Source organism: Macaca nemestrina, chromosome 6 (genome assembly GCF_043159975.1).
Source record: "Macaca nemestrina isolate mMacNem1 chromosome 6, mMacNem.hap1, whole genome shotgun sequence".
NCBI lineage: Eukaryota > Metazoa > Chordata > Mammalia > Primates > Cercopithecidae > Macaca > Macaca nemestrina.
Genome location: NC_092130.1, coordinates 6,772,454 through 6,916,632, shown reverse-complemented (window position 1 = coordinate 6,916,632; position 144,179 = coordinate 6,772,454). Strand labels below are relative to the sequence as shown.

At 45.2% G+C, this 144,179-nt stretch overlaps 1 protein-coding gene and 2 long non-coding RNA genes across 8 annotated transcripts in view; 1 reads left to right on the top strand and 2 right to left on the bottom strand.

Moving 5' to 3' along the window:
* The first annotated feature begins 39,145 nt into the window (after positions 1 to 39,145).
* LOC139363694 (uncharacterized) lies at positions 39,146 to 75,238 on the top strand. 2 transcript variants are annotated; one of them, XR_011624447.1, is made up of 5 exons: positions 39,146 to 39,218; positions 41,205 to 41,334; positions 52,357 to 52,443; positions 73,516 to 73,727; positions 75,107 to 75,238. It is a non-coding gene; the product is annotated as an uncharacterized lncRNA (long non-coding RNA). The 2 variants fall into 2 exon arrangements; XR_011624446.1 differs by lacking the exon at positions 39,146 to 39,218 and having other exon boundaries at positions 41,018 to 41,334.
* A 3,113-nt stretch (positions 75,239 to 78,351) lies between these two features.
* Positions 78,352 to 122,922, bottom strand: LOC105480893 (biorientation of chromosomes in cell division 1). 5 transcript variants are annotated; one of them, XM_071098080.1, is made up of 6 exons: positions 122,289 to 122,834; positions 119,264 to 119,388; positions 115,354 to 115,550; positions 105,774 to 114,418; positions 80,069 to 80,868; positions 78,352 to 79,859 (listed from the first exon to the last, which is right to left on the bottom strand). In XM_071098080.1, the coding sequence occupies exons 1-3, from the start codon at positions 122,817 to 122,819 to the stop codon at positions 115,355 to 115,357; spliced, it is 852 nt and encodes a 283-aa protein (XP_070954181.1). In that variant the 5' UTR covers positions 122,820 to 122,834; the 3' UTR covers positions 78,352 to 79,859; positions 80,069 to 80,868; positions 105,774 to 114,418; position 115,354. The 5 variants fall into 5 exon arrangements, with proteins under 5 accessions (XP_070954181.1, XP_070954182.1, XP_011738395.1 ...); XM_071098081.1 differs by having other exon boundaries at positions 78,352 to 79,407; XM_011740093.2 differs by having other exon boundaries at positions 78,352 to 80,868.
* A 20,545-nt stretch (positions 122,923 to 143,467) lies between these two features.
* Positions 143,468 to 144,179, bottom strand: part of LOC105480895 (uncharacterized) — a 5,903-nt gene continuing 5,191 nt past the window's right edge. Inside the window, exons 2-3 of the long non-coding RNA XR_986653.2 lie at positions 143,991 to 144,065; positions 143,468 to 143,875 (exon numbers count right to left, since the gene is read on the bottom strand). This is a non-coding gene — a long non-coding RNA (uncharacterized lncRNA). The remainder of the gene's footprint in view (positions 143,876 to 143,990; positions 144,066 to 144,179) is intronic.

Here is a 144,179-nt window from a genome sequence, read left to right as displayed (position 1 = left end):
CGAAACACTAATTCTTTTTTTAAAAAAAGACATTTGCGAGGTTTTAGAGTTCAGAGAATTATCTTTCCCACGTGCTCTTCAGTGGACAAAATGAATAAAAATTTGTATACATCGCTTATCAATGTATACAAATTATACCCGAAATTCCATTCATTAAACTGCTCTCACATGAGGACATGGGAAGGGAGGTCCCAGTGCTCTTGCACACACAGGCTCTCCTGATGCTTTTAATAAGGGAGGCTTGTTCCAGCCAGTTGTTCTGGCTGTGGTCCAGTGAAGCTTGTTACATTCTATCTCCCAAATTCCTCTTCAATTTCCTGTGGAATTTTTCCTTTTTTTCCCCATTCCTTTTATCTTTTTTGAAATTTTTAAAATTCCTTTTTCAGCATGAATCTGCTTCCCGGCTATTTATAAGAGCTGTGTGCCACCCAGAGGTGACTGGTTTTTCAGAAAGAGACAGAAACAGTTTGTTTTCTGTGCCCTTCCTGAACTTGAATGTGGAGTGAAATGTGACCAGACCCAGGGTTTTGCTCAGGTGCCACCATGGCTAGAGGATGGCAGTAGCAGTTAGGACACATGGCAAGTAACAACAACAACAATAACAAACAAAAATAAAAATAAAGCAAAACAACAAAAACAAACAAACTCCTCAACCTGGCTAACATGTTACAGGAATGTGTTGGCTCCTGTAATTCAAATGTCTAGAGACCATAGGGCTTCAGGCACAGTTTGATCAGGCTTCAGCATCACTTCTCTCCACGAAAGCAGGAATTTTCATCTGTTTTATTCACTAATGTAATTGAGGCACCTGGAACAGTATCTGGAACAATAAATATTTTTTGGATGAACACAATTATCTCAGCCTCCGCCTTTCTCTGTGAGTTGGTTTAGCCTCAGGCAGTACAGAGCAGTGGATGGTGAGATGATGTCCTCTCTCTCTCTCTTTCTCTCTCCTCCTTTGCTTTCTTTCCCCCATAGTGCACCCGCTTGCACTATTATCTAAATCTTCACGACTGCCCAAGGCCTCTAGCATTTTACAGAGAAGGGAACTGAGGCCAGGACTCTGAAAGAATCTGCCTTTAGACCGTGCTTTCACTCTCCCATGAAAGACCGTGGCAGATACATTTCCACTTTAAGCTCTCAGCCCCTACCTGGGTTTACATTCCAAAGAAACAGCTGCCTCCCAGCCAGCTGGACAAGGAGCTGAAATTCATTCACTTGTCCTACTGGACTCTGTTCTCAAATAGGCAACACAATTCTTTCTTATCATAACTGCTGTCAGTTTGTGAAAAGGGAACAAGTGGTAGCTTGACCGCTCCACTGGGACAGCCGCGAACCACTGCCACCGCCACTGTGGGGAGAAGCACCCCAGGCCCCACTCAGGCTAGGTCTCTGGGACTGATGGGCTCTTCGGACTACAGCTGTTCTGAATCTAAACTCTCCTCTGTCTGTGGAGCATCCCCCAAAATCACACTGCCTTTTAAAAAATAACTAAATGTATTGGGAGTTAACTGGATTTCCTGTTATTGATTTCAAACATTTAACACCTTTTTGTTCTCCGATTTGAGAATGTCTCATGTCCTTGGGATGAGCCTCCTGGTGGAGGAAAGACAGGCAGGAAGGCCTCTCTCGCCTCTCCTTATGGATTGTATATCAAGGAGACACCCTCAAGGACCCTGGTGGCCTGGACATACTTCTGGAAGACTGACTCTTCCAGACTGATGAAACCAAAGGTGAGAAGGAGGCATGAACAGAATCCAACAAAAATTACACAGTTTGAGCTTCAGTCCAGACCCCAGGATCAAAGGCAGTGTGTAACAGACCCCGCGTAGTAGCCAGAACTTTTTAAACAGGCCTGTGTTGCCAGGCTGAGAATCCGCAAAGGCTGGCCAGAGACAACACAAGGAGAAACCAACAGTCCCTCCAGTTTTGGTGTGGAATTTGCAATAGTAGCCTGGGCCAGGGTCCACAGCATTGCTCGCATGCTCCACTAGGTCATTTTAGCACGCCGTGTTTTCTGACTCTTCGTGAACTCAAACTAAGAGAAGACATCATGAGCAACCTGATTTCCGACTTGTTACTTCCTCTCAGTCCCCTAAATCCCCCATGCAGGTAAAATGGGGCACTGCGTGATGGACAGCAGAGTGGGCAGGTGAATGTGCATCTGTTGAACAACACTTCTTGATGAATGGATGGAGACCTATCTGCGTGGAGGACTCTGGGTAGGGGGAGGGCTTTCCCTTATTCAACGTTTTCATGAATGGTCTCAATAAAGATATGGAAGGCAGGTTTATCATATTTGCAGATGAAACAAAGCCAGGATAGAAAACTGATGCTATAGATGATGGAAAGAAAGTGCCAAAGGTCTTAGGCTCCAACCAAGTGTGACACGTAACAGAGATGAATGTCAAGTCTCACGTTTAGATCCATGACACAAATCTGTGAATTGATCCACATCATTGGGGAAGGCCTGACTTTAACTTCCTTCCTGGTTTCCAACCCTTGGTGTCTTCTTGTTCTCCCACAAAGGTTCCTTCTTATCCACAGTTCTTTTCCGTGGATCTGTTTCCTCCCTGAAGTGCTCCTGGAGCTGTATGGGAATGTTCCACGCTACCCCTGCTGTGTCCTCTTAGGACAATGCCTTCCAGCCCTCTGGGACCCACCTGGGAGACAGAGTGAGAACTGTTGTTCTCCAGCCGCAAATAGGACAAGCAACTCATGGACAGAGGCCATGGGTGCTTGGGAGGAGGCTGCGCCACCTAGCAGGAAGTGACCACCACAAGCTGCAAGTGGCCGGCTGTGGGATGGGCCTTCGGGCTGCTGGAGATCCTGTTCTGCGTGGCTTCCTGCACCCAATGGCCTGTTCCCCAGTCTTGGAATGCTTGGATCTTAAGGGCTCTGATCTTTTGTGAGCTCTGCCGTTTTTGTTTGTTTCAAGATCTTTATCACAGTTAAAGAATTTTTTTAGGGGTTTATGTATGGGTAGTTTAAATGTTCTTGAATATGTTTTTTTTTCATTTAAAAATTTTTAATCTCCCAATCCTAAATACACACACACACACACACACACACACACGCAGACATATACATATGTAGCCTTCTGTGAACATTGGATATGGAACCAATTACTCTAGGTTGCAGTAATTACTTTTATATAACTAGAGTTGGGGACTTGTGAATCAATTCCATACCCATTAGCAATGTATGCGTGAGCCAAGATTTTTTTTTTTCCTTTCTTTTTTTAACAGGACTGGACAGTGTTGAATCCTTGGGGGGAAGAAAAACCAACACTTTTTTTTTTAAGCTGACAGCACATTCCATCCACTCGGCAATGTAGAACTAATGAAGATATAAGTGTAAGAAAACCTATAATTGAATCCAGCACGTAGCAAGCATAGTTGAGAGGCGAGTACACCCAAGCTGAAATCACATGTGCTCCTGTCTAATCCTCTCCGGGCGCCCAGCACACGGAAATATTTCTGGATTGTGTCTCAGGCTGTGATTTCTATCCAAGGCAGAATAGAAGCGGCCCTTTGCCTGGGCAGAGGCTTTGGGCTATCAGGGAACACCTGAGTTGCCTTTGATAAGGCTGCTGTTTGGATGGTGATTTAAAGGGCAAGGCTAGGAAAAATAACCTTGAGAAAGAGGAGTTTTGGACTAGAGCCCTTCTTGCGCGCTTTCATTCTGCTTCCCTTGCCAGTGTTTCTTGGTCTCCCCCGTGGTAGCTGGAGGTGCGTCTGTCCCCACAACCCAGAATTGGCGCAGTCTCTCAGGGTCTGCTTTTCCATCCCAGCCCTCTGGTGTCCAGCATTCAGGGCAAGCCCGATCAATCCAGCCCAGTATGTTCACTGCATCCGAGGACCCCTTTGATGTGTGGATCCAAGTGGGAGGGAGGCTAGAGTGCAACTGTGTTTTCCTTTCAACATTCCTCAGGGATGATTCACTGCCAGGTGTCCCCAACACCCCCAGCTGCTCTGTCCCCTGCAGTTGTTCCCTGGGGATGAGGCTTTTTGATGCCCTGTCCTTGGCCCTGCCTGGCTTCCTGTCTGGGGCGGGAAAGAGCAGAATGGCCCCCAGAAACTCTGTTCTGGACACAGGACTGCTTGCTCTGGAAGCCGTGGTGTGTGCCTCTGGCAGGCTGCTCCAACCAGCAAGCTGCAGCTGGATGCTTTGTGCATTGAACTCAGGCTGCGATGGGTTGAATGTGCATACCTCTGCGTGGCTCCCACAGTACCCACCACTCCCTGTTGTTTCCTGCTCAGTGTAATGTTCTATTTCGTTCTCTGGGTTCTCTGCTGGGCACTGTTTGAGTTTAGACCCCGACCAGAGAGAGGGAGCAGGTGCTGCACCATGTGGCCACTGTGGCAGATTTATGTAGGGGCACCCACTCCCCAGCTGCCCCTGCCTCCAGGCACTTGAGCTGAGGGTGTGTGCTCAGATGCCTTGGTGCCTAGCCTGTGGGGCCATGCCCTTCTGCTTCTAGCCATGGAAGGTGGCATGGGCCCAGAGAACTGGGCAGGTGTGCTGCCAGTCCCAGTCCCTGAGGCCTTGGGGGCCTGGATTGGAAGCTGCAGGGAGGTCCCTGGGAGTCCTTTGAGCCGGCGGCCTCCATTGGACACCCTGGCCTTTCAGCTGTTGAGTCCTAGTTGGAAGAGGCATTCATTCCAGGGACATTCTTTCTGTCTGGAGCAGAGACTTGGCCTGAACCTTGAACCAAAAACCAGACCAAACTGCACTCATTTGCTCAACCTCGAACCAAATCCAAATAGTTTTTATATCACTGAGAACCAACCCAGGGTTCTGGGGTTTGGTTTGGTTTATTTTCCCACCAGAGAACATTTAGGGAACAAGCCTGAGCTGGAACAGGACTGGGAGGGAACCTGAAGAGGCCCTTTGTGTGGATTTTGGACTCAGCTAGCTCTTGGGCAGGGGAACACTGCAAGACAGAGCTAGGTCTGCAGAGGTCGCACTAGGTGAACTGTAGGGCTGGGGAAGCTATGGGGCTGACCTCTGTCCTGAGGAGAGGACAGAGTCACAAATCCACATCTCTGTAAACAGTGCTGTGTGGTGTGGGATACCCAGTACATTGCTACCAGGCAGCAGTGATGACTAGGGGATGCCAATGGTGGGTACAGAACTGTATACATGGAGGGAACTTTAATGAAGTCACGCATCGGTTGATTTTTCTGAATTTATTTCTGGTTTACTCTAGGTCGGTCAACAGCCACCTGCTTAGTACCTGGCGCCATACTGAGGCAGATCCCAAAGAAACAGCAAAGGGGTGGCCCCCACTCTCTCCGACCCCGGTACACTTTGGGGGCCGGCGCTACAGTGTCTTGGAGATACACTGTCATGTTCAAATAGTGTAGCTCACAAATTCATGTCCCCTTGGAAGCTCAGAATGTGGCTCTATCTGGAAATAGGGTCTTTGTAGATGTAATTCATTAAGGTTCTCACGACAAAAGCATCCCGGATTTCCAGTGGGCATGAACTCCAATGACTGGTGTCCTTGTAATAAGAGGAGAAGACACACAGTCCCACAGGGAGAAGGAGGCCACGTGAAGACAGGGGCAGAGGCTGGAGGGAGGCAGCCAGAAGCCAAGGAGGCCAGGAAGGAGTTGCCCCTGGAGTCTTTGGAGGGAATGCAGACCTGTGACACCATGAAAGGTGTCCCTGTCCTGTGGGAAAGTAAATATCTGTTGTTTGAAGTCACTCACAGTCACATAAACCAAATAGCGAATGCCCCGAGATGCCACACTCACACCTCCTTTCTTTGAAAAAGTGATTTCTTTGCATAATTAGCCACATTTTTGTCACGTGACCTTGCCACTGCGGTCACACATGGTTGGATCCAGGATTGGTTGGACATATGACAATGTTGATGCTGGATTGGGGGATTTCTCATCAGCTTGTCCTTTAAGAAAAAGAGACACATGCACACAGATGGGCGTCTGGTGGGAGTCAAGATGTGGAGCAGGAGGCAGAAACCTGGAAATAGGTGGATGCAGAGGGCGGCAAGAAGCTCTGATGAAGAGAGAGCGCGCGAGAGTGAGAGCGTTGGGGCAGTCTGCAGAATCTGTGGCCATGTTGCTCATTCCACAGAAGCACTGTTAGATCCTCCAAGAAGCATTTGCTTCCTAGGCTCCTGCACTTCCTCTGGATTCTTGTAGTCCAGCCCCAAGTCCAGAGAGAACCTGGGCACTCCTCTGTTCTCTGCAAACTGAAACAGCCCAGCCAACACCGAACACAGGAGAGACCACTGAGAAAAATAGGCGCTCACATTTGGTTGTGTTTTATCCAAGGCCAGCCCGTATCTAAACTATTTCCTGGCTGTGTTACCTGTGCAGTTGCTTAACCTGTCTGAGTCTCAATGTCCTCATCTATCAAATGGCGTTCACGCCATCCTCAGAGGGTTTTGTGAGGATTAAGGAAGCCGTAGAAAAGGAAACACTCAGTGCAATGCCTGGCAAAAAGCAGGACCCCCATGGTTTCCTTTGCTTTGAGGGGATGCAGCAATTCAAAGTCCGGATTGAGGTGTGGGTCTCTAGTGTTGAAAACAGACACGTGCTTCCACGTGCTTCCAGTTTAACCAGTCTGGCAAGTGATATTTTGAAAATTCTTTGGCTAGGTTCAGGTCAAGGTTCCATAACAAAATTTAATTTGGGTGGAAATTTAGCAAAGCAGTGTGTTCCTCCTCCCTGCCCCGTACTTTTTTTCTTTCTGGTTTATGGCTTGATTTTCACTGATGTTCCTACAAGAACTCATCCATATAGCATTAATTAAGACATCAGCTGAGGTCCTGCAAGTTGATTTTTGGAACTCATTAGCCTGCCAGAACATTTCCTAGCTTATGAAAAACAATTTTTACAAGTCCGCTAACACTTTGCACATCATTGGACCTCCACAGTGTTGCGCAACCAGATCAGCACTGGCCTCACCCTCACTGTTTCTTAATACTGCGCCATCCTCTAGTGCTCCAGCTCTGGACCACGCCCCCGCCTCGGCCCCCGGTCCCTTAAGAGAAAGAGTATAAGATTTTTAAAATGTGGAATCATGTTCATCACGGGCACGCGACTTAGGGAAAACAAGGAGAGTTGAGGCAAAACAGATCTTATTATCTGGTGCACCCTATCGTGCCTTCTGAAGGTAGAAATGCTCTTTAGGAGGTCCCCAGTGCCGTTCCCAGGCCCTGTGCCTCCAGTTCCACCCTCTGATTTTCATCCTTGGTCTTCTCCTCTTCCTGCCAGGCTGTCTCAGCTGCCAGTCTGCTCTGTGGCTGAGCAGTTCCGTGGCAGGGCATTTCCCAGTATGCTTTCCCAGTGATGGTTCCCAGTGGAGAGGATAAAGATGTGGTGGGAAAGGAAAAAAGACCCCCATGTGAATGACCAAAAATAGCAGCTCTAGCTAGGGGAGGGCAAGGAGGCAGAGGGACAAGAAATGGGGATGTATGTAGAGGCCGTGAGGGGCCCTGAAATATTCTGTTTCTTTTTTGAGATAGGGTCTCACTCCCGTCGCCCAGGCTACAGTGCAGTGCACCACCACACCTGGCTAATTGTAATTTTTAGAGAGATGGGGTTTCGCCATGTTGCTCTGGCTGGTCTCAAACTCCTGGACTCAAGCAATCCACTTGCCTTGGTCTCTAAAAGTACTAGGGTGTCAGGTGTGAGCCATCATGCCTAGCCTGTTTTATTTCTTTTTTTAAAAAAAGATGGGTGGGAAAAATGGCCTCATGATAAGACAATAAATTTGGTTAGAGCTTACAAAATATGTGGTAGTATTCTCCAGACTTGCTTGTATGTTTGAAATATCTTATATTTATAAAATTTTTGAATTTTTGTTGTCATTTTTTAGAGACAGCGTCCTGTAGTCGCCCAGGCTAGAGTGCAGTGGCACGATCATGGCTCATTGTAACCTCAATCTCCTGGGCTCAAGCAATCCTTCTGCCTCAGCCTACCAAGTAGCTGAGACCACAGGCACGTGCCACTACACCCAGCTGATTTTTAAATTTTTTGTAGAGACAGGGTCTTGCTATGTTACCCAGGCTGGTCTTGAACTCCTGGCCTCCAGCTTATAATAAAGCTTTATTTTAAAAATACTTGGAAAGAGATGTTGGACTTAAAAACAATAAAATGAAAAAGAATTTCCTGTGTCGAGAAAGCCTTTAAAAGCAGTCTATATGGAATTCGCCCTATGTGAATGAGAACTTGGGTACTGAAATTCTTCTTGAGTATTTGAATGACTATTTGAGCACATCATAGAGATATAGATTGAAATAGCTTTCCCCCATCACAGAAGCCACATATTTAATCCATTGACACAATGTAGACCTTTGAAGTATCTGACCCTGTGTGAAGGTTTCTTCAAACGATGAGTCTGCTTTGCGGCCCTCTTTGTGATGGGATTTTTCATTCTTTCCTCCAGAGCCGGTTTATTTCTCAAGATTGTTCTCTGCTGAATAAAAAGAGAAGTATCTGGGCAATCGCTGCCCATAGCTAGGACTCTTGTTCCTTGGGATCTGTGGCCAACGTGAGGATTGTTTTCGAGACTCCAGAGTGACTGTGTGTTTTGAGAGCAGTCGCTGCATGCTCAGATCTTGTACGCCGGGCTTGTGTGAGTGTTCCTGGATCTACATCCCAGTGTCCTCAGTGCACTCCTGTGATGTCCATGGGTGCTGGGGGTCAGGCAGGGCAGTGAGTTCATTCACACCCAGAATCTGAGGCAAGCTCTAATTTGCTTCTGAGATGGCTGAGGACTAGGGGAACACTATTTATGGAGCGGTGAACCCCTTCATTATGACCTGGTGCTGTTCGGATTTTATTTTGTGCGTGTATCCCTGGAGGTATATAATTACTCTTTCCTTGACTAAGAGCTTTCAGAACATGGAGAGGCCATGCACAAGAGGACCTCCCACAACCAGCGGGGACCGCTTTGATTTCTTGGAGGGGTTGTATGGTGATTTCAGCCAGTCCTCCGGGACTTGGCCTGGGCAGCAGTGAAGGAGCCAAGGTGTCCTGAGTGTGCTGCAGAGGACAGTCAGAAGCCAGAGAGGGGCTGTCGTGCCCTCTGCTTGTTACATCACTTGAATGAATCACCTTTCTCATGGTGATGATAATATCCAATCAAAACATTGCCTAGTAAATGAAGGAGCTCCCAGGGGACAAAGCTGGCCCAATTTAAGCAACAAAATAAAGTAGTAGTGCATTCTAACCTAAAATATAAAATAAAATAAATAACCACAAGTCCATTTTGATATAAACACATGATTGATATATTAATAAATGGAGGAGAAAATAACAAATATCCTATGTGAGAAAATTCCAAGTAATTTATGTAGCTATTTTTGTTGTTGTTGTTGTTGTTGTTTTTAGAGACAAGATCTCACCCTGTTGCCCAGGCTGGAGTGCAGTGGCACAATCATGGCTCACTGCAACCTTTGCCTCCTCAGGATAAAGGGATCCTCCAGCCTCAGCCTCCTGAGTAGCAGGGACCACAGACACATGCTACCATGCCCACCTAATTTTTGTATTTTTTGTAGAGATGGGGTTTCACCATGTCATCCAGGCTGGTCTTGAACGCCTGGACTCAAGCAATCTGCCTGCCTCAGCCTCCCAAAGTGCTAGGATTACAGGTGTGAGCCTCTGCGCCAGGCTATTCTGCCTTAAAGGAGGTGAAGAATAACTGCTCACTCCTCAAGCATGGATTGTGCATAGCACCTTTCTTGCAAAGAGTTTGCTATGCAAAGTGGAGAAAACTTGGCAGTGGGGAGTGGAGAGACCTGATAAACACTACCTCAGCCAGGTGGTCAAGGCCATCACCGGCAGTTATAAACCATGTGGATAACATGACCCTTGATATGACGTGCTGAAAATAGTGCTTTACCTCTGTGATCTGCCTTCCACAAAACCATACCCTCAGTAAAATCATGAGAGAAACAGCAGACAAATTCTAATAGTAGGGCATCCTGCGATATACCTGCCCAGTACTCATCAGAACTGCCAAGGTTGCTAAAAACAAGGGAAGTCTGAGAAAGTGTCACAGCAAAGAGGAACTTCAGGAGATGTGACAGCTAAATGTGAGGTGGCACCCTCGATGGGCTCCTGGAACACAAAAACGACATCAAGCTGAAACTAAGGTAACCCTAATGAACCATTGAATTTAGTTAATAATAATGTTTCAATCTTGGTTTATTAATTATAACAAATGTACCACACATATGAGATGCTAGTGATAGGGGAATTGTGTGTGTGTGGGAGGGGTGGGTGGGGTGTAGATGGAAACTCTGTATTCTCTATGCAATTTTTGTGTAAATCTAAAACTGTTCTCAAAAAGTCTATTAATTTTTTAAAAATTAAGGAAAATAGGAAAAAGTACACCAAGATGACAATAGCAGACATTTTTGTTCCATGCATACATAAATAATTAAGATGTCATATTTGTTTCAAGCTTCTTTAATATGTAAATTATAAAAGTTAAAAAATGTTGTTTCGATGGATCAACTAAAAATATGGATGTAAAAGTACTATAGTATCTGTGGTGGATTTAAGATGGTCACAAATTCTTTGTCTCTCTATGCTGAAAGGCGAGCTCTGTTTCTCCACACTCTTGAATCTGGGCAGAAGTGATGTGTGCCAGTACAAGGCTTGTCTTTGACAAGGCTGGCTGTTTCTGCCTTCTGGAACATGGCAGCCATGTTGTGAGGTAGCCCAAGCAGCCACATAGAGAAGCTCACAATCCTTCTTCATATACTGACAGCCCAGTTGAAGTAGCCCACAGCTAGCACCAACTTGCCAGCCATGTGAGTGAATCATCGTGGTAATGAATCTGCCAGCCCTGGCCAAAATGCCCCAGCTGATGCCACATAGAGCAAAAAATAGCCGTTGCCACCAAGCCCAGCCTAAATTGCAAAATCATGAGTAACAAATGATTGGTGTTGTTTTAAGCCTCCAAGTTTCAGGATGATTTGTTCCCCTAACAAAAGATGAGCAGAACAGTACTGTACAAACAGAAATATTTGACCCGATGTCTTATCTTGTATTTGAGACTAACAATCCCATCCATTCTTCTACAGGTTGAGATGTTTCCCAAAATGCCTCACAAATGTTCTGGGATATCACCTTTTGCAATTGGTTCTATGATGCCCTAGCTTTTTACCCGAGGGGAGGCTCTGGCCATGGGTCCCTTTTCAGGTCAGCAAGAGCGCCTTGCAGAGCAGGAGCCCCATCCAACGCTCTACAGTATACTGTCCAATACTGTCCAATATTGTAGCCATATGTGACTACTGAGCACTCGAAGTGTGGCTAGACTGAGATGTGCTGGAAGCACACAAAACACAACTGATTGTAAAGCCTTATACAGCACTAGTCTTCAAGAGAGAATGTAAAATATCTCGCTAAAATTTTTATATTAATTATGTGTTGAATTGATAGCATTTGGATGTATTGGATTAAAGAAAACATATTATCAAAGTTAATTTCACCTTCTTCTGTTTATTTTTTTTAATGTGGCTACTAAAACTTTTAAAGTTACATTGGTGACGCATTATATTTCTAAGGGACAGGACTGCTGTAGAGAAAAGTGTTCTAGGTTGAACGTATAGTTTGAGAAATGCTGCTTGGTTACCCCTTCCTGGAGAATGATAGGGCCCGGGAGCACATTCAAGGCTCTGAGAAGGTCTGCAGTAAAGGAACCTGTTTAACCCTGGGGCATGATCACGATTGCAAAAGACAAATAGAAATATTTAATTGGATCTTCTATGACCAGCTCCTCCTTGTCATTCAGCTCCCAGTTCCAATGTGTCTGTTCTCCGTGAGGCATTTCCTGACTGCCCTCTCTAAAGTAACCCCCTCCCAACCAGTTGCTCTCCATGACGTCATTTTGCTTTATTTTCCTTTATTTTCTTTCATATTTCTTTTTCTCCTTGGCTGGAATTAATCCTGGGTATCTATCAGGGTTCTCATAGGAAACAAGTGACACTCAAAATAGGTGACTTGAGATGTTTAAAAAGGGCTATTTATAAAGGTGGGGAGGAGTTTAGGGAAACAATAGAGATGCTATAGGATCCTGGCCTCAGCTGGGAGCTGACACTGTCCCTGGGCTTGAAGGGGCAAGTGGAGGGGACAGTTGTCAGTACCCAGAGAGGGAGGCTGGGTGGAGGGATGGCCAGGTGGAAGCCGGGGCCTCTGTCAGGGGACATGGTCAGCCCGTGGCCACCCCGCAGGGAGGGAGCTGGGGGAATGAATATACTAATCTCCCCCGTCCCCAGCTCCGGACTCCTGCCAGTCCTCCCCAGAAGTCAGAGAGCAAGGGAACACATGAACTATATATCCTGGTCTACTGTCAATCTCCTTCCACTGAAATATCAACTCCATAGGGCTAGTGGTATCGTGGATTTGCTCACCGCTGTAGGTGCTTGGTGCATATTTGCTGGAAATGGAATACATGAGTGAGTACATAAATAGTTGTTTATGTTCGAAAGCCAAGGCCTCAGGGCACTGAGGTCCTAAGTGACACTCGTCATAAGTGACAGAGCTAATCTGCCCCCTTTTATATTTTAGTAAACTTTTATGATAGTATAGCCTACATATATCAAAGCATACAAACCATAAGGATATGCTTCAGTGAATTTTCACAAACTGAGCTCACCCACGTACCTAGCAGGCAGATCAAAGGAGAGACCGTTGTAGTGCCCTGAGGCCCCATGTGCCCTACCCAGGCACCACCCTCCCCACTATTCTCTTGGATTTACCACCAAAAATTGGTTCTGTCTGGTTTTGAACTTTAATAGAATCATACAATGTGTGTGCTTTTGTGTTTAACTTCTTTGCTCAACCTTAGTTTGTGAAATTCATCTGGGATGTTGTGTGAGGTTATAAGTTGTATATTCTCATTGCTGTATATTATTCAAATATTTGAATATACCACAATTTTTTTTCCATTCTACTTTTGATGAGTGGCATTAAATTTATTTCTAGATGTGTTCTTCCATTGATTTAAGTCTTTATTAATTTTTCTCATTAATGTTTGTATGTGTAGAGGTCCTACACATTATTTGTTAGATTTATTCCTATATGTTTTCAATGCAAATATAATGTTATGCCAGTAGTTCTTAGCTATTATGAATAGTGCTCTTAGGAATATTTTTGTATATGGCTTTTGAGGATATATGTGTGTGTGTCTGTGTGTGTGTTTATGATATATATGCATACGTATACACATATATGTATCATATATACACACACACACATATCTTGGAGTGGAATTTCTGTGTCATAGAGCATATGTATATGTATATATTCAGCTTTAGTAGATATCACTAATTTTCCAAAGCAGTCGTCTGGTGATACACCCACTGCAGTGAATAGTATTACGGAGATTTAAAAAATTACAGCCATTTTGATGAGTGTGCATTGGAGTTGGTATTTTCACTGTGGTTTTAATTTGCATTGTCTGATGGCTAATGAGGTTGAGCACCTTTTTATATTGGCTATTAAGATATCTTCTTTTGAGAAGTGCTTATTCACGTCTTTTGTTCATTTTTCTGTTGGGTCGTTTTCATTTTTCTTATATATTACATATGCATGTATTAGCTAAGTATTATATATTGCATATGCATGAATTAGCATGTATTAGCTGATTTATATATAGAATATGTAAAATTTCCTGCAAGACAATAATATATTGACATATATATGACACATATATCTCTTCTTACTTTGATTTGTCTTTTCAGTCTCTGAATGCTGTTTATACAAATGTGAGTTTTTAATTTTAATAGTTCCAGTTTATCAATTATTTCTTGAATGGTTAATGCTTGTGTGTGTGTGTGTGTGTGTGTGTGTGTGCGCGCGTGCGCACGCGCAGGTGTCTGATAAATCTTCGGTTGTAAAGATCGTCTCCTATATTTTCTTCTGGAAGCTTTATAATTTTACTTTTTGCAGTTAGATCTACATCTGGAAATGTGTGGTGTGAAGCAGGGATCAAAATTTATTTTTTCCATATGGATATCTAATTGACCCAGTATGATTATTAAGTCAGACCGTTGTTCTCTCCTCCTCCACTGTACTTCAGTGGCACCTTTTTCATACATCAGGTGACTGCATAGTGTGGGTCTTTATTTTGACCTCAGTATTGTATTTCATGGATCTATTTTCATATCCTTTAGCTATTAACATACCATGTTTGCAATAGGTCTTGTTATCTGATAGTTGAAGACTCCCAGCTTTGTTCTTTTTCTTCAGAATTGCTTTGGCATTTATGTCCTATTTCAGTATAAATTTAATAGTTGACTCATTAAGTTCCACAAAAAAACCCTTTCAGGATGTTGGTTTGAATTGCATTGAATCTATATTTAACTTTGAGTTAAATTGATATCTTTACAGTATTGAGTCTTCTAATCCATGAATATCGTATGTTTCTTGATTTATTTAGATCTCCATTTATTTCACTAATGTTTAATGTTTTATGCTAATATAAACAATATTCTTTTAAAGTTTGTCAGCTTTTTGCATTTATATAGAAATACAATTGAATTTTACATACATACATACAATTGATCTTCTTATTCAATGACCTTCCAAAATTCACTTATTAATGATAATAGTTTTTCTTTAGGTCCTTTTGTATTTACTATGAACAAATTAATATTTTTTTGCAAATAATGATTTTTTTTCCCAAATTGTATACCTTTCCCCCCAAGTCCCCCAGCCTTGCCTTTTATTTTTGCACTGGCCAGAATCTGTGGTTCAATATTTAATAGAAGTGGCGAAAACAGGCATTCTTGCTCATTCTCATTCTCAGGCAGAAAGCTTTCAACATTTGCCATTAAGTATAATACTTTCTGTAGCGTTTTTTTTTTTTTTTTCTTTCTTTCTTTCTTAAACACTCTTTATGGGATTAAAGAGGTTCCCTTCTGTTCCTGTCTGCAGAGGGGATTTCAAGTTTTTTAAAATCATAAATGTGTGTTGAATTTTATCAAAAGCTATTTCTGTGTCTACTGAGATGATCAGATGATTTTATTTTTATTCCATTAATGTAAATTATAGTAATTTTAAAATATGAAGCCAACCTTTCATTCTGGGAACAAATGCAACTTGCTCATTATTCATTATTATTTTTGTATTTTACTAAATCCTATTTGCTAGTTTGGTATTTTTGCATCACTGTTCACAGGACTGATTGGCCCATAATTTTCCTTTATGTCATGGTCAGTTTTTACAATGGCCTAATTAAACAAACTAGAAAATATTTTTTTCTAGTCTGTGCAAATGTTTATATAAGCTTGGTGTGATTTCTTCCATAAATATTTTGAGAAATTCATTGTAATTTATTTGGAGGAAAGTCATCTATGTTTAGAGATTTCTTTGTTATCTTCAGCTTTAATATCTCTAACAGAAATAGGACTATTTCAGATTTTCTATTTCTTCTTACATCAGTTTTTGTTAATTTTGTTTTTCTAAGGATTTTCCATTTTATCTAAAATTTTTAATTTATTAACATTAAATTGTTCATAGTAAACTGTAACTATATTTTTAACATGTGCAGGACATGGAATGATGTTTTCTTTTTCGACAAAACTGGTAATTTTTGTCTTCTCTATTACTTTGTTATAAGACTTCCCAGAAATCTAACATTTATTTCACTTTTACAAGTGCCAACTTTTGGACATACTAATTTTCTATCTTGAACGTCTGTTTTATATTTTATTAATTTGTGCTACTAATATTTTTTCTTTTTTCTGGTTTTCTTAGACATAATTTTCTATTCTTTTCTTCTTTTTGAGATAGATAACTAGCTTATTGATTTACATATTTTTTCTTTTAAATTTATGTATTTCAGGCTATAATTTCTCTCAGTAGAAGTTTAACCACATCCTCCATATTTTGATATGTCATATTTTCATTATCATTTACTTAATGATATTTTCCAGTTTCCACTGAAATTTTTTCTTTGACCCATTTAAAAATATATTGCTTAATTTCCAAGTATTTGAAGAATTTCTACTTATTTTGTTATTGATTTCCAGCTTAATTCTTCCATGGTCAGAGAACATATTTTGTATGATTTCAATCCTTTGAAGTCTGTTGAAACTCCGTTTCTGGCCAGCATAAACGTTCCATGTACACTTGAAAAAGCAGTATACTTTTTTTAGGCGCAGTGTTCTTCACATGTCAATATATCAAATTTGTTAATTGTTTTGTTTAGATCTTACATATTCTTACTGATTTTTTTCTTGCTTGTTATATATTTTGTTGAGAAAATTTGTTAAAGTCTCTCATTATGAGTGTGGATTTGCCTAGATTTCCTTATAATTCTGTCAATTTTTGTTTTTTTATATTTTGAAGTTGTGTTTTTTATGTAGATATAAACTGACAATTTCTTGGGGGACTAACCCTTTTATTGTTATGAAACCTGAAACTTTTGATCTTAATCAGGCTTTTTGCCTCAAGTCTATTTTGCTACCAGTATACCTATACCAGCTTTCTTTTGGATAGTGTTTGCATGGTAAATCTTATATCATCTCTTAATTTTTAATGACTATATATCCTTATATTTGAGGTGTATCTCTAGTAAGCAGCATATAGATTTTGTTTTTTAATCTAGTTTGATAATTATAGATGTTTAATTGAACTACTTAATCCACTTACATTTAATGCGATTACTGATATATTTGGGTGTGTATCTACCATCATGCTGTTTGGCCAAACTGCATCATAAATGGAAAAAAGTCAGGCCCTCCTTCCAGTCCCACTTTCTTCACTCTGCTCTATCTCGTTCCTTTTTCTGCCTCATTTGCTTCTTCTTATCTTAGTTTTTGTTTGCTGTGCCTCTCTCTTTTCCTAGACTTCTAAATATTGAAGTTTCCTCTCAGTCCTCAGAATTATTTCTTCTTAACTCACTCTTGAAGTGATCTCACCCCTTCTTAAGGATTTAAATAGGCTGCCAACTCCCAAGGTGATGGCTCCACCTGGACCTCTTCCCTGAACTCCAGATACATATAGCCACCACCATACAGCACCATTTTGGGAAGCCTACGTCCACAGGCATCTCAAACTACTGTTTCAAAAACAGAGGTCTTAGTATAGTGAGAGCTTCTGCGTTCTTCCTGCAGTCTTCCCCATCTCAAGAAGGAGCAGGCTGGGCGCAGTGGCTCACGCCTGTAATCCCAGCACTTTGGGAGGCCGAGGTGGGCGAATCACGAGGTCAGGAGATGGAGACCATCCTGGCTAACACGGTGAAACCCCGTCTCTACTAAAACTAAAAAAAAACTAGCCGGGCGAGGTGGCGGGCGCCTGTAGTCCTAGCTACTCGGGAGGCTGAGGCAGGAGAATGGCGTGAACCCAGGAGGCGGAGCTTGCAGTGAGCCGAGATCGTGCCACTGCACTCCAGCCTGGGCGACAGAGCGAGACTCCGTCTCAAAAAAAAAAAAAAAAAAGAAGGAGCAACTCCATTTTCCCACTCATCAGGCCAAAACTTTAAGGTCATTTTTGATTACTCTTTTTTTCTCTTACAACAACATCCAATCCATCAGGAAGACTTGTTTATACTATCTTCAGAATATATTCGCAATATGACCACTTTCCCCCACTTCCTTTGCTATCGGTTTGAGCCTAGCCTCTGCCATCTCTCACCTGCTGTATTGCAGTCACTTCCTAACTGGCATCTTTGCTTCCAGTCTAGCTTCCATGCAGCCTTTTCTCCACACAGCTGCTGAAATGATCTTTAAAGGACAATGGCACAATGCATCACTTCTGTGCTCAACATAGAAATGGCTTTCTATCTCAATCAAAGTAAAGGCTGAAGTCTCTGCCATGGCCTGTGGAGCCCTGATTGATCTAGTTTCGTGCTACCTTTCTGATCCAGCCCATTCACCCTGCTTAAGCTAATTGCCCTCCCTGGGATTCCTCATAAACACCAAGCATACCGTCACCTCAGGGGCCTTGACCATGCTGTGCCTCCTCCTCCTTCATATCTTTGCATGACACACTCACTCACTTCCTTCAGGTGTCGGTTCTAATGTCCCAGACTGAACCATCTTATATAAAAAATCAAAGCTCCTTTCCTCCATGACCCTCATCTGTTTTGCTCTGTGTGATTTTCCCCCATAACCCTATCTACCCCTGGTATATTATATGTTCATCGATTGATTTATTTACACTGTTTCCCTTCAGCATAAGCTGTGAGTCACATAAACTTTGTTTTATTCACGGATGTATGTCCAGAACCCCAGAACCTAGGTCAATATCTGGCATATAGTTAGCCACCAATAAATATCTATTAAATAAACAAAAGGGATTTTTACAGCAATCCTGTGATATTGACAGAGAAGGTGTTGTATTTGCTTCCTGAAGAGGAAGCTGAAACTCAGGGCCTTGAGTGATTTATAGAAACCACACATCTGTTAAGTGGCTCAGCTGGAAGTCAAACAAATCTTTTCAGCTCAGTTACGGGCTCATTTCACAGCAACACATTTCTCAGCCGTGGTGGATTCCATCTTGATCGCCAATGATGACAAAAATTGTAAAGTGAGGATTAGCCAGACTCTGACATCTCTTTTGTTCCAGTTTCCACATAGATCAGCAATTCCCAAAAAGGAAAAAAAAAAAAAAATTAAAGACCTTTCAATGTATGTGGTTTCTTCAGAGTTTGCTATGGTTAAAAAAAGAAGTGCGATCTGAGTGAATGAGTTAGGAAGAGCTGAGCTTTGCGGTCAGGGATGCCCTCCCAGGGTTCTGGGAGGTGTCATCATATAACGAATCATCAGGGAATATTTTTTTTTTACCCCAGTATCAAATATGAACTTTTTAAGATTCTGAGATGAAAGAAAAATTTATACATTCATTTAGAAAATATTTATTGGGTTACTTGCAGTGTATCAGGAATACTGTGCTAAGCACTGGGAATAGAGTGCTGAAAAACAGACAGGACGTTGCCCTCCTCTAGTTGAGAAAAGTCTAAGTGAGTTATCACCGGATGAATGAATTTCAAAAGAACATGGCATTTGCTGTGGAGAGCACATTCAATAATTTCTCAGATTACCTCCTTGTTAAAATAAAGGACTTCTACTTAGAGGCCAGAATTAGGAAACCATATGATATGTCAGGTTGGAGACATAGCTAGATATACACATGCCAAGTCACAGAAGAAGAGGATTAGAAAAGGATATCAGGACTGGGCGTGGTGGCTCATGCCTGTAATCCTAGCACTTTTGGAGGCTGAGGTGGGCGGATCACCTGAGGTCAAGAGTTTGAGACCAGCATGGCAAACATGGTGAAACCCCATCTCTACGAAAAATACAAAAATTAGCCAGGCGTGTTGGCACATGCCTGTAAGCTACTCAGGAGGCTGAGGCAGGAGAATTGCTTGAACTTCACAGGAGGCAGAAGTTGCAGTGAGCTGAGATCATTTCACTGCACTCCAGTCTGAGCAACAGAGTGAGACTCTGTCTGAAGAAAGAAAAGAAAAGAAAGGAAAAGAAAAGAAAAGAAAAGAAAAAAGAAAAGAAAAGGACATCAATGAGAGAGATGCACAGTAACTGGTATTTGGCAGGTCTAGTTAAAAAAATCCAAGTGAAGTAGCATCTTCTAGCTATCTAGAAAAATCCATCCTTCTTTCCTTGTGCTTGGCATATAAACTACATTTCTTAGCTTCCTTTGCAGTAAGATATGGTCATGTGCCTGAGTTCTAACCAGTAGAATGTGAGGGGGGGTTATGAGCGCAACTTCAGGTCTGGGTCTTAAAACTTCTTGTGAGAACTTTTTAATATGGCAGAACTGCCACTAGCCTGGGTCCCTGAATGACTGTATGGAGTAGAGTTGTTGCTGACCTGAATCCCTGCTACCCAGAAAGGATTATATTTAGAAATTTGGAAGTTTTGAAATTCTTTTTTAAAATTTCATAGATGTTTTGGAGTCTATGAAAGAGACTCTTGGTATGCACTAAATACTATGAGCTCCTCTACATTTCCCAGCCTCCTTTGCAGTTGAACTGGTCAGGTGACTCAGTTTGGGCAAATAGGTCTTGGGAAAAAAGATAGATGATACTTCAAAGCCTAGGCCATAAAAATCTCCTATGTAAAGCCATTTATTCTCTAGCCAGTTGGTACCAGGGCAATTCTGAAGCCACAAGATGGCAGAGACACAATGTGAAGGGAGTCTGTGTCCCTGGATTAGCGCTTGGAGAAGAGCCACCTAGGAATACAACATCAGGCTTTTCATAAAGATAAATCAGTTTTTATTAGTTTTAGCTTCTGATATTTAAGGTTATCTCGAATGCAGTTAGCCCACCTTGACTAATACAAGGGCCATTTATTGCTGCATTTTAGCCTACTTTAATGCACCAAGTGTTCAAATAGACCCAACACCAAAATTTCAGAGCATTAGCTCTGAAATGACTGAACAGGTATCAGCCATTTTACAGGAACCAAGAGAGAAGAGGTGAAGCCTGTTTTGTTCTACACTGTCCCCAGTGCCTAGCATGGCACCTAGCACTGTAGTAGGTGCTCAAATGTGTATATTGAAATGATCATGACTGAATGTCCATTTTTCCTTTTTGGCATATTCTGATGAAAACTCCAAATCCAATTCTAAGTTTCACAATCTTAATCAGAATAATTATAACATGTGATTTTTAAAGAAAGATGTAAAATCTTTGGAGTCAGATAATCCTTACTCTGTTTGCCACCTTAAAAGCATGTCATCTTCTGGACCTCAAGTCTGATTTGCCAAACAGGGGTGCTGCTTCCTGTGTTTCAGAGGCACGGTAAGGACGGAATGAGGTGATTAATGTCCTGTAAAGAATCTAGCTCTGTCTCTGCCACCAAGATGGTTTTGATTAAATGTTTGTTTACTCACGGTGCTGACAAAATGTATCATTAAATGCCTTGAGTAGACCCAGGATGACTAATAAAGGGCTTACATGATAGGGCCTATGAAGAAAGACCAAAAAGTTACTCAAGACATTCCACTAGCTTAGAGGAGGCTCATTCCACAGCAGCACGTGAAAAGCGACACATAAACGAACACTTGTTTTTAAGCATGTGAATGGGTCCCCCATTTATTTTACAAGGGGATAATGAGGGGCAACCTGGAGCTGTGAAAAGAGATGGTTTTTGGAGGCAAACCTAGGTTTGAATCTTGTTCATTTAATACTCAACTAATCTTTATTAAGGGCTTCCTCTGTGCCAGCAACCGCTCCAGGCACCCAGGATCCAGGGTTGAAAAAGACAAAGGCTCCACTCTCCTGGTGCTTTCATTTTAGCGCAGGGGATCAACAATAAACAACTAAACAAATAAATATGATCACATCTGTGCTATGAAGAAAAGGAACTAGCTTATTAGCTGAGAATTTGTCCAAGTTACGTTGACCTCCATGAGCCTCATTTTTCCTCTGTAAAATAAGAAACAAGTCTCTGTTTTCCTTGTTGTAGATTAAAATGTTATATGTAGAGCACCTCATAGTTAATGAAGAGTCTCTTGCCAGGCGCGGTGGCTCACACCTGTAATCCCAGCACTTTAGGAGGCCAAGGCGGGCGGATCACGAGGTCAGGAGATTGAGACCATGCTGGTTAACACTGCGAAACCCCGTCTCTACTAAAAATACAAAAAAATTAGCCGGGTGTGGTGGCGGGCACCTGTAGTCCCAGCTACTCGGGAGGCTGAGGCAGGAGAATGGCATGAACCAGGGAGGCGGAGCTTGCAGCAAGCTGAGATTGTGCCACCACACTCCAGCCTGGGCAACAGAGCGAGACTCCGTCTCAAAAAAAAAAAAAGAGTCTCTTGTAGTTACTGTCATTATAGTTATTGTGCAGCTCGAGATAAGTGGCAGGGTTAAACCGGAAGTTGAACCTCTGACTCTGATTGCCTACATTGTCCCATATTATCAAAGACTGATTAGAGAGTTACTTGTAAAGATGGTAGCAGGAAAGTCTTTCTTGGGTAATGCATCTGTTGTGAATATTTCAGTAATAATTTATAGAAAACAACTCAAACTGACTAAAACAATAAAAGTTCATATTGCTGATCAATCCAGAGGTAGGGCTTCCTTCAGGTATAGCTTGAACTAGCATCTGAAACCAACAATTTCTTTCTTTCTTTCTTTCTCTTTCCTTCCTTCCTTCCTTCCTTCCTTCCTTCCTTCCTTCCTTCCTTCCTTCCTTCCTTCCTTCCTTTTCTTTCTTTCTTTCTTTCTTTCTTTCTTTCTTTCTTTCTTTCTTTCTTTCTTTCTTTCTTTCTTTCTTTCTTTCTTTCTTTCTTTCTTTCTTTCTTTCTCTTTTCTTTCTCTCTCTCTCTCCCTCTCTCTCCTTCTTTCTTTTTTTCTTTCTTTCTTTCTTCTCTCTTCATTCCTCAGTGTAGTAGTTGGTTTTGTGGTGCTATCGTGTAATACCTGAGCCTGGGAAATTTATAAAGAAAAGGGGCTTATTTGGGGTTCTGTAGACTGTACAAGAAGTGTGGCCACAGCATCTGCCTCTGGTGATGGCCTCAGACTGCTTCCAAGGACTTTTGTATGAAAAACAGGACTATCTCACCAATTTCTTCATGTTGAGCACATTCTAAAATTATACTATATTGGAATATTGAGTTAAACAAAAATATAAAATTATTATTTTTGCTTGTTTCTTTATACCTTCTAACTTAACCAATACAACATTAAATATGGAGCTTGCATTATACTTCTGCTGGGCAGTGCTGCTTGAGGTAGAACGATTCTGGGATTGGTGAGGTGGTGGAGATATGAAGCGTCCTTGTGACAAGGAGAGTACTTTTGCTCTAGGTTCCTGCCCCCTTGTATTAGTCCAGTACTCACACTCCATTTTATCTTATTTTAATATACAGTAAAATTTACTTCTTCAGTGTTTTATTAGTTTTGACAAGTGCATAGAGATGTGTAACCATCACCACCGCCATCAAAATACAGAACTATCCCATCCTCCACAAATAACTATCTTTGCATTAACCCTCCCCCCTGCCAGCAGCCACTAATCTGTTTTGCATCTCTATAGCTTTGCCTTCTCAAGAATGTCATATAAGTGGAATCACACTGTGTGTAACCTTTGAGTCTGGCTTCTTTCACTTAGCATAATGCATTTTAGATTCATCCATGTCGTATGTGGCAGTAGTCCATTGTTTTGTTGTCATATCATTGAGTAGTATTCCATTATTGGATGTACTGTAGTTTGTTTATATGCCAGCTGAAACACATTTGAGTCAAGGTTCCCCAGAAAAAATAGAACCAATAGAGAGAGAGAGAAATGCGGAACCACCACCATCACTCTCTGTAGAGAGAGAGTGTGTGACTTTGAAGAGCAAAATTTTTAAATGCGAGGAAGTCCAATATAGTATTTTTTTCTGCATGGATTGTGCTTTTAGTGTCATATTTAAGGACTCTGCCCAATCCAAGATCCCAAAGATTTTTTCTTAGAATATCTTCTCAAAATTTTATTCTTTTAGGTTTTGCATTTAGGTCTATGATTTATTTTAACTTTTGAACAGGTGTGAGGTATAAGTCATATTTCTTATTTTGTTGTTTTTTTTTCGGCACATGAATGTTCAATTGTTTTAGTAACATTTGTTTAAAAGGATGATCTTTTCTGTAATAAATTCCCTTTGCATCTTTGTTATGAACCAATTGGCCATATTTGCATAGGTCTATTTCTGGACTGTCTATTCCGTTCTACTGGTCTTTGGGTATATCATGTGTACATAGCTCTGTCATGTATTTCAGCAACTGCTGTGCTGTGTTTACACCCAAATTAGGATGTAGCTCTTCCCGACTTACAGGATAGAGCTGGCATTATTTTAAGAAGTTTTTAATTCCATACGTGCACAGATTATTTCTACATACCCCATGTCAACACTTAAGGGTAGCATTTTTCTATTTCTCAACTCACAAAATCAGTTGGGAAAGACATGTGGCTGTTTTCCTATAATGACTTGATCTCTTTTAAAGATTTTCCTGTTCTATTTTATTAGGATTAGAAACAGTGTTAATCATCTCGGAGTCTCCCTCTGGCTCTCCCAGGGTTGCATCTCATTCTGAGGAGCTGAGGTTGTGCCCTGGCGTCAAGAGGGGACCAGCCCTCAGCACTCCTGTACCATGCAGCAGCCCCAGAGACAAGGTCATCCCTACCCGCTCCTTGGCTGTCAGTTCATGCAGTCATCATGCAGTCTCCTGGTTTATCCCATGCAGCCTGTTCCCACATGCCAGCAATGTGGGATATTTCCATGCCCCTCTTCGGGACCTAGGAATTAGATAACACTCCTTCGTCCCTCTGGGCTGTGAGAAACTGCATGACATGGTCTTGAACTCCTCTACCTAGATTCTACACACTCAGATACCTCTTCAGCTCCAGCTCCATCCTGGCAAGGGCTGCCTTAGGGTCCTGCCAGCTGCTGGGCTCTTCACTAGGCAAGAGGCACAGGTACCCTGAGCTCTCAGATCATGAAACCCATTCGTAAACAGTTTTCTCAACCTTGTTTCTGAACTCACTCTGGGTAGTGGGCAGGGAGGAGGGCCTCTTCTTTCACACCCACCTTCATCCAATGTGTCTTTCTGAGTCCTTAATCTCAGTCCAGGCATGCTGCCTCATTCTGCAATTGGAAACCTTGCTTTGCTGGGCTTTTCCATCATTATGCAATTTCTGAATTTGTGTTCTGAGTCCTTTCTGTGGCCCTTTTACTGGAAGGGTCTGAATCTCCTTTGAAACTCATGAACTAAGAATTAATTTCTTCATTGCTGGTCAACACTACCTGGCTGCAGAGAATGCTTGCCGTCTTAGTGCCTGGACAGACAGAAGGATCAATGTGAGAGAAAAGATTACAAAAAAATAGATGTATTCTTATTTTACAAATATATGTTATGCTTTGAGATTAAGAAAATAAGTATCTGTAAGTGCTTTATTAAAGTCCTACAAGCTTATTGTTATTATGCATTTCTCAAATAATGCAAACTAACATAATACTAATCATCCTGAGTGAAGTCTTCAAATGTTTTGGCATTAAAAAGGGATACACCCAGTCAAAGAGCTGACAATTATTACCATAACATATCTCAAAATCAAATAATTGTGGATGAGGGTGTTTTGCATACATATGTATATGTGTTAGTTGTGCAGGGATTACATCCCTTTTGCTTGTGTGGTTAATTGTATAGAGTTACATTTCAAGAGCTAAAATGCTTTCGATGATTCAAGAAAAAATGTATTAGAATAAAAAAACCAACTTGCATATTTGAACAGTTTTGTTGAAGTATAACCAGTGCATAATAAACTATGTATATATGAAATGTATACTTTGATAAGCTTTGACACATGTATACACCTGTGAAACTATCACCACGATCAAGATAATGAATATGCCTACTTCTGCTAAAAGTTTCCTTATGCCCTTTGGAATTCCACCCTCACACCCCTCCCTACCTCTCCACACCTTCCTCTCCCCCATCCCCAGGCAACTGCTCATCTGCTTTCTGTCACCATACATTAGTTTGCACTTTCTAGAATTTTATATGAATGAAATAGTACAGTATATACCCTATTTTTATAGTTTTGTTCACTTAGCATACCTTTTTTGAGCATCATAATATGAAGCCAGATTTACCCTGATATAAAACCAGAGACATTATAATAAAGAAAACTGGAGGCTAATAACTCTCATGAGTATAAATGAAATAATGCTCAGTGAAATATTAACCAATTGAATCCAGTATTATATATAAATAAAATCAATGTAACTCACCATAATAAAAAAGAAAATCTACATATGAAGCACCTTAAAGTTTTCTTCATATTTCTTGTGCTTGAGGTTTGTTGTGTTTTTTAGATTCATGAGTTTTAGTTTTAATCAAATTTGGAAAATTTTTAACCATTATTTTCTCATATAGTTTTCTGTCCTCATCCTCCTCTATTGGAATTCAAATGACACATAGGCTAATTTAAGTTGTCCAAGTAAAAAAAATCCTCTCTAATTTTTAAAAATGTTTTTCCTTCTGTGTTTCATTTTGCATAATTTCTATTGTTGTATCTTCAAGTTCACTAACTTTCTTTTCCACAGTATCTAAACTGCCACTAATTCTATTCAATATATTTTTTATTTCAGACATTGTAGTTTTCATCTCTTGATGTTTGATTTGTGTCTTTTTTATATCTTCCATGTCTCTACTTATCATATTTAATGTTACTTATAGTTTTTGAATACATGGAACACAATTATAATAACTATTGACATGTTCTTTTTTTTTTTTTTTTAGTTGGAGTCTCGCTGTGTTGCCCAGGCTGGAGTTCAGTGGCACAATCTCAGCTCACTACAAGCTCCACCTCCCGGGTTCATGCCATTCTCCTGCCTCAGCCTCTCGAGCAGGTGGGACTACAGGTGCCCGCCACCATGCCAGGCTAATTTTTGTACTTTTAGTAGAGATGGGGTTTCACCTTGTTAGCCAGGATGGTCTCAATCTCCTGACCTTGTGATCCACCTGCCTCAGCCTCCCAAAGTGCTGGCATTACAGGCGTGAGCCACTGTGCCCGGCAACATGTTCTTATCTAATAATTCTAGCATCTATGTCATTTCTGAGTCAGTTTAAATTGATTTTTCTACTCCTTAAGTGCCATGTTTTTCTGCTCCTTTCCATGCCTGGTGATTTGTGATTAGATATCAGACATGAATTTTACCATCTTGGTTGCTAGATATTTTTATATTCTATACATATTTTTGAGCTTTACTTTGAGATGAAGTTATCTGGACAAAGTTTGATCCTTTAAGGTCTTGCTTTAATTTTTTTTTAGGTTGGACTACAGAAGCATTTTGTCTGGGACTAATAATCTCCACCACTTACGTAAAACCCTTCCTAGTGCTGTAACCAATGCCCTGTGAAATGTGAGATTTTCCAGTGTGGCTAATTATAATAGGCATTGTTCCACTAAGTTTTTGAGTGGTTCTCTCCCCAGACTTGTGGAGTTTCTTCACACACATACCCTGATTAGTATTCTGCTAAATACTGACAGAGAACTTCTACAGATCCCTGGAGTTTTCTCTGTGCAGCTTTCTCCTCTCTGGTGTTGTGTTGTGCCCTGCAAACTCTAGCTGCCTTCATCTCTATAGACTCTTGGCTTTATCTCCTCAACTCAGAGAATCCTCTAGGCCCTGCCTGGTTCTCCCCACAACTATGTCATATCCTGGAAATGCTCTCGAGGCAATAAGGTGAGGAAATATAGAGCTAGACCCCTGTGTTTTCGGTCTTGCAGGGGTCACTGTCATTTATTGCATGGCGTCTTCTATGATTTGAATGTTTGTGCTCCTCCAAAATTCATGTTGAAACTTAATCCCCAGTGTAATAGTATTAAGAGGTGGAGTTTTTAGGAGATGATTAGGTCATGAGAACTCCACTCTTATGAATGGGACGAATACCCTTATAAAAGGGCTTGAGGAAGTCTGTTGGGCCCTTTTTGCCCTCTTCCATGTGAGAATACAGTAAGAGGTGCCATCTATGAAGCAAAGAGTGAGCCTTCAGCAGACCCAAGATCTGCTGGCACCTTGATCTTGGACTTCTCAACCTCCAGAACTGTGAGAAATAAATTTCTAATATTTATAAATTACCCAGTCTAAGGCATTTAGTTACAGCAGCAGAAATAGACTGAGACAGTGTGCAACATCTTGAAAACTATTGTTTCATATATTTTGTCCAGTTTTGTAGTTGTTCCAGGCAGGAAGGTTAATCTGGTCCCCTTCCCTGCCTCATGGCCAGAAATAAAAGTCTACTCATGCATATTTTATTCTTTGGATTCTTATTCTATCTGGATTACTGTTCAACTCTGGAGTTATGTTGAGTTGTAAACCCCCTGATGGTCAGAGTAAGAGTTCACAATGTTCACAAATACTTTAAAAGTGAGAAAAGAGGATACATCAGACCTTTTACTTTAACTACTCGTTTTAATCATTTTAGCATTTTAAAAGCATTTCCAAAGTACAATGACTGCATGGGGCCCTGAGGGAGATATAGTTCCAGGCCAATGAATGTTCTAATGAAGTTTTATCCTGAGAAGGAGACAGATTTCTGATCTTAGAACTTACTTTGATAATAAAAACTAAACTAGTTTTATAAAGTTTTAAATGACCAAAGAACTACAGAACCATTATAAAAACCTTGAAATAAGTGGAAGTTAATAAAATTAAAAGTGAAAACTCTTTCTCCTCTGACCCCTGCTAAATCTTACTGCCCAAACAAAAGTCATTGTTACAAAATCCTTGAAACATTTTTCTATCATTACTGAATTGTGGAAGTCAGAATTTACAGGTGCATTCTGTTTTTAAAGACCATTGGCTCTTCAGTAAACTTGGTGTGTAAGAGAGAAATCATCCCCTGTCCCCCTCACTACTCTGCTGTCCGCTCCGTTGCGTGAAACTTCTATCCTAATCAGTGAGTACTCAGGCACCAGATTCTTCAGTCTAGTACGGTGGGACCTCCAGAATGTCCATTTCTCATCTTAGGCACTGCACAATGGTGGTGGTGGAGACAATCTTGTATACAGAATACTAGATTGATTCATTGGCATTGCATGCTTCAGTTTACCTCATCTTGTTTGCAGATAGGCTTAGGGCTAACTAGAAAAAGCTTAAAAAGTTCTTTGGAAGTGGAAACGGTTTCAGAAGACCTGGAGTCTTTCTCATCATGGTAGTCTGCAGACCCAATCAATTTGTGAGAAATCCAGCAGTTCCACCTCACTGCTGCACATTGATTCCATTACCCAGGGCTGCTAGAGGTCTCAATTTATCAAGGCCTGTCTGCTCTCACTGAGTGCACTGCTTTACCCATGATGTCATCACAGACAACCAGGACTACATTAAACTTGTCAAAGTAAGAGTCTTTTAGAAAGATGGGACATCCTGAACTTTTTTTTCAAATGAAGACATTTTCCTGTTTCTTGAGTGTGTTAAGAGGGACAGAGGGGTCCCCCACCTTTAGTTTTTGGCCACAACAGAAAACTATTTTTGATAAAGATCAGATATTATTATTACCATTTACCTATGAAATTTAGTGAGTGGCAATGAAACTTCTTAGCGTTTAAATTTTTTGATGTTCTGCCATTGGGAACTTATCTTTGCAACGCTTTTTGTTAAGAGATGTCATGATTCTGGGTTGGAGGAAGATGGGAATATCTAAAATGCTATGTCATGGTTCAATTATACAGAAAAAAATAAGGTAAACATGAAAAGAAAAACCATTTGACCATGGTGTTTGTGGCTATTTCCTTCTGGCATCCCAAGGGTTGTGATGTAAGCTACTCAAATCAACAGCCAATGGATGACTTTTTCCTTCACACTCCATGGGTCTCTGCTCAGAAACTCTGATCACTCAATCAGAAATACCCCTCGTCCATTACTGTCTAAATTCCTACCTTGCTTTATTTTCCTTTGTAGTACTTATCCCCACCTCGAGTTATGTGTGTTCATGTGTTTCACGCCTGCCTCCCTACTAGAGTGTCAGCTCTATGGGGCAAAGATATCAGCTGTCTTCTTCATTATGCTGTATCTCTACTGGCTAGAACAGTGCCCGCAGGTGGCAGCACTCAGTGAGTAAATGTTGAATAAACAAGTAAATAAATAAATAAATAAGTAAATGAACAAATAAGTAAATACGTGGATAGATGACTTCTAGAGAAGACAATTTAATTTTAGTACCTACTTGGGCCAACACAAATAATATTAATATAATAATGTTAATGTAAATGCTGTAGAGTGAATTGAAGTTGGAATGGGAAGTGGGAAAGCAAAGCCTGGTGAAAGAGAAGACTATTAACAGCCTCAACTTACAAAGTGGGTAGTTGAGATGTAACTGAGAAGAGATGAGACAAGAAAGAGAGGTTTAAGTCGGTTAAAGTTGTAAAGGTGCCCCATTGATAAAATACACACACACACACACACACACACAAAAATTGATAAAATACACACACACACACACACACACAAAATTGAACTTTGGGAGACAGAGAGGGATAGCTAAAGGGTAATAGAATTGAGACACATGTTCATCTTTTATATTAGGGTTAAGAGACAGTATTTAGAGTTGATAAAGCAAAGAAAAAGGACTCAACATATATTCTGGAATAGTCAAGGCAATGAGCTAAATAACTTTAAATGGAAACAGTGAACATACATCACGTCGGTATATAAATGTGTTGCTCCTCTCCCATCTCGAAGCAAATTGCATTTGGCCTCTGATCCCCACTGAGCTTCTGTCCTATATTTCTGATCCTCTATAAAACAAAACTCAAAACTCTCTGATATGGTTTGGCTGTGTGTCCCCGCCCAAATCTCATCTTGAATTGTAATCCAAATTGTAATCTCCAAGTGTAGTGGGAGGTGATTGGAGCATGGGGGCGGTTTTCTCCTTGCTGTCCTCATGATAGTGAGTAAGTCTCCTGAGATCTGATGGTTTCATAAAGGACAGTTTCCCCTGAGCTCTTCTCTCTCCTGTCACCTTGTGAAGAAGGTGCTTGCTTCTCCTTCACCGTTCGGCATGATTGTAAGTTTCCTGAGGCCTCCCCAGCCATGTGGAACTGTTCGTCAATTAACCCTCTTTTCTTTATAAATTATCCATTCTCAGGGAAGCCCTTTATAGCAGTGTGAAAATGGACTAATACACTTCTAATATCCATTTTTGCTTCCCATATTCCCTTTTAGCCCCTCCAATCAGGCTTTTGCCCCTCATTACGCCACCAAAATCACTTTGTCCATTTCGCCCTTGGCCTCAATGTTGCTAACTCCATCCATCAATGCTCAGTCCTTGTCTGTTAGCCTGCAAGCAGCACTTTACCCAGCTGACCACTCCCCCATAAACACTTTCCCTCTTGGCCTCCTCTCCTGAAGTTCTGCCTCTACCATTGGGTGACTCTGTCAGTCTCCTGAAGAATGTCCCATGACTCAATGCCTAGCCTCTTCTTCTTTTCTAAGTATACTTGGGACCTGGTTTTCTCAACCTCATAGCTTCAGTACTATTCATAGCCTCTCTCCTGTACTAATGATTTCTATGTCCAACTGCCACTTTAGTAAATACACTTTCATCCCTCTAGTTGCTCAGACCAAAAACCTTGGAGTCGTCCTTAATTCCCTGTTTTTTTCCCCAACTCACTTATAATCTAAGTCTAAATCCTGTCAGTTATATTTTCAAAATATGTGCCAAATATGACCCCTTTTCACCATCTTCACCAGTCTGGTCTAGATGGTCTAGTCACCATCATCTCTCACCTATTGTGGAAGCTGGCTTGCAAGATGGCCTCCAAAGATCCTTATTTCCCAGTATTCATGCTCTTCTGTAATCTCCTCCCATACCCAATCTGAGCTGGTCTGTGGGGCCAATAGGATATGGAAGTGATGGTGTGTGACTTCCGAGGCTAGGTCATAAAAGATATAAGCTCTTCTCACTTGCACTTCTGAATCACTCATGCTGGGAAGCCAGCCACCATGTTGTGAGAACATTCTAGCAGTCCTGTGGAGAGATCCATGTGGCAAGAAACAGAAACATCCCTGTCAACACCAGCACTGATTTGTCAGGTATAAGCAGGCCATTTTGGAGGCAAATCCTCCAACCCTGGTAAAGCCTGTTTATTTTGAGACTGTTAGATCATAAGGTTATGTATTTCAACCTTATGAAATACCCAAGCCAGATCCATTAAGCTAAGCCACTCCAAAATTCCTGACCCATAGTAACTGGAAGACATAATAAATGTATACTATTGTTTCAAGCTGCTAAATTTTGGAAAAGCTTGCTTCCCAGCAATGGATGCTGATACTAATTGCTCTAAACTGATCTTCCTTTAGTTTATTCTCCATCCAGCAGCCAGAGTGATACTTTCAAATGTAGGTCATACCATAAAATGGAAAATACACTGGATGGGAGTATTGGCAGATTAGATATTGCAGGAGAAAAGATGAATGAACTTGAAGGCACAACAATAAATTGGATAAAATGAAACATATGGAAAAATAAAACAGAAAAAAAAGTCAATAGAGCATCAGTGAACTGTGGGCAACCTCAAAAAGCTCTTGGTGTTGGAGTCTCTGAAAAAGAAGGAGGGACATAAATAATATTTGAAGACGTAAGTTTGTCATATGTGACAAAAACTAGAAACCCACAGATCCAAGTTCAGTGAACCCCAAGCACAAGAAACATGAAGAAAATGACACCATGTTGCTGCAAGTTGCTTAAAATCGGTGTAAAAGAGAAAATGTTAAAAAAACAACCAGAAAAAAAATGGAAACATTATGTACACTGGACTTGGTTAAGTCCATTTTTTTCAATGAGATTCTTGTTGAAAAAAATGTAAGCAAAAGACTTTCTCAGACGTTAAAAGGTAGAGTTCATCACCAGCGGATGTGTACTATAAAAAATTGCGGAAGGAAGTCCTTCAGGCAATAAAATGATAGAAGGTAGAAACCGAGATCAACACAAACGATTGACGAGCAGCAAATGTGGTAATCACATGTGTGAAAACTAAAGATTCTTTTTCTTATTATTGAAGTCTTTTAGAAGATAATGGAGCATTTACAGAAAAATTATAATAACAAGTTATTCTGTTTATGACACATGGAAAAATGTCTAATATCAGTAGCATAAAGGTCAGGAGGAGAGAAATGGAAGTATACGCTGTATGTGAAGTAGTAGAATATCACCTGAAGGTAGACTGTGATAAATTTATTGTAAATGTATGACCATCACAAATATTTAAAAACAGAGTCAGAGCTAATAAACCAGCAAGAGAGATAAAAGAGGATCATAAAAAAATACTCAATGAATGTTTAAAAAAGCAGGTGATACTTTGGACTTGTGATTTCTAAGTGGAAAGGTTGTGCGTGCTGCGTCATGGCTCCAGGCCTTCTCTGTAAGCGATGATGAGAGACTGGGGATGCGGGAGTATGCTGGGCAGTGGCAGCCACGGCTGAGCCTTGAGGTGGCTGGGCAGGCAGAGTGGCAGGAAGAGAGAGGCACTGTCTGGGGTGCTCAGAGGCTAGGCCGGCTGCCCATTCATTCACAGGGCTGTCCTGCTGCAGGGAGATACACCCAGGGGGCTCATGCCAGCAGCTGTTGACTAGGGCCATTCCAGGGCCTTGGGAGCAGAGCAGGTGGCCCTGCTGACACAGACCCTGTAGAACAGTAAATCCTGCAGGCGCAGGACTTCAAGAGAGAAAGGCTTCCAGTGAAACTGAACTCTAGTTCATAGAAGGTTGCACAGAAATTGTCCTGTCTTCAGCTTGCTAAAAATCCTCCCCTCTTTTCTTCGTCCTGGCAGACACTTCTGTAACTCCAGTAATAGCCTGTGGATGGTGAAGGGAAAAGTACCCTGCCCTATGGAACAGCCTCTTAGCCCTCTCACCGCAGAGCTCATTTGTGTGGTCCAACCCCCACCTTTACACTCCCAGGACAGGGGCCCCAGGCCCAGCGGCTTCACCCTGTTTCCCTGGCTTCCAGCTGGTTCACAGGTCAGGGGCTGGAATCTTCCCTGAACCGCCCCCCCACTTTCAGGCACTGTGGGAGGCAACCTTTCTCCTTGGAGACCCTCTTCTGCTGTTCTCCTCACGGATTCCAGCAGGTCTCCACCCCTAGCCTTTCTGGAATCCATTTCCTCTTTCGTGGAGCCCAAGATGAGGTGGGCAGGGTTGGGTTGGAGGGTATCCGCAAGCCTGACTTCCTCCCAGCCCACTGCCAGCCTGGGCTCTCTTCTCCTTCGGCCCTGAGTGCCTGCTCACCACTTGCCCTGCAGGCAAGGCCCACCTAGCTGGATGTATGCACACCCAGGAAATGGGGGTGAAAGCCACTTCCTTGCTGCTCTATGGGAAACAGAGTGCTCGCAGCCATGGAGCCACATGCTGGAAAGGAAGTGCTGTGGACTGAATGTTTTCATCCCTTCAAAATCCATATGCTGGAACCTAATTCCTAAGGTGACAGTATTAGGAGGTGGGGCCTTTGGGAGGTCATGAGGATGGGGCCCTTCGGAATAGGATTAGTACCCTTATAAGAAGAAATGCCAAAGAGAGGATCTGTCTCTGCCATCTGAGGGCACAGCAAGAAGGTGGCTGTCTCCTAACCATAAAGAGGGCCCTCCCCAAAAACTGAATCGGCTGGCACCTTGCTTTTGGACTTTCCAGCTTCCATGATGTTGCTTAAGCCACCCAGGTTATGGCATTTTTGTTAGAGCAGCCCAGATGGACTGAGACAGGAAGCTATTGGAGTGTCAGCCCCTGGATTTTCCCTACATGCTCTTCACACCAACTCTCTGGCTGCTGAGTTTACTCTTGGTTCCTGAAGATCAATTTTGAGATTAGAACCAAAGGACCATGATGTGAGGCAGCTTCCAAATCAGCACATGCCCAGCTGGACGTTTGAGAGCTCCTGAGAGGCTGAGCTGCCTCTAGCATTTCTCCACCGCAGCCTCAGCTCTGGGAAAGCTTTCAGTAGGGAAACGGCCCCCAGGGCTGTGTAGCCTGGTGCCCACAGCACCCTGCTTGCTTTCTTCTTGTCCTCCTCTAACGGCTTGTATAACATATGGACATTTTCTCGGGCCCAAACCTCTCCTGCCCTTTCCCCTCGGGCTTTGCTTCTCCATGGAGTTGATTTTCGAACATGGGTCTAGTGCCCATCCTAATACCTTCCCTTCTGATGTTTCCTGTCTAACTCAGTCCGTTTGGTGTTGCTATATCAGAATACCCAAGACTGGGTCGGGCAAGGTAGCTCACACCTGTAATCCCAGCACTTTGGGAGGCTGAGGCAGGCAGATCACTTGAGGCCAGGAGTTTAAGACCAGCCTGGTCAACGTGGTGAAACCCCATCTCTACTAAAAATACAAAAATTAGCCAGGCATGGTGGTGGGCACCTGTAATCTCAGCTATTCAGGAGGCCGAGGCAAGGAGAATTGCTTGAACCTGGCAGGTGAAAGTTGCAGTGAGCTGAGATTGTGCTATTGCACTGCAGCCTGGGCAACAAGAGTGAAACTCTGCTTCAGGAAAAAAAAAAAAAAAAAAAAGAATACCCAAGACTGGGTAATTTATAATGAACAGAAATGTATTGACTAATAGTTCTGGAGGCTGGGAAGTCCAAGGTTGAGGGTCTGGCATCTGTGAAGGACTTTTTGCTGCATCGTCACATGGCAGAGGGCAAGAGAGAGCCAAACTTGCCCTTTTACAACAGCACCGATCCCACCCATTAGGGTGGAGTCCTCCTGGTCCAAGTGTCCTACCTTTTTTTTTCCTTTTCTTTGTTTTTAGAGACAGGATCTGGGTTGGAGTGCAGTGGTATGATCATAGCTTACTGTAACCTTGACCTCCTGGGCCTAAGTGATCCCCTTACCTCAGCTTCCCAAGTAGCTGGGACTACAAGTGCATACCGTCGCATCTGGCTAATTTGTAAAAGTTTTTGTAGAGGTGGGGCCTCACTCGGTTGCCCAGGCTGATCTCAAACTCCTGGCCTCAAGTGAACCTCCTGCCTTGGCCTTCCAAAGCACTGGGATTAAAGTGTGCCACTGGGCCTGGCCAGTCCTACACCTTAATATTGTTACAATGGCAATTAAATTTCAACTTGAGTTTTGGAGGGGACAGACATTCAAATTTTAGCAACATCTCCTTATACAGATTCTTCGGTTATCTACAAGGCATCTCCCTTATGCTGGCATCTGTAACTTGGCTCTTGGGCTCTGAACTCGTTTGTCTTTTTCTTGGTATTTTTTATCGATATATAATAGCAGGCCAGGAGCGGTGGCTCATATCTGTAATCCCCGCACATTGGGAGGCTGAGGTGGGCAGATCACCTGAGGTCAGGAGTTCAAGACTAGCCTGGCCAACATCGTGAAACCCTGTCTTTACTAAAAATACAAACAAATTAGCCAGGCATGGTGGCAGGCACCTGTAGTCTCAGCTACTTGGGAGGCTGAGGTACGAGAATCGCTTGAACCTGGAAGGTGGAAGTTGCAGTGAGCCGAGATTGCACCATTGTACTCCAGCCTGGGCAACAAGAATGAAATTCCATCTCAAAAAAAAATTGTATGTATTTTGGGGGATACATGTGATAATTTGATTAATATATACAATATGTAAGGATCAAATCAGGCTAATTGGGATACCCATCACATAAAACTATTATCTTTTCTTTGTGTCGGGAACATTTGAATTCTTCTCCTCTAGCTATTTTGAAATATACAATAAACTATTATTATTATTATTACAGAGTCTTGCTCTGTTACCCAGACTGGAGTGCAGTGGTGCAATCTCAGCTCACTGCAACCTCTGCCTCAGTCTCCTGAGTAGCTGGGATTATAGGTGCCCACCACCACACCAGACTAGTTTTTGTATTTTTAGTAGAGTTGGGGTTTCACCATGTTGGCCAGGCTGGTCTTGAACTCCTGACTTCAGGCGATCTGCCCACCTCGGCCTCCCAAAGTGGTAGGGTTACAGGCGTGAGCCACTGCACCCGGACTAAAATATTGTTCACTATGATTTCCCTACTGTTCTATCACATACTATCAACTAGTCCTTCTATCTAATTGTATTTTTGTACCCATTAACGAATTCGTCTTCACCCCCTCACACCTCCTCTGTCCCTGGCCTCCGCTAACCATTCTGTTCTCTAATTCCATGAGATCCACTTATTTTATTGTTATTTTTAATAATAATATGAGTGAGAACAAGCAATCTTTGGATTGGATGTTGGATGTGAGAACATGCAACATGAGTGAGAACATGCAATCATTGTCTTTCTGTGCCTGGTTGTTTCACTTCACATTGAGCTCATTCCTTTCTAAAGAAACTTCCTCAAAGGTGCCATCAGATTTACGGCCCTCATTTTCTCCCTCATCCTCCCCCTCCATTAAGAACTCAAATTTTGTTGATGATGGTGCAAAGGTAATCAGGGCAATCCCATCCTCCTCTGTCGTTGATTGGTCTGGGGGCAGGTGTGCTTTCCAAATCTGACCAATGAGATGTGAGAAGTCTGTTAGAAGACTTCGGGAATTTTTTTTCCTACCTAATAACAAGATGGACTCCAGGCCTCATAAAAGGGAGGGCCTTTTATTCCATGCATTTCCTTCATGCTTAGGATGCTGCCAAGTGAGCATGTGGTATTTGAGGCTGCAACAGCCACCTCGTGACCATGAAGGATGGCCTGTGTTTAGATGGGAAGTCCTGAGACCTTAGCATCGTAGGTATACCTCTGTACAGCCCTGCCTGCCTCTGGGCTTCTTGGAAAGTGACATAATAAGGGTCTGTATTATTCTAGCCACCCTCCATTTGATAAACCATTACTTGTAGCTGGAAGTGTCCTAACTGCTGCACAGGGTATCCAGACTAATATGACCATATCTGCCGCTAACCCTTTAAAATCCATTCTATGTAGGTAGCAAAATTCTCTTTCTGCAATAAGACCTCAGTGACGTCACTTCCCTTATCCAGAGTTGGCGGCAGCTCCTGATGGTCTATCTGTTTGCGTCCCAGCTTCTCAGCAGGTCTGGCTTGAATGGAGAATCTCTCAGCTGGAGTCTGCAGTGAATGAAGTCACGTCACAGTGAGTGCTTCTACGAGGCCTTAGAGGTCCACACAGATACTTGTTACACTGAGCATAAGGCGCTGCCACCATGACCCAGATAAATCATTTCCAACTCATCATCACAATTCCTTAGAGGGCTTCTTATGAACAGATGGTTGGTCCTCACTGTCAAAGATTCTGATTCAGTACATCTGGGGAACAGCCCAATAATTTGCATTTCTGACAGGCTCGCAGGGGATGCTGATGCTGCTGGTCCAGGGACCACCCTTTGAGAACCACTGGCTCCCCGACTTTCTCCCCTCCACCCTGCTGCCACCAGGGACCCTCAGTGTTCAGTTGGAACTGCACTTAAATTCATTGTCAACCCACAGCAGGAATGAAGGTTAAGCGCCGAGGGGAGGGGATAAAGAAAGAGAAGTACTTACGGAGTACCTCCATAAGTTCTCTGGGCCAAGCAGGAATGCTTTATGATGTGCTGACACCTCCCCCATTCCAGGAACTACATGGGCAAGTGATTCAATGGTGAGCACAGGCAGATATTGCTCCTGCATTCATGGAGCTCACACACAAGTGACTAGACAAAGAGCAAGTGAACAATTAAGGAAAATAAGCTCAGATGTCATAGGATCTATGTAAGAAACAAGGGGGGGCTACCTTATACAGGAAGCCATGGAAACCCTCTCTGAGCAGGCGACTCTTAAGTTGAGAGAAGCCAAAGCGATGGGGAGAGGGAGCAATTCACAACAAACTGGGAAGAGGAAACAAGGTGTGCAAAGGCCCTGAGGTGGGGACGAGCTGGGTATGGCCAAAGCTCAGAAAGTCAGATTGGCTGGGAATGCTGGAGCAAGGGGAAGCGGCATGAGATGCAACCGGCGAGTAGGCAAAGAGAAGCAGCACAGAGAGGGATTCATAAAACACACCACAAAAGCCCTGCCAAGTACATGCTGTCTCTCCACTGAGTGTCAGCGCCGTGGCAGAGAATCCTCTATTCTGCCATGGAGCTCAGGACACACATCAGCATGAGGTGCCCCCTTCCTGGAGTCAGATACCAGACATGTTGCTCAGAGGCCCGGGAGGACGGTCCTGGTCCCACCCCGGATGTGGAGAGAAAGCAACTGGTTGTGGCAGAAATAACATGGAGTCTGGAAAAGAAGAGCTGGGTCCAATCCTGGTTTTTGTAGCTGCAACCAAGTCCCTTGTTCCACTTGAGCCTGATGGCCTCTTCTGGAGAATGGGAATCAGAATGCCCTGTTTGTCACCTCATATGTACAGGCTCTTTACATCTGTAAAGGATTATTTCTCCAGTGCCTGTTCATCTATTTTGATATTCTAATGAAAAATTCACAACCAAACCATTCTGGCCACCCCCCCTACTATGTGCGATACATGCTGTACTCTTCTGGTGCTCAAAGGGGCATAGGGACTCTTGGCCCATTTGAAGAAGGCAGGAGGACTCGGAAAAAGTCTCCTGGAATCACATTTTCACTGGCCTGGAAAAATGTCCCTGAATGTTTTCTGATGGAGGCCTTGGAGGCTCCCTAGAGTTGAACAGGAATAGTCCGTGGCAGACCCACGTGTCTTGTTGTTTCTGAACCTTTGGCAAAATTAGGAGCAAGTTCTCCGGGCCAAGCAGGAATGCTTTATGATGTGCTGACACCTCGAGGAGATGTCCCAGGGAGCGCCGGATGCCATCTCCGAAGCATGTGAGTTTATGGCTTTCTCTTTTGCAGGCTCCAGGAATGTAGGCTCCTCCTGTGTTTGTGGCTTAGAACAAAAAGGAAATCTGTGAGGAGTCACCTTTGCCCAGGCTCAGGCCGTGCCCAGGCCCATTCCTTGAGGTTTTGGCATTCAAAGGAAAGAGCAAGTACTCTCCTGGCTGCACACTCTGCTTCCCTCCAGCCCTGCTGTGGCTCCAACAGAGGGGCACCGTGGGCGTCCCCTGTTGAAGGACACACCACTGCTCGTGAGCAGAGCCATCTCCGGCCTGGGTTCCAGTTCTGGCTCTGTCACTGTGAGCCATGTGACCTGGGCAAACCACCTTGTTCTCTCTACCCTGAAAATAGGGTGAATACAGCCAACCCTCTAGAGTAGCAATCAGAAGCTACTAGTAGATAGTTATTGATGGAAGTAGCTGTGATTGATTGAGAACTTTAGTCACTATGCTAAACTACTCCTGTGAATTATTTAATTCAGCATTCACAGGATTCCTATGAATAGGCACCATTTTACAGAAGAGCAAATGAGGCTCAGAGCCATTAGGCAAGTGGCCCAAGGTCACACAGCTGGCAGGTTCAAACCCACCAGACTGCAGGGCCGACCATTATACTGAGAGTCTCCTAGGTTTTCTGCTGAACCATTGCAAGTGCCAGACGTTACTGTTTAAGGAGCCTGGCTAAAGGCATGACCTGAGATGCAGCTCCCTGCTCACTAGTTCCCTTGCCATGTGCTCATCTCCTGAGTAGAGAAGTCAGAGCAACAGACCATGGCTGTGCGTACTGAGGATCAGAGCTGGCAGGGAGCTCAGAGGCGCCCAGCTCCCACAAGCAACTGTGCCAGGTTTGGGCTAGTTCCCCTGAGACATGGGCCTTCAACACTCCTCTGAGTAGCTTTTGTTTTCTTAGGCTTGAACAGGAACCTGCCAGAGCTGAGCATTTGATGGTGAGGAGCTTGGAACCCGCTACGGGATAGTCCTGGGCAAGTTAGTTTGATCTTTTGAGCCTATTTCCTCATCTGCAGTTGGGGCCATGATAGTTCTTATTCTTCAGGGCATGAGATGGAGCATATAGAGCTCTTAGCATCGCATCTGGTATACAATAAGCACTGAGCAGAGGGGAGCCTTATCATCGTATCCTGAAGGCTCCAGGCAGAGGGCAAAACAAGGGTAGGAAATTAAGCCCTCATTATGAAAATATTCTAGGACACAGACAGGCAAAAGTCAAATAAAGGAAGACCCAACTATAATGTGACACCCAGCAGGCCCTCCCTGGCCTTTGTATTCTTCTTCCTTGTGTATCTATTTTCACCCTTCCTTTTAAATGTATCTAACCTTTTCTCAAATAGAGCAATAAGTCCCTTCCCCACTTTGCCCCGAGGGACATGTGGGAGATTCTAAAGATGCTGTGATGTCCAGCTTCTTCTGAGAAAGGCAGAGCATCACATTGCCAAGAGCACGGGCTGTCCTGAACTCTAAGTACCCTGGTCACAGTTTGCTGTGTGTTATGTTTAAGGCACATAATTAGTTGTGCCTTTTTCCTGAGGCCTTAAAAAAATTGTTAAATTCCCACAGAGTCTCTTTAAATCAGCTAAACAGTAAATTCTTTTTGCATTAACCTTAAGGGAACTGAGTGGTTTGTAGAAATGTCTAAGACTCAATCATTTTCCAGGGGCTGAACTGTGTTTTTGAGTCTACATCACCAAGAATTCCACCCAAGAGGGCAGCAGAATTACATTGCCTGAGTACAGTGATACAGTATCTATGGCCTCCTTTCTTGCTGACAGCACCCTGACTTTGTTTAGAGCAGCAACAAACTCAGTTCTCAGTGGCATACTCACTTTCCCAGACACCCTTACAACTAGAGGCAGTCTTGTAACACCTGGTGGACAATGAGACATGCACGTGGGAGAGCTTTGGGAGCTCTTTGGAAGATGTGCACTTTCTCCTTTCTCCCTTGTTTCTACCTTGAACACAGACATGAGGTGTGGAACCAAAGCCACCATCTTGAAAAAACGATGAAAAGCTGAAGAGAATGGAAAAGAAGTGGTCCTGACTTCACTGAGCTGCTGGACTATCCCAGCACTTCCTGCTTCCAGCTGTATAATGTGAGAAAAACAAACTCCTTCAAGGCTGTGGTGGGAGTTGGGTTGCCTAGATGGCTGAACTGCTCTGGGGCAGATACCTGAAGTGAGGCCATTGTGGGGCAGGGGGAACCCCCAGATATGAGCATCCCCACCTCACCCTGGGCCTTTCATGTCCCACAGGCGAAAAACTTGTTTAAGTCACTTTAGTTGGATTTTTATTACTTGCAGCCTAAAGTATTTCTAACTGGTAAGCAGAGCTGGATGTAACCTTTGAAAACCCAGGTAGGGCAAACTGGGGAGTAAATTCAGGGCTGGATTTTCCTCTTTGATCATGGTCTTTCCACTCCTTCTGAGTTAGAGATTGGCTAAATCACCCTTGGAAAGCAGCAGAGTGTATCCAGAAAATCTAGATCAGGAAGTTTGGGTAGGTCACAGACAAGACACATCTAGAAAAAGCAGTGAGGGTCCTTGTGTCATACACTCATAGCTTTTCAGGGGAGGATGTCCTCAGAGAGCACCCAGATCCTCATCTCTCCTCGCCTCCTTGGGTTCCCATTCAGCTATGTCAAATTACTCACCATTTCCTGAACATTTTGTGCCTTGGCTAAGCCATCCCCTTGGCTCCAAAGCTTTCATCATCCCTTCTTCCACTCCCCTTTTTGGCTCATCCTTCAAGACCCTACTTGGTGACCTCTTCTGTCAGGTCTTCCTGATCACCCCCATGTGTCCCCACCCACACAGGATGTATTGCTTCTTCCCCTAGGTCATACCAGAACTCTACTCTGACATCTTTTCTAGCTCTCCTTCATCCAAGAAGTGCTTGTTCCTTGGAATACCAGGACAGGCAGTTGTTAGCACATGATACTGTAATTCATTGTAGACACGTTTATCTCACCCACCAGAGTAGGATTTCCATCAGGACAAGATCGATTTATCATGACCACTTGGATTTTTTTCCAGAGCCCATTGTGGTACACAGAAGACAGAAATCTGGGCTTAAATGTTCAAATCTAGTGCTGCTCAAGTGTGTGCATGGGAATGTGGTTTCCTGGGAAGATTGTAGAAACTGCACACCAACAGGATTCCATGGTCAAACAAGTATAGGGAATGCCAGAGTGCACAAGGCCACAGGTCTCTATTGCCAGGTTTCTCAAAGCCTTAACCACTTGTGAATCACCAAGAGGAAAACTGAGTATGCAGGCTTGCCCCAGTGGATTTGACCATGGGATTTCTTTTTCATGGAGAACCTCAAGGGGCTAAAGTGTGGAGGAATGCATTTTTGACACCCAAAGTCAGGCATTCATTCATTTTGAAAAGAAAGAATCACCTGGTATCTTTCTTAAGGTTTCCTAGCTGGTTGGAGGAGTAGATGGGACCTAAGATTGAGAGTCCTTGAAGGTATACCATGGCAGACCTCAGGGGTCATCAGACAGGTGGTCAGTGAACTGTGGTTGACAGGCAACAATTTGAGGGGTCAAGAAGACCTGGGCTCAAATTTGAAATTTTCACATACCTGAGTCACCTAAGCAAACACTCCAGACTCTCTCAGCCTCAGCTTTCTCATCTTTAAAACGTGGCTAATCGTGCCTATCTCGCACAGTACTTGTGATGTCTCAAGTGTCAAACATGTATCAAAGGCTCAGTAAATGGTTGCTATGGAAGCCAACAGCATTCTCCAGGCTGCCTTGGATGTAAGGACAGATCCTACAGATATTGGAGGTAAACATTAAAGAAAAGTTAACATCCCTTTGGATACACGTTCCAAAGGTGCATAGAGATATAGCCAGGAAAGGTTTCAGGTGGGAGTAAGAACTCTCCAGGCCAGTGTTACCAGTGGGACAAGGGGCTGGTTCATTCTGGAATCTTCATTCCTGCACCTGGGGACTGATGCATGAACCAACATCCCAACATTCCTTGGTCCTTGAAGCTGGCTTCCTTCCCCATCCTGGTGGCCATCTGTCTGAATCCTCTGTACCCCAGGGTGGGTGGATGTGACATTCCTGTGACCCCACATATCTCTCCTCCTCTTCAATCCACCTTAACCTGGTCCCTGCTCACCTCTTTACCTTTTTTTCCCTTCACTCTTTCTGTCACTCTCTGTCTTAGGGACACTGCCCCTCCTTTACTTCCTGGCACCCTCAGGGCTCCTCCCTTGTGTCTGGAAGCCTTCCCTTCTCTTTGCTGGTCTTACTCTTCCTTCTGGTCTCGTCTCAAATGTCAGGATCTTAAGAGAAGCCTTTTTAAAGCACTGCCATGATAGGTCACTCCTCTGTATAGCTTCCTCTGCTTTTTCTTCGTACTAAACACTATTAACAACGATATACTTCAGTGATCTTTAAAAAATAATGTCTACCTCTCATTCGTAGGAGTGAGGCTTCATGAGGTGTGCTTTGCTGACCATGGCATCCCGGGGGCCTCAATGGGGCTGAGCACACCCATAGTTGCCCATCAGATATCAGGTGAAGGGACTGATGCAACATTTTTTGTTATTTCATGGGTCCATAGATCCCCCAATTTTCTGAATGAGATCGCTTCCTTCATGGGTTTGGAAGGAGTGGACTGGAAAAGATAGCCAAGGCTGCTTCTTCCCAGAGAGGATTGTTTTTTTCCAGCGTTGGCATGTGAGTGGCCAGACACAGGAGTCTGCAAGAGGTCCCATCGTCAGCAGGAGCCTGGACCTCTCGCGCTCCACAGGGGACCTTTGGGCACCCCTGGGAGAAAATTCTCCCAACCTTCAATAGAGCATTTTCTGAACACCCAACACATTCTATTTTTAGACCTTGCAAATTTTGGAAAAACTTATATTTTCTGTTTTGCTTCAGCTGCTGGGAATCTCAGGTTGAATTTGTAACCACTTTTTACGACAGAATAAGAGCTAAAGGCTTCCAGCTTGGGTGTTAACCACACCCAGTATTCATTTTCCTTTTTTACCCCCATTCTCCTTTTATTCTGATTTCTTACTGTACTTATTCCACATCCTGATGCATGTATGTAACACTGTTGGCCATGTCAATTTTTTTCTGCAGTGATTCAGGTACTTTTGAAATTGCAGTGAAATTCACATAACATAAAATGAGCCATTTTAAAAGTAGATAATTCAGTGACATTTAGTGCATTCATAATGCTATGAAACCTCCACCTTCATCTAGTTTCAAAATATTTTCATCACTCCACAGGAAAACCCTGCACCCCTTAAGCAGTCACTCCCTATTTCCCTCTTTCCCAGGGCCTGCAACCACCAATCTGCATGTATTCTGTTTCTATAGATTTGCCTATTCTGGATATTTTGTTTAAGTGGAATATATAATATGTGGCCTTCTGTGTCTAACTTCTTTCATTTGGCATAATGTTTTGAGGTTCATCCATATTGTAGCATGCATCAGTACTTCATCCCTTTTTTTTTTTTTTGAGATGAAGTCTTACTCTGTTGCCCAGTCAGGAGTGCAGTGGCATGATCTCAGTTCACTGCAACCTCCACCTTCTGAGTTCAATCAATTCTCCTACCTCAGCCTCCCAAGAAGCTGGGATTACAGGCGTGTGCCACCACACTCGGCTAATGTTTGTATTTTAGTACAGATGGGTTTTCACCATGTTGGTCCGGCTGGTCTCGAACTCCTGACCTCAAGTGATCCACTGGCCTCAGCCTCCCAAAGTGATGGGATTACGCACGGGAGCCTCTGCGCCCGGCCCTCATTCCTTTTTATAGTTTGTGTTGACGGATCGACTGGTTCAAAATGTGGGTCAGCAGAAGCTGGGAGCATCAAGGTCCTGCTAACATGTGAGAGGCAGAAAACTTCTCCAGGTCTCTACAGAGTACACGATAGACAGGCTGTCACCTAGAAAACCAGTGTGCCATAGATGGTCCAATATTACGTTCCAGAGGTCTTGGGACCTGGGCACGAGCCGTTTCTCTCCTGAGATATTCTCCCGAAATAGACAGAGGTGTCAGTCAGCATGAAAATAACCTTGGCAGAGATCCCCACACCAGAAAGATAGCCACAAACATGTGTGCCAAGGCACATGGTTGTGGGGAGGGGGTTCTAAATTAAGTCTTGGGCTCTGAGTTCTATTGACTTGGGCCTGGTGGGGCCGACCAGTCAGTTCTGCCCCTTTGGGTGCACATCCCTGGTTTGGCAGATGCTGGTAAGAAGAGTCTTGGGAAGGCCAAGGTGGAGATGCTGCCAAGAGCTGTGGAATGACTTCCAGCGCTCAGGCACTACATCCAGGCCAGAGACAAACCGAGGAGGGAAAAATAAGGGAAGCAAATGAAGTTCAGCTTCTGGAATGGAACTTGGAGAAGCAAATATAATGCCATTTGGCTCATGGAAAGGGAGCCATTAACATATTGACTGATTATTGAGATCAGAGATGATCAGAGGGATGACAAGGAACTGAGTTAGATGAAAATGACTGTAGAAACCACTGTGGGCTGAACATAATTTTCCTTTGTGACATATCATGGTCTTCTTTTTAAATTTCATAATGATGTGAAAATGGTGTTTTTGGCATTTGTGGGATGCCTAGGGCTATGATGAACCTGAGAACAGGCCCTAGCTGTGTCATCTCTGGTTATGTCAACTTGGGTGCATTTCCTCTCTGACTCTTAGTTTTCTCATCTGTAAAATGGAAATGACAGCATGGTTACCTCAGAGACCTACCATGTGGCTTGAAACTTACGTAGCTGAGATGCCTGGCACATGCAGGTGCTCCTTCAAGTGCAGCTTCATCTCTTCCTCCTCCTTTCTCTTCTAAATATTAAGGGAAAAATGGGCCTTTAGCTGGACACAATAAAGTATAGCTATAAGTGATGCAATGTTATCCCCAATGGTGGGCTGCAGTGACAACACAAAGGAGTAAGACACAGTGAATGCCTGTAACTGAGATGGCTTCAAGACTTCAAGTTGGAAAAGATAAAATAAATCCATAAATCATTCTACTATAAAGACACATGTACACATATGTTTATTACAGCACTATTTACAATAGCAAAGATGTGGAACCAACCCAAATACCCATCTATGATAGACTGGGTAAAGAAAATGTAGCACATGTATACCATGGAATATTATGTAGCCATAAAAAGGAATGAGTTCATGTCCTTTGCAGGGACATGGATGAAGCTGGAAGCCATCATTCTCAGCAAACTAACGCAGGAACAGAAAACCAAACACCACATGTTCTCACTCATAGGCGGGACTTGAAAAATGAGAACACATGGGCACAGCAAGGGGAACAACACACACTGGGGCCTGTTGGGGTGTTGGGGGCAAGGGTAGGAAGAGCATTAGGACAAATGCCTAATGTGTGTGGGGCTTAAAACCTAGATGACAGGTTGATAGGTGCAGCAAACCACCATGGCACATGTATACCTATGTAACAAACCTGTACCTTCTACACACGTATCCCAGAACTTAAAGTAAAATTTTAAAAATCCATGGGAGAAACAATTTCAGAATAACTCAAAACAGTGCACAGTGTGAAGCAGGTACTCACTCCTTTGGTCTCAGTTGGTGCTGTCTCCTCTGGAGAGCCTCATCTGAAACCTGCGATGGGTGAATGCCACTCCATCCCAGCAGGCTTCCCATCCCGGCACTGACACCACATCAAAATAATCTAATTGTGGTTCTGGGCCTCCTGCCTCCAATCTACTGCGAAGACTGCCTGGCACATAAACACTTTTTAAAATATAATAAGCTAGCATTTAATGAGCACCTCATATGTGAGAGGGCTTCTACCAAGATCTTTGTATTGGCCTCTTTTTCTTATGACAAAAACCCTAAGGTGTAGGGCATATTATTATCCCTAATATGTGGAGGAGAGAAGCCAGAGTCAGAAAGAGAACATACTTGCCCAAGGTTACTAGGGTGGCAGGAAGCAGAGCTGAGCTTTAACCCAGGAAGCCAGAGTTCAGAGGCACTGCCCAGAATCTCAGACCCTTTGCAAACCATACATCCGATAGGGAGTTACTATCCAAAACATGTAAGGAACGCAAACAGCTCAACAGCAAGAAAACAAATAACCTGATGAAAAAAATGGGCAAAGGATCTGAAGAGACGTTTCCCAAAGGAAGACATACAAATGGCCAACAGGTACACATTTCCCGAAGGAAGACATACAAATGGCCAACAGGTACACATTTCCCGAAGGAAGACATACAAATGGCCAACAGGTACAATCTGTGCAGAAATGCTCAACATCACTGATTATCAGGGAAAAGCAATTTAAAACTATAATGAGATACCACCTCACACCTGTAAGAATAGCTTTTATTCAAAAGAGAGAGATAGAGAAAAAACTAGTGTTGGAGAAAATGTAGAGAAAAGGTAACCCTCGTTACACTGATAATGGGAATGTGAATTAGTACAGCAGTTATAGAGAGCATATGGAAGTTCCTCAAAAAATTGAAAATAGAACTATCACATCATCCAGAAATCCACTTCTGGATATATGTCTGCTATGGCTTGAATTTGTGTCTTCACCCAAATCTCATGTTGAACTGCAAACCCCAATGTTAGAGGAGGGTCCTGGTAGGAGGGGATTGGATCTTGGGGGCTGACCTTCCCCTCATTGTTCTCATGACAGTGAGTGAGTTCTCATGAGATCTGGTTGTTTAAAAGTGTGTAGCACCTCCTCCTTCACTCTCTCTTCCTCCTGCTCTGCTCATGTAAGATGTACCTGCTTCTTCTTTGCCTTCCACTGCAATTGAAAGTTTCCTGAGGCCTCCTCAGCCATGCTACCTGTACAGCCAGCAGAATCGTGAGCCAATTAAACATCTTTCCTTTATAAATTACCCAGTTTGGGGTAGTTCTTTATAGCAGTGCGAGAATGGACTAATACAATATTCAAAGGAAATAAAATCAGTACCTTGAAAGATGTCTGCACTCCCATGTTTACTGCAGCATTACTCACAATAGCTAAGATACAGAAACAATCTAAGTGTCCATTGAGAGATGAATGGATAAAGAAAATGTGGTATACATATACACAATGGAATCCTATTCAGCCATGAAAAAGAAGGAAATCCTGTCATTTGTGACAACATGGATGAATCTGTGTGACATTATGTTAAGTGAAATAAGCCGGACACAGAAAGACAAATGCTGCATGAGCTCACTTACACGTGGAATCTAAAATAAATCCAACTCATGGAAGCAGAGAGTAGAATGGTGGTTACCCGGAACTGGGGGTGGAGATAGGGAGATGCTAGGTTAAAGATCTCATACCCACCTTGCTCATTTCCTTCTGCATGCATGCCTACCGGGTGCAGTAGGATGGAAGCAAGGTTAGGGCCCTGCACAGATGCTGAAGGTTCCAAGAAGACACTAGGAGACCGCTGGGCACATGTGCACTGAAGGCCTGGATGACCACAGAGACGTGGAGACGCGGAGCATCCCTGTGATCATAAATTGCTATAAGCATGTAAAGCAGCAGAAGTGAGCAACAGAAGTAGGAAGACTGAGGAAGCTTCTATCATGGGAAACAACCTTCCCAGAGCAGCTCTTCCTCCATCACACAAGGTGGGGAACACTGGCTTTGTGTGAGCGCAGCTGGGAAGGTGTGGGCATGGCCAGGAGCAGGAAGGGCACCTTACAGAAAGAGAAGGAAAGAGAAAGAAAGAAAGAAAGAAAAAGAAAGAAAGAAAGAAAGAAAAGAAAGAGAGAAAGAAAAGAGGGAAAGAGAAAGAAAGGAGAAAGAAAAAAGAAAAAGAAAGAAGGAAAGAGAGAAAGAAAAAGAAAGAGAAAGAAAGAAAAAGAGGAGAGAAAGAGAAAGAAGAAACAAGAATAAAGAAAGAAGGAAAGAGAAAGAAAGAAAAAGAAGAAAAGAGAGAAAGAGAAAAGAAAAAGAGAAAAAGAAGAAAAGAAGGAAAGAAAGACAGAAAGAAAGAAAGAGAGAGAGAAAGAAAGAAAGCAAAGCAAAGAAAAGAAAAGAAAAGAAAAAGAAGGAAAGAGAGGCACTTGGGGGCTGATGTCATCCCTTGGAGCGAGATCAGTCATCACCAGCTGAGTGACTGAAAAAGTCACCCTTCCTCTCTGGCCTGCAGATTTCTTATCTGTAAAATAAGGATAATAACAGTGGTTACCCAATGGAATTATTCCCATCATTAGAGATAATGCAAACGACGATGCTTCTCCCATAGATATATATGTTGGTTTTTGTTTTTAGAAATTGCGAGGTATTAACATGAGTGTTAATATTAGCGTAAGTATTAGTATAAGTCTAGGTTTTGAATGGCCCTGCCAATTCTTGGTGAAAATCAGGAGTGCCCACCTTTTTAGTAAAAGCTTTGGAGCCAGTCTTAGAGTGGAAGGTGGAGAAAGTTTCAAACATGGCTGAAGAATATGGTAAGTGCCATAGAGCAGGTCTGTACCCAGCACAGTGCAGCACACAGGAGGGAATTATTACCTCTGTTAAAGAGCAGAGAAAGCTTTCAGAGGATGTGACCTCTGCATTAGCTCTTGGCCGATAGGAAGGAATCATCTGGGTAAAGAAGAGAGAGAAGTGCCAAGACATGGTCTTGGCAGAGCTTGGCTTGTTCAAGGAACAAGTTCGGAGGGAGCAGAGGCAGGGAGTTTAGAGGAAGTGGCAGAGAGGACTGTAAATGTGGTCCAAGCCAGAGTCTGGCTCCTCAGCACAAGGCCCTGTTGGACATGCTGCCATGGTTGGACCCACCCTCCATCCTCCCAGCCGTATCACCTGAGCAGCAGCTCCATGTCCAAACATCCATGTCTTCCTGGCTATACATCTGTCCCAAGGTCCTTGGAAGTGGGGAGCGTACAAGTGAAGGAAGCAGTGAAGGAACCTTGAATCCAGGCAAGAACCGGGGGGAGGGAGTGGAGAAGACAATGCCTTTTGAGATTCCAGACCTTGAGGGCCTACACAGTCTACGCTATGAGCCCTGGCAGGGTGACTTCCATCCATCTGCAATGTCTCCATGGCAACGGGCCATGGAAATTGAGGGTGGAGATAGTTCTTGGCGAGGCACACCATGATCTGGTACGTCTCATGATTTTCCTTGGAGGCATCCCTGGGTGTGCTGTCTGTCATAGACAGCACTGTCTACGGGGCCCTCATCAGCAAGGCCTGCCTCTGACTTGTTTTCCCAAAAGTGCAGCTTGATTTGCTCAGTGCCATCTGCACAATCTCACTGGTCACCCCGCCCGCCATCTGTTTACAGGCTGAAAGACAGCTGGCTGGGGTGAGGGGGACACTGTGTGACCATAGAATGTACAATTTCAACTGCCTCACCCTGGGGCCTTTACATCTCTCTCCCTGGAATCCCAGTTGAGCAGATGGACCTCAGGTTAGCATCCACTGTGACCCTGGCCTATGGTAACAGCAAGGACAGTGACAGCAAAGCCAGTGGTCTAGTGAAGGTCTGTTAGGTACTAGGTACATGCATATATCTCATTTAATCCTGTAGCAATTTTACAAGGTAGAGGTCTTCCTGATGAGGAAGCTGAGGCTCAGAAAAGTGATATGAATTGCCCAAGGGCTGCAGCCGAGTGGCAGAGCTGGGAACGAAGTTCCCGACTGTCTGAATTCAGAAGTACAGGACCTTCTAAACCAGAGTGAATCTTCTCCTCCTCCTGGTTTCAGGGCCCTTCAGGGGAATGTGCTGACCTCCCCATCTGGCTTCAGCCCCTGCCCTGCCCTCGTGCCTGCAGCACAGCCATGACACTCTGCTGGCCCTTCCCAGACACCACACCCCCTTCCAGCCTCCACACCTCCTTCCCTTCCACGCCTGTGCCCCGGGGGTTCTCCCCACCAGCTCTGGGAGCAGCTCACAGAGGCACTCTGCCTGTTCTACGAAGTCAGCAAAGGAGTCCATTCCTTGGTATTTCCAGGGGCTAGCACTGCAGAGTCGAGGATGACACTTTTTTATTCTAAAGGTATCTGCTCCTTGTTAGAGATTCCCAGAGTACAAAAGTGCACAAAGTCACATCATCCTTTCCTTCTCACACCTCCTCCACCTCCAAATTCCACTCCCAGAGGAAGCTGCTGGGGATGGGTGGTTTGCTGTGTGTCTCCAGATGTTTTCAAGACCATGAAAAGATACATACGTATTTTTTACAGAAACCACACTTATGGTGGTCTTTCTCCCTTTGCCTCCCCTCCCCTGGCCCAGGCACTATTCTCTGTTTTTCCTGCCCTGCTCTGTGTCTGGGAGGCCAACCCCTACAGATGGCAGCACCCTGCCCCCATGGCCTCTGGCTTCTGGGTGGGTTGGCTGGTGGGAGGCACTGCTGGAGGATGGAAGGGCAGGTGGAGAGAGAGGCCATGGTATGTACTCTGCCTCCTCTCCCTCCTGCTTCTTCCCTACCTGCCTGTGATTCTCAAAGTGGTGGGACTCCCCAGAGGCCACAGCTCCAGCTCCCACTGGGCTATGGGAACCTTGTCCCTTCCCCTGGCCCCTGAGGCTGAGGCATGGCAGGGGCTTCTTGAGGTTGCTTCCTGGGTGATCCACGGCTCCATTGGTTCCTTTATCTGTGCTGCAGCACTGTGCCTGGCCCCAACACGACGCCATTTTCCCACCTTTCTACAGGTCTCATATTAGTACCTTCATATCTGCTCATAAAGCGAGCATGATGCTTGTGTCTGCAAAAATTATAATCTAGAGTTTGAGACTGAAAAGAAATGGTGACCAGGTAAAGAGGTGAATCTGTTGGCAAATGCAGATGGTAGCAAGGGCTGTGGGAGACGTGAGTGAGTTTCAATGACAGAGACTAGCAGGGCTGACCTACTTAAACAGAGTGGTGACTCCTGCCCAGCTCTGGTAAAGGCTGGCTGGTCACTAGTTATACTGGCGGACTGTATGTAGTCAATTTCACCCAATGCCCTATTGATGGACACCCAGGTCTTGTCCATGGCTTTGCTACTTCAAACAATGCTGCACAACAGACATTCTTGTACCTACATCTTTGTAGCTTTGTCTTAACATATCTCAAAAGGAAGTTCCAGGTATGGAACTGCTAGAACTGTGGTTGGATGGGTTTAAAATTTGCCGGATTCAATAAGTGATGCTGAAGGAGTGTCTCTCCCTAGAGAGGCCCACATGAGAAGAAGCCACAGCTTGTTTGCCCTCTAAGGAGCCGGAGGAAGTCTTGTCCAGGACTGAGGACTTGGCGGGAGGTAAGTCCATCCGGCCTTCCTGAAACTGAAGCCACATCATAGACTTTCTCCTTTTAAAATTACTTCTCCTTTTCAAATATTTAAAAATATTTAGGCCGAGTGCGGTGGTTCACGCCTGTAATCCTAGCACTTTGGGAGGCCAAGGTGGGTGGATCACCTGAGGTCAGGAGTTCAAGACCAGCCTGGCCAACGTGGTGAAACCCTGTTTCTACTAAAAATATAAAAATTAGCTGGGAGTGGTGGTGGGTACCTGTAATCCCAGCTTCTCAGGAGGCTGAGGCAGGAAAATTGTGTGAACCCAGGAGACGGAGGTTTTAATGAGCCGACACGGTGCCACTGCACTCCAGCCTCAGCGACAGAGTGAGACTCCATCTCAAATATATATATTCATATATGTGTGTGCGTGTGTGTGTGTATAAAAGTAATTTTTAAAAATCCTTTCTCCTTTTAAGTTATTGAAATGGCAATTGCCCACCATGACCTTTCCTGCCCACCATGACCATCTTTCTTCCAAGGAATGTTGCTGTTGATACAAGAATGTGGCAACCAAATACCAAAGAGATTTTTTTTTTCTAATGAGAGTCAAGAAAAAAGCCTGGAAGCAATGACGACTTCAGCCTTCCCGGTGATTCGATTTGAATGAGTGAGGGTTTAAGGAGCATCTTCTCTGTGCTAGGTTCATGCTGGTGCTGAACATGAATGAATGAGATGCTGCCCCCTCCCCTCTCCCTGCAAGGAGCTCATGGTCTGGGGAGGAGAGTGGAAGGGAGTGGGGGAAGTGGTTTCCAAACCTGTGTAGCAGAATCATCTGGGAGGTTTTCAAAGACACAAGTCCCTGGGACCCACAATGGGGGCTTTCAGTTCAACGAGCCTATGTCTCAGGAGTGTTCAAAGCCCCTTAGATGCCTCTGACACCCAGGGCAGGGTGTGAGCTGTGGCTGTGACAGATGTCTACACCAGTAAACAACGTGGTTGCTTGTGTAATATAGAGGCGGCAGACCTGCATGACCCAAGTGTTGAGCCGGTATTTTGCATGATCTATAGTTTGGGCTTGCAGATTAAAAAAAAAAAAAAAGAAATTATTTTCCAGCTTCTGAAAATCAAGGGATCTCTCATTCAAATCCAGATTTCGCCTCATTAGAAAGATCCTGACAACTAGCTACAATACTTGGTCTATCAGAAGGGGCACCTCCTCTCCATTTTTGCAGTCTCACCATTCTCTAGTCTCTCTCTCTTTACATTGCCAGTAGCCCTGTTGTCAGTGGATTGACATCACTCTTTTTCTTATGGTAGAACTCCAGGAAAATGAGATATTTCTTATACTCTTGTCTATATCAAAAGCTGAAAAATGAAAGACAGACCAAGAAGTCTACGTCATTGCTTTTTTTTTTTTTTTTTTTTTTTTGTGAAAGAGCATATATCTTTCTGGAAGCGTTTAATAGACACAACAAATGTGTCATAAGAATATGAGCCCGGCCCATTTTCCTCGTTTATTTGCCCAGCCTGCCCTCTATGCTCCACAGCTCAGATTCCTTTAGTCTGTTCGGTCATTAATGCACCGTGTCACCTTGGACACAGTAGTTAGTATTTCGTTTCTCTTGGCTACTTTGTAAAACAATGGTTCTTGACTGAGGGAAATCCTGTCCCCTCTGCAAACATTCAATGTCTTGAGGCATTTCTGGTTGTCACAGTTGTTCAGATGGAGAGAGGAGCTGCCATGGGCATCTAGTGGGCAAAGGCCAGGGATGCTGCTAAACCTACTGCAATGCACAGGGCACCCCTCTACTACAAATAATAATCCAGCCCCAAATGTCAGCAGTGTTGAGGGAGAAAAACCCTGCTCTAAAATGAGGGCGCCCAACTCTTCCAGCTCAGATGGCTTTCAGTTTTTGGGGGCTTCCAAAGCCTCAGGAGCAGGTGGAACCTGGAAGGGTAAGAAGAATGGGAGGCAGGGAGAGGGCATTCTGGTCGAGATGGGGCAGGCAGTGGATAGAGGTGGGGAGAAAGCCAGTGCAGGGTCTGACCAGGGAATGAGGAGTGGTCTGGTTTGTCTGGGTATGGGGGCTGTGTAGAGGTCGCTGTCCCTGGAGAGGCTGGGGTCCAACTAGTTGTGGTAGCGTTTTCAGTGCATGGGGTGGGATGGAAGTCAGTGTGGCTATTCACAGGATACGCCGGCTGTCTGTCCTGGGAGGAGGTAGGTTGTACTTCCTGCTCAAGGAAAGTCAGGGCTGGCCATGTGACTCACCCTAGCCATGGAAGAGTGAGCAGGAGCATGTATTCACTACTGGGCAGAAGCAGCCAGAGCCAGTGCAATGCTTCATGACACTCTCTTCTTTCCCTCTGACATAGTGAACTTCAGCATTCAGGACTGTGGTTGCCATCCTGGGATCCGGGGCAATGAGAATGAGCTGGAACCTTGCCAACCCACAGTGGCTATGGAAAACAGATAATTTTTGTGTTTTAAGCTACTGAGATTTGAGGGTTGTTTGTTACTGCAGCAGAATCTGGCTATTGCAACTGATTTAGGTAGATATCACTGATGTTAGCTGAGACGATGGTGGATGGTGCACAGAGGTGACATTAAATTACACTATATCCCTCAGGGAGAACACTCTTCCCTTTACAGCTGTGTGGATTACGCCAAGGAGTACATTTCAGCGTGGTGCTAGGGTTGTCTTTCATGCTTTTCCAATACATCCTATGCTCCCTTTTTAACAAAGAGAGAGCGGGCGCAGGTTCAAGTATCTGTATTTAGCTAAAATTTCATAGGGTAGTTTAAAATGGAATTTAATGTTAGGGTTGCCTTCCGTTTATGGTGAGGAATTATAGTTTTCTATTTACGGTAATGATGTAAAATTTTTAAAATTGTAAGTAGAGAAAGTGAGTCACTTTAAAGACTTACATAAAGCCAATAAAACACAGGTGGTACACACGTACAGCAAAAATCACAAAACTGGCTTGCCAATGACTGAAGCCAGGGGAGTAGAGCTCATAGCCTATGGCAACATCTCTTGCAGAAGTGAAAGCATTCTGTCAAGGCAAAAAGTATAACAATAATAACAACGTAACATTAATAATATTTCCAAACATCCTTCTAACAATAAGGTAAAAGCAGCCATCTCACCGTATAATTCAGAGAGGTATATAGTATAATCCTAAATCCACTACGCCACCCAGTGCTGGGTGCACAGTAGGGGCCCAACCAATGTTTGTTAAATGAATGATCAGTGAGTGGGACTTGGTAAGACTGAAGTGCTCTCTTAGATGGTGGGCCGCAGTCTTAGAAAGATGTCAGTTCTGCTCAGCATGTTGAAAAGCTTCTGTGAGCACATCTGGGAGAAGAGGCAGAGTTCTGCAAACAGAGGTGAGGAAAGTGAGGAGTCCCCAGTGTGGCTTGTGGGGATTGGGGATTGGACAACGGGAAGAGGAGCCACAGATGCTGGGGGCTGCTAGCCAGGTGGAAAGGGGGAGGAGTCCCATGTGGGGGGTGTGTGTGTGTGTGTGTGTGTGTGTTGTGGGGGATTTGGGAAAGGATGATGGGGAACATCATCAAACTCATATGAGTTTTAAAGCTGTTTGCATGAGGTATGCAATGGAAATCCACTCTGCCTCACCCCCACCACCAATGGTTGAGTTTCACACCTCCATTTGCACAGTCCTGCTCCTACTGGGCAAGGGAGAAGGGAAGATGGCAGGAATCTTGAGGACACTCGGGCTTTCCAGGGCTGTGGAACTGTAGGTAGTTCTATTGTGATTTCAAAAATTGATGAGGCTGTGGCTGCCTCCTGGCTTACACAGGAGCGAGTGAGTGAATGAATGAATGAATGAATGAATAGTGACTATTGCACACAGGGGTGTGATGCACCCAGGGGCACTTCTGACTGTGGCCATGAACAGTGGATGGCAGGTCTTAGAGCATGTGCAATGTTTCACCGCACACGCTCTTCCACAATGTGACCTTGACTCTTCTTCCATGGGGAGGTGGTATCCATGTCCCCTTGTATGTGCGTATGTAAGCTTGTGATGGCTTTGACCAATAGAATACAGTGAAGTAATTACTGACCGAAGGATAATACGGCTTCCTCATTCTGGGACATTCATCCTTTGAACCCTGGGCTACCACATTAAAGGAAAGCCAAGCCTTATGGAGCAACTGCGTGCATGCCGTGTTCTGCAGTCTTAGCTTCAGGTCATCCCAATGCAGACCTTTAGAAAATTCCAGTTTACAGCTGTCAACTCTCCTCCAGGCTTCAAGTCTCCCCAAGTGAGGTTCCAGACATCCAGGAGCCAACCCTGCAGTACCCTGTCTAAATTCCAGACCCAGGGAACGTAGGAACATAATGAAATGGTTGTTTTCAGCTTCTAAGTGTTGGCATAGTTTATTATGCAGCAATCGGTGTCTAAAACACAGCACCTGGGTGCTCCCCACCTCGGAGTCCTCAGCCCACAGCAACAAGCCTGAAACCACGCAGGAGCTCAATAAGAGCAGTTGAGTAAATGAGGAGGGAATACCGAATGAACCTGCACGCACCTTTTTATGTTTTATTTATTTTATTTAGTTATTTATTTTTCATAGAGATGGGTGTCTTGCTATGGCACCCAGGCTGGTCTCAAACTGCTGGTCTCAAGCGATCCATCTGCTTCGGTGTCCTTAGCAGCTGCTATTACAGGTGTCAGCCGCTGTGCCCTACCCAGCTTGCACCTTTAAAGCTCTGTTCATATGTGGGTTTGCTTTCCTTTAGGGACCCCTTCCATCCTCTTACTGTGTGGCTATGTAAACACACAGGGCACCAAAGCTTTTGTGGTACCTGGATGCCCCAGAACCACGAAACGGTATCTCTTTTTCAAGGAGCCTGTGACATGATTTCCTCTCACAAACTAACTTCTCTGATTTGACTGGGAAATTTGGTAGGAATGAGAAGACTGCCTGCTAATACGAGTGGGTAAAGGTGAAGGGTGCGTAGAAAGGAAATATGAAAGGAAGGGATTTTAACACTCAGCAAGCTATGTTGTATCATGGTATTTTCTACCAGAATGAAGTTCTGTGTAGCGGGTTTATGAGGCCACTAACAAAGTGCACTAAAAAGGCTCTTCACAAACTCTCCCCTCTGAGTCACTACGGCCCACTTCTCTACCCAGCTGCCAGGGTTGGGAAGAAATTGCTCCTGGTGAAATCCACCCACCTTCATTTAAGTCTCCATCCTGAGCGGAGGCAGCGTGTTAGCCAGGGTGACTTTCCAAGTGCTGCCCAATGCCAGTTTCCTTGACTCGCCCCAAAGCTGCTTTGCAATTGCTGTTAAGAAGTCTAACCCTGAAGGGGGATTTATAAGGAACCAGGAGTTTGCCTACCTGGACAACACCAGAGGGCAACGTCCAGCTCAGGCAGTTGTCTCCTGGCTGAGAAGGAATCGTGCTGCGTTCCCAAGGCAGGAGGCCAACTTCCTTCAACAGAGGGCTACACCTGTGCTTTAATAACAAAATTGCTGCATCCAGGGTCTTGCTGCCTTTGGAGGTTTCCCTGAGATGTGACCCGAGAGGAGTTGGGAACATTTCCTGACTACAACCTGGTGGGAATACCTGAATGAGGCTAAACTGTGCGGTGGGGGAAGGGATCTCTCTGAGAAATCCCCACATTGTAAATCAACTGTGAAAGTGTGTTGTCAACTAGAACCTTGGAAAGAGGGAGTCTAGTTCAGCTACTCTCTTACTGGCAGGATATTCGGTAAATTTTGAGTTTCTCAAAGCAGAGAAGTATGCAGTTAATTAATTTCTCATAACCTGAAACCTCAATCTTAAAATATGTTTCATGCTGATTTATCAAAAAGTGTGTAAGCTGGTGGCAACTATAGGCCAGCTGTAATGCTACAGCATTGACAGTCGATTCTACAAATGTCTGGACGAAAGGTATCATAAAGTCAATAGGCAAAAAGTGCAAGAAAACTTCAAAAATATTATACAAATGTAGATATTTGGTAACATAATTTTTCTACAGGGAGGGAATGAAAGCTCTTGGAACTGGAGACAGAAGTCATTACTTGTTTGCAAGAAGATGGAGGAAATTGTCTTACAGAAATTTCTCTAAAAACAATTGTGTGTTGAGGAAATGAATTCACAGATCCGTCTCTGTGGTTGTACAATCAGACCTCAGAGGCCATTCTCCAGTCTCCAGACTGCCTGCTAAGGATGTCGATTCTCTTAGCTAGCCACAGTTGACCTGGATGGGGAAGACATGTTTGGGAAAAGCTGCATTGCTTGACCCAACAGAAAGGAGACGGAGCATTTGTGGGGAAGCTTGGAAGAGGAAGACCATCACAGGAAGCATGAGAGAGGGGAGCTTGAGGACTAGGTATGTCTAATGAGAACTGGAGGAACTGTGCTATGAGGGATACAGGTAACATCTCTCCTGCATTTCCCTCACAGAAAATCTGCTTGGTTTTCTTTGTGGAAAAATGAATTAGAGATAAGAGCCTGGGTTGATCTGGATTCTAGATAGAATCTTGGAGTTGAAAGGAATTTTAAGAGGCTACCAGGTCCATCTCCCATACAATTAGGAACCCTTTCCCAGACGCCCCTTGGAGGTACGAGCAGTCTTGTTCAAATACATCCAGAAGGGACAGCTCACTTCTTCAGGATGCAAACAGGGCCATGGAGGAACTTCCAGTATTGCGTTTGCTTGTTTGATTCTGAAGGATTGTAAATAATGAAGCAACTATACTTCATGGTGGGGAACGGAGGGTGTAAAAGTAAAGTCATCGTAAAGTCACAATAGCTACTGGGTAGAGGATTCCTGCTAGGTGTCAAGCATTTAACTTATATTATGTCATCAGGGTCTTAAGGAAGGTCATTCCCTCTGTTTTGGAGATACACAAATGAAGGTCTTGCAAGCCCAGCTGATTGTCCTGAATTCACAGAGCTAGTATGAGGAGTAGGGGAGTCAGGATTTGAATTCAGGCCTCTTTGAGGAGCTTCCTACCTCCGGCAGAGGTGTTGGGAAGAGAGCTTCTGCAATCTTCTCTTCTTACCTTAGTTTGCCTGGAAACATGCCTTAGTTTCTCTGGAGCTGCTAATCTGACTGGCCAGTGCTGGCCCTGGGGGGGCGGAGTCACTGTCTTGGCTGACTTTGCTGGCTGGGCGAGGCCTCTGGCTGGCCCTGTTTTCTGCCTGAGTCTCTGCTGTGGACGTTGCCTTCAGGATCTTACACCCCTAACACAGTCTTCCAGGTGGCCAACCTGTGAGGGGTGATTAGATGCTTACTTAGCCCTTAAGCCTGCACTGTTGACATTCTGGGTGGGCTAATACTTCATTGTGTGCATCCTCGGGCGTCTAGCAGCATCCCTCTCTATCCACTAGATGCCAGTAGCATCTGCCACCCCAGTTGTGACAAGCAAAATTTCCACGTCCCTGGGGTAGGGGGACTGAGGAGGGGACTCACTCTTGGCTGAGAGCCTTTGAATTAAGCTGAGACTGGGATCTATGTTTAGGTGGTAAGCCTCCTGTTCATTGTCTCTATCAGAACCAAAAAGAGAGAGAAGGGAATTTTACTCTCACCAACCCTGAAACTCTTGACTGTGCTACTAGGTGGGTAAGTGAGAGGCCTTCTTTCTTTCTAAATAGCAAGAGAGAAGCAGAGAAAGAGGTAGAGAGACAGAGAGAGAAAAAGAGTGAGGCAGAGAGAGAAAAAGAGTGAGGCAGAGAGGGAAACTGAGGCAAGATCCAGCAGTAGAGGACTTCCATGAAAGTCCCAAGGGCGCCAGGCATGGAGGAGCAGAGCGAAGAGGCGGCGCTGCCTGTGCCTGGGTAAATATGTTATCTGGGATGGAAGGGCTGGCAGGTAAATATTAGTGGCCATCTCGGCAGCATCTCCTGGGGCAACCGGAGGCGAGGAAGGACACACAGCCCCTTTTACAGAAACCACATTTTTTTTTCTCCCTCTGTCTTCCTGCCCAGCCAGTCCCTGCGAACTGCCCGGCGCGTCCTGCCTTGCCAGACCCTCTGCCCCGGGTCATCCGCAGCCCGCGGGCGCCATCGGCTCCAGGCACACATCACCGGTGCTGGAACCCCGGCGCGTGGAGACCAGAGGCCAAGGAAACGAAACTCCCCACGCTGCGCCATCGAGAATAATCACTGCCTTTTCAGAGGCCGACTTCGCCCCCTGCCAAGGCAAGAACTGTCTCGCCACCTTTCAGTTCTTGTTAAAAAGCAGAAGGCATGTCAGGGCCAGGCTGGGCCTGGGGACAGAGAGGGCTTTCTTCGCAGCCCTGGATGAATCTCAGTGTCTTAATGAAAGCTCTTATTAGCCCCAGCTGGCGTCCCATTTTCCCGAGCTGGAATAAAAAATTGCCTCGGTCATCCTTTCCCAGGCTAATTTCAAAAGTATAATTACCATCATCATAATTGATGACTATTTATTTTGGTCATTAATAGTCGTGCACTCCCTTGTTACGTGTGGATTAAATGATCCAAGAATATTTAGGGCACGTGGCAGCTGTATTTGTTTTCCCTCATTCCACACACCTCCCCGCCCCTGGCCCTTTCAGGGTAACCCCTGGATTTCATGACACCAAGAGAGTCCCTCCCTGGCTTTAATGTTCAAACTACGGAGCTATGGTGGCTGATCAGAGTCGGGGTGAAAGGCTGGGGGTTCTAAAAGGATATGGAGAGTGTCTGTTGGGGCTAGAAAGGGCAAGAGGGGTGCACTGGCCTAACTTGTCTTGGGGGAGAAACAGAACAGGAGGGGGTAGAAGAAAGAGAACTTTAACATAACCAGAGTGTTGCTTCTTCTCTCTGACCCCTCGAACCAGGGAGTTCCCAAGCATCAGCGGCCACTTACTTTGGGGAGATATTTGGCGTATTTTGCTTTCGTGACAGGGAGCTTGGGAGATGTCTATGCAAGGGTCACAGGATCCCCCTGAATATTCAAAATATGTGAGTAGCTCCCGCTTTGCCAAAACTCTTCAGGTCCCATCAGATGAATGTCCTGGAGGAGGTTAGGTGAATTCACACCCACTCCTGAGTTGGAGCAATTTTACTTCCACATCATCCCACCTACTGTTGGCTACTTAGCTCCTGAAAGGCTCTGGAGGTTCCGAAAATAAAGACAAGTAAGTAGAGGTTGAAAACTTTAAATTCCCAGAGGCCAGGCTCTTATATCTCTTGCCTCCTGCTAGGCAGAGACAATGGGTCCAGCGTGGGAATTGGATTCAGACTAAGCCAAATGAAACCATTCTTCAGGGAGAGGGATTTAGCAAGTACCCAGGGAGAAGCTGATTTCAGAGATGTAGACAAGGTCTTGGTAGCATTTGAGACCCTGCTTTCAGTTATTTCTGAAACCTGGAGTAGAGACACAGAATAGCTAGACAAGTTGTGTCCTGCTAGCTCCAGGAAGTGCCCTTCATCTGACCACTGTGTGACAGTGGCCATTGAGGTTGTGCAGCATGCAACCTGCACAACTGTACATGGCGACCCCATCTGGCAGTATCCCTGCCCTTTCTTCAGCTTACTTAGAGCTTACCCTGATACCCTGTTATTAAACTCCAATTTCTGCCAATCCAAATTTCTGCCAATTGGAATTGGATTTATGCCACTTAAACCAAATGAGACCTAAATAATACGATGAGAATAGTTATCTACAACCGCAAAGAAAAAAAAAAGTTGTAATCTCTTCCCGCCCCCACCCCCAGTTTATTCTAGATCACAGGAAGGAAGTACTTGTCTTTCTTAGCTATTAACTCTCAATTACTAGACATTTAGGGAGTCGGGAGTAGGGGTGGGGAAGAAGCATAGATGCCAGTTTGCACCCCAAACCTCAGCCACAGTCCTGGGGTGCCAGGCCCTGTGGAGCTGCCAGGCTGTGCCATGCAGAGCATGGGTGAATGCAAGCACTGTCTGGAAGACCTTCAAGCTGGCTGCATGGGAACAGCCGCACAGCCCTGTAACGGGTGTCGATATCAAGGCAGACTCCACATTTTCCAGGGGGAATGGGGCTGAGAGAATGCGGTGCTCTGCCAGAAGAGATGGAGCTCTGGAGGGGCGGGGAATGCGGAGAGAGAAGGAAGGTGGCCAGGCAGAATCACTGCATATCTAGACCTGGGGGAAAGAGAATGAGGAATAGTCTTGAAGAAGCTTTAAATTCACAGTCCCTGCATTCAACTTCTCTAAGGGCTTTCTGAGTCTCCCTAGTGAAATATGTAGACACTAAATTTCGGGAATGAACAATAATAAAGGACATTTTTAAAAGCGTGCGTGTGTATGAGGGGCAGGGGAAACACTGGCAGAGTTCTCAGTGAGAAGACAGAGGGGAAAGAATTCAAGCAATCTCAAGGAATGTAAATAAGTGTTCCACAAAGAGATGTGGAGTGGCACAGGGTGATTAGTGTGGATTTTGAAATTGGCCTCACCTGGCTTTTCAGCATCTTGTCCCTAAAGTCTGCATGGTCACTCCCACTTTATTCTGTTTATAAGTTACTAAGTCTTGGCCAGGTGCAGTGGCTCACACCTGTAATCCCAGCACTTTGGGAGGCTGAGGTGGGAGGATCACCTGAGGTCAGGAGTTTGAGACCAGCCTGGCCAACATGGTGAAACCTTGTCTCTACAAAAAATACAAAAATTAGCCGAGCATGGTGGTAGGCACCTGTAATCCCAGCTACTCGGGAGGCTGAGGCAGGAGAATCGCTTGAACCCAGGAGACAGATGTTGCAGTGAGCCGAGATCGCGCCACCATACTCCAGCCTGGGCGAGTGAGACTCATCACAAAAAAAAAGAGAAAGAAATTACTAAGCCCAGCCCACATTGGAGGGGAGTGAAATTAGAATCCATCTTTTGAGGAGAGGAGCATCAAAGAATCTGTAGGCATTTTAAAGCCACCTCAAAATCTAGGTTAGTCAGCCTTCCCATGATGTCTTCATTTTCAGAATTTTAAGGTTTATCTTCCCAGCAGTCTGCAGGACACACATCCATTAAGCAACTCAAGTTCGGCACTATTGACCTTTTGTGCACGTAATTCTTTATTGTGGGGGGCTGTCCTGTGCCTTGTAAGATTGTTAGCAGCATCCCTTGTCTCTACTCACTAGACACCAGTGGCACCCCCGTCCCCAGCTGTGACTATGAAAAACTCCTCTAGACATTTGCAAATGTGCCCTGAGTCGGGGGTGGGAGGAAGGCAGTGGCAAAATTGCCTTTGATTGAGAACCATGTTAGCCGACTCTAGAGTTTCACCATAGAATATTTTAATAATAAAATATACTTATGGTACAGGGTGTAATGCACAATGCTGTCTATTATTTGGTCCAATGTGTGCCTTTTATTCTCATTTGGATTTTTTTTCTAATATGTGTAGTTCAACTAGTTTTGCAAGGTTTGTTAAGACAAATTACATGCCTCAGTTTTCCTCCCTCCCATTTTCCCATCTCCAGGAACGATGTTTACAACTTTTTTCGTATTTACTCCCTATCTCTATATATGGTTGAATTGCTGCTTCCAGCTTTTTCAGTTTTTGGTGTTACCCATTAACTTGCCACTGTGGAAGGCTTATCACTCCTCCTTCCACTTCTACGTTAATACTTCCCATCCTCCCCACTTTCTCCTTATATTTATATTGGAATTTTGGTTTGAGAAGTATTCATTGTTTCTTTTTTCTTTTTTTTTGGGACGGAGTCTTGCTCTGTCACCCAGGCTGGAGTGCAGTGGCACAATCTCGGCTCACTGTAACCTCTGCCTCGCGGGTTCATGCCATTCTCCTGCCTCAGCCTCCCAAGTAGCTGGGACTACAGGCGCCTGCCACCACGCCTGGCTAATTTTTTGTATTTTTAGTAGAGACAGGGTTTCACTGTGTTGGCCAGGATGGTCTCGATCTCCTGACCTTGTGATCTGCCTGCCTCGGCCTCCCAAAGTGCTGGGATTACAGGCATGAGCCACCGCACCTGGCCGTTATTCACTGTTTCTTACAGAGCTTTATATATGCTTGGCAGAACTATGCCTTAGTCAATCTTTTGTTTTCCCTGGAATTAAAAATTGTCTTGTTATTGTTGCTATTTTCGTTTGCTCAGTTTTCTCTGTACTTACGAATTCTTCTCCTGAATCTCCTTTCAGTGTTCCCATTTTCATACATTCTCTCAATTTCAGCTTCCTGAAGAAATCTCACCTGCTCAGTCTGGGCTAGTTCATCTCTACCCCTGTACAGCTGTCAGCCTGGGCTAATGGTTCACCCGTATCCCAGCACTTCCTCTCACCTCTTGTTTCTGTATATTGTACTGGGTGAAATATTGTCTCCCAGGAATTCATATCCTTCCCAGAAGCTCAGAATGTGACATTATTTGGAAATAGGATCATTGTCAATGTAATTAAATAAAATGAGGTCATGCAATTGTAGGATGTGCCCTTATTCCAATATGATTGGTGTCCTTACGAGAAGAAAAGAGACACAGAGCCAGACACACACAGAGGGAACACCGTGTGAAGACACAGATGGAAGACAGCCATCAGCCATGTGAAGAGAGAAGGCAGGGACTGCAGTTCTGTTGCCACAAGCCAAGGAATGCCTGGGCCCCACAGAAGATGAAAGAGGCAGAAAGGATCTTTCCCTAGAAGCCACAGACGGAGCGTGGCCTTGCTGCCAACATGATTTCAGATTTCTAGTCTCCGGAATGGTGTGTGACACAATAAATAATTTCTGTTGTTTTAAACCACTCAGTTTGTTGGACTTTGTTGTGGAAAACAACAAAACCCTAGGAAATTAACACAGATGGCTCGTCCTCTGCCTTTTCTCCTCCTTGGTTTATTCCCTCATTTGATAAAGCACACGCTGCTGCAATGGCTTTCTTAGAAAAAGCATGTAGAAGTCGAAATTTTGTTTGAGAGTTTGCTTGTCTGAATTACTTTTATTCCACTCTTACATATGAGTGATAATTGGGCTGGATATAGAATTCTAGGTTGGAAATAATTTTTCTTTAAAATGTTGAAGTCACTGTCCTGTTTTTGGTTGCTTTTTTGTGGGATTTTCTCCCTGTGAGCCATTGAGAATTCTGAACTCATTCTAATTCCTGACTGTGGCATGTGACTCGTTTTTCTTCTTCCTTCAGAAACTTGGTAGGGTCCTTTCTGTATTCCCAGTGTTTTGGAAGTTTTATATAATATTGTACCTTGGTGTGAGTATGTTTTCATCCAGTAGGCTGCAATCTTAGAGTTTCCATTCAATCTGCAGATTCATGTTCTTCAAATGTGGGAAATATTCTAGTTTTGTTGTTGTTTTTGATGAATCTCCCTCTGCCCTATGTTCACTATTCTTTCTTTTTAGTACTCTTCTTATGTGCATGCTGGACTTCTCTTGGGCTGATCTTCAAGTTATTTTCTCTTTTCTTTTCTTTGCATCTCTTTGTCTTTCTGACTTCCTTTTTTTATTTTTATTTTTATTTATTTATTTTTTTGACGGAGTCTTGCTCTGTTACCTAGGCTGGAGTGCAGTGGTGTGATCTCGGCTCACTGCCACCTCCGCTTCCCTGGTTCAAGCAATTCCTTGCCTCAGCCTCCCGAGTAGCTTATAGGCGCCCGCAACCATGACCAGCTAATTTTTGTATTTTTAGTAGAGACGGGGTTTCATCATCTTGGCCAGGTTTGTCTCGAACTTCTGACCTCATGATGCACCTGCCTCAGCTTCCCAAAGTGCTGGGATTACAGGCATGAGCCACCGCACCTGGCTTCTTTCTGACTTCCTTTCTTAAAATGTCCCTCAGTTTTATCTTTCAATCTTTTTATAAGGTTTTTTGCTCTTTTTACATTTTTAATTTTCAATAAATAGTTTTTGTTCCATAGTGTTCTTGTTTTATAGCATTCTGTTTTTCTTTCACAAGTACAAAGTCTTTTCTTACCTCCCAAATGTTATCAGTGATTATTCTTAGAGGTTTTCTTCTTGCATAATTTCTGTTTCTCCCAAGTTACTCTTGTTTGCCTTGTTCTCTGACTTTCCTAACATCCAGAGGTTTCCCTCCGATGTTTATTCATCTGTAATTGTCTGAATGGGCGGAGTTTCTTGACTGTGAGCTTCATTGTAGGGTGTTATGCTTTGCCGGTTTTGTGGGGAGTCTCAGGGATTATCTTCATATCTTTCTACTTGGGCTTGCCAGACTTTGCAGAGAAGATCCTTCCAACCTACTGTCTAGAGGGCAGAGGCATGGCTGCAAGCATTCTGGAAGTCCAATAGGGGAGGGAGAGTGGAGGAAGGAGGAGTCTCAATATCCAGTATGTCCATAGTCACTGAATACTCCTGTTTCCAATATGTATGATACCCCTGGTCTCTACTAGATCTGATGTCACACAGTCCAGAGTTCCTAGGTTTTACCCTCCCTGGAAAGCAAATGGTCAGTCTTCTGCAGAGTGGAGAAGGAGCAGACACCTAGCAGTATGGAGTTGAGGTGGGGATCCAGGCATTTAATTCTTTCTAAACAAATTTCAAGCAACCTCCATTATTTTATATTGTTTCCCCACAACTTTGCTCTCAGTTCCAGAAGTACCTATTGCCACAGACTCCTGAGTTCTTCTGAAGCGAGTGGGTTTACGCAGTAAATGCTCGGAAAAACCCAGGAATCCATGGCAACAGGTACTGCTGGGACTGAGAGCAAAGCTGTAGGGAAAGTGTATAAAATAATGGAGGTTCTTGAAATCCAGGGCTCATGGATTTTCCTGCCTGTTGAGTTGGGGTTCACCTTCGTTCAGGGCTGATCAGTTACTTCTCATCCACGAGCTTTCCAGCTCCCAAAGTTTTGTTGTTTTCACCTCTTTCATTTTTTCTTGTAAGTTTATGTCTTTAAAGAAAATCCCATCATGATGGTTGTTAGCAAGGTTTCTTGGGGAACTACAGCCAGATTATTTGCGTTCAATCTGACCTCTTCATTCAGAGGCCCTAGTTTGCACTTCCAACCTTATCTCAGGTGTTATTTTAGAAAGGAGGTTGAGCACTTCTTGAGTTTGTTCCAAAATGCCTTTCTCAGCATTACTTGGTCTAAAACAGCATTTGGACCTGACCAATCAGGTGCTATTCAGCAAAAGCCATACAACATATTTATCTATATAATATCTTCCCATATAACCAAAGGAATCATATTTCCATTAGATGTGTTTCTTAAGCGCTCTGCCACTCCTTTCTACCTCTCTTGCATTTGATCTGAGGACAGCCCGTTCCACAGGTAATACCGGGAAGAAGTGAAGAAAGCAGAGTCGGGGTTGGGGGAGGTTTGATTATTCAGTGGTTTGTGACACACACAGTCAAAAGACAACTTAGGGCTTATTTCCCTTAGGATGTGCAGGGAAACCTGTTTTGATGCGGTGCTGTGTGAGCGGAGACCACAGGAGGTAAAGGAATGAGGCATGCAGATAGCTGGGGCAGAGTTTTCAGGAGTAAAAAGGACCAAAGTCTCTAGGAGGGAAAGCAAGAGACCCATGGGGCTGGAGAGGAATAAACAAGAGGGGGCATGGTAGGGGATCAGCTGTTGGCAGGCAGGCATGATTGGATTGTTGACATTTTCTCTGGGTGAGATGGGGAGCCACATGGGGTCTTGAGTAGGGTGACGTGATGCTTCCTGTATCATAGGCAATAGCAGAAGCAGAGAGCACAGCCGGAGAGGGCTTCTGGAAGCATCCAGGGGAGGTGCTTCTCTCGATGGTGTTGGCTTGGACCAAGTGGTATCAGTGGAGATAGTGAGATAGGGTTGGACTTTGGATATACTTACAGGTAAAGCTGAAATGATTTGCAAATAAGTTAGAAATGAGCTGTGAGGGAAAGAGACATATCCAGGATGACTCCAAAATTCTTGACTTCAGCCACTAGAAGGATACAGTTGTCAGGTGCTGAGATGGGCAAGACTGGGAGAAGAGCAGGCTTGGAAGGGAAGATCTGGAGTTCAGCTTTGGCTCTGCCAAATTTGCATTGCCTACTGGATATCCAGGTAGGTGTGCTGAGTGGATTGGGGGATAGAAATGGTAGAGCCGACAAAAACACCCGGTAGTTCATGGAGCTCATCCAATGGGCCAAATGCTGTCTGTGTGGTTTATCTGTATAACCCATTCCATCGCCACGACAATCTGATAAGAGATGATTCGTCCTGTGCATGCCAGGAACACAAAGGCACAGAAGATGAAGTAACTTGCCCACGGCCACATGGTTGGTAAGCATTGGGGCTATCTTCAACCTGAGCCGTTTGGCCCCAGAGTCTGCCTTTCTAGTCACTGGGGTCTCTGTGTCTCCTCCCATCTGGCCTATGCACTTAGGGTCTTCCAAGTTTGATGCGGATACCAGGACCTGAAGTATCAGCCTCTCAGTGTTAGGGCAAAGCAGGCAGAAAACTCATGCGGTGGTTAAAAATGAGGCTTCTGGGGCCGGTCAGGTCTGGATTTGAATGTCTGTCATTTACTAACTCTCAGGAACTTATTTTCCCCCTTCTCAGCCTTGGTCCCCTCCTCTGTGAAGTGAGAATAATAATGGTATTGACCTCAGAGAGTTGTTGTGAGGATGAAGTGAAGTAATGCATGCAAAGTGCTCAATAGATATTATTTGTTATCAGTATTATTATTAAAGACCAAAGATTGCAATGTCTCTCAATCAGACTCTCACTCCACTCAATTCCCCACAAGGTAGTGTGTTGGATAGGTAGGAATTGTGAAGGGGGTTTGGGAATCAACTATGATAAAGTAGAGCTTGGAGAGTCTTTGGGGAAAGGCTCTCTTGCTTTCAGAAGTCTGGAGTAGTTCAGGGCATTACCCAAATCCCATGATGTTAGGGGTACTTGGTGGCCAATAAAACCACCCCCATTCTTCTGGTCCAATGGGCTCTGTCTTAATTTTCATGACTCCAGGGCCCCAGGACTCGGGGCTACAGGAAGGAAACATCCTCCAGGCTGGAGATGGAACTCATAAAGAAGCATCCTGTCTCCCAAGGCCATCTCAAACTTCACTCAGAGGATGCTGGGGGTAGCTTTAATTGGCCCTCCTCGCCACACGCGGTGCAAACAGCTCTGGAATGTTTCCTTAGATGAGGCTGTCTCTGACTTACAGGAATAAAGAGTCACCTTTAATTCCTGGGTCCAGAAGGAGCCCAAATGAATTTAGAACAACTAAAGACTGTCAGTTCAGAGGGACACTGAAAAAAGCAACCAATAATTACAGCTTGGGAGCCATGAAGTGGCCCAAAGAGACCGAGGTCTGTCCGTAGGAGACCAAAGAAAGAATTTTGTTTACCAATTTTTCATTTATGCTCCACCTACTTCCCAAAAGAATTTGGGGTGGCTGACAGGAGAAAGCAAATAAGAATCCCGGCTCTAAGACTTTACCCACTGGTAAAGCTCCTGAGATGGATCTAATAAAGTGGGTTATTTTGCCATGAGAAAAAAGAGACAGATCATGGAACCAAACAAGTCACATGGAGAGACCAGCTACTCATTTGCATGACGCACATTGAGAAGAGAAACCGTTCTGAATGCTGCTTTTTCTAGCAACATCAAAGAATGAAATTTTTCATTCGACCTTGCCATCTTTAAATGACTGATTCCTCTCTGTTCTGGGCTCCGAAATACTACCATTAGAATTCTTAGTGCAAACGCGACACAAGTAATTGCATCGATTTATCAAGTGGTTTCCATTGTGACCGTTGGTGCAGGAGTAGATGCTGGTTTGAGGCACAGGAAGTAAACATCTAGATTCTCCAGACTTCTGGGGAAAGAAAGGATGGGCAGGCGTGGGGTACAGGTGGGGCTGCTCTGACTGCAGAGTGGGGAACATGGAGAAAATAGAAGGCGGGCAAATGCGTGGCAGCAAGAAACTGACATTTTTTTGAGCATCTATTTTATGTTTAGGCCTTTCCAATGTTACCTCTACAACAACCCTGTGAGAATGGCATTATTATTCCTAATCATATTAAGGAGGAAACTGAGGCTCAGAGAAGTGCAGTGATGGGCCTAACTCACACAGTTAGGAGGGAAGCAAGTTCTGACTTGTTCACAATGAGATCCAGCACCAACCAATTTAAAATCGTGGGGAGCATGACACTTCTTGGCTGCCCTGGCATCCTGGAAGTCCAGACCTGAGGGTGCTTTAGGGATCCTCTTAGCCCAACCTTCTCCTTTGACAGATAACGAAGCAAAACCTCAAGGGCCTGAGGCCTCTTGCCTACTTTGTGGTAGCAGAGGCTCAACTTGAAAGTCAGCTTTAAACTCCAGGGTCCTGCTGCTTTCTGGACCATGACACCACCTCACACAAAGCTCCCTAAAATTCTCCTAGCCCACAACCGTTTTCAAAAATGGAACGTTCCAGCAGCCACACCTGCTGGGAAGTGGAGTCTATTTTGTGCTGGAAGCCACTATATTTACCATACCTGACCTTGGTCTACATCAGACAACATTCTTCAGGATCTAGAGACTGTTACAACCAGCCTTCAGGGGGGTAGATGTGCTTCATTGTGTCAAGTATTTCCAGGCATAAGTGGCCTGGGGCTTGGAAATATTTTCAACATAGTATGCTTTTTGTTGTTTATGGGATTGGATATTTTAGATAAATATCAGCATGCATTCCAATGCAAACACAGACTTGCCTATAGCACAGGCAAGGAAATTAAAATTAACATCACATTCACTAGTGTTTATTCTGTTAACAAACCTTGCCAAATTTAGGTAGTTGGGATATTAGAAATCAACTTGTTTAACAGCCACTGTGGTGTATATTAAATGCAGTTAAATCAAGGGCATGCAACTAGTTTTTGGTGAGCAGTGAGGCACCCATCAATGTAGGTGTTTAGAACTATGCAACTAACGTGCACATCATAGTAGCCGAGCGCTGCCATTTTCTGAGTGTCTTCCCTGTTCTGGGCACTTCTTCCCCTACAAGCTATCATTTATTTTTATTTTTATTTATTTATATTATTTTTTTGAGATGGAGTTTTGCTCTTGTCACACAGGCTGGAGTACAATGGCACGATCTTGGCTCACTGCAACCTCTGCCTCCTGGGTTCAAGCGATTCTTCTGCCTCAGCCTCCTGAGGAGCTGGGATTACAGGCACCCACCACCACACCCAGCTAATTTTTGTATTTTCAGTAGAGACGGGGTTTCGCCATGTTGGTCAGGCTGGTCTCGAACTCCTGACCTCAAGTGATCCACCCGCCTCGGCCTCCCAAAGTGCTGGGATTACAAGCATAAGCCACCACGCCTGGTCTAAGCTATCATTTAATGGGAGATAGACTGCCTGGCTTCACCTCTCACTGTGCCATTTACCAACTGTGTAGCCCGGGGCAGTTTACTTATTCTCTCTGTGCCTCCGCTTTCCTCATCTGTAAAATGGGGGTGAGTCATGGTCCCTGCACTCATGGCAGGGTTGTGAGGGTGAAAGTAGATTCTCCTTCTGAGGCACTGGCGCAGGAGTTGGCTTATAGGCAGCACTCAGCACGCATCTGCGGTTATTACTACCTTGTGACTTTCATAACTATGCCATGTATGTTTTCTTTGACTCATTTAATAAGCTTATGCTATGGGCTGGCAGAGGGTTGACGCACCACCCAAAGCCACATGGCTAGATTGGGGCAGAGCTGGGGCTTGATCTCAGACCTTTGTAACTGTGAATCTAAACCCAGCAAAGAACCAGAGCAGGCTGGTCTGTGATTTCAGGCAGGTAGATGGGGGACCCAGGCAAAGCGGCTTTGAGCATTCACCTGTTGTTTGTCCTGGGGTTGTGGGGGACACATTTAATGAGAAGAAATACTGTTGGCCCCAGGGGAACTCCACTTTGGAAAAGAACTGCTCTTGTGGCTAGGAAAACACCTCCATATGCTCATTTGACTTGGAATGTGAGGCCCTCTGGGCAAAGCTGATGACATGGACCATGTGGCTCCTTCATATAGCAAATATTTTGTAAAACCCCCTTACCATCTTGCCACTAAATACAATGTATTTACACATATAATCTCTTCCCAAATTCATATAATTCCCTGGTTGTAATAGAAAAGAGACATTAAAATAAGGTGATTTATCATAAAATAGTATGTGTGCCAATACCTAGGCACCGGGCGGGACCACCTGAGAGGGTATATTTGAAGTGATCAGATACATGCCCCAAGTTACAAAGAATGTGTTGGGATTGAAGAGAAGTTAGACACAAATCAGTTGAAAATTGTTGCGTCTTTTCCTTAATAGTTAACAGTTTGAGAGCCGGTGAAGTGTGTGTGTGCATAAAGCACAGAATTCCCTAGGATGCGGCTGGGCACAGGCGTGTTATCGGGGACTCATGTGCCTCGGGCAACTTCCTTGTCAGTGATGTATTTTTTCTGAAATGGTGATTCAAATCTTGGTAAAGTTCCAAATAAAACAAAATGCAATCTTCTCTAAATTTACACAGGAGTTACATTCTGGGAAACTCAGTGTGTATTAAAAGTGCAAAAGCTACTTGGTGTTTATGTTTAAGGCTGAGTTAGACTCTAGTCAGACCATTATAAACAGTTTTCTCACCTACATGGGTATACGGTGGATCATTCAAAAGTGTGTGGGAGATGGACTGCAAATCAAAACACAAAAGGTAAAACTATAATGTTTACAACATTTCTGGAAAGACACAAAGGAGTAGGCAAAGATGACTTGACAGGACTAAAACTTATTAACCATAAAGAAATGGTTGATGGATTTTATTACTTGAAAATTGACTCATCAAATGACACTCTTATGAGGATGAAAAGACAAGTCACAGAAGGAGAGAAAATATTTGCAATCCATATATTCATCAAAGAAGTCATAGCCAGAATAGAGCTACAAATCAGTAAGAGAAAAAGCCAACAACATAATAGAATACTGGCCAGAAGACTTGAGTAGGACCTTTGCAAAAGATGATATCTGAATGGCCAATGACCATAAGATGATACCACATGTTCCAGAATGGCTAAAATAAAACAGGCAAACAATACTAAGTGTTGACAAGGAAGTGGAGCAAGGGGAATTCTCATACTGTGCAAGTGGGAATGTCAAATGACTAAACTTTGGAAAATTCTTTGCAGTGTCTACTAAGGTTGCACCTACCTATGCCTGTCCCATGATCTGGCTGTTTATTCTTAGGTATATTCCCAGAAGAAATGTGTACATCTGTGCATCAAGGAACATGTGTGAAAATGTTCAAGGCAGCATTGTTTATAATAACTTCAAGCTGGAAACAACCCATGTGTCCATCAAGAACTATATGCAGCAACATGAAGAATCCACAAACATGAGAATGAGTGAAAGAAGCCAGACACAAAAAAGGGCACACAGCGTGATTCCATTTATGAAAGGTTTGAAAACAAGCAAAACAAATTGCAGTGCCTAAAAGAGCAGCAGATGTACACAATTGTGCTGATTTTTCTCTCATTTAAAACGGTTCCACAAGTAGTTAGTCCAGGGCTGGTGTCATGGCTCCAGGGTCACTGGGGCATCGTGTTTCTTCATGATTTCTGCTTCACCATGCTTAGCCTTTGCTTTCATCCTCTAGTGTGCCTCGTGGCTCAAGATGGCTGCTAGAGCTCCAGCTGTCTCTTATGCATTCCTGACTGTAGAATGGAGGAAGGAGGAAAGGGCAAAGGGACGCTTTATCTGGTTATTCTTGTTTAAAAGAGCATCCTTGATCATACTTAATGAGAATCTGGAGTAATTTCCAGGAGCTCACAGAGAGGGTGCAAGAGCAACAAGGCCTCACAAATACAGAAAAGCAGTCTTCCAGGCAATTATAATAGATCTGGGTAGGCATATTGCAAAGACTATTGCAGGAAAATGGAGCTTATTTAGAAATCGATAGTTGAGTATCTGTGATTTTAAAATGAGCACAGGGAGACACTGTTGATGCCCAGAATCCTCTACAATTAGCAGCAAGAGCTCTGGGAAACCCAGGGAGGAGGCAGAGGGAAGAAGGTTAGGTTCAGTTGAATCTGGATGCTGGAAGAGAAAGAGGATCCAGCTAGATCTAAACAAGAGCATCCTCAGATGCACCTGCTCAGGGGGCCCCCCACTCCTTAGCGACGAGGGTCTGGTGTGAATGCTGGTTCACTGCCATGTGACAAGCACACCTGTGTCCAACCCATCCCACCCAGGCACCAGGTAAACATCTTCCCAGAGGGCTGAAAGTCAGGCCAGTGGGCCCTTTCCCAGGACACTTGGGACTCTCCCCTGGGCAGTAGCCTTGTTACAGAATTCTATCTGTAAATTTAACCAATGCAAAACCATATCCACGGTTTTGTGGTGGGATGTTAGGATGACAGCCTTCCTCCTGTGGGGTTGAGACATTCTGGAGCTTCGTGAAAGTTCACCATCTGGCTTCCTCTTGGCTGAGCATGGGAACAACCTTCCCATCCGGATGTCCCCATGAGGCAGCACGTTGCCACAGGTACTTGGGTTGGATCTAGCCCTGCTACTGAGCTTCCCGGGTGAGCCTGAGCAAGTCAGCCAACACCATGGGCCTCAGATCCCCCTTTTAAACAGTGAAGAGGGGAGTACCTGCATCACAGAGCTGCCAGAAGGATCAGAGGTATACGTGTCAGGAGGAATTGCACGCAGCACTAGACATTAAATGGCGCTGTCGTGGTGTGGCAGCATGCTTCTGAGGTTTCTGGGGTTGTCGTGTTTTGTTAATAATTTATTGAGCTCTCATTCACATACCACACAATTCACTCCCTTACAGGGCACAATTCAGTGACCTTTAGAGTATTCAGAGCTGCGCAACCATCATCAGATTCAACTTCAGAACGTTTTCACGACCCTGGGCGGAAGCCCTGCACTTCACAGCCACCTGCCCCAGCCCCTCCATCCCCGACCCCGGCCATCCACGTTCATCTGTTCGGTGAGTATCTTCTGAACATCTGAATGCCAGCAGTGTTCTTGGTGCTGGTGGGAAGCTCTGTCCCTGAAAATGCAGGGCACGGGCAGCGGTTCAAAGGGAAGACCACATATCACAGGTCTCAACAGTTCGGAGTTCAAATCAAGCTAATAGCCGTTAAGTAAAATAGGTCCTAAGGGCTCCCTTAACACATGTACCTTTCCAGCTATCGGGAAGGCCAGGTTCAAGTTCCAAGTTGTCAGACGTCTCGAATCTCTGGTTGGAATGTGTCCCCGTGGGGAGGGTCATCTTGGCCAACGACAGCCCCCTTCTCTTCTCATGCTGGCTGCATCACATGCTGTGAGGGGCCCTTGCATGATGTGTGACCCCCGGGCTCTGTTTTTACCTGCTGTGAACACCCATTCTTGGCCAGGGGGCAGGACAAACCTGGGGCACATCCGATCCTGTGTTCCCTGGAAATAGGCTTGAGCCTTTTGAGGGCCTAGGATGAGCCCCTCCAAAACCCTGGATCCATTTAGATTTGGGGATGACTCGGGGTTATTTGCCCATTCAGCCTCTGCCCTCCACCAACCCTGGAGGTGAAGGGCTGGGGCGGGTCAGGGACACACGTGATGTGGAGAACCTGCCCCAGAACAGGGTCAGCTGCAGTTGTGCAGCTCCCGGCCCACTCGCCTTCCTTTGTGACATGCATCCTGCGGCCTCAGCTCTCCTGCACACCTCCTTTCCTTCCTGTCCCATGGGGCCCTCACGGCCATCCTTCTGTGACTGCATCATGACCCTGAATTCTGCTCTTGGACCCCAGGGGGTGCAGGCCTTTTGTAGAACACTCCAGACAGAGCCACTTCCAGATCAAGTGTTGAAACTCAAATTAGCTACAGCTCGGAGGGACATGGGGGAGTGGGAAGACCCCAGCCCCCATGGAGGCAGAGAGACCTGTGTTTGGGGAGGTCGCTTGTACCTCATATCTGGGCAATCTAGCACAGGGCTCTTCATTTCTGAGAAGTCTTTTCCCTACATGTTCTTCCTCCATAGGCTTGTAGAGAAGATTAAGACAAGGTGACCCCTGCAACCTCTTAGCCCAAAGGCCCAAAGCTACTTCTGCCTACATCCTTCTCTTGAGTTTTAGTTTTTAGATTTTCCTGATTCTCCCCCATTTTGTTACTAATAATTATAACACATTTTTGCAAGACACTGTTCTAAGTACTTTATACACGTCTACTCTTTAAATACTTACCTTGACTTTTTTTCAGATAATCAAGTCAATGTGTAGGTACACTTTTGAAATTAGTAAGTGACATGGTTTGGATGTCTGTCCCCTCCAGACCCCATGTTGAAATTTGATCCCCAATATTGGAAGTGGGGTGAATGGGAGGAGTTTGGGTCATGGGGGTGGGGTGAATGGGAGCAGTTTGGGTCATGGAGGTGGGGTGAATGGGAGGAGTTTGGGTCATGGAGGTGGGGTGAATGGGAGGAGTTTTGGTCATGGGGGTGGGGTGAATGGGAGGAGTTTGGGTCATGGAGGTGGGGTGAATGGGAGCAGTTTGGGTCATGGGGGTGGGGTGAATGGGAGGAGTTTTGGTCATGGAGGTGGGGTGAATGGGAGGAGTTTTGGTCATGGGGGTGGGGTGAATGGGAGGAGTTTGGGTCATGGGGGTGGGGTGAATGGGAGCAGTTTGGGTCATGGAGGTGGGGTGAATGGGAGGAGTTTGGGTCATGGAGGTGGGGTGAATGGGAGGAGTTTGGGTCATGGAGGTGGGGTGAATGGGAGGAGTTTGGGTCATGGAGGTGGGGTGAATGGGAGGAGTATGGCTCAAGGGGGCAGATCCCTCATGAACAGATTAAGGCCCTCCCTTGGAGTGAATTCTTGCTTGACTAATTCCCTCTAGAAATGGTTGTTAAAGAGCCTGGCATCCGGCTCCCCACTCACTTCATCTCTCACTACGTTATCTCTGCACACCGACTCCCCTTCCCCTTCCTCCATGAATGGAAGCAGCCTGTGGCCCTCACCAGATGCAGATGCCTAACTGTGAACTTCTCCAGACATCAGAATCATGAGCTGAAGAAAGCTTTTTTCTTGGTAAATTACCCAGGCTCGGGTATCACTTTCTAGCAATACAGCACGGACCAAGACAGTCAGTGTGCCCATGCGGAACAGCGTGTCAACAGTCACCTGTGCACTTGATAAAAAAGCACATTCTCAGGCTCCAGCCCATGCCTACTGAATCAGAAACTCTGAGGGGGCCCAGCAATCTCTGTGCCCACATGACCTTCAGCTGACTCTGATGTGCACCCAAGTTTGAGAATGATGGCCTAGTTTCCCCGTGTACTCAGCTACCTTATGTGATTAATACAGGCTGAGGGTACCTTATCTGAAAGTGTTTCAGGCTTTGGATTTTCAGACTAGGGATGCTCAACCTGTAATTATTACTAATAATAGTAAATGCTTATTTGTCTCTTGCTATGTGCCAGGGGCTCTGCTAAGTGCTTTGACATGGAGTGTCTTCCTTATTCTCAAAGCATTTGATGAGGCTGTTAAAGTCCCCATTTTACAGGCAAAAGAACAGGCACAGAAAGACTGGGTGACTGTTTAAGGTCACACAGCCTCCAGCGTGTGCCTCCTTTTCCACAGTGGTTGCAATGATGACAGGGAGGCATGGCAACATTTTACATAATTTTTTTAAAATTTATTCCCAGAAAGCCTTGCAATCTCAAGGATTTTTTCTTAAAAATGGCAGTTGACCAGAAAATGTAATTGAAGGGAACTGGCCCATTCTCAGGGCATCTGGATAATTCAGGCTTTCCTGTGGTCTAGGTGGCCAAGCCAGATGCCTGCAGGTCCCGGCAGGAGACATAACACAGCGAGGTGGTGCCAGGGTGAGGACTGTGGTGAGCTGGAGAGTGTATGCCCAGTCCAAGGGGAGCAATGGCTGGCTCCGCAGCTCTAGCGAGAGGGAGGTGTTGCCATGGGGGGATGTGGGTGTCTTTTACCTCATTTTATAAGAAAAAAAACCCCAGATATCTGGGTGTTACATGAACTCTCCCAAGTTTAAAAATCTTTCAATGTTAAACTCTCTGAATTCTATCTTTCAGGCACCATGAAGGCTGAACAAAGGATACCTGGGAGCAAAACCTGGGCCATGGGCTGCCCATTGCCATCTCTGGGCAGCCCTCCTTGATGGTGTGGAGTCCGCAGTCTGCATTGGTTAACTTACCTGTGCTTCCTCAGATCCAGTCTGGAATTAATTATTGAATTGTATGCAGTTTCAATGCCATTCTCAAGCAAACAGCCAACTATGCGGGGGAATAAAACGGAGCAGATAATTGAGTTGGGTTCCGGAGACCCCAGACCGTCTTCACTGCAGTTGCCAGGTTCCCTGCAGGCCAGGTCCGTGGATGTCTTGTGGCTCAGCGCCTGCAGCTCCGACTCCGTGGAGCCCCGCGGCGTGGAAGAGGCGTTGCGCGCGCCCTCTAGTGGAGAGAGGAGGTCACTGCCGAACGCCAGCTACGGACTGTCGAGAGTTCCTTGGGCCTTGGCTCCTGCCGGGAGCAGCCCTGGGGCCGGGATCCAGGATGCAGAGGCGGGAAAATGAACTGCCCGGCCACCAGGAAGACGGTCCACCCTCTGCCAGTCGAGAACTACTCAAACTATTGACAATGTCAACAACAATAATTATAACAATCGTGTTAATAATGAGTAGCATGACAAATATGGGAATATTTAACAGTTTGTGATTTTCAGCTCACAAGGTTTCGCCTACTGTGTAGATTACTTGGGGCTCTACAGGCCAATAGGCCATGCACAGATGGATAGAAAGACGTTTGTTAGGAGACACTGGCTCACACGATTGCAGATACTGTGAAGTCCCACGACCTGCTGTTTGCAAGTAGAGGATCAGGGAAGCCAGTGGAGTAGGTCAGTCCAAGCCCAAAGGCCGAGAACCAGAGGAGCCGATGTCTGGGGGCAGGAGAAGGTGGATGGCCCAGCTCAAGCAGAGACAATGGCGTTCACCCTTCCTCTGCCTTTTGTTCTCTTCAGGCCCTCGGCAGATTGCAGGACGCCTGGCTGGCACACTAGGGAGGGCGATCTTGACTCAGCCCACGGATCCAGCTGCTAACTCCTTCCAGAAACACCCTCACAGATACACCTAGAAATAATGTGGGTTTTATTATTATTATTTTTTTACTTTTAATTGCATTTATTTTAATGCTGGATGTATTCCCACGTTGCCAGCTCCTGAGCATCCCTGAGCCCAATCAAGTTGACACATAAAATTAACCATCACGCAGTGTCCGTTCAATCATTAAAAATATGCAACACTCGGCTGGGCGCGGTGGATCACGACTGTAATTCCAGCACTTTGGGAGGCTGAGGCAGGTGGATCACAAAGTCAGGAGTTCAAGACCAGCCTGGCCAACATGGTGAACTGCCGTCTCTACTAAAAATACAAAAAATTAGCTGGTCGTGGTGCTGTGCACCTGTAATCCCAGCTACTCAGGAGGCTGAGGCAGGAGAATTGCTTGAACCCACGAGGCAGAGGTTGCAGTTAGCAGAGATCACGCCATTTCAGTCCAGCCTGGAGACAGAGCAAGACCCTGTCTTGAGACAAAACAAACAAACAGACAGACAAAAAAACATGCAACACTCTAGTAACACATGAACGTATTCTCACGGAACAAGATTCAAACAGAATGAATGAACATATTGCAAATGCTTTTAAGTGTTTTTGAAAACTTTCATTTTGAAACAATTTCAAACTTAGTTGAAAAGTTGCAAGGATGGCACAAAAACTTTCTATTAATATATACCTTTTAGCAGGATTCCTCAGTTGTTGACAATTTGCCACATTTGCTTTATAATTTTTGCTCTGTCTCCAAATACATACTTTTTTTTTTTTTTTTGAGATGGAGTCTCGCTCTGTTGCCCAGGCTGGAGTGCAGTGGCTGGATCTCAGCTCACTGCAAGCTCCGCCTCCCAGGTTCATGCCATTCTTCTGCCTCAGCCTCCCGAGTAGCTGGGACTACAGGCGTCCGCCACATCGCCTGGCTAGTTTTTTGTATTTTTTAGTAGAGACAGGGTTTCACCATGTTAGCCAGGATGGTCTCAATCTCCTGACCTCGTGATCCACCTGTCTCGGCCTCCCAAAGTGCTGGGATTACAGGCTTGAGCCACCGCGCCCGGCCAAATACATACTTTTAAGATCTGAGCCATTTGAAGTATAATGCCCCTTTATAATAGCTCTGTGGATCTTTCCTAAAAACAAGTCATTATCTTCCATAACCCAGTACAGTTGTTCAAATCAGGAAAATTAACATGAATGCAGTAGTATTCTCTCCTCTGCAGACCGTATTCAGATTTCACCACCTGTCTCAATAATACCATCCTTTTTAGCACTTTTTGGCTGATTCCCACTACAAACTACGAAAGTACAAGTGTCTTTCCTCTGCCTTGCCCAGAAGTTCCTCTTCCAGTCATAGGGGAGGTGCCTTCGAAAGGGTCTTTCATTTTTCTCAATGCAAGCACATTCCCCACTTCTCAATTTGCCTTGGGAGCTCTTATTTCAGTATCTTCTCAATCCTTCGAAGCAGGACTCCTCCCTAGCCGTATTCTACACAGAAGGAAACAGAAACTCAGCGTGAGGACGGCTCCTGCCCTGTGACCTCAGGTCCCCCAGCCACCTTGCTAAAGGTTGAACAGTGCCCCCAGCCCCTACCCTGATACATTTCAGCAAATTTATATGCAAGGCCCCTTTCCAGGCCCTGGGAACATGAAGAAGTTGCTGGTGGCTGTGCTGAAAGACTTCCCAGGCTAGTGCAAGGGACAGGAGAGGGTGGCCCCGCTGGAATCTCAGTGAGGAGTCCTGCGGAGGGATGCGGTTCAAACCGTCAAGTCCTCTGGTGACCTATGGGTGTGGGGGCCGCACCAGAGGGCCTTAAGGGGTAGCCCTGCAGGTCTCAGCCCCATCCTTGGTGGAAGTGTTGGCTGGGGTCTCTGGAGTTGAGTGGGGTGGCGGAACTGGGGACTTGGATGCCAGGAGAGGGAGGATGGGCAGGAGAGGTGTTCAGGAAAGGAGTGCAGGGAGGGTGGAAGAGCCGCTGTGTGAGTTTACCCCAGCTCCTTGAGCAGCTGTGGGCCTCCTGCCCAGTCCCCATGCTGGGACCAGGAGAGCAGAGCATGCAGAGAAGGCTGTACAGCCTGCAGCCTCGGCCAGCATGTGATAGGGGAGCTCTGGGCAGGGACAAAGCTGCAGTCCCTGTCCCTGAATGTCAGAGGGGAGAAGGGGATAGAAAGGAGAAAATGGGGCAAAGAGAAAAGAAAGCGGTGGCGCGCACACCCCCAGGCCCTTTGCTCCACTTTCCATGCTATATGAGACACTTCCCAAATGTCATGCTCCCTGGGACCCTGAGGATGGGGGCAGTATCAGAGGAATTAATTCAGTCACAGGACGACAGGAGTCCAGCTCCGACTCGGTCCCAGTGGAGCATCGTAGAAAACCAACCACCAGTGTCTGAGGAGCCCACTTTGGCGTCCGGCGGGTCACCAGGAGGAGTTTACTAGATTCCTGAAAATCATAAGTGAGCATCCCTGCTTTGTGGAATTTCAGTTGGTGAGTGACAACGCCAGCTATGCAATTTGTCCTTCAACCTTTCATTTATGCCACACCGCGTGCTGGGCTCTCTGCAGGTGCTGGTGAAACAGACGTGAAAAGGCACAACCCCTGCCTCGGGCTCTGGTGGGAAGACCAACAGGTAAACTGCAGGTCTGATACAGAATGACAGGTGCCACTTGGAGTGAGTATGGGTGGCAGAAACCCAGAGGGCACCGCCTGCCCAGCCTGGGATTGGGAAAGGAATCTGATTAGTTTCTCATGGCTGTTGTAACAGATGACCACAACCTTAGTGGCTTAAAGCAACATGAATGTATTCTCTTACCACACTGAAGGTGGGCAGTGTGAAATCAGTTTCCCTGGCTATAGGTGTCATCTGAGCCCGTCTCTTCCGGAGGCTCTAGGGCAGAGTCCGCTTCCTGGCCCTGCTCAGCTTTGGGAGGCTGCCTGCATTCCTTGCCTGCAGCCCTCTTTTCCATCTTCAAAATGCACCCCTGCAACCTCTGCATCCAACATCGCACGGCCTTCCCTACTGTACTCAAATGCCCCTCAGCCTCCCTCGTTAAGGACACTTGTGATGACATTTAAGACCCATCTGGATAATCCAGGACAATCTCGCCATCTCCACATCCGTACCCACACCTGCAAAGTTCCTTTTGTCACAGAAGGTAGCATTCCTGGGTTCCAGGGATTGAGACGTGGACATCTTTGTGGTGGGCATTACTCGGCCTGCACAGCTGCCTAGAGCAGACGGCTCTGGGATGGCAGGCAGGAAGAGTGAGGGTGCTCCTGGGTGAGGGCCTTGGTGGGGTGGCAAAGGCAGGAAGGGGAAAGCCTGGCATAGTCAGGGAAGGACAGATGAGCAGGAAAGGCTGGCAGGGGCCAGATCCCATAGGGCCTTGAAAGCTCAGCTTGGTCCGGAAGGAAGTGGGTCTTGCCTGAAACCTAAACATCGAGTGAAGGCTGTTGTCTCAGCCAGGGCCCCAGCAGGACACAGACAACACACTCAGATGGGTAACTGAAGTGCAGGCTGATAAAGACGCTGTCTGCAAAGGGGTGGATGGGGTTAGGGAAGCCAACAGGGCATGGAGCATGCCTGGGACTGACACAGCTGTGAGGTGCTACTGCCTCTTTGGGGAGCTGTGTCTACCCCTAGCCCTGAAGAGAGGAGGCCAGGGAACGGCTATCAGAACCCAGAGAGGGTGGTTGTGTGGAGAAGGCACATATGAGTCTGCAGTAAAGGGACGCAGCCTACATGTGGCAACCTGGAAGGGAAGGAGCGGGGGTAACAGATGTCCAAGTCCATTCTTCCTGCCCTGAGGGCCCGCCCATGCTTCTGTTGGCCAAATCCCACTTGAAGCCAGAGAGCAAGAGTGATTGTCCACACGGAATGGCTGGGTGGGCACAGCAGGGAGAAGGAAGATGGGGTGGGGACAGAGAAACCCAGCACAGGTGTCACATGGGCAGTGGCACCACCAGATCATTGTGGAGAAAGATCACAGTGACCATGATGTGGAGGGTGGACCCGCGTGGGACAGAGGAGGACGTGGGGAGGTTGGGGCATTCCAAGTGATTTAAAAAGCACGTTAAAAAAAATGCATTGCCCTAGTTAGTGGTCCATTGACTCGAAGAGGTATCTGGGATTGTTCTGCTCCCAGCTTTGTCTGGTAGGGTGGAATTCATTCCAAAGTTGCTGTTGTATATCACACCAAATGTCTCCCTTGCAAAGGTGCAGCGCCAGTGGAAGGCCTCAGGCAGGCTTGGTTGCAAACAACAGAAACCACTTGTATTGAGTTTAAGCAGAAATGGGATTTATCACTGGCTACTTGAATGACTTGGGAACTGGGCTCTGGAATATGGCCCAAATGTGCCACCCACTGCAGAGCAGCTCCAGGAAACAATACTGCAGCCTGCCCTGAGCAGGGCAACCACAGAGGGGCTTCCAATGCTACCCTGGAGCCTGCCCTGAGCTGGGCAACCACAGAAGGGCTTCCAATGCTACCCTGGAGCCTCAGCTGCCTCCCCACCGGGGTGGATCCCACGGGACCTTGCTTCGTCCTGGAGCCCCTGGCTCCGAATCTGAGTCTGGTGCGGGTACATCTATCTGGTGAGTTTGGTCACATGCCTGCACCCTCCTTTCTGAGAAATAGAGTTTCTGGCTCCTCTAGACAGTCAGGGACTCAGGAGGCAGGAGCTCCCCAAAGAAAAGAAGATGTTCGGAGCGCTGGACAAGAAGAAAGCAGGATGAATGTTCATTACAGGTAAATAAGGTAAATTCCTTTAAAGCTCAGACTGTCAGGTACCCCCAGGAGAGATGGCATGTGTGTGAGTGTCATGCATGTGAGTGTCACGCGTGTGAGTGGCGTGTGTGTATCATGCATGTGAGTGGTTTCATCCTTAGGAAGAAAAACATGGGAGGAACCTGCAGTGTGCAGCCTCTGTCCAGACCCACCTGCTGAAGGGCACAGGCACCCCAAAGTATCCCTGTGATCTGGTCCAGGGAGCATTGGGACTGAGTTTTCAGATTAGCCTCTGTGCAGCCTGACTTCCCATGGGCATGGTAGAGTGCTGGGAGCATTGATTCAATTATTCCCTTGAGCACTCTTCACCCTGCTCTCTCCAGAAAGGTACTGAACGTCTAACTGCTCTATACTCTGGGAGGAACATGAACATGATTCCACCTCAGTTCCAAGCTTTCTGAGACCCATCCTGGGAACCAGCAAGCACACCAATACTCCACCTTCTGCATCAGTCACTTCCGAGGAGGCCAGTGGGCACAGTTCATGCTGCTGAGTGAGATGCTGCCCAGAGGCCACGGGCAGGGCTGCATTTTCTGATTCTTTTGTATTTGTAGCAAGATACTCGTAGTGGAAGAGCCCAATACCTGGGCTTGCCTAAAAATCTCCTTAGCTAGATCATTCCATTTATGAGCTTTCCATCTTGCTGCAGTGTTGCTTAATTTCTGCCTCTCCATAACAAGAATCACCTTTCTTGAAAGTGAGAATGTTTTGTTCTCACTTTCCTATAAACCCTCACCAACATCCTCCTCCCACTACCGGCCTCTCCAATGCCCTTTAGGCTTTCTCTGACACTTTCTTCAAAGTCGTTTCAGCTTCTGCCCTCTGCTCAGTTCCAAAGACACTCCCACATTGGTAGGTTTATGTTCCATCAGCACCCCACTTCTGGTACTAAACTTTGTATCAGCTATCTACTGTTACATCACAGCCAAAACCTAGTGACTTAAAACAGACACAAACATGCATATCTTTCACAGTCTCTGTGAGTCGGAAATTCAGGAACAGCTTAGCTGGGTGCTCTGGATCCAGGTCTTTCCTGAGGTTGCAGTCTAGATATGAGCTGGGACAGTGGTCCTCTGAAGGCTGGAAGATCCACTTCCAAGGTGACTGACTCAGATGGTTGGCAAGTTGGTGCTGGCTGCAGCAAAGGCCTTGTTTTCTCCCCATGTGGGCCTCTCCACAAGGCTACTTGAGCAGCCTCACAACATGGTAGCTGGCTTCCCCAAGGCAAGTGATTCAAGAGCAAAGGTGGAAGTCACAATGCCCTTATGACTTAGCCTTGGATGTGACACACCATCACTTCTGCAGTGTTCTACTGGCAACACTGACCAGCTCTGATTCAGTTTCAGAAAAGAGGACACGAAAGCATGAATAACAGGAGGTAAGGTTCATTGAAGACCTGTGGACCATCTGGTAGCTCTCTCCCACCAATAGTCAAAAGAAAAAATTAGGTATAAATATATGTGTATGTGTGTGTGTATATATATGTATGTGCACACATACATATAAACATATGTATATATAATTTTACAAATATATATTTATTATAAAAGTAATTTATGTTATTTGTAGAAATTTTTAAAAAATTTAGAGTAGCAAAAATAAGACAGTAAAGACTACCCCACAGTAACCCCATTCAGAGAAAAATCATTATCAACATTTTGGGGCATATCTTATCAGCCTGAACTTTAAACATTTTTACAAAAGTGGAATAATACTGGACAAAATCTTTCATGCTATCAATTTTTTCATTTACTAGTACAGTCAAAAATGCAGTTTTATTGCATCTTTTTTAACGGTGACATTATATTCCTGCCAATGATTAAGATGTAATTGATTTTTCCAGTGCCCTATTGCTGGACATGTAAAAGTTCTCAAATTGTTACATCATTAACAAAACTGGAATGACCATCTTTGGAGCTAACTTGCTATCTATATCCCTGATCTTTCCTTAGGATGGATATAGAATACCAGCATCAGCAAGTGTACACGATTTAAAGCACATTTGGTATCTATTATCAAGCTGCCCTTCAGAGAGGTTGTCTCTGTTACACGTTCCACAGCTGTGACTGAGAAAGCCTGTTGTCGCATTTGACAATCCAGGTTACTATCATTAAAACTTGAGTTTGTAAGAGCAACACACCATGAGATAATATTTGTAGCCAATGTAACTGACAAAAGACTAACATCCCATAATATTAGAGCACCTACAAACCAAGAAGATAAACATCCCTTTGGGAAAGTGCAAAAATATGAACATAAAGTTTACAGAAGAAAAAACACAAATGGCTCATAAACATACAGAAAGATGATTTTGTTTCCTGGCAATTGGGGAAATGCAAACAAAAACTACAATGAAATGTCGTGGTATTGTGTATCAAATTTGCAGAGCATAAAATAGATTACATTCACAACCAGCAAGTACAACCCAAACTTCAACCTCACTAGACTTCTTGCCATTCCCCAAACCATATCCCTGCTCCTCTCCACAGTCTGTTCCTTCTGCCTGCATGCCCTTGATGGCACCAAGGAGGATGGGCACTCTAACACAACTGCTGGGAATGGGAATGTTTCAACCTCTTGGGAATAAAATCTAACAGTATTTGTTGGAATGTAACCTGTGCATACTCCACAGTTGGGCCGCTACCCTGCAAGAACCCCTCTGGCTGCTGCACAAAGCTCTTCTTTGCATCCTTTTTTATACTAGTGGAACCCTGGACACAGCCTGCATATGGATCAAAAGGGGAGTGGTTATAAATATACTATGGTCCATCTCTAGGCTAGACTGTGATGCAATAGTTAAAGTCAAGTAATGCAGAAGAGTGATTAAGCATTCGTGCTCCAAAGCCATATGGCCTAGGTTTAAATCCCAGCTTTGCCACTTACTTGCTGTGTGATCTTGTGCAACTCACTTAGCCTTTCTGTGTCACAGTTTCTCCATCTGTATAATGTATGATAACACTAGCCCCTACCTCATAGGGTCATTGTGAAGATTAAATGAAATTAATATTGCATATATCACAGAGTGATCCTCCTCAAAAGTTATTTATTACATGAAAATTTATTAGATGAAAAAAGAAACTTCTAGAAATTATCTATCTACATACATATTCAGATGGGATTTGTGTAAAGAATTTAACCAATAAACCCAAATTACACACACATGCACATACACACACACACGTGCGTAGAAGTAGAAATAGGAAGATCCAGGACACACATGCGAGGCAGGTGGAATGGGGACATTAAAAGGAGGACTTCCACGTTTAATTCTGAATGGTTTGACCGTTTTATTTGTGCAATTAAAAAAAAAAATCAAAGCAATAAATCACTGTAAAAGAAACCGGCCAGGTTTTGAGTCTCACCATTCTACCCTGGGCTCACCCTTCTCTCTCACTGAATCTCAGGTGTCTTCAAGATCATTTAGTTTAGAAGAAGAAGAAATGTCCCTGGACCCCACCAGTTGAACACCAATGCTTGGTGGGTTGGGGTCTTGTCCTTGCTAGCTCCTCCCGCCTGCTCAGAGTGCGCCCTCTGGTGGTGATACCTCGCAGTACTGCGCGCCTGCAGGACGTGTGGGGAAGGCGAAAAGCTTTCCTGATTCTCCCAGGGGCTCAGCCCAGGAGCCCTGGGCTTTGACTCCGGATCTGGTGCTAGTGGTGGTGCCAAATCTCCGTCCCTTGTGGAGGAAGAAAACTTTCTATTTGTTTTTAAGTTGTCTCTCTCTAGGGTTGTCAGATTTAGCAACTAAAATCACAGGACGCCTGCTTAAATTTGAATTTTAGAGAAATCACAAGTAACTTTTAGTATGAGTATGTTGCATGGTATCTACTAATTTTACACAGCTTATACTTATATTAAACAAAATTATTTGTGGTTTCTCTCAGGCTTAAATTCCACTGGGCACCTGTGTCTCATCTGGTGACTATGGGAGGAGATCTGTTGGGAAGGGGGTAGGGGAGGTGGTGAGAAAGGAAGGGAGAAGGCCTGGGTACGGTGTGTGATGGAAGGGCACGATGGTTCCGGTGAGTCTTTGGTTGCAGGAGACTGTAAATGGCATCTGCTCTCCAGGCAGCTGGAGCTGTCGGGCTGTAGAACAATGCTGTTCAGCCCTGGGAGCTTTGAAAACCTGATGTGCGGGTCTGATTCCCACAGATTCTGATGTCATTGGTTTGGTGGCATTGGGGTGAGGGTAGGCTCTGGCATTTTTAAAGCCCCAGGCAATTCAAATGTGCAGCCAAGATTGAGGACCACTACTCTAGAGGATCTGGGGTGTGTGCATGTGTGCGTGTGTGTGTGCATGTGCGTGTGTGCACCCACTCGTGTGTATGCCAGATGCCTTCAGCTTGTGTACTGCCAAGTTCACCAGTCTGGGGTCCTTCCCGAGAGCCTCCCAGTCCACATGTTATGGAAAAGCCTTGGGCCCTTTCCAAGATGTTTCTAGATTCCCCCAGGGCTTGTATTTTACTGGTCATCCCTGGCTCTGATTTCCTGTTCACACTGAGCACTCCATCTCATTCCTTTCTTCCCCCTGGGACTGTCTTTTTCTTTCTGCCTGTCAACTTAATGCTGGTCTTTCAATGACCACCAGCAGCACACAGCTGTCAAGTTTAGCAGATGCTTCCTGCGGGTCTGCAGTTAACAAGAGGTGTCATCCCCAAAGTAAATGATTCTACACTGAAGTCCCCATCTGGGCGGGGAACTCCTGCTAGGAGGAATTTATCACTGGCCTGTTTCCTCCTCCAATTCCCTCTGCCTCATTTGTACTTCCAGGCCCTCTCACTCTTTCAGAAATCACTTTGTCCCCTCCCAAAAAAAACAAAGAAACAAAAACAGAAACAAACCCTTCTTCCTCTAGCAGTCAGCATGCAGCTGCTGATCAAGTTCCAAATTGCAGTTCCTTTCTTAATCAGAACAGTTCAACTCATTTTTCCTATACTGCTCCTATGCGTACAGGTATTTCCGAGACTGATGCACGCTCTCTGGGAAGCATTGGGAATTCTGCACTTCTGGGCAAGCCAGCTCCAACTGCAGCCAATGTTTTAAAAATAGCATCTCTCCCTTCTTTCTATATGTACAAATCTTCAGGGATTTAGCAAATTCTCTTAAATAGCTAGAAGACCTTGCTGACTTCGATGCAAATATTCTGGCCAGAGAACTGAGGTCCTTGGATGAAACCCAATAATCAGAGGGGTCACAGTTTCCCTAGCCCGGGAGGAAGGCAGCTGGTGTCTCAGCAGATGTTCCTAAAGGCCTGGCTTTTTCCACATCTGTTCTGTGTGGTGAAGGAGAAGAGGAAGGGAGGAAGGGAACAGAGAGGAAACAGAGAGAGCTGAAGATTAAAACAATACTGTACAGGTCCCCGCTAAAGATGGACTCTCTGGCCGCCAGAAAAGGACTGAGAGATAAATAGAAAGAGCAAAATCTCGTGAGCATAAGAACCTGGGAACTGGAGGCTGGTTCACCCTCCCTCAGCTTCCAGGACCCAGAGGGAGGCAGGCACAGCCAGCCTTGGCCCTGTGGAATCAACACCTTCCAGTCAGGCTGCCAGAAAGCCAAATTCCAAATGTCTAACTGTATTTTGCACTTTTCCACAAGGTGACCTGCAGCTGCTCTGATGGCCTCTAGGATTCCGTAGGGTACTGTGAGTCCAGAAAACTTGACTTTCCAATTCTTCCCACTTAGCCAGCTGCCATTTTCCTTCCCTCCTAACCGCTTTCCTTCCTATCCTTTTTCCTCTCTATGTCCCCCCTTGTTTTAAAAGTTCAACATGAAACTTTACTCTGTACACTTATCAGTTTAGCAAAACTTAGAAAGTCAGCTAATGCCAAGTGTTGGCTGGAGTGTCGGGGAAAGAGGAACCCTTGTTCTTTGCAAGGGAGTATGAGAAGGTGCAGCCACTCTGGAGAGCCGTCTGGCAGGGGCGTTGGCCACTCAGGTGCCCATCCCTGCAGAAGATAGAAGTAAATGTGGTGGGTGCACACCTTGGAGAAGCATCTATCAGTCAGAAGCAAGGGAGGAAATGTCTACACAGATTTAGGTAACTTACGTTAGATACTATGTTCAAATTCAAGGATGAATGTCAGAGCACATAAAGGCTGCCTGTCGGGGAAGGGACTGCAATTGGAGAATGGGGATTGTAGTGGATTGAAGATGGTCCCAAATTCCTTGATGCTACCTGCATGGAGAGGTGAGGTGGGGTGACTGCTTGACCAATAGAATACAGCAGAAGTGGTGCTTGTCAGTTTCTGGGCCTGGGCCTTAACAGGGTGGCAGTTCACCTCGCCTGTCTTAGGACACTCTCTCTGGGAGCTTGAAACTGCCATGTAATCAACTGCCCTAATACCACCAGGTTGGAGAAGCCATGTTCAGGAGCTCTGGCTGGTGGTCCCAGCTAAGCCCAGCCTTGCAGCCAGCCCCCACCAGCCAATGTCACCACACATGTAAGTGAAGCCATCCTGGGATCTCTAGACCAGCCCAGCACACCTACAGGATGATTACCATGGAGTGACCTCAGTTGGCGCCACATTCATCAAGAGAATCAACCAGCTGAGTCATGCAAATCCCAAATCCACACAATTGAAATATGATAAAGTATCTAACTTTGGGGGTATATATTAGCCTGTTTTCATGCTGCTGATAAAGGCATACCTGAGACTGGGAAGAAAAAGAGGTTTAATGGATTTATAGTTCCACGTGGCTGGGGAGGTCGCATAATCATGGTGGAAGGTGAGAAGGAGCAAGTCACATCTTACATAGATGACGGTAGGCAAACAGAGAACTTGTGCAGGGGAATTCCTCTTTATAAAAACCATCAGATCTCATAAGACTTATTCACTATCATGAGAAGAGCACAAGAAAGACCCACCCCCATGATTCAATTACCTCCCACTGGGTCCCTCTTATGACATGTGCGAATTGTGAGAATTAGAATTCAAGATGAGATTTGAGTGGGGACACAGCTAAACCATATCATTCCGCCCCTGGACCCTCCCAAATCTCACGTCCTCACATTTCAAAACCAATCATGCCTTCCCAACAGTCCCCCAAAGTCTTAACTCATTTCAGCATTAACTCAAAAGTCCACAGTCTAAAGTCTCATCTGAGAAAAGGCAAGTCCCTTCCACCTATAAGCCTGTAAAATCAAAAACAAATTAGTTACTTCCTAGATACAATGAGGGTACAGGCATTGGGTAAATACAGCCATTTCAAATGGGAGAAATTGGCCAAAACAAAGGGGCTACAGGCTCCATGCAAGTCTGAAATCCAGTGGGGCAGTCGAATCCTAAAGTTCCAAAATGATCTCCTTTGACTTCATGTCTCACATCCAGGTCATGCTGATGTAAGAGGTGGGTTCCCATGGTCTTGGGCAGCTCTGCCCCTGTGGCTTTGCAGGGCATAGCCTTCCTCCTGGCTACTTTCATGGGCTGTTGTTGAGTGCCTGCAGCCTTTCCAGGAGTATGGTGCAAGCTGTTGGTAGATCTACCATTCTGGGGTCTGGAGGACCGTGGCCCTCTTCTCACAGCTCTACTAGGCGGAGACCCAGTAGGGACTCTGTGTGGGGCTCTGATCCCACATTTCCCTTCTGCACTGCCCTAGCAGAGGTTCTCCATAAGAGCCCTGCCTCTTCAGCAAACCTCTACCTGGAGGCATTTCCACACATCCCCTGAAATCTAGGCGGAGCTTCCCAAACCTCAGTTCTTGACTTCTGTGCACCTACAGGCTCAACACCACATAGAAGCTGCCAAGGCTTGGGGCTTCCACCCTCTGAAGCAACAGCCTGAGCTGTACCTTGGCCCTTTTAGTCATGGCTGGATCAGCTGGGACACAGGGCATCAAGTCCCTAGACTGCACACAGCAGAGGGACCCTGGCCTGGGCCTGGCCCACAAAACCATTTTTTCCTCTTAAACCTCTGGGCCTATGATGAGAGGGGCTGCCACAAAGGTCTCTGACATGTCCTAGAGACATTTTCTCCATTTTCTTGGTGATTAACATTTGGGTCCTGTTTGTTACTTATGCAAATAAATTTCTGCAGCCAACTTGAATTTCTCCTCAGAAAATGGGATTTTATTTTCTATTGCATTGTCAGGCTGTAAATTTTCCACACTTTTATGCTCTATTTCCCTTTTAAAACTGAATGCCTTTAACAGCACCCAAGCACCTCTTGAATGCTTTGCTGCTTAGAAGTTTCTTCTGCCAGATACCCTAAATCATCTCTCTCAAGTTCAACGTTCCACAAATCTCTATGGCAGGGTCAAAATGCCCCCAGTCTCTTTGCTAAAACATAACAAGAATCACCTTTGCTCCAGTTCCCAACAAGTTCCTCATCTCCATCTAAGACCACCTCAGCCTGGATTTATTGTCCATATCATTATTAGCATTTTGGTCAAAGCCATTCAACAAGTCTCTAGGAAGTTCCAAACTTTCCCATATTTTCCTGTCTTCTTCTGAGCCCTCCAAACTGTTCCAATCTCTGCCTGTTACCCAGTTCCAAAGTTGCTTCCACGTTTTCAGGTACCTTTTCAGCAGCGCCCCACTTCACCGGTACCAATTTACTATTTTAGTCCTTTTTCACACTACAGATAAAGAATATCTGAGACTGCGCAGTTTACAAAAGAAAGAGGTTTAATGGACTTACAGTTCCACATGGCTGCGGAGGCCTCATGATCATGGTGGAAGGCAAGGAGGAGCAACTCACATCTTACGTGGGTGGTGGCAGGCAAAGAGAGAGAGCTTGTGAAGAGGAACTCCTCTTTATAAAACCATCAGACCTTATCAGACTTATTCACTATCATGAGAACAGCACAAGAAAGACCCACCCCCATGATCCAATTACCTCCCAATGAGTCCCTCTTATGACAAGTGGGAATTGTGGGAGCTACAACTGAAGATGAGATTTGGGTGGGGAAAAAGGCCAAACCACATCGGGGTACTTTGTTGTCAAGCAATAGAGAGTCAGAATGGGAAGAAAAGGCAGTAAATAATGAGAGGCCTCACGCTGAGCAGTGATGAGGCTTAGTAGCATAGAAGTGTACAGGGCAGTCTGTTTCTTGCACCAGGGTCCCAGGAACTGGGCCGTTCTGCCACTCCTCTGGGCAAGAAAGAAAGTCCCCAGTGCAATTCATGCAGTCCAAGTCCCATGGTGCAGAGGCAGAGCAGTCTTTGAGAATAACCAGAGTAGGTACTGCAGAGCTGACAAGCAGCAGGAGATAATTGATCCTTTTATCTATTAGTCCCACAGCCCAGAAGTGCCACATACCCTGTGGTATTGTCAATTCAGCCACCATTAAAATTGATGTAGAAATATTAATATGTTGTCAGGGTTAAAATAATTTCAGATTAAAAATATGTTAAAATATAATTACTAAGCAAGAGATAGCAAAAGTGGCTCAACGGAATTAAAATTGATCAATATTTGATAAATACCCATTATATTCCAGGCATAGTACCAGCATCAGGGATAGAGATAAAGTAAGACACAGTCTTGTCTCTGGGGAAAGGCAAAGATTAAAGTTAAACAATAAACTTACACTCACCTTGTGCCACAGAACACTTCATGAACTTGGAGTTTCTGTAGCCTTCTTGATGATAACCTGATGCTAATATAATATATATTTAAATTTTTAGTGTTTTTTTTTTTCCAGGGTGAAATCTACTTATATATTATCTTTCTTCCAAAGCAGCATTTTGAAGAATAATGGTTGCTATCAGCATTTTTTAGATAATTAAATTACTAGAACATCAGGAATTTTTTTCCCTAAAATTTCTTCACAGAAAAAAATTATTGTCAAAATTCAATACCTCTGAATTAGTTGAGAGAAAAAAGACTATATTAGTAGAGCATAAGTTCTATTTTTTAAGTGTATTAATTTAGATCCTACCTTGTTCCAAAAATAATTTGGGATGGCTTACACAAATGCGTACCACATGAAGAAAAAGAAAATTTGATATAGAAATCAAGATAAAAAAAATAGGAAAGAAAAGGAAATAAAAGGCATCCACATCAGAATAGAAGTAAGCTATCCACACTTGCAGATAAAAAAAAAAAAAAAACTAAGGAATGCACTAGAAAACTATTAGAACTAATAAATGAGCTCAACAAGGTTGCAGTATACAACATTAAAATACAAAAATTAATTGTATTTTGATACAGCAGTAATGAGTAAAAGAAAAACAAAAATTAAAAAACTTCAATTTGCAATAATAGCATCAAAAGCAAGAAAACACCAAGAAAATACTTAACAAAAGAAATGAAAAACTTATACTCTGAAAGCTACAAAACATTGTTGATTGAATTAAACAAGACCTAAAAAAATGGAAAGACCTAAAAAAATGGAAAGACATCTGATGTTCATGGATTGGAAGGCTTAATATTGCTAACATGGTACCATGGATTGAATTGTGATCCCCAAAAAGATGTTGAAGTCAGTCTTAACTCCTAGTACCTGTGAAGGTAATCTTACTGGATATAGGATCTTTGCAGCTGATCAAGTGAAGATGAGGTCATTAAAGTGGGCTCTAATCCAGTAAACTGGTGAAAGGGGAAACTCAGACACACAGACAGACATGCACGCAGGGAGAATACCATGCAAAAATGAAGGCAGAGATTGGGTTGATACATCTAAAAGCCAAGGAACACCAAATACTGCCAGTAAAGCATCAGAAGATAAAGGAGAACAGCATGGAACAGATTCTCCCTCACATTTGCTCAACTGTACCAACACCTTGACCTGGCAATTCTAGGCTCCAGAACTTTAAATAAGAATAATATTTTAAATAATAATATTTTAAAAAGAATAATATTTTGTTGTTTAAGTCAACCAGTTTGTGATACTTCATTATGGCTACCCTTGCAAACTAATACAGATAGTGATATTCCCAAAACTGATCTATTGATTCAAAATAATCACTACCAAAATCTCAGTTAGCTTCTTTGCAGAAATTGACAAACTGATCCTAAAATTCATATGGAAATGCCAGGGACCTCAAGTAGTTGAAACAATTTTGAAAAATAAGGACAAGATTGGAAGACTCATACTTCTTGATTTCAAAACTTACTACAAAGCTATAGCAATCAAGACGGGGTAATAATGTCATAAGGACAGACATACAGATCAATTGAATAGAATTGAGACTCCAGAAATAAACCCTCAAATTTATAGTCAACTGATTTTTTACAAACTTGCTAAGATAATTAAATGTGGACAGAAGAGTATTTTCAACATATGGTGTTGAGATAGCTAGATATCCACATCCAAAAGGATAAAGTTAGACCCCTACCTCACGCCTTACGTAAATACCCCTCAAGTGGGAGAGCAAAATAAGCTTATCATCATCAAGATGCCAAGGCTGGTAAGAAGGGTATGCAGCCAGGCACAGTGGCTCATGCCTGTAATCCCAGTAGTTTGGGAGATTGAGTCAAGTGAATCACAAGGTCAGGAGTTTGAGACCAGCTTGGCCAAAACTGGTGAAACCCCATCTCTACTAAAAATAAAAAAAAAAATTAGCTGGGCATAGTGGTGGGCGTCTGTAATCCCAGCTACTTGGGAGGCTGAGACACAAGAATTAATTGAACCCGGGAGGCGGAGATTGCAGTGAGCCAAGATCGCACCACTGCACTCCAAACTGGGCAAGAGAGTGAGACTCTGTCTCAAAAACAAACAAACAATCAACCAACAACAACAACAACAAAACCCAGGGGATGCAAGGAATGAAAGAAGCAAGGCAAAGATGAAATCAAACCATTAATTAAAAAAATAATAATTTGCAAAGTTTCAATTTACAGAAATATTGCAAAGACAATACAGATGCCTTCCCACATGTCCCACTATTAAAATCTTGTATTACTATCGTACATGTGTCACAATTAATGAACGAACGTTGGTACATGTTAGGAACTAATGTTAATTCAGAATTCCTGAGTATTCCCCTCATGTCCTTTTTCTGTTTCAGGATCCCATCTAGATTCCACACCACATTTTGTCACCATGTCTCCTTGGGCTTCTCTTGGTTGTGACAGTTTCTTGGACTTTCCTTGTTTTGATGACCTTGACAGTGTTGGAGAACTCACCAGATATTTTGTAGCATGTCCCGTGACTAGAACATGTCTGCTATTTTTCTTATGATTAGACTGGGGTAATAGGTTTGGGGGCAGAGAATCACAGAGGTTAAGTTTCATTCACATCACATTCTATCAACGGTACAGACTATCAGCATGACTTATCACCGTTGATGTTGACTTTGATCACCTGGCTGAGGTAGTGTCTGTCAGGTTTCTCCATTGTAAAGTGACTCTTTGCCCCCCTTTCTATATGTACTCTTTGGAAGGAAGTCACTATACGTGGCCAATACTTAAGGACTGGGAGTCATGTTCCTCCTGGTTGAAGATGGCTACATTAGGTAGCTCCACGATTATTGGGAATTCTTCTGCATGAGATATTTGAATCATTCATTTAAAATCTGTTACAAACCAAAGCAGGGGGCAATGGGGATGGCATGGGGGAGAAATATCTCCAAGCTTGGAATTGCTCTTCTACCCTTTAGGGAAATGAAGGGATGGTATAAATCTAGAAGGAAAAGAGGAAAGAGGAAAGAGAGCTCACAAGCTAGGGCGCATGCAGGTGGTGGCTGTGTCTTCCCTCTTGCTTGCTCACCAACACAGTGAAAGCTGGGCAGCCCACTGACATCACTGCCCCAGGCTATCTCAACTGTACCTCAGATCCCATTAACATGCCCCAGAATCTTGAAATAATATATTGGTGAGTTTCCTAAACAATAGTGGAAAAGTTTTCCTTCTTTTGTTCTGAGCAGACTATTTTTAAAAAGAGTCAAATGGTTACAAGACCACAGCAAAATCATCTGTTTCAAGAGTGTCTCTCCTCCTCCTTCCTCTCTCTGAATGAGTGGCCAGCGCTGAGCTGTGTGCCCAGACCTCCTGAAGGGAAGTCCTCAAGAACATGTTCCCCAGCGAATGCCCCAGCATCACCTGGTCAGGAGATATGGGGCCCTTGGGACTTGTGAACAGGTCCCAGCTCTGGGGAAAAACCACCAAGAATTTTTCCACTCTGGGAGGGAAGAAAGAACTCTTCTAGTTTGGGATCTTTAATGAAAGGCAAAAGCAATTTGGGAAAAACAAGATCTGGCTACGAAATAAAAAGGTTATTTTTACTGCAGAGAGCAAGCCATCTAATAAAATGCTGCAATTGCCAAAGTTTGTTCAGCCCCTGGGGAACTTTATGGGCACTTAAGTGTCTGTCCTTTTGACTGTGGAGCCCATTTGTGGTGAATGTTTCACAAGTTCAGGGAGACCACAGCCAAGGTTGAGCAGTCCCTGCCAACTGAGTTGGTGTCCCCTGAGGATTGAAGTCTGTTTCCAGAAGGGGAGACTGAGGTTTCATTTGTTAAAGTCACATCACCATCCTTCCTCAGAGCTGTCCCAGACCCGGAGCTGCCGCCCACACACCGGCACATAGGCCACAGGGGACCTTGCCTTCTGGGTCATTCTGTCCTTGAGCTCTCTGCAGATGCACTGAGAGGCGAGTTTCTTGCTGAGGTCACATGCCCTGTGCACACATCCTTTCAAACTGGACAGAAAATATTCTCTGATGATTGTCTGTAGACAGATTTAGAGCTGAGATCCCTGCATTCCTGAATTCTGAATTGAGAAGTATCAGGTAAGTGGGTCCGAGAGCCATGGCTCTCCTAGGAGACACGTGAAATCAGCATGCAGTTGGCACCTGTCACCCATGCTCGCTGCAGGCCTCCCTCCTTTACAGAGAGACAGGCAGAGTGGCGCCAAGGCAGCTGTGGCTTTGCAGTCAGACAAGGCTGGATTGGAATCCCAGATCTATCACTGTAACCTCTCTGTCAATTTCTCTAACTGTAGGCAGAGATGACGTGAAGTGGTATATGCAAAATGCCTGAAAAACAGCAGATTGCAAAAACCAAATAGTAAATCAGGAAGGATAGATTTCCTCTTTTGACACAGACCTCCTGCTCTTGATTCTTAAAAAGCTAACCTGTTCTCCACTTTTACTACTATTTTTAAAAGTACACAATTCAACAGAGTATTGAGATGGTTTTAAAAAATCCCAATTTTCCCACAAATCCAAACATCATAATTTACCACAGGTAGACCTTAAATTTTTTCACTTTTTAGAAAGTATTTGAGGCATTTTCATTTGTGAGAGAACCCTAAAGTCTTGCCTTCTCGTTTGTGGATATTTAGGTGTGCTATGTTTTTATGTGCTGCGGATACATTAAGATCAGCCAATCTGAATAGCTGAAAAGCTTTTATCACTAAGGAGCTTAACAGCTCTGCAGATACATTCATTTCCTGTACAACTGGTCTGACCTATAGCTTGGAGTATGAAATCTAATTTTATTAAGAAAGTCAGGCACCAAGAAGGAAATATCCTACCCAAGGCTATTTTATTCTAATTAATCACTGAGTCCTCTCTCCCCCTCACACACTGCTATTATAAAGTTCAATATCTTGTTTTTGAATTTTCCAATATCCCCTGGGACCGTATTAGTCCTATTTCTGAAATATCAGATGTAGAGAAAAACTGTAACCTTCCATTGCGCCTGCTTCTCTTCACCACAAGGTGGCACTGTTGAACACCAGTGCTGCACAGCTCCACTGACATTCAGACTGCTTTGTTGAGAACTTCACTCTTTTGTATCTGTTGTTTCTGCAGTGGTGTCCCACATTTGGGGTCCAAAGTTGGCTCCCTTGGTTCATGTTCAGACATTATTCCCCCAAATGAGACCCTGAGTAGCTTTAAGCTTCAGCTATGATAGTTCTAGGGCCACCTAGAACACCTCCATCAGCTATTAGGTTTTGAACCCAAATCAGTGACCACCGACCTAGACACTTACGTGTTTTAGAGGCAAGTATTTTGGACAGAATGTTTGTGTCCCTTCATATGTTGAAGCTCTAATCCCTGTATTTGGACATGGGGACTTTCTGGATGTAATTTAGGTTAAATGAGGTCATAAGGGTAGGGTCCTGATGCTGTAGGATTGATGTCCTAATAAGAGATGCCAGAGAACTTGTGTGTGTGCTCTCTCACTCCCCCATGTGTGGACACAGTGAGGAGGCAGCCGTCTGCAAGCCAGGAAGAGAGCCCTCACCAGAACCCAGCCATGGTGCCCTGATCTTGGGCTTCTCAGTTCCCACAGAACTGAGAGAAGGTAAATGTCTGTTGTTGAAGCCACCCAGTCCATGGTATTTTGTTATAGCAGCCCAGGCAGACTGAGACAGTGAGTTTCTCTGTGCAGCACTTTATGTCCATCCCTCCCAACATACTTTGATAGGGTCACCCTGGTCGTACCTCACAGATCCATCTGGGTAGAGAATTCTGGGGTACCCAGTACCCAGTTAGGGTGGAGGAAATAGGATCCAGGTGGGCACATCCATTGGCCCTTGCTGCCTGGAAAGAGGCATGTCCAGAGGGGGACAGTATCAGGCCCTCTAATGTGAGCAGCCTGGGGCAGGGATCCTTTTTGCCCAGGTTTGAAATCACAGCTCTGACATCCACTCACTGTGAGCCTTGAGCAGGATATTTCCCTCTTGGTGCCTGACTTTCCTCACCTGGAAATGGGGATAATGATAGGACTAGCCTCCTAGGACTGTGGTGAGGATTAAATGTGTCAGTCCATGGAAAGCACAAAGAATAATGCCTGGCATGTGGCAGCAATTAATTTTTTAAAGTAAAACTCAGCCTCTCTTGAGTGCCCTCAAAACCATCTACTCACACAAAAGCAGTGGTGATCAGTGTGGACTTTACTCAGGTTTTAGGAAGTGGGCCAGAGGTCTGGGGTTGCATTGCATGCCCCACAACATACAGCCTAAAGGTGTCCTTTCTGAAAGTTCTGTCCCCATATTCTCCTTGGTCATCTCCCAGCAGGCTGTCCCTCTGGTCTTTCCCTGCAGGGCCTCTAGGGTGCTCTTATTTCCCTGGCCACCATTTCCAAGGCAGTCCTCACTCTCCTTCCCTTCCCCATGGGAAAAGACACCTCCCCTTCCTTGTCTCCTTATTTCCCAGTCCCTGTGCCATTTTGTCATTTCTGTTTTTATGTGCACATGTTCTTAGGATATTACCTTCCAGCCCAATCATTCTAACAAAATGATTTTTTCAATTTTTTAAAAAATATCTTCTCCCTCAGAGGATCCTGGTTGAGAATATCTTCTTCATCCTTTTATGGCAGAAGTGGAAGCAGGGCCATAGTGTGTCCATGAGGTGTTGCTGTGCTATTTCATTTCTGCATCTGATCTTGAGTTCCTCAGAGGCTGGGGTGGCACCTAGTGACACCAGGGCTGGGATCCCAGAGGTATAGATGATGTGCCTGTGTGGGATCAATGAGCAGGTGCCGCCTTGGGTTTCTGCTGGCTCCTGTGGCAAGGTCTGCAGATCCTTCCCCTGTCCTCGTGGTGGGACAGCTCCCCGGGCCGCCCCACACCCCAACCATGCTCTGAACTTCCTTCTGGGAATGGCATTTTTCTAGCACCTACTAGTCACTTCCATTTTTGTCTTCACCCTAGGGTTTCTGCAAACTCTGCTCTATGTTTTTCCCTAGCAACATAGAACATTAAAAGCTTTGGCATTTAAAATTATTCCTTTCATATTGTTTCACCTTAAAGAGAAATATAGCAAAGCTTTGACTCACAGGCCAAGACTAACTGGGGACCCCCCCCGCCCCACCAAATGTTCATGATAGAGTCCTGATGTCTCCTATGTAAAATAAAATACAAATGAAGAGTTTGTGCAAATGTATCCAAATCCAGAAGCAACCAAGAGACCATGCTTATATCAGCTTGGTCAGCTACTAGCTTAGATAAATGCCTAATTTTAAAGGTACACTCAATCATGACTTGTTCCAAAAACAAATTGAGACAGCTATAGAGTTGAGTTATAAATTCTTAAATAGATAAATATGTAAGAGAGATTTTAATTTAACAAACACTTATTGATACTTATTTTATGCCAGGAAATGTTTTAAGGTATTAGGAATACTGACTACTCATTGGATCTTACTATCAACCTTATGAGGCAGGTACTACTATAACCCCATATTAGAGATGAGAAAAATGAGGCAGGTGCTACTATAACCCCATATTACAGATGAGAAAACTAGGGGACAGAAGAATGAAGTAACTCACTCAAGAACACACAGCTGCTAGGGGCTACCAGGATTGTAAATCCAGGCAATGTGGCTCCAGGGCCCATGCTTTTAACACCTGTACTATGCTTCTGGAAGTTCAAGAAGCCTAAGAGATCATCACTTTATCTATCTGTGTGTTAATTCAGTGGACAAACTTGTGGTCACCAATGCTGTGCCAGGTCTGCAAGGGGTGCCAGCTGCACAGAGCGGAAGGCACCTGGGGCCTGTACTCAAGTGGTCTCATCCTATGCTCCTGACAACGGCAGAGTGAGGCGCCAGCATTCCAGCCCCGCCCCCCCCCATCAGCCTCCGAAGTGTGACCTTTGGGCACATTTCATTTCTTAATCTCTAGTCTCCGTTTCTTCCACTGTAAAATGAAAATCAGAACACTGGCCCCATTGGGTGGTTTGGGGGTGAAATGAATGAGTGTTTGTAAAGCAGCGTGCACAGTACTGATACGTGCTCAATCCATCTCCTTCAGAGAGTATTTTCCCACTCAAATTCTTGTTTCTATATCAATTCATAGTCATTCCATAAACATGCTCTATTTCACTGGGCATGTTGGCCAAAGAGGGGTACACTAGAGCCTGGGAAGCTCCGAGGGTTGGCTCTGGGGCTGGCAAAATTGATTTTCCAGTGAGAGGCAGGGGTGAGAGCTGAGGTTTGGAGCCGGAGTTGGATTCCAATCCCAGCCCTGTGTCTTACCAGCTCTGAGATTTGGGGCTAACCATTTACCTCCTGGAGATTCCGTTTCTTTGTCTGTGATCTGTGATCACATGGGATGGCGTATTAAAGGCAAAAGTGCACGTGAAGTGCCTGGTTATCCCATTGCCAGTGCTGCGTTGTGACCTCATCTGGGGGACAGGCACGCCGGGAGCACCGAGAGGCAGGTACTCACTCTGGGGAGGTCACTGCCAAATTGGAAGAAGAGCAAAGAACCCAGGGCAGGATGACGGCCAGGCTCAGCAGGGTGGGGGAGCCAGAAGCAGGGGTGCAGGCTACATGCCCTCTGGCTTCAGCACCCCCACTGTGGTTCTGCTGGCAGAGGGTCTTTGGTGGTCCGCCCTTTCCCTGGTTCTCTTGTTGTTTCCATCAAACCGGCTGCCCCCTCCAACTGACCTCCTGCAAGGCAGGTGGCCTCCAGGCCACCGGGGGGGGGGTGTTTACTTACACTGCCTCAGTCCTCTTTATAGCAGTGGCACCGAGGGGACAAACGCTGCGGTTGGGCTTGGGTGGCTGCCCCACAAAGACAGCTTTCAGGCCGCAGTGGGCTGGAAAGTTAGGGACATGAGAATGATGAGATAGGCAGCAAGGTCAGGCCAGCGGCTGGCTCCCGCTGAGTGAAACAGACAGGCAGTAATAACAACAGCAACCATTTTTAAAAGGCCTTACTACATCCCAGACTGAACTAAGGGCTTTGCCTCCATCTCAGTTATTTATTCCGTAAGGATTAGGAAACAGAGGCTGAGACACTTGCCCGTGGATGCTCAGCTGCTTCGTGGGGGAGCTGGGGTTTTTCGGCCCTGATCTGTCTGAGATCAGAGTCTGGGCCATCTCCACTTTGATTATTTTGCCTCCCTGATTAAAATTAATACCAATACTGCTTGTTTAAGGATTCTCTATAATCCTCAAAGCAGCCCATTTTACAGATGAGGATACTGAGGTTCAGAGAGGACTCATGACTTGTGTATGGTAGGAAGTGACAGAGCGGGGACACATCACCCAGCTCCTCCATCTTGTGAGGGAAGGAGCCTGGCCGTCAGGCCAAGAAGCTCTCTTGGTAGAGAGAGAATCTTGCTGGTTCCTCTGCTGGCATGACAACATGGAGTGCACCGCTCAGTGCACGTGAGGACAGACGGCTGGGCCTTCACCCCTGCCATAGGCTCAGCCTCACTCTTCACATCAATGATAACTGCCACTGTGGGCTGCGTGGTGGCTCTGGGCTGTGCACGTGAGTGACATCATCTCGCTAATTCCCACAGCAGCCCCATGAAGCAGGTACACCATCTCCCTCATTTTACAGATGAGGAAGTGAAGGCTCAGAGAGTCCAAAGAACTTGCCCATGGTCACCTGGCTGCTGAGGGGTCCACCTAGGATAAAAGCGCAGGGGGCTTTCACTCCAGAGACAGGCAGCCGCTGCCTCCCTGCCTTCTGCACACCTTCCAAATGGCTGAGGGGCCTTGGCATTTCCCCGATGTCCAGGTGCACCCTTTCCAACAGGTAAGCCCGCCTCCAACCTGCTTTTCCCCCAGCTCTCCTGTTTCTTCTCTCTTCCATGTCCCTGGTGTGTCCATGCTCAGTATTTTCCAGCTCTCTTTCCCCTTTTCCCACATCTTTTGGATCCTGCTCTAGTTCCCTGTAAGATAAAGTCCATGTCCTGAGTTGGGTTCCTGTGAATTCCCGCAGGGAACAAGCTCTTGCTCTGGCTGTGCCACCCCTCGGCTGGCTGGGCAACTTTGGCCAGGTAACATCTCAGTTCTGGGCTTCAGTTAATCCACCTGTGAAATGGCTGATGATGGCTGCTCTGCATTTGGGGGTGTCACGATGGTCAAAGGAGTCAGCAACAACTCCTGGTACTCCTGGGCTTATTCTGTGCCCTGTACATGCCAGTGCTTGGCAGCAGCATCTCATTTCATAAATGGTGGAAAGAGATGAGGAAGTGATGCTGGTTTTGTACAGGTCCCTGTTATCTGCTGTTTCCTCCCCATTCCGTTCCATTCCAATACCTTATCCTATGTCCTCCCCCTCCCCTCCCTTCCCCTCCTCTCCCTCCCTCCTTCCTTCCTTACATCTCTCCTCCCCTCCCCTCCCCTCCCCTCCCCTCCCCTTCCCTTCCCTCTTCTATTCCCAAGGAGCCTGGCCATGAGAGCACCATCATGTCTCAGAGCCCAGGGAACAAGCAAAGATGCAGGATGAAAGAGGCAGAGGTTGAGCAGGGGAGACCTGATCCCTCAAGGATGTGGCTGTTTTCCTCCTCACAGATGGGCCACAAGTCCATAGTCAATCCGCAAGGAGGACAATTAAAAACCTTCCTCAAAGCAGCCACTGGGAACCACACACCTCCTCTTTCCTCAACAGGTTGTGAAAGGCCAGCTCCCACCTCCCCTTGACACCCCCAGGGATGGATCACACGGAGATCCTACTTGCTTTTGCGAGAATGAGCCCTGGTAGGGTCGGTCACATCCCAGGGCCCTGGCTGGGCCACAGTGCTGGCAATGTCACGCACAGGCTCAACATTCCTGGGCAGCCCCTCTTGATGACCATCTTGTGAGATAAGGGTGGGCACAAGAGCTGGCCCTGCTCCCTCAGGGGGCTAGGGAGGAAGTATCCTCCTCTCTCTTAGGAGACAAGTGGGGTGAATAAGCTCTGCTGGTTCTGGAAAGGCCTTCTCCATCTCCTTTTGTCCACCACCTGACATGCTCCAGGCCTCAGCTTGGCTCCACTCTGGGCCCGGGGACCATGTCCCTCTCCTGTTGCCCATCTTTCTTGCTCTCTTCTTCTCCCCCAAGTGGGAGAGGCCTTGCATCTCACCAGAGGGGTAAGTTCTGAGACTTGGGTCTAGGCGGGATTCACAGGCCGAGCTGCCTTCTTAAAGCTGGCTTTGGTTCAAGGCCACGTCATCCTGGAACCGGCTTGGGCAAACACACCCTGTGTGGTCCCGCCTGCCCCCTGGACTTGTGCGTCAGGGTTTGGGGCCAACGTCTCAACTGATAATAAAGAGCCACTTTACCAGCATCTCCTGTGCAAACATCTTCCTTGGGGACTTGTGGGGAGGCAGGAAGCTGGGCCAAGGCAGGACAGAGTGGTCCTGGGTCTCCAAGTCAAATGAGTCCTATTTTACAACTGCAAACCACAAGCCATTCCCAGCACAGACTTAACGAGGAAAAGCAGAGTGCTGTATTACAATACTCCCTTTATGGGGGCTTCATCCAATAATGTGCCCTGTGTTTTCATCACCCCTGGCCCAAGTGTTTATGGAGAGATTTGTGTTGAGAATGGAAACCAGTAAAATCTTAGCTTATTAATAACTTATGGAATACAAATATGTTTCTGTGTGTTTCCACAGCTTGTGAAATGGTTGCACGGACTTTCACCAAATTTGGTGGGTATGTTTGAGACGGTCTACGTTGGTGTATGAGGAGTAAGCCCTAGGCAGGCATCAGAGACAGGCAGGGTCCTGCCGAGTGGCTGACAATAAGCCACAACAGGGGCCCTCTAAAGCAGAAGGGGCGGGGGGACCAGAAGACAGTGTGATGAGCCTGGCTGCACAGACTCCCCTCTTTCTGCTGTTCTACCCTGTCCAGGTGGTGGCCCACTGTTTCCTCTGTGGCCAAGCCTTAAGTCAGCTGAGCCTCCTGTCACCTGTCACACGGTGCTGATTCCAGCTGATCCTGCAGCTCATACTGCAGGACTTTAAGTAGTGATCAAATCAAGGGCTTACCCTTGGTTTCTGAGTCACCAGGTAGGGCTGGGCGAGGTGATGTCCATGGAGATGGAGGCCAGCAGCGGACCAGCATGGGGTGTCAGAGCTCAAACGGGGTGAGGGGACATCTTTGTGGCTTGGGGTAGCGGTAACCAGAGACTGGCTTTGTGTAGAGGTGACTGATCCAATGTAAATGTATTGAGGATGATGAGAGACTGTTGGGAAAAAAGAGAGTTAAAGGATGGAAGGCAATTAGAACGAACCTCAAGAGGACCTGGGAACGATGGCACATCCAGCACCCAGATTTGATTTTTAACCACCAGTCAAAGGAACCAAAGCTCCCCGGAGCCAGAGCAGCTCCCGGGGCTGGCGCAGAGAAAGGAGAAGATGAGCCTGCAGCACTCTGCCGTGCCAGAAGGTAAAGCAAGAGCTCAAGACTGATGGAGGGATGGAAAATGAGGCAAGCCCCAGCTGGAAGGAGGGTCTGTCCATCCAGTGGCCAGATCTGGGACAATTTGGGCATCAAAAGAGAAATGGTAACACCAGATACTAGAATCCACTGGATAAGATAGGAATCCATAGGTCCATACTGACAGAAATAGGTGAATAAATACACGGAAGGCTGGGCGCGGTGGCTCACGCCTGTAATCCCAGCACTTTGGGAGGTTGAGGTGGGTGGATCACCTGAGGTCAGGAGTTCAGGACCAGCCTGGCCAACACGGTGAAACCCCATTTCTACCAAAACAAAACAAAACAAAACAAAAACCCCCCAAAATTAGCCAGATGTGGTGGCACACGACTGTGGTCCCAGCTACTCAGAAGGCTGAGGCACAAGAATCACTTGAACCCAGGAGGCAGAGATTGCAATGAGCTGAAAATGCACCATTGTACTCCAGCCTGGGTGACAGAACGAGATTCTGTCTCGAAATAAATACACGCATACATACTTATGTACACACATACATGGAGAAAAGAGAAAGCTTTTACTTACAGTAGGATGCCAACTAATAAATGTAGAAGGAATGATGGAATTGGGAAATTACCATTTGGCCACCATCATAGTAATACTTTATCCAACCAAGAAATATCGAGGAATGTGAATGTTTAATGAAGAACATGATACTTGCAAAGGCTTAAAGTCCCTCTCTACATAACTAATTAATTACACAGGAACAAAAGCGTTACCTACGTGAATCACCTGATCAAAGTTAACCTCGCCAGCAAAGGACGAAATCATGCACCTGCCAGGACGCAGTGAGAAGAGCACAGCATCACATCCGGGATATTCCTGCCAAAGGTCCAGAGTCTGCATTGGATCATGAGGAATCCTCAGGCAAACCCAACTTGAGGGATATTCTACAAAAGATCTGGCCTATAGTCTTAAAAAACTCCCCAGGAATTGTTCCAGATTGAAGGAGACAAAAGCATATGACAACTAAATGTAATGTGTGATTCTGAACTGGATCCTTTTGTTAAAAAGGATGTAGTTGAGACAACTGGCAAAACAGAAATAAGGTCTGAGGATCAGATGGTAGCAACGCGCTCAGGTTGCTTTCCTGATGCTTTTGTTGTGGCTGTGTTGAGGTCATCCTTGTTTGTACTTGGGGGTGATGGAGCGTTGGGTCGGCAACTGCTTTCAAATGGCTCAGGAAAAAGTTATTTTTATTTGCATTACAACTTTTCTGTAGGTTTGAAATCATTTCAAAGAAAAAAGCTTTTAAAAAGTTATTAAGTATCTACTAACAGTTGGGCATCTTAGATCAGAGTTGCGGTTAAAAGGTAGCTTTACAAAATATGATACATACATACAATGGAATATATTCAGCCTTAAAAGGGAAGGAAATTCTGACACTTGCCACAACATGGATGAACCTTGAGGACATTTTGCTGACTGCAACAAGCCAATCACAAAAGACAAATACTGTATGATTCCACTTCATATGAGGTGCCTAGAGTAGTCAAACTCATAGCAACAGGAAGCACAGTGGTGGTCATTGCCAGTGGCTGGAGGGAGAAGGGGATGGGAAGTTATTGTGTAAAAGGTAGAGTTTTAGATGGGGAAGATAAAAAGTTCTAGAGATGGATGGTGTTAAATTGTTGCTTAGAAATGTGAGTGTCCTTAATACCACTGAACTGTATACATAAAAACAGTTGAGGTAAATTTTGTGATGTGTATAATTTTTTAAAAATTGGGGGGTGTCCCCCCAATTTTCAAAGCCACTTTGAAGTGAACCCTGGCTTGGACTCTCAGCTTTAATACTTGTCACTGACGAGTGCTTGTCAGTGGGGATGACAGTTCTGTTTCTGTGGTGCAGAGCTAGAATTCATGCAGGGAGCCCTGGAGTGCAGGGGCTGGGGTGGACGGCACACGGCACACGGCACACACTCACGTTGGGTGAACTCCTCTTCTTATCATAGCTCATCACGGACTCCATAGCTCTGCAAGGCTGCTGTTGCTTTCCCCGGTGCCCTCCCTTCCTATTTTTAAGAACTGTTGGCCACCCAAAGTCTGGACTTGCTATCCTCTCCTCTCTAGGAACCTCCACCAGAGACAGAGAGGTGAAGTGTGTCCCAGCTAAAGGCATACGTAAAAATTTACAGGCGTTGATGTCTTTGGAGACAAGGATGGAACTGGTAACAGCTTCTGGGGAGGGCATCTGAGAGACTGGAGGGACACTCTTGGGAAACTTCTCACTGCTAAACCCATTTGTACCCTTTGACTGTGTTCCCACTGCAAGTTTATCTATTTAAATAAATGTATAGTGTCAACCTAAACAACAGTCTATCTAAAAGAAAAAAAAAACAACATGATGCAGGACATTGCAACAGGAATATGCATGCCATAGTAAACTATGTGCGTATTCGGGCAGGTAAAGAAAAAGGTTTTTAAAGAAACAATGAGAGGATTGCATCATTGAGATAATTATCTTTGGCTACAACAACATGGACCAATAACAAGGGCGGCTTCAGTCCAAGGCTGGACAGGCGGTTGCTGGGCACTTGTCCTCGCAGAAGAATTTGTGTGGTTGTCAGGGTGCGGTGGCCTCTGTGCAAAGCTGTGGTTTTCACAGTCTTGTGATAGTTTCTGTTATCAGGCATTCCTCTCCCTTCATGGTCTTCCCCAGCTGTGTGTGTGTATGGCTTTTTTTTTCTTTTTTGAGACAGAGTCTCACTCTGTCACCCCAGGCTGGAGTACAGTGGTGCGATCTCGGCTCACTGCAACCTCTGCCTCCCGGGTTCAAGTAATTCTCCTGCCTCAGACTCCCGAGTAGCTGGGATTACAGGCGCCTGCCACCAGGCCTGGCTAATTCTTTTTATTTTTAGTAGAGATGGGATTTTGCCATGTTGCCTAGGCTGGTTTCAAACTCCCAAGCTCAGGCAATCCACCCACCTTGGCCTCCCAAAGTGCTGGGGTTACAGGCGTGAGCCACTGCGCCTGGCCGTGTATGGGTTTTTGACATAAGTGACTCTATTTTGACTGACAACTTTCACAATAATCAAATTGCCAGAGGGACCCCTCCCTTTCCCCTTCTCTCTCACACCCTTCAGCCTACTGCCACCTTGCAGTAGCCCCCAGCTCTCCATTCAAACTGCTCTTGCCCTTGTTGATAAATTCAACGCATTTCTCCCTTGATCTTCCTGTCTGCTCTGTGGCATTTTGACACTTCAAACACTGTTTCCCTTAGCTTCACAGAAACCAGTGAGATGTGTCCACTATTAGGGGAAGGGCCACGTCTGTCCTGGCCACTGCTGTAGTCCTATGGCAAAGTGCACTGCTTGGCACACTTGTGCCATATATTACACATGGCATGAACAAACCATTACCCACACACACCAAATCAAAACAAAACCTCCTGACCAACCTCAACACAAAAGTAGGCTCAATATTAGCACTGGCAAACTCACAAAAGACTTCTTGATGTGCAAATAGCCAGAAATAAAGGCAGAGGCCATCAGTTTTTAAATAAAGCAACCTTGGTTGTGATATTGTACCACCTTTTTGCAAAACATTACCATTGGGGAAATCGGGTAAATATCAATGTTTATACAGTCTATTATTTTTTAAAAATTACATGTGCATCTTCAGTTATTCACATGTAAAAAGTTTAATTTTAAATACAGCAGAAGTACAAACCTGATCTGTCAGCTGAAGAAAACATCTACCAACTGGAGAACCACTAATGGGTAAATCAAACAAATGCTATGAGACAATTGGTCAGGACATTTTTTAGTTGCAAGCTACAAAAATGCAAATAAACCAACGTAGTAGAAGGAGGATGTACTGGGCAGCAGTAACTCAGGGCATGTTACACACCTAATGAACCAGTGGCTGTAAGGGAAGAGGTGGAAAGCAGAATGCCAATGGTATGGGTGGTTGACGGTATTTGGAAAGATCTTACGAGACAGAAATGAGCCCGCAGACAAGTTTTCCAGTTTGTCAGCAGAAATTAAGGGACAGTCCAGATATTCGAGAACCTATAATGCTGAATAAGTAAACTAACTTGGCTCCAAACAACAAGAAACAAACGCAGAGGACAGTGGCATGACAAAGGCCTCAGTGTGATGATTAAGGAGGTGGCACCCAAGCAAACTTTCCAGCTGGACAAAATGGCTCAGGGGAAAAAAGTCTGGCTTTTTTTTTTTTTTTTTTTTTTTTTTTTTAGCACAGAGGCCCCACAGGTGTAAATCTAGACTCAAAGTTTAAATCTAGAGAAGCATAAGGGTAAGGGAGTGAAGAAATACAGCAGATTTGAGAACTGAGTCACAAAAAAGAACTGAGTGTGGCTTCTGGCCCATGTTACTGATTGGAATCAATCAGGTAAAATTCCTGCTACATTTTTGAAGCTCATTCTGACAAAAACAAACCAAACCCACGAGCCCAGGTTCCAGAAGTCTCTGTTCAAAACTTAAAATGTTCCTTGGGTCTCCAGTCTCCTAGAGGATGAGGATTGAGAAGGCTGCACAACCTCTAACAGATTCTTGAATGTCTCTCCTGGGTGTGGCCGAAGAGGAGGAAGGAAACGCAGGATAATGGAAAAAGAAAGAACCTAGCAGAGGGTGAAGCCAGAGGCCACAGAGGACAATGGAATGGGGAGACCCCTGCTAAAGAATGGAACCCAGTCCTCAACAAGCAACATCTGCCAGCCTAGGTGAAGTGGCCTCACAGCAGCTGCCCACTGGGATTAGGAATTGCTATGGGGCAGAACGGCGAGGTTTCTCATTCTTCCCTGTTCTAAATATTCCTGTTGCTTATCAAGTGGGATGTTGGGCAGACAACCTGAGTTTTAATTCTTAGGTCTAACAGAGGAGCTGCCTAGTCCCCACTGTAGAGATGTCCTGAACCTTGGGTTGGATGCAGAGACTAGATGGCACTTTGGGATCTTCCATGGAGCAGGATGAGTACCTTTGTGGGGAAAATACACCATATATTTGGCAGTCAGAAAGGCTAAAATAGACTTCTAGTATGCACCCATATTTGATTCTCCTCTTCTTCTGGGAACTTCCAAGGGACTATGGGAGAATTTTTTAAATGACATACTAGTCTTGCCCTTTAGGAGCTGTTAGACACACACACAACTATGAATTAAAATGTTTCTTAAGCAAACGTGACTTTTAGTGTGCACCTGGAAGGCTTGCTGGGGCCCTCCACATCTCCGAGTCTGGGGTGGGGGCCACATTTCTAACAAGTCCCAGGGTGATGCTGATGCTGCTGGTTGGGGATTATCTGTTCAGAACCACTGTTGTAATGGATGTTAGCACTTATTCAGTTCACTGCGCTAGTGGGTGACACAGAATGCATAGAAACCTTGACCCTCCACCCATCTGATGAGTAAATAGAGGCTAAGGCAAAATGATGGAAACAGGATAAAACCATTCCTTAAATTTTGCTACAGAAGCCACAAACCTCACTAAAGGCCAAAAGATAAAATGATCAGGACTGGGTTGAGGTGAGCTGGCAATACCAAACATCTAAGCTGGTAACTGGAAATGGGCCAGAAGCAAGGATCTCCCTAACAATCACAGATGCCGTCCCAGACAAAAGAACTGGGCTTCAAAATGATACCCGTCTTCCTGCCTCTGCTGACCCCCACCTTACATGATGGGGCTCTGAAGATACTCATGACTGCAATTGGCTTGCAAGTGTTGGGAATATTTGTTCATGTATTAGCTCTGTGTTTTACTGGGCTTTTGCAAATAGCAGCGGTTTTTCCAACTAGAGAGAGAGAGAGGCCTAACTGGTTTGAGGTCAGTGACAGCTAATTTCTTGTTTAGGAAAGAATTAAGCAAGGGTGTGTTTAAGAGGTGGAAGTTTTTGGTGGTCTTGTCTTCCTCAGGATCTCAGAACATACAGAGTTTTTCCAGATTCTGCATCACAAACCCAATTAAAGCATGAGAACTCAGTTGAGGATGCGAAGACGCTTACCTGGTGACCAGTTCCTAAGGAGGAAGAGGCTGGCTTGCTTTCCCCTAACCCTTCTAGTGCTGTTGTCTTGACTCGTCTTCTTGTGTATGCCAATCTGAATATGGTTACCCAAACCAATCTAGGCATGTCTTCCCTTTCAGTGTTGCTAAGAGCCAAAAAGTCCATCGTCTATCCCAACAGTAATGATGTGCCCAGTTACCTCTATAATCTCATGTTCTGCTCCATTTTTTTTCAAATGAAATAATGTCTAATCTAGGTGACTCTTGGCAGATATAACACAATGACTTAACACAAAAAAACAATAGAAACTCTTTGGTATTTGGCACATTTAACATTTTGTGAAAATTAGGGTGTTTCTCATCAACTGGCCCAGCCATCTCCAGTAATAGAAAAAGCAAAGTAAGAGAACTGAGATGAACCAAAAACTGTCTTCCAAAAACATATATAAAATACAGTTAATGGAGCATTTGGGGGCAGAAAGGGTGAGCTTTCTCTAGGATTTTGCCCTTTTTGTTGCTAGTTGAGGTCAGTGCGGGATAGGCAAGATGTTGGGAGGGTCAACACAAAGTAGCTATGTGAAGGATGCCTCACAGAGAACATCGCATTAAAGCTATGCGGCCCTGTAAAGACACTCCAGGTAGTTTGAGCAGCTTTTCTGCAAGCACAGGACTGGTAATTCTGGCCACTCCGTGTCTGCCTCGTAGTAGAGAGGACTGGAGGGCCCATTCTCTGGGGTTAAGAACTTTGTTGACTCCTGCAACTGTAAGGCAGCTTGAAATGGAACTGCACCTACTGGGTGGGAACAGACCACACTTCAGATATAACTTGCACCTGCCTTAAACGTGTGGCCAGTTTGCTTTAAAATGAGGGCACATGCTACCAAACATCTTGCTGAATATGGTACTGCAGTCCTAATATAGGGGTATTCATGGTAAAGGTGGAAGTGGAACCTTTGTCTTAACAGGGAACCAACTGAATTGGTTAAGATTTTGATCAGATTAGCAGTAATATGCAGTAGTAGACTCAACCAAGAACCAGACTCTTAGTTTGACATAATCTTGGATATATTATCCAAGGCTTATTATACACAGTATGTTCAGAGGCCTGGCAGCATCAGCATCACCTGGCAGCTTGTCAGAAACACTCCTAGGTCCCACCCCAAAACGTCTTAATCAGAAAATGCATTTTCCCCAAATCCTCAGGTGCTACTTCTGCACACCCAAGGTTGACAAACACTGACACACACACCATGGACTACCTCAACTAAAGACTAGTGTCAGTAATGGCTCAGGGAGGAGAGAAGCAGCCCACTTCTAGCCACACCTCCTAGTTTCATAGTTCTAAGTTCTAGGTACCAATGCTCACTGCCAGTAGATCACGTGTGGTGCACAGAAATGGCAGAGGCAGAGCACAACGGCTGCCCTTCCCAGACCTGAGGTCTAAGCTTCAGCTGAAGCTTCGAAGTAAGAGTATCAAATGATTTTATTATGAAAGATAAGCCATTTATTGACCATTCACTTCTAAAAACACACAAATGTGAGGATAAAATAAACATACCCAAGATTCACTGGCCCCTTCAGGACAGGAAGCAGCCCTGGACAGACAGCCTGCAAACGAGTTTCCTTATGCCTACTGTCTGAACTTCTCACACATTCTAGGATTTCATGTCTCATTACCTATTACAAAGGAAAGGAAACTGGCTAGAAGATTCATGTACAAGAAGGTCACAACTTTAAAGCTATCTGATGCTAATGACTTGTACAATCTGGTTTGCAAACTCTGAGAGACAGTATCAAATAAACACTGTCAAAGACAACTCCCAGCTAAACTTTACTGTCATTGTTCTCTGAAATTGTCTTTGGGACTGGCTATGTTCTCACTGTAGCTTCCGTTTATTCCGCCACACAAACCCTAAAGTCCACGCGCAGCCTCCATGTTCAAGTATAAAAGTCTGTTTCAGGACAACCCTGGGTCGCTGTAGTGTTTCTCTCTGTAGTGTCTACTTGGTGTCATGCCCTTGGACAGGCTGGCCAAATGGCAGCACAATGCAGGGGGCGACATAGTCAACTTTCCCACTGCCGAACTTGCTCCCCTTTCAATCTGGTCACTGCCCGTAGTCAGGGTTGAAATCTTGAGATCAGTGACGACCTGGGCCTATCTTCGGTCTGAAGTTGCACTCTTACGTAACCCAATCCACTTCTTCACCAGAAATTAGCTTTCAAAAGGTGTCAGGTATATTCTAAAAAGGAAAGATAATCATATCCAAATGTTATTTATTGATAAGAGACTATATTCACTTTTATGTTCCTAAAGAAATTTACAGTTAAAAAGACTTAAAATGAATGTTTTACACTCCATATAGGACTCAAGGGCTTCTCTCGATAGAGGCGCAAAAAGACAATCCGGATGCTCTTGCGTTGTTCATCACTGACGCTCAAAATGCCCTAGTCAATTCACCTCACTTACTGATTAAGAATAGGCATCCCAGAGAATCTTAAAAACCGAACACCGACATCAGAATGAAGGGATAAAATATACCCCAACGGTCACCAACAATGGCTAAGAGTCCACTGTTAACTTCATCACTGCTCATACTAATGTCTCCCAAAACCTGCAAAAAGCATTCTTTTGTACATCTAGAGCTTTTTAAAAATTACATTTAATTCCAAATTTAATTTTAAAAGGGGGAGTGTTCCTAACAGAAGAATCCCATGGTAATCAATAGTGGTAAACAAACTCCTTCTAAATTCACGGAAATTGAGTCGCACTCAAAGCGGACTCTGAATCCCATTTAGGATACCACTTCAAAAGGCACTGCTTGATTTTAAATAAAATCGCAAGCCCAAGTTAACTCATGTCCAGGGGAGAGACTCACTTAAACATTTCAGCAAAATAAGACTCTCATTTGAATCTCCCTTATGCACACCAATCATCCCAGTTGATTTCTAATGAAGCATCTATTCATAGCTTACATGTTTAGCTCTGGTGGAACAGAAAATCAGTCTAATTTCTGATTAGTTCTCAGTAAAAAAATGACTCATAACAGTAGGTGAAGTCCATCTGCAGTAAATACTTTCTGAATGATCCTCAATTATGGCCTACCCCATTCCTATCCATTTTACATATCTACAAGCCAGAGATGCATGCTCCTGGACAGAAGATAGGATACTGGACCTTAGGAAGTGTCCTGAGATGGAGCTGGAGGGTCCTGGCCTTCAGGCTCTGGAGGGGGTGCTGGCACAGCTGCTTTTTTCTGGGCCGCCAGGAACTCATGAATTGCTCGTTCTATTTGTGGCCTGAAGATGTGGTTAAGTTTTGGATCCACCACCTGAGAAATAATCCTGTCTACTCCAGCTTCCAACATCCCTGACCTTGTGGAGACAAACAGATCATTCTGTTATTTAGTTCCTTTGGGATTCATCTTTAGCCCCAATAAGTGTCATGTGGGAGCCCAATAAATGTCCACCTTCAAAGCTACAGCCCATCCAGGGAGTTTAGAGGTCAATCCACTTACCACATACAGCTCAAGCTATTTTCACTTTCGAGGGGCAATTCTCAACCAGCAGCTGTTATTCCTACTGCACAATCTTATCCACAATCACCCAAACTTGTACAAAGGAGCAAAACAAAAGTAAGTGGGCTGCCCCCAAACAACAAATGACAGCATGGCAAGAAAGAATCTGACACGTGTGGCGCTGAAAACCTTCCTCATATTGTCAAAGCCAGTGAGCTTTGAATTTCACTCCATTTCCTTCAACACTTATTCTCTTGATAGCCTAAGCAGAAGCTCCAGCAGCAACCTGTTTACTAATCCTCACATCTTAAACAAGGCAGATCAGTCAGGGCTGGGAGTATTTACATCACCAGCAACTCACCATGGCCTTTAGCGGCGGCTGCTACCTGTAACACATAATAAGCAACTCGGAGGCAAACAAGAAATAGACAAGAAACAAATTAGTTCCCAGCTCTGGAGAGCTAAATTACATCCCCAATCCTTTCTGAAGTAGAGCAAAAGTCAGAGCATATCAATGTCTATATTCAAACACTTGGGACAGGGTACTGGAAATGATGGTGAGAGGAAATAAATCACATTTGGACAGTCTGGAAAACAGCCCATAAGGTTCAAAGTGAAGTGTTCTTCTCAAAGGATTGAAATATTCCAATACCATCACAAGCATGTGGGCAGGTTTTACTTATTTTCCCGTAGACTTGAAACTTTGGAGGCCATTTAAGCCCTTGGGCAAAAATAGGCCAGGCAGCAACTGGGTAAATAGTCTGTCAGGGCACAGCAAAGGAAAGACATGAGTAAATGTACATCATGACAAAGACGAGAAGCAGGCCCTGAACTGGGAAAGATGATTAGTGTGTAAAGTGCTTCCCGGATTCAATGGTAACTAACAGCTTATCGACAGGAAGCCTAGATGTAAATACACCACCACCAGAGCACTGAAGGGCACATTTTCAGGTAGACCAGGCATTCGACAGTATCTGCCCTTAGTGATGAGCATTGTTAAATACAGCACACTTAGCATCAGGCTATGGGTCAGTTATAAAGCAAAGCCACCTCTCCTCAGTCACAAGCCAATACCTTTCCAACTTTACCAAACCACTTCCTGAGTCGGATTCACAGGGGTCTTTACTAGATGTAAAAGCTTGATATTATGAACTAAATGCCTGTGTCCCCCAAACTTCCTATGTTGAAATCTAATCCTTAATGTGATGGCATTTGGAGGTAGGGCCTTTGGGAGGGGATTGGGTCATGAGGACAGAGCCTCCATGAATGCAATCTATGCCCTTACAAAAGGGACCCCAGGAAGTTAGCTAGCTCTCTTCACACCACACAAGAACAAGAAGTAGTAGGCAGTCTGCTGCCTGGAAGAAGGCCTTCCCCTGAACCTGACCATGCTGCCATCTTGGTCTTGGACTTGTAGCCTCCAGAATGGTGAGAAGTACATTTCCATGGTTTACAAGCCACCTAGTCTACGGCGCTTTGTTAAAGCGTCCCCAACTGACCAAAACCCCTGATCAGGGGAAACCAAGTACCAAGGGAGTGCAGCTCACTTTCCTGGAGATTCTTAAAGCTTTTGAGGAAAACATAAAATCTTGTCAGGAGCCTAACGTAGAAGATGGAATGAACAAATATTGTATAGTTAAAAGAGTTATTTGTCATAATTCAGTTCATAAGTCAGTACAGGCTAATTTCCTGTTAAACCCTCTAGGCTGTGGCACTGGGTTACAGCATCTGGGCCAGAACAGCTAGGCCAGTGAGCCAATGCTCTGAAGGCCTGCAATGTCCATCTGCGGAGAGCACCCGGGGGCAAGCAGAAAGTCTGCATTTCAAAACTCCAGTAGATTTTGCCTCAAATTCAAAATGCTAGCGAGAATTGTGGAGAAATGTCCCAGTATTAAAGCCAAGTTCATGTTTTCAGGTTAAACACATTCTAAGTCAAATCAAAAAGCAGGAAAAAAAAAATTTCACCGAGGTGGTAAAAGCTATGAAGAGAAGAAATGATTGGCGTAAAGTCAGGAATACAGCAAACTTCTGAAAGGAGGAAGGTATGTCTGGGCCTAGGCTATTCTGGGAGGGTGTGAGTTCATTTCTTGACCTGGGTGATTAAGGGATGTTCTCATTATCTGTTTTACTGTATTTCTGTGCACTTTTTGGTATTACAATTCCTACTAAAGAAATGCAAAAAGAAGTGCCACATGGATTCTTCTAGAATGACATCCATGCTCATTATGGAAATCAACAGCAATGTTAACAGCCTTCATACAATTACGGCAACTTTCCAAGTATTTCAAAATGTTCAATGTTTTGATTTACTCAAGATAGGGTAAACACAAGTGACTTCAGCTGTGAAATAGGTTTTTTGTGAGGATGAGTGATATATGTAAAGACCAGTGCCAGACATGTAATAAAGAGTTGCTCAGTAAGGGGCAGCTCCTGTCCCCTTCTCTCTGAAAGAGCCTGGTGCCACCAGTCTGCTCTCTGCAGAAAGGGAAAGGCACTCGGTACTGACCCCAGAATGACAAGGCACCGGGCATCTTCTGCTATCAGGCTTCTTCCCAGCATTCAGCCATATTGGAAGTACTAGCCTGTTAGTAAAACACTTTTAAAAACTTTAAAAATCTAAAAATCACTGCAGATTCACAGAAGTTGTGAAGTGTCCAGGGAGTTCCACATGCACCCTTCACCCAGCCAGCTCTAATGTTAGCACCTTGCATAACTACAGTGCAATATCAAAACCAGGAAAATGACACTGGTCCAATCCAGACCTTATTTAGACTTCAGTTACACTTGCACTGACTTGTGTGTGTAGCTCCATGCAACTTTACGAGTTGCTGCACATAAGCACAGCACAACTCAGATACTTAACTGCACTATCGCAAGTTCCCCTCATGCTACCACTTTCAAGTCACACTCGCCCCTCCTCCCATCCCTACCCCCAGGCAATCACTAATGTGTTCTCCCATTTCCGTAACTGTTAGCTCATGAATGTTATGACCAGATTCCATGACCCTCCTCCACTTTTGTGCCCAGTGACAGTGAAGTCACTCAGATAAGCTATCAATAGCACCTTCATTAACTAAGGTTCAGTTTGTTACTGTGAAGTACAATACTTTGTTAAGACTATGCCTTCCTGAAAGCGGCCACCATTACACTTTAGAGGTGGCAGCCCTGGTGGACTCAAAGAATTTAACTTACATTCACCTGTGAGAATAAAGATCCAGCTCCTCTTGCCCAAGATCCAAACCCTGATATCTTGGTATAAAACTCACATATATGTTTGGACGACACTGAAACTTCAAAGAGCAGGGAACGTGTCTCATAATTTGGAATGTCTTTCGATGCACCCAGCAGAGATGCACACAAGAGGCCTTCACAGGCTGCAGAAACTGGAATTTCAATTGAGTACTTTGCTTACTTTAACCTTAACTGTAATAAAGGAGCAGACTGCTGCAACTCCTAAGTGATACTTGATATAAAGTCCCATCAACCTTGACTAAACAGAGACCTCAACCTTCTTGTGCATCACACTTGCGATTACTGCCTTTTCAAAAGCTTTAAATTCTGCTTACTTACTGAACCACACTCTGCCTCAGACCATTTCGCAATTGGTTTTTGTTCATTGTAGGATTCCATTCCTGCTTGTCCAGATGTGTTGACACAAAATTATCCACTTTCTGCCTCAGGTTTTGGTAAGCTGGCTAAAATGTTAAAAAGAGGAGGCAAGGTCAGAAGTTACATGCACCAAAGTTTTGAACTTAGTCTCTCAGAACATTGCTTTTCACAGAAACGTTATCAAGCCTAAATACACTTCCATTATGCATGAAGATCACCATGCAGTGTGGCAGTCAGGAATTAATGGTTAACACAAGTGCCCACTTGATGGTGGGTGGGCACAATGCCAGGCGCTTTACTTATATTATTCCATTTACTTTTAAGTAACTCTACATGCAGCAGGCCTGACATCAACCCACAGCCTGGACCCACATTTGAGCAGCCTGCAGCCAAGCCACCAGCTGAAGCCTTCCTAGCTGCCCCGTGAACATGTGAACCGTGCTGGTTATAAGCTGCTGAGATTCAGTTTGTTATGCAGCATTACTGTGGCAAAGTTTGCTAACAGGGAAATGAAGTTGACAAAGGAATCAGCAGGCCTCAATTCCACAAATGGCCGCTTCCGAAAGGCTAAGAAAGCAAACTCAAAGACTCCACTAAACCTGGAAAAGAGAAAGGCAAGGAAATGGGGGCAGAGGAGTAAAATTCACCGATACCATGTGCTATCTGCCTAGCAACGCCTTCTTTCTAGTAACTGTCTTCCTCTTTTCACGAGGGTAGGGCAGAGGGTGCCACAGGAATGGGTGCCTGAGCCATGCTAAGACAATGCACACATTCCCTGGGATTTCTCAAATTGGAGCTGACAGTCTCTCGAGAGGAAGAAGCTGTAAAATGTAATCAAGAGATGCTAGTAACCAAATGGATGACTCCACTCTGAAGCAACAGTAAAACAGGAATCAACAGAGATGAAAGACATAGAACGAGTGGGGAATATCTGGTTCCAAATGCATGCCTACCCTCTGGGAGAGTTTGTTCATTCAATCCTTCCTTGGATTCCATGAGGCAATAGATTCTCCCCTTTGCATAAAGCAGTTAGGATTATTTTTGTCCCTTGTAAGCATAAATCCTGATACCACACCTTCTACTCAAAAGAACTCACCTGGTTTGAGATGATACAAACTGTTTACTGAAAAAGGACAAAGGTCAGTGAACATCACCACCAAAACATGTAACAAACCCAGGTGATACAGAATAATCTCAGTTCAAGAAGTCAAAGGAACTTATGAGCCCACTCAACGTTTTACTGTACTACCAACCACTCCACCTGTTCACTTATCAGTTCTATTTGTTTTTGGATGCACTGCAAATTACAGACATCTGTTCAATTTCCCCTAATTACTTCAGCAGTCTGGGGTGGGGCCCAATATGTGCAGTTCTAACAAGTTCTCAGGTGATGCTGGTGTTAATCCAAGCACCACACTTTGAGAACCATTGGGCTAAAGCAACGAAGGTCTCAGATAACATATGCCTGAAAAAACATTATCTTCAAGAATTAAAACAACCTGTAATAGAAGGAAGAGCTAAGGAGCTGAACATGGGAAGGTTCCAACCACTCTCCCTCAACAGTCGCTCAAGACAGTAGTCCCTTTCCCCTCAGGGGATCCGTTCCAAGACCCCCAGTGGGTGCCTGAAACCTCAGGTAGTACTGAACCCTATATACACTACGCATGAATTTCTTTGAGGGCCATTATGAAGTAAAATAAGGGTTACCTGAACACAAGTACTTCCATACCGCAACAATTGGGTAAATGAAACCGCAGAAAGCAAAACCTTGGATGGGGCGGGCTACTGTAGTCGTTTTTGTTTTAAAATCACACACAAAACCTAACGGAATATAAGAAATATGAATGGAGAATTTGTCCTAGGAAAGGTGAAAGCTCTGTCAATACATATCTGGGATGTATATGTATGAAATTACTTTGTTTCAAGGACAGTACTTCTAGATGGGATTTTCTTCTTGGAGAAGTAACAGTGTATACCACTTTCTCTCTCTACATACATATTTACCACCTGGTTTACAGGTCAGTTTTCTATCCTAGACTATAAGCTTTGAGGATGGGGTAGTGACTTATTCCTGTAATCACACAGTTTGGCAACTAGAGGCCAATAAACGTTCAATGAATAAACAGACTAGGGTTTTTCCCTATCTTAAGGTCTAATTCTAAGCTCACAATCTTGCTGTGAGGTAAGCAAAATGTTTCCATGACAGGCTTTGGTAGGAGAAATTACTACCCTGTAGGAGTCCAGTGACAAGAGTCTCCTAACCTACAACCATAGTCGTGGTTAGGCAAGTTTTGAAAAGGGAGAAAATGAACATTCCAGCAACTACTGTATGTCTGATACTTAACACCCATTATTTCACTGAATCCAAACCACTCTGACAAGTAGGTAAAGTGAAATAGTGTTTTATCGGTGGGACTGACCTATGGCATTAAGATCTAAACTAGGCACCAAATCTCCTTTAATCAATGATGAAGTGGAAAATAAGGGTGCTGTTTCTACAATTTATCTTAATTCAACGCCGTACTAAAGTCTGCAAAACACTAAGCTAGAGAAAAGGTATAAACAGTTATAAAATGGTGAAGACTGTGTGTTCAAATCATTGTTTAATGCCAGCTTCTCAGTGGTGAGTACGGAACAGGTGGAAATTCTAAAGCACGCTTGCTTAACTACTTGGTTTCGAAGTTTGGTACTAAGGGCCTTAGAGGAGTTCCATCTTGGGAATGACAGGGTCTAGGCTCTAAAATCCACATGGAAACCCCAAGTTCGGAGAAGCGACTGGGTAAAATCACAGCTAGTAAATGACCAGGCGGGAACCCACGTGTGCATCGCTCAGAAAGCTCTCCGTACTGCCCCAAGCGGTGTAAGACCTCACTGCTGAGATTTTTAAGCTATCTTTTGTTTCGCTCTCGGCTTTCGAAAATCAAAGCTGCAACCCAGCGGCCTCACGTGCAGCCCCGCTCCCCTATGCCCAGGCGGCCGCAGCTACCTTGGTGTCCACGTCGGCCAGGCAGTCCCGGCGGAAGCTGTCAAAAAGGCCCCGGCTCTTGAGCTGCTCCACGATGAGAGCGATGAGCTGCGGGTCGCCGGGTGGCAGCGAGGCCGGGTTGATGGGGCCACCGCCCCCGCTGGCCCCAGTAGCGCCAGTCGCTGCCCCGGCAGAGGCCTGGCCCGCTCCGCCACCGCCCACCGCGCCCGTTCCCCCGCCGCCGCCGCCGTCCGCCATGGCTGTGCCCCGGGCCCACAAGGGAGACCGATAATAGCTTCTTCTCCAAGACAGAAGGCCTTGAACGTGTAGAGGTGGCGAAGGGGGCGGTGAAGGAGGAGGGCCCCAAGGCGGCAACGGCGGAGGTGACGGTGGTGGTGGCGGCGGTGGCGGCGGCGATGGCGGCGGGGGCGGTGGTGGGGGCGGCGGCGGCGAAGGCCAGCTCTGAGACAGCAGAGGTTGTGGCAGACGCGGCAGAAACTGCCTGCTCGATTCCAGGCGCGCCCTAGATGGCGTCGCCGTTGGCCTTTGCATTGTGGGGCGGGAAGTTTTCTGTAGCCATCTCCGGCGTTCTTTATAGGCAGCGGCCTAGCAAGGGAAACTACAACTCCCGGCAGGGCTCTGGCTTGCTCGTCGCTATTTCGCGGGGCAGTATGGGAATTGTAGGCGCACTCCTCGTGATAGCTGCAACCCGCCTGGCCTTCCCCGCCCACTCTCTGCTGACTTCCCATTCAATCAACACGTCCCAGGAGTGCCTGATTGTAACAGTCATCTGTGGAGCTGGTTAAAAGTATAGATTACCAGAATTATTTCTTAAAGATTTTGACCTAGTATTTACGGATCGAGACCTAGCAATCCGTGCTTTTAGCATGCACCCCCATGTCCTCCTTGAACAACGTGTTCCGGGAAATTCCAGAAAAGTTGAAACAGTCAAACGTCTATTGTTCAGAAATTTGTGGGTTTCCCTCCTTTTGGTGTTAATAGCAATGCATACTCATTTTAGAAAATTGGAAAATAACGGAAAAGTGTGAAGAAGAAAATAAAAGTTTTCGTTAAGTCTCTCTTATATGTGTGTGGATTTCCTCCCAAATATTAAATATTGTCAATAATAATAAGCCAATATTGAATAATTAAAAAGTACCAGGAGTGATGCTATGCACTTTGCACGCACTGCTTCACAATAATCTAAAAAGCAGGCACATACTACCATTATTGCTATTTACAGACGTAGAAATGGAGGCAGAGAAAGTTTGTTAACCTAATCACATACCTAGAGGTAGAAGAGTAGGATTTGAACCCAGGTTTTGAGGATCTAAATCTCGCTTGTTTAGCCTGAGGTATCCTGAGAGCTAGTTGGTATCCCACAATAGGTAAGGCTTTATATCCTGAGTTTTTTTAAGTAGCCGCAATTCACCATTGGAATCCCATAGCTGCCACCATTATCCTCTCTTCCCTTCATCTTTTGCCTATTGTTAGCTCAACTCCCCCTACCCAACCTCAGCAATTATGTCTGCTATTGTTATTTCCTCATCCTACACAAGCAGTAGAGGGGATGTAAATATCAAATTCTGCAATATCCTTGGCTCCTGGGAAGATGCAGAATTGGCAAAGATCCAGGATGTTCTCCACACCAATATTTAGTACTCAAGACAGTTTAAATTTTTTTTTTTTTTTTTTTTGAGACGGAGTCTCACTGTATTGCCCAGGCTGGAGTGCAGTGGTGCGATCTTGGCTCACTGCAGCCTCTGCTTCCTGGGTTCAAGCGATTCTTCTGCCTCAGCCTCCCGAGTAACTGGGATTACAGGCTCATGCCACCACACCTGGCTAATTTTAGTATTTTTAGTAGAGGTAGGGGTTTCCCATGTTGGCCAGGCTGGTCTCGAATTCCTGACCTCAAGTGATCTACCTGACTCGGCCTTCCAAAGTGCAGGGATTACAGGTGTGAGCCACTGCACACCTGGCCAAGAGAGTTTAACCCTCAAAAGAAACATTCAGGTGTTGGATTATACTCATCCTCTAACACCAGCTCATTCACAATGGGTCAGTTAATGACAAACATTCTTTCTTGATAGCTCACCATCTTTGAGATTACCTAATGTCTGTTTCTACTGGTTGACTCCACACTGATCACTCACCTTCAGCCCCTGGAGAAGCCCAGTGCAGGCTGCCTCAGCTCCAGGTTCTTTCTTCTACAAGCCCCTGATCACTCTGACTAGTCTCTTCTCCATTTTTGGCACCCCACACCTTACTCTCCTTCCTCAGGGAAAATTCTTCTGACCCCTAGATCCAATGAGGTCTTTCTTGCATGCGCAGACACTCAAAGCCTGATTTTTTGTAGCAATTATTATAATTGGAAGTGAATGAGTTACAGACAAATTGGCCACCTGTGTCCCCTGATAGAGTGTAAGATTTAGAACGGGGACCATGACTTGTTCATCACTGTGTCTCCAGCTCTTAGCACAATAGTTCTTAGCTCAAAGAGAATGTATAAATTCCTGTCTGTTTCCTAAAGCTGTGGGATAGCGTCACAGAGTGCGTGGGTAGGATTATGTGTAGCCATACTCTTCAGAAAAGAAGGAGCATTCTAGCAGGAGATGATGGATGAATCTGTCATGACTTAAATGGGTAAGTGATCCTGGAGATTGTCTGCACATGGTTCACACTGTGACAATTTCACTGTCTGTCATGGGGACCTGTGTCCTGGTTGCTGGGTCTCTGAATGTTGACGAGAGGGCTGCATTCTGTATCCATGACCTTCCCTCTGGAATCGAAGTAAATGGTGAGGGATAAAAGTGGAAGGGGATGAGGAGTGAAGATGATCAAGCCGAAGGGAGGCTTATTATTTACCCAAATCATGGAATAGGAGGCCTCCACGACATCCAAAATGTATTCTTCCCCAGTCAAGAGACATGTAATACACACCAGCAGTCATCAGAGAGCGCCATTGCTGTATTAATAATCCAAAACATTCGGAAATGTCTGTGCAGAATACGGTTTTAACTTTGGTGTAGGTAGTAATCTGGTTTTCAGGTATCCTTCACGTAGCAAATTCTTGTTGCTTCTCAGCGTTAAAACTTGTCTGTATTAAGTTGCCCAACCCCAAAGATTTACACATTTTAGGTGCTGAAATATTTTTTGTTGAAGGCTACGTGAAAAAGTAGAACTTCCACAAGCCCAAATCTAGACCTCACAGAAACTGGAAAGAAATCAGATCTATCGTTTGCCAAGGGAGAGATAAGAAAGTAGTCAAATGTGTGGACTTTTTGCATCAGGTGACACTGGATTAGAATCCCAGCTGGCAAAGCTGAATCACCTCTCTGAACCTTAGTTTCCCCAGGACAGCGGAGAGGCTTAAGTGCCATTTTGGCAATCCATTTTAGCACAATTCTTGGTCTTTAGCAAATGTTTAATAGCATATCATCATCATGAATTTACATTTGGGTCAGGAGGTTATTTAACTTCTATTTCTCCTCTTAGCCTCTAAATTCCACAAAGGCAGGGATTGTCTGTTTCAACCATCATTGCATCCCTAGCAACAAGAACAGAACCCGGGACATCAGGCTCTCCACAAATACATGATGGATAAATTAAAAAAAAAAAAAAAAAAAAAAAAAAAAAAAAAAAAAGGAAGGATGAGTGAATGGGAAGTTTACTCTTCTAGGTGTAGGATAAGGCCATTTAAGACTTTTGACACTGCCCTGGACCAAATGTCAGAATATAGTCAATATTCAGAGGGGCCAAGTACAATCTAGGGATCTGTCCATAATGTATGACTAAACTGGACTAAGAGTCTGGGGCTTGGAGCAGGCCCAAGGTTAGAAGATGATCTGGGAGTTGCCTTGGTAACCTTCCAACCTTCTAATCAAAGATCCTGGTCCTGAAGCGAGAGCATTCCAGAGCCCTAAGCCTGAGTCCAGGGCTGCATTTAGACAGCACACTTGCTTGGGGAGACTAGTTATTGGTCCTTATTTGTGATCATGAGGTGGCTCTTTTTCTTCTTACCTATGTATATTCATCCAAGGAGTCTTGCCAATTCTTAGTCCGGACAGCTGTTCATTTCTTCATTAACAGCTTCCAGAGTTTCTTAAGATTGCCTTGTCTATAGCATTTTGGCTACATCTGCACCATCTGATCCCTGCTTCTTTTTTTTTCATTTGTTTCCTTTTGATGTTTTCCAGCATCTCTAATGATAGATTGGATCCGATACACATTTGAAAAAACAGGGCTTTAGTAAACACGAATCCCCAGCACCAAGCAACACTACTACCGTCTCCCCAACCAAATACGCATCTTGGACAAGATTTTACGCCACCGTGTTTTTAACACATTGTCATGTCAAAGTATTATTAATAAGGGGTGTATAGTGAAAGAGGCGACCTGATGTAACACAGAGAAAAAGGTGAGACCTTTGGAGTTTGGTTTACGTTTGGATCCAGCACCTCTGCCTATTGGCTGTGTGACCTAGGGCAATCCATTAGCCTGTCTCAGCCTCCATTTGCTCATCTGTAAAGTGGGGATAGTAATACCTACCTTGAAGAACTGCCATAAAAATTAGAGACACTATGTGTGTAGAACCTGACACAGAGTAGGCCCTCAATAGCTAGTAACTAATAATGTGGTCTTGTTACAACTTCCTGATGTATTTAATTGTAGCCTATTATTGGGCAGAAATCTTGGCTAATGTGTATCTAGAGTTAACACTGATAAATGTATTAGTTTGATAGTTTCAATCTTATGAGGACATAGGGATCGACTCAGCCAGTCTCTAAATTGGTGGACTCAGTGGAGTCAAGTTCATGGCCAAATCCTGCATGCTACTGCTGCTGGGTCTGGATCCATCCTCTACCTCTGTCTTCACACTTCGTGTTCTCTAGCAACACTCCCTCTGCCCCCAGTCACTTCTAGGTGCCTACCCAATATCCATTTCCCCTAATTTATAAACAGGACCCAATTTTGTTTGGGGCTGCAGCACATCTGGCTAAAGTATACACATCTGTGATTTCCTTGTTGCTAAGAGTGACCGTAGGGCCCAGTTCCGGCTGTGGAGAGAGAAACTGAGGGTTTCTGGGAAAGCTTTGCCTTGCTGATAGAAGCAGCACCCCTTCCTGCTGTAGCATCCTTCCTTCTTCCTGCAGGGAGGTTCAGCACTCAAGAACCAACACCCTAAGGGTTAGCTGGGGCCACGTTACTAGTTCTGGCCAAAGAGTCGTGAGCAGAAGTGACTTGTGTCACTTCTAGACCAGGCCATTTTCATACCAACATGAGACCTCCCAGAGTTCTCTTTCCACCTGCCGTGGTAACCAGGAGAATTTGAGATGATGGCTAATCCATCATCCTGGGCCTCAAAGTGAGGTGACATGGAGCAGAGGTCCCAGATAACGCCACATGTAACATGAGTGAGAAAGACACTGTTTGTTTCAAGCCACTAAGATTTAGAGTTGTTTGTGACTGTGGCATAACCTAGCCTATCCTGCCTGATACAATCCTGAGCACGTTCCTCCACTAAAGCCGTCACTTTTGGAATGACCAAATATGGAAACTAATGAGTGAATAAATGCGCGAGTGAATCAGATTTCTTCCCCAGGGCCCTGTGCCTTCAGATAATTTCTATGAGTGACTGTAAGTCAACCTAGTTTACTCTATGTCTCCTTGAGACAACTTAGGTCAGTCCTTCTTTAACTTTGTTGTTTATTGAAATTCCCTGAGGACCTCGTTAAAACATACAGGTGCTCAGTCATCCTGCCAAATCCACAGAATGGATCTGTAGAGACGGGCCATGGCCGTTTACATTTTTAAGCACGTTTTCAAGGGGGTTCTGAGAGTGGACCAGGGTGGGAAACTGTTGTTTCTCTGGGTAGAAACATCAGATCCATCAATGGAGCCGAAAGAGAGATTATTTTCCACACGTGGGGTTCTCGAAATCATTTTCTCCTCAACTCCTACTCCCATCCTGCCTGCTTGTTTCTGGCTGGCCACTTCTGCTAAAACTGAATACCTTTGGGTAAAGATTTACTTGAACACAAAGGTCAAGCTCTACGACCTTTGTTGGCAATGTATCCTCTCTGGTCTTTGCAGCTCTTGCCTGTAAAAGAAAGGAGTTGAAACACGGTGATCAGAAGAGCAGTAGGTCTGTAAGAGACAACACTGAACAGTCTAACAATTCCACTGCTGCCACGCACACAATATAGTGTGATGAGTGATTCTGCTACTTCTAAGATAATGAAGAATATATATCTATATGTATATATAGATATATATATTTTTAAAGGAGTCTCACTCTGTCGCCCAGGTTGGAGTGCAGTGGCACGATCTCGGCTCACTGCAACTCCGCTTCCCGGGTTCAAATGATTCTCCTGCTTCAGCCTCCTGAGTTGCTAGGACTACTGGCACACACCACCACGCCTGGCTAATTTTTGTATTTTTAGCAGAGACGAGGTTTCACTATATTGGCCAGGATGGTCTTGATATCCTGACCTCGTGGTCCACCTGCCTCACCCTCCCAAAGTACTGGGATTACAGATGTGAGCCACTGCACCCAGCCAACATGTATTATGTGTGTAAATTCACGTGTGCTGCACACCCTGGGGCATAATGATGGGACAAAGTTTAAAGCTCTGGACAAACGTTTCCTTTGCTCCTGCCAATATTTCTCTGCAATTGCATGTTTAGCGTTATTTGGAGAGAATATCTAAATCTGAGGACTCTGGACCGTGAGGCCCAGGAGAATAGCTCTCCTGTCATCCAGTCTCATCCACCGACTTCCCGTATCCTGTGCCAGGAGAGCACAGGGAGGCCTAGCTCTGGGTGTCTGGGTGTGGCTCCGGTGTGGGTGGGTGTGGCTTAGGTACCACCTCTCTGTGGCCAGGCTCTGTCAGAGGCAAGCAGAAGTATCTGAGCTGATGTTCGTGGGAATCCCTTTCGTTTCTGAGGGCTGAGCGGGCCCCAACATGTGCTGGATCTTTCTGAAAATGCAGCTGAAATCCTAGAGATTCAGGGGACGGGGAGAGGCAGAACAGCAGATGGTGCCAGCCAGGGGAAGGGAAGTAATATTTATTACACACCTTATACGTATCTGGTCCTTACCCTCCTTACCCCCACCACCTCTAGTTGAGACAAAAGTTCTGCAAGGCAGACAGATGTTATTCCCATTTTACAGATGAGAAGACTAAGGGGCAGAGAGGGGACATCAGTTCCCTGGTGTTGAAGCCAGGGTTCAAACAAGCCTGCCTGATACCTAAAGCCTGGGTTCCTCCTGCTATAACATATCAGGAGAATTGTGGCTTTTGGAGACAGGTCTGGGGTAGAATCCTGGCCCTACCACCAGGAGAGGTTATCTCTCTTCTTGGGGCCTCTTTCCTTGTGTGTGACATGAGGACAATAACAGAACTTACATTGTAGGAATGCTGTGAGAATTATATGAGACAATGCCTGGTAAGGGCCAGGTCCTAGACCCGTGCTTCCATGAGGATCCTGGAAAGGAAAGGGACTCAGCTGTGGTGATTTGCTATACAGGGGAGGGACCATGCAGGGGTGAGGAGGGACATGCGTATAGATTTTATGACTCCTGAGTTCAGAAAGCTTTCTCAGGGCACAGGTGGCTGTTGTTTAATGTAGCCAGCCCTCCCAGGGGCCAGGGCGGAGTCCCACAGAGATGTGTAATAGCCGCGTGGGCAGCATGGGAGGCACCTGATGTCGTGTCTGTCTCAGCATCAGGGCAGTGACGTCTCCACAGGATGTCCAGTGGTGTGATGCGGGTGCGGATCCTATCCCTGTAGTGTCTCAGCCTGGATCTCTAGCCTTCCTAGGGATCTTGAGAGTCACCCATATTCTCTCCTGGTTACCTTTACCGCTTAAAGTTGCCAGAATTCATTTCTGTTGCAACTGAGAGCCTTTCCCGGGTAAGTAGGTGGAGGAAGGAGTGGCTCAGGGTCCCAGGCAGAGGGAAAAGTTTGAGCAAAAGCTCAGAGGCTTGAAGGGCATGAATATATTCTGCAAAGGCGGGGCCAGTCCCATGAGCTGTGTGGAGGTTGCAGAGCATGTGTCTGAGATAGGGCGAGATCCAGCAGGAGATGAGCTTGATGAAGTAGCCTGGGACCTCAAATGCTGCAATTTCAGAGGTTGACTTTTACCTTGGGGTAAAGACAATGCTTTTCAATAGGGCAGGAGCAGCATAGTATACAAAATTCACAAACATTCTTCTGGGCTAGCACGGAAGTGTGAGTGGATGGGGTGACACTGGAGGCAGGGAGACTGGAGAGGAGGCTGCAGGGATCATCTCACGGGCGGGTGTTGGCTAGGGCATCACTGCTCCTTGGGATCTGGCTCAGCCTGCTCACTGCCTCCCAACCTACCTCTCCCCACGGCCATCCTAGGTCCTGCAAAAGGCCGATCCTGACCCCCTCCATGATTTCTTCAAATTCTTCACCTCTGCATTGGAATTCCTGCCTCTGCTGTATTCTTTTTAATTTAGGGGCGTTTATATGAATCTCAGCACCTTTATTATTTGGTACTGATTGACTTTCTGAAGGAATCAGAGGAGGGACTGATGTTTCAACCACATTAAAAACAAGCAAGCAAGTTGCAAATTGCACTTTCAACCTTGTTCTTAGAGGACATTCCGTGTCCCAAGGGACCCATAGTTAGCCTCCTACCCACTCACTATCCAGCTCACAGTGCCTGGCTTCCCCCGGATCTTCTTGGGGACACACCCTGCCAGGTCATCTCTCTGCAACCAAAGCAAAGTGTGAGCCCAAGAAGCCTGTGGACACTCTAGGCATCCTGGCTCCTGCTGCCTGTCAGACAGTTACAAGAAGAGGATTTATTTCCAGAGGGAGCCTGGGGCTACAGTGAAGTGCCCACCTTCCCTAGGAGACAGTGCCATGGCTCAGGAGCCGGTGGGCAGGAAAGAGGCTGCCTGCCTGAGCTCCAAGAGCCTGGGCTTGGCTCCCAGCTCCCCTCACTCTGGGCCCTCCATTGCTTCATTCGTGGGCTGCGCTTCCAACATCTGCTGCTGCCACTTGCAGTTTGAGCAGAGTGTCTTCTGTGGCCACACCCTAAAGTAAGGGTTTCCTCTAGCCCCCAGGTGCTGCTAGATACATGTACAGTTCTCAGGGGCCCAACCAGGAATGAAGCTCTGCTCTCCTGCCTCCATTTCAGGGCTCTGGCTTCTGCTCCCTTTCCAGGTGGACTTTGATTGGCAGGCCCCATTCAGTGGGCCCTGGGCCTTGTCAACACTACTTGCCAGATTTTCCCAGCTCTCTGCCCTCCAGATCTGGGGCAAGACAGCACTTGCTGGCCCCAAGGCAGGGCCGTGTTACTAGGTCTGGTCAGTGAGCCATGCGTGGAAGTGATGTATGTCACTTCTGGTCAGGAGCCTGTAATTGCTGCTCTAATCACCCCTTCCCTCTGTCGTGGTGACTGTGGGAAATATTTGAGATCAGGTGGCTCCAGCAGCCTGAAGTCTGAGTTAAGAATGTCCTGGAATGGAGCCACTTGCTGGACACGTAGGCGTGACCCAGAAATAACCCTTGGTTGTTTTTAAGTCCCTCAGATTTAAGATGTTTTCGTTACTACAGCATTACGGAGCCTAACCTGATTGATATGTGCACATTTGCCTGTGATTTGGTTGCCTGGCGTCTCAACTCTCAATGCCCTTCCTATTTGGGGGGAACTTTTTACCCCCCGAGGCTTGTTAGGTGGCAGAGCCTTCCTATGGGTAGAGAAAATGCCAGACACCCACTTTCCCAGCCTCCTTTGCAGCTGTGTGCACAGCCATGGCCAGCAGGGACAGTGCTCCAGCTGCAATGACAGGGGCCCTGTGTTTGTAGCAGCTGCAGCAATGACGTCACCAGGCTGGTTCTGGAGCAAGAGTTTTGTCTGTGGTTCTGGCTGTGTGACCGCCCTTTTTCTTACCTATTTCCTGAGCCCAGTTCTTCAGCCTTCCTGTCAATTCCGTGAGCTACCTAGAATCTTTCAATGAATTCCCTTTCAGCTTAAATCACCCAGAATACATTTTTGTTGCTTGCAACTAAGAGCCTTGGAGCAGCACTGCCAGTTAGAGGTCAGTGTGAAGTTGGAAGGGAGAGCAGAAACCGGTAACATGCACCTGCCTTCCCTTGCTCTTCACAAACTTGCTTCTCCAGGGGCAGGCCTTGTATGTCTTAGCCCAGGGCAAGCTGAAGGGCACTGGGCAAGGGTCTTCTGGTCAGACTTGGTCACCTTTTGGGCATGTGAGCCTCACTTCCCTTATATGTAGAACAGAGTGACTAAAAGACCTTACTTTTAGGGTGGATGTGAGGAATGCATTTGAAAGAGAATGTATTAGAGAGAGTTCCAGGAAGGATAAAAGAAGACCTCCAGTACAAGTTTACCACGTTACTATTGTTAAGTGTTAACTTGCATGAGTATATCAAGCTGTGGAATCGTGACTGGCATAACAAGGTAAAGTGGCATCTTGAGACCCTTCCTAATGTCACTCTGTCACTCAGCTCCTTGGAGGTCACAGTTCATTCCTCTTCATTCAGACCCATGTGAGGTTCTGCCCAAGAGACCTGAGACCCCAGCCTTTAGATACGAAGAAATTCTTTGTGAACTTGGTAAAAACGGAGAAGCATAGAGGTGGGAGAGAATATTAGGGAACGTTTTATTCAACATTCAATTTACAGAGTTCAGAGACAGACAGCCACTAACCCACAGCCACACAGCAACTCTGTGGCTGAGCTTGGGGGTTGGAATGTAGATCTTTTCAACCTGATATTGGGGTTGTAATCCGGAGGTAAGTTTGTTCTGTAATCCAGGTCTGCAAAAATGTACTGGAAATAGGACGATTCTCTCTCAAATTAATGACCCTATTTCATAACAACTGATGACCAAATGATGCTCGTTCCCTCCTACAGAAAGATCCCGAGAGGGCCCCTTCTCCTTTTCTTTCTCAGCTGTCTAAAATACTTTATTGAGGAAGGGTGAAAAATTGCTGAATTGATCTTTTTAAATGAACACGGATCTGAACCAAAGAAATTCGGAAGAAGAGAACTTTCTCATCCAAGTGGCTGCCAACACCTTCCCCCCGGCTGAAGCACTCCCTTGTTCTCTCCTGCTCTGCCCCAGATTCATGGGCTGCTCTCCGAATCATTGGCAATTTTCTCTGCACTGTCCTGACAACCTCCAGCCATGAAATTAAAAAGCTAGTTACCGAATCTTGCTCCTAACGGCTTTGTCCTTGCCAGCAATTCGACAGAGAAATCTGGAAGAGCGAGCCTCCACTTTGCCTGCAGTGGGTTGAAATGCTGCTGGAATGACAATGGGATTCGCAGTGGGAGGAGGAGAGAATGCGCAGTTTGCCAGGAATGAATGAATGAAAGGGAGGGAGAAAGAAAAACTGAACTTCGGGCTTTAAACTGAAAAATTCCAGTGTCTCAGCAGAAGCCCTGATGCCCTTACTCCCAGACCCGCTACAAAATGCTGAGCAGGCACATTGTCCCACACCAGTGCCCTCTGGCCCTCAGCCTGGGTTCAGAGCTAGGGGCCGGAAAGCCGGAGAGTTGGAATTTGGGAGAGGAAGTGACTTCAAATTGGGGCAAGCCCTGGGAGGCCAGTCCGCCTAGCCAGCTGGCTGTCTGGCCAGGCTTTCCTCCCCCCATCTCATGTGTCTCCCCTGAATTCAGACATCGTCCGTGCCCCCAAGGAATTTTAAGAAATCCTCAAAACCCAAGGAATTTTAATTGCCTTTAATTAAGGAAAAATGTTCTAGAAGACCACTGTGGTGTGGCTCAATGTGACACGGGTCTCCGAGCTCAGGAGGGCAGGGCTCAGCCTTGCTGCTGTCTGTGTTCCAGCCCTTGGCCTCAGGACCCACACAGAGCAAGGGGCTGCCAGATACCTGTTGGATAAAGAGACAGGATCAGCTGCGTTCAGGGAGCTCTTTTTCCTGCCTTTGCCCTGTTTGGGCGTGGACTGACAGATGGATCTTGTGATGTGCAGGGGTCACAGGAGAGAGAGGCATTTGAGCTGTCCCTCAGTGTCCAGGGACAGGTGGAATGAGGTTGGAGTCCCAGCTCTGTGATATCTTAGCCAAGAGACCTTGAGTGAGTTATCTGTAAAATGGGATTCCCCGTGGTGATGGCTCGCCGGGGGGCTGGCAGATTAAATAAAGTCTTACATGTAAAGTGCTTGTCATATAGTCAATGCTCAGTCCCCATGCATCTTGGAATTAGTCTCCTTGCTGGGCAGGCCTGGTACTGAATGGACCCTGGGAAGCTGTGTTGGCCCTCGCTATTTAACTGAGCATGTGCCGTCACTCACGCACTCATTCATACAAATATTTATCCAATGCCTTCCACGTGCTACCCTGTTCTAGGGGGTAGGGCAAGAAGAGTAAGTAAAAGGTAGCACAGTTTCAGTACTTGGAGCTTAGCCAGCAAGCAAGCAACAAACAAACAAACAAGCAAACAAGCAAAATCAAGATAAAAATCATTTTGGGTACAGATAAGTTGGTGATCAGAGGAGGCCTCTCTTGGGAGGTGACATCTGAGCTAAGACCTAAATAACAAGAAGGAGCTGGGCACACTTAGACCTACAGGGCAGGAAGAGGGTCCCAAGGTAGGGAACAATAGCAAAGGCTTGGAGATGGGAACATGCCTGGCCTGACTGAGGGGCAGCGGGAACCAGGGTGGCTGCAGAGGGAGGCCTTGTGGGAGTTCAGGCTGCATTCTAAGAATTCTGGGGAGCCGCTGGAGAGGTCATTTCACAGCGCTGGGAACAGGAAAGGCAGGAAGTCGGCCTGGAGGATTGGGGCTGGAGCCCAGAATATGTGCTGGGTGTCGTTGGCTTTCACCAACCACTCCTCGAAGGCTGGATCCGGCCCCCTCTTTGCCCAGCACATGCTGCAACTCTGCACGGCAGGCCAGGTCTTGCAGAATAGTGATGCAGTGATACCTAACTCAGCATAATTATGTGTGGTCCACCTTCTCAGAAGTGCATGTCTTCCCCAACCACAGGGTCACACTTGCATGGAGGAGTAGAGCCCCTACTGCTCCCCACCCACCCGCCCTGGCATGGAGCACAGGCTGCTGTAGCAGCCAGGGACCTACTGGAGTCAGAGACGCTCTTCCCTGGCTGGGCCTGATGGGGGCAGTATCAAGAAAGCTACGTGGCGGGCCCGTCCTCCACACCCCCAGGCTGAGTCCACCCTCTCAGCCAAGATGCCATAGACCCCGCAGCCACCCGAAGGGTGGAATCTGGAGTCCTAAGACCATGGTAGGATGACCAGCCAGTTCACAAAGCACTGCACCCTTGGGGTCAGACAGCCAAGAGCCCCCTGTGTTATGGAGCTTGAGATTCTTCCCATTAAAAGGGAGCTAAGAAGTTAGGAGGCATTAAATCCAGCTTCATACATTCACTCAGTAAATGTTTGTCAAGCATCTATCATGTGCCACACATTACATCAGCTTAGGGTTATACACTAAAGATGGAGGACTCTGTGGAGCCCCAAACAGAAATGATTCTGGCCCTCATGGACGTCAGTGTTTCTAGGGGGGTGAACAGACATGGAACAAATCAACCTACAAATACATAATTCTGAACCATGACAAGCGACAGAAAAGACAGAAACAAAGCATGTGGCATATGTTCCAGATCCAGGAGTGGCCAAACCGGATCCGATGGTACAGAGATGAATGGCTCAGCTAGGATCAGAATCATAAAACACCATTTTGAAGGGCACTGATGCATTCCCAGAATGCCTGTATCCTATATGAAATTCATTATTAACAATAACTGCCAAAATCAATTAATACGGAAACGATGTTGTGGAGAAAGTCTGTCTGGCTAGTATTGAGACTTGCTGGCGAATCTTGACTTAATGAAAGTTGTTAAATGTAATGGTCTGTTTGCTGTGTTTGTAAACACAAACATGAAAACAGATGACACATTTGTGGAGCTTCTTCTGTGTCAGGCACTGTGGTGGGCACTGGGGGCCCAGGGATAAGCACCCTGCTTGTTAGACGTTGCCTGGAAGTAAAGCACTCCCACCCACACACCAGAAGCCCCTCACAGTGACTGCCCGCACTGCGCCAAGTGAGGGATGGCCAGCCTGCACATTCCTGGGCTGTCTGTTTTGTTTTGCTTCAGGATTTGACCTTGTCGCCAGATTTCTGTCGAGATTGACCTGGCAGAGTTTCTGATGTAGTTCATTCTGCAGCGAGTTAGGCTTTCGCACTTGATGAAGTCAATGATACCTGCATCGTGGTGAGGCAGGCACAGAAGAGGAGGTTTGCGTGGCAGAACCTCTTTTTAGATTAGGAAACACAGAATTCATGTTGGAGAAAAGAGTGCTATTTCTGTCTCCAATTCGATTTTGTACCCACTTTCAGTATCAAGCTGTGCTCCATTCCAGAGCAAAGTCCTCCTCCCCTTCCTATCCTTATCTCCCCCACTGCCCCCTTCTTCTTCTCCTCAAGTCCTCCTTCCTCCTCCCTCCCCACATCTCCTGCCCCCTCCTCCTCATCTCCTCCTTCCTCCTCTTCCTCCTCTTCCCCATCTTCCTCCTCCCCTCCCCTCCTCCCAGTCCTCATCTTCTCCACTCTCTTCCTCATCCCTCACCACATCTCTTCCCTCATCCCTCACCACATCTCTTCCCTCCTCCTCTTATTCTTCCTTCTCCCCCTCCTCCCACCTCATCTTCCTCTTCATTCCTTCTCTCTCCTTCCTCCCTCTCTTTCTCTCTGCCTTCTCCTTTTAAAATCAATCCAGATTTACTTGGCTTTTGATTTGGGATTTAGTAGTGATCAGGAGATTTGATGTTAAAGGAAAATCAGATAACCCCAGAGCTGCTGACCTAATTGACAGGAGTTCCCATTGCCTCTGTTTTTCTGTATAAAATGGGAACAATTCAATACCACAAGTATGTATTTGAGCGCATATTTATTTTCACCAGTCTTCTGAGTTCTGTGAGGAACAAGAAAGGAATGAGTAGGACAGTGTCCTCCCTCTTAGCAACTTCCTATCTCAATGGAGACCGCCTACTGAATGGGAATTTTCTACCCCAAGACACCTGAGAGAGACCACAGTACATGCTGTGAGTGATTGAAACACAGGCTCTAAATGCTAATGCTGGCAGAGATCAGGCTTAGTATGGGCTGGAGGGAGGCTCCATAGACAATGTTCATCTTTTTTTTTTTTGAGACAGTCTCGCTCTGTTGCCCAGGCTGGAGTGCAGTGGCATGATCTCGGCTCACTGCAACCTCTGCCTCCCGCGTTCAAGAGATTCTCCTGCCTCAGCCTGCCAAGTAGCTGGGATTACAGGCACCCGCCACCATGCCCGGCTAATTTTTGTGTTTTTAGTAGAGACGGGGTTTCACCATGTTGGCCAGGCTGGTCTTGAACTCCTAATCTTGTGATCTGCCTGCCTTGGCCTCCAAAAGTGTTGGGATTACAGGCATGAGCCACTGAGCCCAGCCCGACAATGTTCATCTTTAACAAAGTTCTGAAATTTGGGAAGATATGGAATTGGAGGACTAGGTACTTCTAATTCCGACGAAGGGAGAACAGTCATGATCATAGCACCAAACTCTCTCCCCTAATTCCCTGTTCCTGTGGGGAAGGGACCAGCCTTCTCATTGCCTGCCCTTCTCTCCCTTTATTGCAGTCCCCTACCCTGAGCAGGTTTTGGTATCGGCCCTTTCTTCTTCCCTTTCCTCTCAACCTTGTATGGGACCTCAGCACTCCAGGGAGAAGCAAATGTCCTAGGCACAACAGCGAAACAGTGCATGTGGTAGAAGGCCATAGATGCTGACCCGAGCCTGGATCCCAGCTCCGCTCAAGATTTGTGGACTTGGGAGAGTCAATCGACAAGTTGCAGCTAGGCGTCCAAGTTCGCTCCCGAAAAGTGGGGGTGGTAATCCTACCTCACAGGGCTGCTGTCAGGATTCAACAAGGCAATGCCTGGGGAAGCAGCAAGATGCAGATAAAGATGCCCCCGAAATATTAGCTCTAACTTTTCCTCAGCTCTTTTCAGCTCAGCACGGTGGCAAATAAAACCTTCAGGGGACACAGAAGATGCAAGCATTCACACTCTGGAATCTGTTCACCCTGGGCTTGGTCTCTGTTTCTGGTTCCAGGAGAGGTATCTTTTGAACAAGTGAACTGTCCTCTCTGAGCTGCAGTCCTCTCATCTGTAAAACAAATATCCAGAGCCCCCTGGAGGGCTGTGCTCAGCATGAAACTAGCCATGCATGTGAAGTGTTGAACCCAGTGGTGGCGTAGAAGGTGCTAGCATCGCTGCCATGGCGACCTTGGCTGAGACAAGGTCACAGATATGGTACCCCTTGGTGGCATCAGTGTAGGGCTAGATCTTTCTACCAACCTTAGAAAGATGATGAAACATGTTGGAAACGGTGAATCATCTCTACCAAGTCTTTACACGAAGTTGGCCGTCAAGGTGTCTGCAGGCCAGGAAGCGTGTTTGGAAACAGGAGCTGGGAGCCTCCACAGGACTGATCTTGAATTGCCCTTTGGAGGCCACTCACCACATCCCGTCCTCCCTAGAATCCACACACTGCCAAGAGCTCATCGTGGCTCAAGAGCATAGTCACCAAATCCGGGGCAGCTGGCATTCTGGGGTGCTTTGTTCACTAACCTTAAAAACAAACCCAGCAACCCAGCACCCTGACAACAATCCATCAGCCTGCTTCAGGCAGGTCAGAGCCTGGGGACCGAGGAGCTTTCCTTGTCTGCTTATTAGAGCGACAGCTGTGGAGATAAAAGTTTAATGTGCCGATTATCTTTCTGTTTTCAGGTGCCCGGCAGGATTGAACGGGCTACCTCATCCAAGCAGCCCATGGAGGGTGGGTGAGTGTGTGAAGTTGAAAAAGGAAAGATACTCGGCTAATAGGATGGCAACACCGCTGCATTTTTAATCAGGGCTCTGTGTGCTCTGAGCTGTCCCCAGAACCTGGCTATAGGGCCTGGTTCAGGCATTTCCACATTTCTCAGGTCCATGAGGGTTTGTTAGGGAGACAACGGAGGGACCCGACTAAAATAAGCTCCCAGGAACAGAACTATTTGCAGGCATGCCTGGGTGCTGTGGCTCATGCCTGTGATCCTAATACTTCAGGAGGCCAAGGCAGGCAAATCACTTGAGCTCAGGAGTTCAAGACCAGCCTGAGCTGGGAAACATGGCAAAGCCCCTTCTTTACCCAAAATACAAAAACTTACTCAGCTGTGGTGGCGCGCGTCTGTGGTCCCAGCTACCTGGGAGGCTGAGGCAGAAGGATGGCTTGAGCCTGGGAGGTGGAGGTTGCAGTGAGCTATGATCAAACCATTGCATTCCAGCCAGGGTGGAAAAACAAAAACAAAAAAACCACACAAAAAACAAGAACTATTTGCAGGCAAACCAAAGGAACATACATCTGAACATATTTTCATGCTTCTTCACAGGCTTAAAATGAGTGATACTAACAGAACCTGCCCTCATAGCGAGAAAATGTGCTGTGAAACTGAGGCAGGGCAGGAATAGGCTCATTCTCCCCCAGTGATATTTAACAACAGTAATTATTATGATAATAACAAAAGTGACTCACACTGATTGGGCACTCAGTATGTGTCAGGCAGCTTTCTCAGCACACACCTTAATGCATTTAATCATCACCACAAGCCCATGAGGTAAGGTACCAGTATCCCCATTTTACAGAGGGGAACACTGAGTCTCAAAAAGCAAGAATAAGAACCAAGAGATAATATTCTTAGATTCACGTGGGCCCAGCCATCAAAGAGCCTGTAGTCTGGTGCACAGACCGTGATGCATGACATCAATGCAGATAAGCAGTGCTGAGGACAGAGATTATGGGGAGAGGATTGGAAAGGAGGGATGTGTAAGCCTGAAAAAGATAGGTTGGATTCAAGCAGTAAATCAAGATGGCAGGAGAAAGGATGAAAGGACTCCTGGTGGAGGTCATGCCTCTGGGTAACAGGAAAGAATTCCAGTGTGGTAAGCTGTGAATTCACAGGAGGTGGGGCTAGAAAGGGGAGGTGGAGTTGCATTGGGAAGCCTTGAACGCCAAGTCACGGGGACCGGGCTTGATTTGGTCAACATCAGGGAACAGCTAAGTTTTGGAGCAGTAGTGGCCCAGGAGGCTGCTCTTCCTCTTGGCTTCCTCTAGGGAAGGAAGCAAACACAACAAAAGTGGGCTTTGGAGTAAACCAATTCTGATTTTAATCTTGATTTTCCTCGTGGATTTGCTCTGTGTCCCTAAGGAAGTTTCCCAACTTCTCTGAACAAAAACAATAATTGTATGCATTTAGTAGGTTTTTGGAGATAAATATAATGTATGCAAAGTGTGAGGCATATAATAGGTATTCCATGATGGTGGCCAATATTATTTATTAATCATATGGGTGGGGTGCAGTGACTCACACCTGTAATCTCAGCATTTTGGGAGGCCAAAGCGGGCAGATCACTTGAGGTCAGTTGTTCAAGACCAGCCCGGCCAACATAATGAAACCTCATCTTTACTAAAAATACGAAAATTAGCCTGGCATGGTGCTATGCGCCTGTAATCCCAGCTACTCAGGAGGCTGGGGCAGGAGAATCGCTTGAACCTGGGAGACAAAGGTTGCAGTGAGCTGAGATCACGACACTGCACTCCAGCCTAGGCGACAGAATAAGACTCCATCTCGAAAGAAAAAAAAAATCATATGAACTGTCCTGTTTATTTTCATTTTTTTGGCGCCTTGCCTTCCTAGGACCTGTCCTTCTGAAACTAGAAATATAAAGATCCACTTTCTCTTTCTGCATGAACTCTACTCAATCCTCAAGACCCATTTCAAAAATTTCCTATACTGTGAAACCTTTGCTACCTTCCCCATTGGAAAACAAGTCACTCTATCTGCCATGGCTCCAGCCTGGCCCTCATCACAAGACATGGTAATTATGTCTGTTTATGGTCTCTCATCTCAGTCATGTTGGGAGTTTCTGGAAGTGCAGAAACTGCTACACTCCCCTCACTTAAATGGTTCTCTACTGTGGTCTGTGGAACCCTGGAGGACCTCCTAAATCCTTTCACAGGGCCTCACAATGAAAACTACTTTCGGGGTCAGGTGCTGTGGCTCACGCCTGTAATCCTAGCACTTTGGGAGGCTGAGGTGGGTGGATCACGAGGTCAGGAGATCGAGACCATCCTGGCTAACACAGTGAAACCCTGTCTCTACTAAAATACAAAAAATTAGCCGGGTGTGGTGGCAGGTGCCTGTAGTCCCAGCTACACCAGAGGCTGAGGCAGGAGAATAGCGTGAACCTGGGAGGTGGAACTTACAGTGAGCCGAGATCGCGCCACTGTACTCCAGCCTGGGTGACAGAGCTAGACTCCGTCTCAAAAAAAAAAAAAAGAAAGAAAGAAAGAAAAAAGAAAACCATTTTCATAACTCCGGGATATTATTTTCTTTTTTCATTGTGTTGTCATTTACACTGGAGGTGGTAAAACTGCTTATACCTTAGTATGAGTCAAGGGAGTGACCCTGAAGTGTACAGGTACTCATTGTATTCTTATCACCTACTCGCATTACAACACATGCCAGTTTCACTTAGAAATATTCTTAATGAAGCAGTAAAATTTTTGTTGTTGGCCGGGTGCGGTGGCTCAAGCCTGTAATCCCAGCACTTTGGGAGGCCGAGACGGGCGGATCACGAGGTCAGGAGATCGAGACCATCCTGGCTAACACAATGAAACCCCGTCTCTACTAAAAAAAATACAAAAAAATTAGCCGGGCGAGGTGGCGGGCGCCTGTAGTCCCAGCTACTCGGGAGGCTGAGGCAGGAGAATGGCGTAAACCCGGGAGGCGGAGCTTGCAGTGAGCCGAGATAGCGCCACTGCACTCCAGCCTGGGCGACAGAGTGAGACTCCGTCTCAAAAAAAAAAAAAAAATTTTTTTTTGTTGTTGTTGTTGATTTTTTTTTTTTTTTTTTTTTGAAATGGAGTCTCACTCTGTCGCCTAGGATTGAGTGTGGAGTGGCCGATCTCGGCTCACTGCAACCTCTGCTTCCCTGGTTCAAGTGATTCTCATGCCTCAGCCTCCTGAGTAGCTGGGACTACAGGCATGCCCCACCGTGCCCAGCTAATTTTTTTTTTTTTTTTTGTATTTTTAGTATAGACAGGGTTTCACCATGTTGGCTAGGCTGGTCTTGAACTCCTGACCTCAAGTGATCCACACGCCTCAGCCTCCCAAATGAAGCAGTAAAATTATTAATTAAAAAATTCTCAACCCTTGAATGCATGTCTTTTTAATAATCTGTGTGAAAAAATGGAAAGTATGCATAAAGCACTTCTCACCCAGCTGCGTACCAAAGCACAATGGTTGAAGGTAATGACAAGGAAAAGCACATGTGATTGTTTGAGCTGAAGTAGCCACTTTTTTCATGGAACACTCATTCTGCTTGAAAGAATTCACACACACACACACACACACACGCACGCACACAGCACAGCCCATGGTAATTTAGATAGGTTTTCTGGCTGATGTTTTCCCGAAAAGTAACAAAATGAGCCTGGCACTTCAAAGAAAGCAATTAGCAGTACTTGTTGCCAATGATAAAATTCAAGCTAAGTGAAAATTAGAAGTTTGGAAAATTTTATCTGCCACTACGAGGGTGGCAACTTCCCATTACGCTTCTCCCATGAGATCTGTGGTGATATGGAGGCATATGGTTTTTGATACTGTATAATGAAATGTGTCAATATTTGAAAGATCTGCGGGGGAGGCAGCGAAGCAATAGTTTCCAAATGAACAAAATACATGATGTTATCAAATCGTGCATGGGTAAAAGACCCATTCAAAGGTCAAGCCAGACCATTGCATTTTGAAGTGACGGAGTAGAAAGAGTTCATTAACATGGTTTCAGATTTTACACTGCAACATCGCTTACCCACTTGTCAACTTTTCATGTAGCCTCAAAGAAGAATATCCATAATTGTCTGAAAAGGCTATTAAAATACTTCCCCCTTTTCCAAGTACGTATCTGTGTCAGGCCAGATTTTCTTTATTCGTGTTCACCAAAACAAGATGTGGCACCAGATTGAATGCAGAAGCAGATATGAAGATTCAGCTGTCTTCGAGTGAGCCTGATATTAAATAGGTCTGTAACCATGTACCACAATGCCGCACTTTTTATTAAATGTCTTTATTGTGTAAAATATAGTGTAAAAATATTGGGTAAAAATATTGTGTAAAAATGAAAACATTTTTATTTTTATAAAAATGTTATATGTTAACATGGAATGGACTTGTTACATTTTCTAAATTACCACAGAAATAAATGTCTGTGCAATTCTTCAGCTTTAATTTCTTATGTAGTAAATAGAAGCAAAAGTACTTTAAGGTCTTTAATAATTTTTAAGAGTGCGGTTCTAAGCAGGGACGGCCCTTGGTGACCTGGGAGCTTTTCTGTAGGCTGAGTTCTCCTGCCCGGTTCACGCTAAGTATGATTACCGTGAGCCTCGTGTCCACATCCCGAATTGCTTCTGCAGCCTGCAGGTTCTAATTCCGTTTGTTTTCTGCTTTTTTCTCTGGGCTCAGGCCAGATTGGGAAGCCTACAGAATTGCTGAGACAGTAATTTGCAATTAAACTTAAGAAATATTAGAGGTCAAGTCTGGGGCAGATGTGGGCTCTGTTTTAGAATGGACCATTTCAGAATCAAGCAAAGGCAGACCACTCACCACGTGGGCCTTCTTCTCTTGGCTCAGGAAGGGCGCCCCACTGCAAGAAGGGAAATGCTGATCTCGCTGTCCTTGCTGGAAGGCAGAAAGAGGTGGGGGGAGCAGTGACCCTCGCCTGACACCCCGTAATCCAATCTCCCCTCTCCTTCCTCTCTCCTTCCCGACTGATCCCTGTGGGCCTGAAAGAGA

Bases quoted from the DNA above. Each gene is read 5' to 3' on its own strand.
- LOC105480893 (XM_011740093.2), bottom strand. From the start codon at position 122,819: ATGCAAAGGCCAACGGCGACGCCATCTAGGGCGCGCCTGGAATCGAGC. The intron at 119,389-122,288 runs GTAGCTGCGGCC...TTAACATTTTAG, and splicing joins TGGCCGACGTGGACACCAAG to CCAGCTTACCAAAACCTGAG. The intron at 115,551-119,263 runs GTAAGTAAGCAG...TGTCTCCACAAG, and splicing joins CTGAGGCAGAGTGTGGTTCA to GTCAGGGATGTTGGAAGCTG.